The sequence below is a fragment of the Amphibalanus amphitrite genome, unplaced genomic scaffold, assembly GCF_019059575.1.
Source record: "Amphibalanus amphitrite isolate SeventyFive unplaced genomic scaffold, NRLGWU_Aamphi_draft 000768F_arrow, whole genome shotgun sequence".
In the NCBI taxonomy this organism is placed as follows: Eukaryota; Metazoa; Arthropoda; class Thecostraca; order Balanomorpha; family Balanidae; genus Amphibalanus; species Amphibalanus amphitrite.
In genome coordinates this window covers 189,783-333,527 of record NW_024882262.1, presented here as the reverse complement: position 1 = coordinate 333,527, position 143,745 = coordinate 189,783, and the positions used below count along the sequence as shown (strand labels likewise).

The window sequence follows — 143,745 nt, the reverse complement described above, 5'->3', positions numbered from 1 at the left end:
CTCTCGTTTGGAGTTTTGCTTAGTGTTACTTAGTGCTTGGTGTTTTCAATTTTTGGTTCCTGGTACATTGGTGTGCTGCCTAACCGGTGAATGGTTTGCTATATAAGTGTACTCACGAATTTACTTTTGTTTGGTTGGTGTTTGTTGGGGAACATAATTATTGCAATTAAATGACTTATTATTTTGACATTTTATTTTTTCAAAAACTTCACTGCTTACACGGCATTGCGTTGCCAATATACCGGCCGCAGACCTTCATCAGCGTTCATCAGCTCGTGCGGTATGAAATGGAGACGGGGGATGGGGAGTTTTCAGGTTGAGGAAATAGGAATCGTCTATCGTGCTTCAGTACGGAGATCGGAACGGGTTTTGATGATTTCTACAGTTTTGCTTCTGAAGAATGGCCTATGATTCGGTCCCGATGATGAATCTCAGAGCACTCTCAAAAGGTTTTAAAGGTGTAGATTTACATAGCCTATGCTATAGGTGTAAGATGCCTTTAGGCTGCGCAATTCACGCGTCAGTTTTGTTCCTCGCTTTTGCGTTGTTCTCCGCACTTTTCCCTCCTGTGGCATCAGAAACTGTCGAGGTACGCAGCTTCATTCCTGTAGATGATTTATAATTTGTATTGTGACCTTTCTGATCGAGCGGACTAAGCACAAAGCTGAGCAACGCATGTTCGAACGAGGCTTCAGTAGGTGGCTAGCAAACGCGTTGTGATGTTCAACTCTCTAATTCATTTATCATCTTTTCATGTTTCTCGGTGTGTTTATATGTGAGATATGTTACGCCATTCCGGCCAAACATGGTCTGGAGAAACAGGCCAAGGGTCGTTTGGGTCAGGGTCATGAAATTTTCAGTGTAGGTGTGAAAGTGATCAACTCGAAGGTACTCAAAGTTTCGTCGCGATCGGCCACTTTTTGCGCGAGCTATTCGCCCCCCCCCCCCAAAAAAAAACGAGGAATGTCCGTTCGACTCGCACAATCACAGCAAGAACTATCGGTAAAGAGTGTGATATTTTTCCAGAGGCAAATTTAATTTTAAAGCTTCTAAGATGCATTTAGCGCATCATAAACATCGAATGGCTTTGCCCTTTAACCTTCCAGGCGGTGGGGGGGGCATTTTTTTGCCCCCCTTTAGTTTTTTTCAATATATCTCGAGAACCGCTGCGCCGATCGTCACCAAACTCTCAGTACCCTCCCGGGAGCAGCTAGCGCACATGGTGACCAAAATTTTTTTCCAAAGGCTATGATAGGTTGGCCGCTAATGACGTCAGAGTGACGTCATTTTTGCCATTTTTGACCCAAAAAAAGGTTTCGCGGGAAGAGCTGTCAGGCCTACAGCTTTAGAGATACAGAAAAATGTTTCAAACATAAAAGGTGTGGAATCAAAAGGGCTACAAAACTGCTATTTCGGTTTTTCGATTTTTTTGGATTTTGACCCCCAAAAATCCAAAATTATATTTTTTGAATATAATAGCAAAAAAAAAAATCCAAAAAGTTTTTTGAATTTCGAAAAAACCGGAATATATGTGATAGTCCTTACCGCCTTCTATCTACATACTAAATTTGAGATCGATACCTCTTTTTTTGATCAAGTTATAGCGAAAAAACTGTTCAAAATTGATGACGTCAAATTTTCAATCTCAATTTTTAGCAATTCTAGACCTCGTAGCGCAAAACAAAGACCACCATTAGACTCCCCGTGACGAGCTGCATCGAATCGATACCCATTTAATGCAAAAATATCAACTTTGAAATTTGACCTTTTTTGACCTGACCTTGACCTGACCTCCACTAGAAAGTGACCTAAACCGTACCTGATGGTCTTATAACCAACACCATTGAGTTGGAAATGAAAAACTGGCCATAAAACATGCATCGCATAACCTTAGTAAAGTTGGGCTCATGTGGTGACCCTTGGTGACCTTTGGTGACCTGACCTGTGACCTGACCTGGTATGACCAGTGACCTCTAATAGCAACATATATACTAGACAACTGACGCCTTATCGCTGATTTTCGACAAAATGCGTTTTACTCCGTGTTATAGCGCTTTCCCTAGAAGCTTTTCCCTAGAACTTTTTCCCTACTTTTTTAGAACTAGAACTAGAACTTAGAACTTTTTTTCGGCTTTTCCCTAGAACGGTGAAACATTTTATCTTTGACCTGACCTGTGACGTCATCGGTGACCCCGAGGTCAATGAAATTTGGTTTCCTTCGACAAATTTGACAGGGCTATCGAACACCGTTTGACTTTTCCGGATCCGTCCAGTAGTTTCGGAGATACGAGGGGGGGGGGGGGAAATGCCCCCCCCCCCCCGCGCGGAAGGTGGCTGGTAGGCCCACCGCCTGCCGGGTTAATGGCTCTGGAAGGTATAACTGAATTTGGATGAAGAATACTGTGCTCTAGGTGCTATATGAAAGCCACACGCTTCTTATCCACAAACAGAGAGACACATCCCACTCTCCCTTACACTGACGAAGGTCTGTGGCCGATACACTATCACATCAATTAAGTATTGCCACTTAGCATTTTAATTATTTTCATAATATTTCTATAAGGTTGGTCATTTAATTGCAATAGCCTAGCGCCTGCCTGTTCGCACGCTCGGAGCGCTGCGCTGAGGGCACGGGCCCGTCTATTCGGCCGTCTGCGGCGGCGCTGACCGCTGCCGCGCGCGCTGCTAGGTGACAGGGCTGCAGCGGTCTGCCGAGGGCCGCCGGGTGCCGCTGATACGACTGGCCCGGCTGCCGTGCTCCTCGCCGCTCGGCGGACAACCTGAGGCGAGTGACAGGGACGGGGGGACGGGGGGACGGGTCACCTCACCTCCTGGCGGACAACCTGAGGCGAGTGACAGGGACGGGGGGACGGGTCACCTCCTCACCTCCTGGCGGACAACCTGAGGCGAGTGACAGGGACGGGGGGACGGGTCACCTCCTCACTTCTTGGCGGACAACCCGAGGCGAGTGACAGGGACGGGAGGACGGGTCACCTCACCTCCTGGCGGACAACCTGAGGCGGGTGACTGGCCCCGGCAGGGACGGGAGGGGACGGACCTCACGTCCGCTGCTCGGCAGAGTACCTAAGGTGAGTGACTGGCCGCGGGAGCGACGGTTCAATTCACCGCCGCTCGGCGGACAACCTTAGGTGACTGGCCGGAGCAGGGACGGGAGGGGGTGGATGGGGGTCGGGAGCAGGGATCGGAGCGGCCAGAGCAGGGCGGAACGGTTCCGGACAGGGTCTGGGGCGGGGCGGGACGGTTCCGGACAGGGCCCGGAGCGGGGCGGGAGCGGCCACAGGAGTGATGGGTGGAGGTGGAGCAGGGATGGAAGGGGCGCCGGTGACCCCCGCGGTGTTGTGCCCCAAACCCTCACCTGCCACCACTGCGCCCAGCGGTGGGAATATCAAGGAGGGAAGGGATCAACCGGAGCAAGGGTGGGAGCAATGACGGGAGTAGGGCCGGTAACACCGCCCCATCAGTGGGTGCAGGGGGTGGGGCTGGGTCGAGTACGGGCACCCCACCAGAAATGACTGCGAGTGCCCAACCTATAACAACTCTCAGTTTTCGCAACGCATGTAGATGTCAACCCGGTTTTTACTCCGTGTGTCACATTATACTGTCTGTTATTTGCACGTGATTGGTGAAATAATTGACTTTTCTTTATTGTTCCATCACGGCTTGGCTGCTTCAGCTTGGGAAGGCCTTTGAGGCGTGGTATCTGGCTTATTGGTCGAGCGCTTACATTGGTTTACCTCACCAGCCTGACGCTATGCCTACAGCGTGTTCGGCGCGGTAGTGTGCCGATATATGTTCATTGTTTGCAATTCGTGTTTCTGGAAGCATCAAGAGTTTTTTTATTGTATTTATCGTTGGTATGCGTTATAAAGTTGAGATCGATTATTTCGTACCTTAGACAGCCGATGAATCCGTCGTAAAAACACATTTCTATCGTTACTGAACGTCATTTGCAAGCAGTAAGCACCCCCGATGTCTGACGCCCGTTTGTCTGTGTGCGGTTCCAGTTCGTGGTGATCCCGCCGTCCCCGGCCGGACCGCGGCCGCTGACCGAGCACCAGCGCGAGGTGCGCGCCGCGCCGCGCGACTCGATCCCGGCGCTGTACGCCGACCTGTCTCAGGACACCCAGCAGCTGGCGGCCGCCGCCGCGGCGCCGGACGACAGCCAGACGGGCGCCGAGCTGAGGACGCCCGCGGCCCCGGCCGGCGGCGCCGCCTCCCTGTCGGCCTCCGGGAGCCGGTCGGGCGCGCGCCGCCGCCTGCTCGGCACCGAGTCGCAGCCGGAGCCCGGCGCCGTGTCGTTCGCCGGCGCGGTGGGCGGGCCGCCCGCCGCCCAGTCGGAGGAGCTGCCCCGCCGGGCTCCGCGGCGCGGACGGCCCAGAAGGCTGCGGCAGTCCCTGCCGGGGCCGGCGGGCGCGGCGGCGACGGGGCCCGCCGGCGCAGTGGCCACCAGTGGACTGAACATTCACACGGAGGAGGCTATGGACGCGCCCCCGACCACAGTGGACGGCGCCGCCTCCCCAGCCAAAACAAACGGTGCCGCCTCTCCGAAGAACACGGACAGTGTTGCGTCCTCGTGTGAGGTGGACCCCTCGCCTTCGCGCAAGACGGATCCCGCGCCCTTGAGTAAAACGGAGGACGCTACGCCCCCGCCGTCGCCGCCAAGCGGAGAGGCTACCAGGACGGCAGTGAAGGCTGGGGACGCCGCGGAAAACGGAGTGGACGCCGCCGACGCAGACCGCTCGGACGTGCCGCCGGCCTCTAAGGACGCGCCCGCCGGGGAGGGCGACGCTTCACCATCCCCCGGCGACGCTCCGTCACCCCCAGAGGACGCTAAACCACCCTCGGAGGACGCTGAACCACCCTCGGAGGACGCTGAGCCACCCTCTGGGAACGCTCCGACGCCATCCAGCAACTCGTCGCCGGTGGGCCGGCGCAGCAGGCCGCGGCGGACCATCAAACGCTCTCCGCAGGTGGCCGCGTTCATCAGCAGCGCGCGCCGCCTGCTGGAGGCCGACAGACGCCGGCGGAGGCGCTCGGAGCCGGCGCCCAGCGCCCCGTCCGGCGCCGACGAGCCGGCGGAGGCCGAGTCGGCGCCGGCCGTGCTGCAGGCCGCTCCCGACACGGACGGGCCGTCGCTGGCGCTGAAGAGGCGGAGACTGAGCACGAGCAGGTCGGCTCGGTCCGAGGAGGGCTCCGATCCGGACTCCCAGGCCAGCCAGCAGCCGAAGCGCGGAGCGGCCGGCCGGCTGGCGGCTGCCGAGGCGCGGCGCGCGCGCACTCGCCGCCGGCGCACCGCCGTGGTGACGCTGTCGGAGAGACGTCTCATGGAGGAGAGTCCGCCGGAGCCGAGCCGGCCTCCGGCCGCCGCGGCAGCCACCGACCCCGGGCGGCCGGAGGAGGAGGGATCCGTGGAAATGGACACCCAGACGCCGCCGGAGCAGTGCGGCGCACCACCGCCGGACGGCGATATCTCGGCAGAGCGGCCGGCCGACCTAACGGAAGAGGAGCCGCCGGTGAAGGTCGCTGCGAGCGAGGACCCGGGCGGGACAGAACCGATGGTGACGGAGGAACAGGACGCGGCAGAAACGACGATGAGCGACGACCAACGCGTCGTGGCACCGGCGGCGACCGACGAAAATGACGCGTCAGAGCCAGCGAAGAGCGATGAACAGGCGGCGCCGTCACCGGAGGGGATCCCAGAAACCGAGGCGTCCGTTGCCCAGTCCAACGGGCCGGTGGCTGATGGCGCAACTGCCGCGGTGGGTGAGAGCCCTTCTACTGTGAACGAGAGCGCTCCGTCGGCGGATGAAGGCACTCATCCGGTGGATGAGGGCGCCCTCCCGGAGGATGAAGGCGCCACTCCAGTAGACGAAGATGCCCCTCCAATGGACGAGAGCGCACCCTCGGACGATGCTGCTACCGGTGTCGCTGCAGCGACTGCCGCCGACACAGCCGACATCACTCCCTCGGCTGCGGCCGCTGGCGCCCCTCCAGAGAGTCCGCTGAAGGCTCCGGCGGTGCCGGAGGTCGTCGTGGAGACCCAGTCGGAGCGCGCGGACCGGGCCGTCACTCCTCCGCCACCCGCCGCTGCGCCCGTCGGTGGTGACCCGGAGCCGATGGACAGTGTGAGCGTGACTGAATCACCTCAGGTGGCGGCGACCGAATCGGACAGAACCGCCCCGGCGGAACCCGGGGTGACGGTGACGGACTCCAACGGGCCGGCCGCCGTGGAGCCGCCGCCAGAGGAGCACGAGGGCACGCCTCTGAAGCGGGCCGTGGTGCGCCTGTCGCGCCTCTCCGAGCCGGCGGTCTGCAGCGCGCGGCGCCAGCTCGGTCTGGACGAGCCAGCCACGCCGAGCTCGGAGGCTGCCGGGGACGCGGCGCCGGCGGCCGGCCCGCCGCCGCCGCCCGCTGAGTCCGAGGAACTGTTCGCGTCCCCCGAGCTCAACGGCGGTCTGCCGCCGAGACGCGCCGCCGCCCCCGCGCCGCCGCCAGTGGCCACGTCCCGCGCCGCTCGCCTGGTCGGGCTGGCCCAGAAGCGACAGGCGCCGCCCGCAGACGCTGCCGAGAGTCCCGAGCGCGAGCGGTCGCTGCCGGCGCTGCCGCCCACGCCGTCGACGCCGGTGCAGCGGCGGCCGCCCTGGGCCCGCCACGTGTACTCGCCTCAGGCGTCCCCCAGCGCGGGCATCTTGAAGCGGCGGCGGCTGATGGGCCCGCCTTCGGTCGACTCGCCGCCCACGCCCGGCAAGGTAAGGCGACCGGATGATGGGTCCGCGGCCCTGTCCGTAGAGGCTGGCGCCGTGCTATTGCAGGCCGCCATTCCGTGACCTGGACGAATGATAACTATTCGCATGTTAACGGTTATTTCTTAGAGTCGCTTGTTTTACACTGGTTCAATGCCAATCCTCTTTTCAGTTGGCAACAATATTATTTGATCGGTGCGGAAGATTTGACTAAGTAAAGTTCGTCAGTCCTCTTTTACCGTGGGCCTGGTTCATCTCCCTGCTGTCTCCCTGAGGGTCTGACAAGAGCTGCACAGACGGGGGCTGTTCCCTCAGCCCCGGCCGTCTCCGGCCGGTGACAGAATGTCGTGTCTCCAGTCCCCCGCAGCCGGGTCCACTTCAGTGAGCCGCCCGTCTGACAGTGTGTCGTGTCTCCAGTTCAGTGAGCCGCCCGTCTGACAGTGTGTCGTGTCTCCAGCTCAGTGAGCCGCCCGTCTGACAGTGTGTCTCCAGTTCAATGAGCCGCCCTCTGACAGTGTGTCGTGTCTCCAGTTCAGTGAGCCGCCCGTCTGACAGTGTGTCGTGTCTCCAGCTCAGTGAGCCGCCCGTCTGACAGTGTGTCGTGTCTCCAGCTCAGTGAGCCGCCCGTCTGACAGTGTGTCTCCAGTTCAGTGAGCCGCCCGTCTGGTAGTGTGTCTCCAGTTCAGTGAGCCGCCCGTCCCGTCTGACAGTGTGTCTCCAGTTCAGTGAGCCGCCCGTCTGACAGTGTGTCGGGTCTCCAGCTCAGTGAGCCGCCCGTCTGACAGTGTGTCATGTCTCCAGTTCCGCCCGTCTGACAGTGTGTCTCCAGTTCAGTGAGCCGCCCGTCTGACAGTGTGTCTCCAGTTCAGTGAGCCGCCCCTCTGACATTGTGTCTCCAGTTCAGTGAGCCGTCCGTCTGACAGTGTGTCGTGTCTCCACCTCAGTGAGCCGTCCGTCTGACAGTGTGTCGTGTCTCCAGCTCAGTGAGCCGCCCGTCTGACAGTGTGTCTCCAGTTCAATGAGCCGCCCGTCTGACAGTGTGTCTCCAGTTCAGTGAGCCGCCCCTCTGACATTGTGTCTCCAGTTCAGTGAGCCGTCCGTCTGACAGTGTGTCGTGTCTCCACCTCAGTGAGCCGTCCGTCTGACAGTGTGTCGTGTCTCCAGCTCAGTGAGCCGCCCGTCTGACAGTGTGTCTCCAGTTCAGTGAGCCGCCCGTCTGACAGTGTGTCTCCAGTTCAGTGAGCCGTCCGTCTGACAGTGTGTCTCCAGTTCAGTGAGCCGTCCGTCTGACAGTGTCTCCAAGTCACTGAGCCGCCCGTCTGGCAGTGTGTCTCCAGTTCAGTGAGCCGCCCGTCTGACAGTGTGTCTCCAGTTCAGTGAGCCGCCCGTCTGACAGTGTGTCTCCAGTTCAGTGAGCCGCCCGTCTGACAGTGTGTCGTGTCTCCACCTCAGTGAGCCGTCCGTCTGACAGTGTGTCGTGTCTCCAGCTCAGTGAGCCGCCCGTCTGGCAGCGTGTCTCCAGTTCACTGAGCTGGCCGTCTGACAGCGTGTCTCCAGTTCACTGAGCCGCCCGTCTGACAGTGTGTCGTGTCGTGTCTCCCCCACAGCGGCGCGCGGTTCAGTTTGCCGAGCCGCCCGTCTCGGACAGCGTGGAGATCCCGCGGGCCGGTCGGCCGCCGTTGCGCGCCTCTCGGGGCCGCGGCCGGCGCGGCCTCAGGATGGAGCCGTCACAGGACTTTGAGGAGTCGCCCCCGGCGGCGTGTGGCGACTCGGCGGGCCTGTGCCCGGCGCTGGCCGACTGCACGGATAGCGTGGCCGAGCTGGTGGACCGGCTGACGTCTGCCTCGTGGCGCACGGGCCTGGTGCGGCTGCTGTCGGCACGCGGCGTCAGCACGGTCGGACAGCTGGCCCGGCTGCCGCCGGCGCAGCTGGCCGACCTGCCGTTCCGCTCGCCGCGCGTGGAGACGGTGACGGCGGCGCTCAGTGGCTACCTGGCCGTCCGGCAGCAGAGGTCAGTGCCCGACTGCGGACAGACTAGGGCAGACTGGCCGTTCAGGGAGCGGGCAGACTGGGGACAGACTGGGAAGGACTGGCGGTCAGACTGAGAGAGTGGCGGCCAGGTTTTAGTAATTACAACGTTGAACTCGAGCCTATCCGAGTCCATGTCGAGTTTGGTGTTAGCTGGTCATAATGTTTTACGGGAGTCAGGCCTGCTACTAGAATAGCGACAACAGTCGTCAGGTTTTGACTGGGACGGACTGGTGATCTTCCGACATAACTGCTTTTACCAGGAATGTTTACCTTGCTCTTATTACAAAAAGGAAAAATTATGTAAAGCCAAACACAAAATTAAGAAACATTTGGATTTGTGCCTTTCTCAACCTGTAATTAATAGTATCCTTAAGAATATTTCTTTTTAAAAACAAGAGTGTGGTTAACATGAGCATAATTACCGTGCCTATCAAAACAGTGCAAAAAAAATCATATAACAGTTGATTTTGGATGCTAGATGTCTAGCCAATTGATACTGGGACGCTACGGCCCGCGAGCGGCATAAGAAATAAGTTCTGCTTATCGCGGCTGTTGACTTTGTAGATGCTTTCGTTCAAAATATTTGGTTCCAGTTTAGGTCAGATATGTTTTGTGCATGACATAATCCAGTTTATTCCTGGTATGGACCGAAACTCTTGTTCCATCTCTTTGACTGTCCTGTCGTGCCTGCCCAGGACGGACGCGGCCGGTAGGACGGCGCCCGCAGCGCCACCTGGCGACATGGAGGAGCCGACACCCGACGCTGAGGAGCCGACACCCGACGGCGAGGGGCCGACACCCGACCTGGGAGAGCCGACACCCGACCTGGGAGAGCCGGCCCCTGACGTCGAGCAGCGCCCGGCCACCTGCTGCGCGTCCACCCAGACCTGTTCGCCAGCCCTGGTGGACGCGGCAGCCGGCCCGGCCGCCGCCGCCGCCGTCCTGGCCGCCGTCACCCAGACGCCGCCGCCGCCCGAGCTACGGTCGGAGGCGCAGCAGACGGCGCCGCCCCAGCTGCGCAGCACCGGCCAGCAGGCGGAGCCGCCGCGCCGCGAGGCGGCCACGGCCACCGAGCGGCCGGCGCGGCGCACCGCCGGTGTGCAGACGGCCCGGCTCGCCGGCCGGCACGTCCACGTCCAGGCGGAGCCGACCACGGCCGACGCCGGCACCGCCTGCGAGGTGACCAGCACGCAGGAGGGCGGCACGCAGACCGAGGGCGGTCTGAAGGAGCTGGTGGTTCCCCTGCTGCGGGCCGCCTCACGCGCCGAGCTGCTAGAGATTTGGGTGGCGTGTTTGGCCGAGTGATGGCATTGGGGCGTGTCTGACCGAGCGAACGGTGGAGTTGTGGCGTGTTTGGCTGAGTGAGTGAGGAAATAGAGGCGCGTGAAAGTGACGACACTGTCCTAAGTGCCGCGGTGTTAGTGACGATGACAGAGCTCGCGTTCGTAACGGACCATCGTCCGCTCTTTCAGTTCTTGAAACTCAGTCTGATTCTGTTAGTTTATAATGTAGAGACTTGTGCCATGTTCACACCCACGTCATGCTAGAAGTGCCAAGTAGGATGCACATAAGGCACGCCAGTGTAGCGGCCAACTGGTGGCGAATCCGTGCCAGGAAGGTCCGTGGCGGGCGGTGGATGAGCTTTCGTGTACTGTCGTGATAGCTGATAAACCAGGGCGACTTCGGCGCATCGGACAGTCACAAATAGACGCCGCTCACTCCGTGCTTATCAATTGGATTGTGCCACTGCTCCCGTAATTGAATAGAGCATTTGTAAGCGTGTCTAATTTATCGTTTTTGCTGAATGGACGGGTTGATCACGGGTGCGGTAATTTATCGTTTTTGCTGAATGGACGGGTTGATCACGGGTGCGGGTGAAAGGTGATCGTGAACCTCCTAATCGCGATGCTAACCGCGAACCCCGCCCACCACTCGCCACTGGCCACCGCTGACCTCCCGACATAACAACAACTCTGAAATCCTGACCTGACCCGGACGTGGAATTAGTCCTTGCTGCTCCGTATGGTCAAATGACCTTTGCCAGTGAATTGAGAATGCAAATGTTGCAATAAACGTTGTTCCACGACCCTGGCATAGTTTTGTAACGATGCGACATTGTGTTACCTGATCCGAAGGAAGTGTCGTCATTTAGCAATATCTAGGTGATGGAGCGCCTATTGTTGGAAAATTATAAATCGACCAAATATGCGCATTGCGCATGAATAAAAAAGGATCTGCGATCTTGATCTCGGTTCCGATGAGATTCAGCCCAGATTCGGGACGCCTCCGAGCAAGCTGAAACTCGCACACAATGTAGACTTGACATGCCCAATCCATAGTCAGAGTCATTCGGTAGCCCTCCCAGCCGTTTGACCTACAAAGGTCAGCAAAGGTCACGTGGCCCAATCTGCACAGCAGTTTATGGCCCTTCCAAGTGGAGCTAACTTGGAAGGGCGTTTGGTGCCGTTTTTCGTTTGGTGCCGTTTTTGGTTAGAGCGCCAAAAACGGCACCAAACGACTCGCAGGCATCTGATTTTACTTTCCCACTAGCAATTTGACCTCCCGCGGTCATGCGTTGACCTAAGGTCATTTGCGGGCCATGTCAAAAATACACGTGCACAGCGGTTCTCGAGCATAACACGCGAACCGACGCGACGGGGGTCTGCGCCAACTTCGTACCGACGGGGGGGAGGATGACCGCCCCCCCCCCCTGAGATCTCGAGAACGAAGCAAGATAGCGACAAGCAGTAAACGGCAAGGGATACGCACGGACAAGGTCTACAATTTTTACTAAGGTCATTTTCAGGTCAGGTCAAAGATGACGTCGAAGGGGTCAAAAAAGTCAAAATGGCGGCGGTATGGAGTTTTTCTCGAATAACTTTCGAACTAGTCAATATAGGAACAAACTAAGGGCATCATCGTGATCCTCTCGTCAATCAGCATCGAATGATATATATGTTGACCTCGAAAGGTCAAGGTCAAAGGTTGACCTCAGGTCACGTGACCTCGAGGTCACCATGCATATCATTCGATGCGCCTTGACGAGCTGAACACAATGAGACCATCCGCGCGACTATATCTTGTTCCTGTACGGAGTTATTGTCAAAAAACCGCTGGTGACCTTTGATGACGTCACATGACCTTACAGCTGCCCAACAGCAAAACAGACCTCAAGGTAGTGAAGGTTGATCGTATATGAGGTCTTGTATGGTTTATGGGGCCATTCCGACCCGTTTTAGTGGTAAAAATAGGGAGTTGATTTTCCCCCATTGACTTAAAATGGGGAGGTCGAGAAATTGACCTGACCTTAGGTCATCGATATCAAAATTCCGAGACATATAAATTGTAGCTACTAATGACCTCATAACATCCTGCGACTTTCAAAGGCCTCCGACATCTACTGTAGCTCTGGCACGGTGACAAAGTTGCAAAAAAGTAACTTGAGGTTGGGTCATTCAAAGTGACCTGGTGACCTGACCTTAAAAGGTAGGAGGTTCAAACTTGCACACCATGTGTAAAATTGATGAGAGAATATTCGTACCAAATTTCGCGGCGCTACGTGCCGCGGTTTTCCCGCTATTCGCGAAAAACCTCAGTGGGGCGGATATCCGCCCCCTCCCCAGTCGGTGCGCGTGATAAGGATCGACCGAATTCTAAATCAAAGCATACGAGCCCATGAGACGTAGTAACTTTTCCTCGAAACCGCTTCTCGCTATGTGACCCCATTTGACCTGGGCAGGTCAAAAAGTACAATTATCTGACACCCCCTAGAACGCACCCCGGATTCAGCCCAGATTCGGGACACCTCAGATCGAGCCGAAACTTGCACACAATGTAGGTCCTGACATGTCCCAATCCACAGTCCGAGTCATTATGCGCCCATGCCATGGCGCATTTTGTGTTGGCGCAATTCGGAATGTGTCATAGGGCAGCAAAATATTGATATTGCTGCACAAAAGGCATGTACCGTCTTGTTTTTTGTCTCTTCATACCCGGCACATATACCATAATAGGTACATACTACTCAAATCACTTTTTAACCCGCGCCGGGCCGGTGCTCTGAGATTCCGCGCCGGGCCGGGGTGTCTGAACACACACACCCCCTTCTAACTCGGCTCCTGGGCCACGTAGCGATACGCGGTAAGCGGCAATCGAAAGAACGTCCAAAATAAGGACGAAAACACTTGGGTCATTTAAGAGTCAGGTCAAAGGTCAGGTCACCAGAGGTCACCAAAGGTAAAATGTTGACTATTTCAACAATTTGGAAACTGCCGACGGCTATCTCGGGAACCGATAGAGCTACAGCGCCGCGGAAAAGCGCATTCGATAGCTTTTTTACAGAAATTTCTGAGTCTTGTTCTCAGATTTGACCTCAGGTCAACGGTTTAGCCTCCAGAGGGCAAAAACTTCAAAAATAGCCGTTTTTAACGAAAAACGTTTTTTCGGCAATAACTTTTGACTCAAAAGAGCCATGACATTACTTTTGCCAGCATCGTGTTCTTCTCGTCGAGACGCGTCGAATCATCCAGGGACGGCGCCACGGATTTCGTCTTGCGGGGGCAGCTTTTCAGAAAAAGGGCCCAAACAATTGATGGGGGTCCCAAACTTTCCGAAATATCGTCAATACCGTCAATACTATGCAAGCCTTTATTTGTATTTGACCTACCATTCCCACAACCGTTGCCTTATACACAAGAACTTTTGTATTAAAAGACACACTCTCGCCCCTCGCCCGTATTGGTGTTTTTTTTTTTTTACAGCCACGAACGTATAGGGGGCGGGAGTCCGTTCATCCCCCACCCCCCCTTGTCGTTTCGCCCCTGATCAAGCTAGACCTTCGCAGAAAAAAACGAGCGTGCTGCCCGTGACGAGAGGAAGCCGATGATACCCAATTTTAAGGTCCTTGGTCATCGGCTAACCTTCAAGGTCAGGTCAATGGCCCAAAAGTCGGGAAAATCGGGATATGTTAGAACGTCGTGAAGGGTTGCTGCTATGGGGGTTTTCGGGGTGATGATCACGAATATCATGTTAGTTATGATCGTATATGATGTCTATATGCATTTAGGCCAGGTCGGGTCAGGTCAGGTCAGGTCAACCAGTAGGTAAGGGTTTTGCCGGGTATTCGTAGTAGGTGGCAACCGCCTCTGACAGCTTCGTAACATGTAACGAAGGCACCAAAATTACTTCGTAAATGTTCAAATGGCTGCTAAATTCGAATTTAGCTAAAAAAATAGCCTAGAGACATGTAAAACTCGAAAAAAGTGAACCGAGGTCATCAAAGATCAATGACCTGACCTTAACTTCCGGTGACCTTGACAGCCACCCTAATGCATGAGAGCAACATCATATCCCATGTTTGAACGCTTGATACCACGAAAAGACTGCAAACGCGCGGCTAATGCGAGCCGACATACGCTGAATCGCGATTCCGGCCAAACATGGTCTCGAAAAGTAGGCATGATAGGTCAAAGGTCATTAGGGTCATGGCCATGAGGTTTTTGGGATAGGTGTAAAATTGATTAACGCGAGGGTACTGAAAGTTTCGTCGCGATCAGCCGCTCTTTACGCGAATTATTCGCGAAAAACCGAGGTGTCCGTTCGACAACAGGCAAGACATTGTTCTTGTGGTGACATGAAAAGGTAACCTTTTTTTGGAAGCTGTTAGCTATCCTGAGTCCTGAGCAACGAATTCCACGTTAACAACCTGAATCAGCCTGAGCAGTCAAAATTCTGAACAAAAGCGTGTTTCAATACTCGAGTTTATCATGCCCCGCCTCTCGGCTGGGAAGTGACTCGGACGGACAGTGGCTCAAACAGGAGGGCCCAACCCTGAGCCGAGCACAGGGTTGTGCTCGACTCAAAAAAAATTGCCGACTCGACTCATCATTCAACTTCAGAAAGCCCTGACTCAACTCTGACTCAAACAAGGAGCTGATTTTTTTCCCTTGACTCGACTCATGACTCAAGCGGCTGAATGAAAATATGAGTTGACTCAAACTTGACTCAAATTTTTGTTGAATCAAGTGAGTTGACTCAAAATTGACTCAGATAAAAAAGTTGTTGAGCGGGGGGGGGGGTGAAAAAAAAATCCAGCAGCAGGGCCAGGGCTAAGTTGTTAAGCGGGGGGGGTGTTTGACTCAACTCAATGTCAAGTTATTTTACTGACTCAACTCTGACTCAACTTAACGCCTTAATATTTTTGTCTGACTCAACTCTGACTCAACTCAACAGCTCAACATTTTATCCGACTCGACTCAAATCTGACTCATTTGAGTCAGAGTTGAGTCAAATTTCTGACTCGACTCATGAGTCAAGCACAACCCTGCTGCTGCAGGCCCTCGCATGATTGGTATGGGCCCTCTCAGGTATGGTGCGGGACCTCCTAGTCATTGCAACAGTCCTCTCAGTACTGCTGGGGGCCCTTCCATGATTGCCATTGACTGACATAACCCTCCAGTAATATGTCAGGGTACGGGCCCTCATAGGTATAACTTGTGGTGGCCCCCTCAGTACTGTTATGGGCCCTGCTGTGGGCCCTCTCAGTACTGCTATGGGCCCTGTCACTGCTGGTATAGGCCCTCTCAGGCATTTTACAGGCTGTCGCACTCCTTCCAAGGGCCATCTCAGCACCGCTGCGGGCCCTGCCATGACTGGTATGGGCCCTGTGCTTCTCAGGCATAATATGGTACCTCCCAGACCTTGCCTGGGCCCTTTCATATATTGAATGGGCCCTCTCAGACGTGGCATGGGCCCTCTTTGGCCCGGGCCCTTTCTACAGCCTGGGAAGATAGGACAGGGCCACAATCACCCAAGATAAAAAATAACTGATTTTCTTTCGCTTTTTTGTTTTGCTAAATTGGACCCTTTTCGAAAAACATGGGCCAAAGCCCGTAAGCTTTATCTTGGCGGCGGCACCTTGAGAAGGCCCCCTTTGGCTTGATTCCCCACTTCTGAAGTCAGCTCTGCCCAGAAGTCTTCTTTCTGCACAGTCAGAGAGTATTCCGTCCATACCTGACATGCTGGCTGAAAGAGGGCCCCAGTGTTCAGAGTTGGGGGGGGGGCGGCTGCCCCCCTGCCCCCCCTGTGGCGCCGTCCCTACTCGAATGAACTATAATTTGACCTTAAAAGGTCAACTTGAAAATATGACCGCAGGTCAAGGTCATGACCTGACCGGAAAAGGTCATGCTGCATATCAGTCGATCCGCAACGTCGAGCCGAACACATCTAAGGCGTTTTCAGCGCTCTAGCACGCCTCTATTAGAAGTTACTAGCGAAAAACTGTCAGATTCTGTTCGTGACCTGAGATGACCTCGGGGACATAACGAAGGGTCACAGTTGCCATTTTCCGGTTCAGTGTGTCAATTTTACCTACATATCGATGTTGATCTCGATGATGAGAGTGTCTAGAATAATAGTTGTGCCAAAAGCCACAGGGGGGGGGGGGGGGGAGGTGTTCAAACACCCCCCCCCTCCCGGCCTGCCGGGGGTCCACGCTCGTTTTTACCGCGACGCGCTAGCTCCACCAGAGGCGAAATGGCGAGGGGGGGGGGGTCGTACCCGCCCCCCCCCCTCGGCCGGCGCGTATGTAGAAAACCAATAGGTCCGGCGAGGGTTAACCACCCTTCCTCACCAACAGCAGTACCTAACAGTTAAATAAGTAAGCAGGCTCAGGATAAGAAAACACTACATTTTACAAAACCACTCCAAGTACGCGGCCTTACGCTGGTGGTGGTAGGTCAAAAAATATTGTTTTGATGATTGTTATTAATAAATTGTTTTCTAAACACCAATTGACCTATTAGGTTCACAGAAAATGACGCGGGCGCAATGGAGCCCAGGCGCAGATTGGGCACTCTCCCCTAGTTGTGAAATTTTTGCTATAATGCGTATAACTTGGCCATTTTCGAAGATATCTGGCTAAAACTTGCTAGAATAAGTCATAAGCATGTGTTTTATCACATATATTCCGGTTTTTTCGAAAAGTAAAAAACGTTTTAAGAAAAAGATAAAAGTACAAATGATGAATTTTAACCCGCGCCCCGTTGGGCTCTGCCGAGCAACAGGGAGGGGGGGGGGGGCAATTTGGCCCCCCTCCTAGGATCTCGAGAACCACGCAACCTAGCGACAAGCGGCAAACGGTGTTCGATAGCCCTATCAGGGAACTACCTTGTGGCCCAATTTTATTGACCTAGGTCAAACCGATGACGTCACAGCCGTCAGGTCAAAGGTCGAATTTTCACCGTTTACAGGCATTTCAAGAAATGCGTTATAAAATCGAGTAAAATGCGTTTCATTGAAAATCATCGATGGGGAAATGTTCTTCAAACACATATTTTGTTATTTGAGGTCACTGATACCAGCTCAGGTCACAGAGGTCAGGTCACTGAGGGTCACAATATGAAAATATCATGTGATGCATGTATTATGGTCCATTTTATATGTCAAATACGTTATGTTGGTCAGGCAGCCTTTGGGGTCAGTTTAGATTATGTTCTGGTGAAGGTCAGGTCAAGGTCAGGTCAAGGTCAGGTCAAGGTCAGGTCAAGGTCAGGTCAAGGTCAGGTCAAATTTCAAAGTTGATATTTTTGCATACAATGGGTATCGATTCGATGCAGCTCGTCACGGGGGAGTTCAATGGTGGTCTTTGTGTTGCCCTACGTGGTCTAGAATCGCTAAAAATTGAGTTAAAAAATTTGACATCATTTTTGAACAGTTTTTCGCTATAACTTGGCCAAAAAACGAGATATCGATCCGAAATTTGGTATGTATATAGAAGAGCGCGGCGACTATCACATTTATTGTTTTTTTTTTTTCGAAATTCGGGAAATTTTTGGATACTTTTTAGTTTTTTTTCTAAGAAATCAATTTTTTGAATTTTTTTGGTCAAAAAAAACAAAATTTTGAAAATTCGAGATGGCGCCGCTTTTTGTCTACTAGACCATATAAAAAAAAACTTTGAAATTGCTTGGTAACTGTAGATTTGTTGAGCGTTTCAAGATTGCATGTTTTTTTTTTTGCTCATTTTTGCTCGAACATGACCTCAGTTTGACCTCAATAACTCCTGATCTAAGGTGACCTAAGACTTGAAATTTGATGTGAAGGTGGCAAATTGATGCCCGGGAAGGTACTCAAAATTTTGCGGTGCTGCGCGCCGTCGTTTTCATGCTATTCAGGAAAAACCACAGGGGGGGGGGGGGCAAATTGGCCCCCCAACGGGGCGAGGGTATTCATTATTTTCGAAATTCTCAAAATTGTGAGAATCTGAGATAGCAGTTTGACAGCGCAGTCTATTCTGAGTCCTCTCATGCAAAGAAATTGGATCTAGCTTGAAAACTGAGCTCTTTGGAGCGATTGCCATGGTTCAATATTTTGCGTCGAAATCGGCCGAACATGACGTCACTCTGACCGACATCATTTCCGGCCGACCTACAGGGTGGGGCAGCATAATCGGGAATAAATATCAAACGGGATTATTTGGTCATGAATTTAAAAATATAGCTCCAAGCACTATTTTAACAACATCCCATCAATCGGTCACCTTTTACCTATCCCTCATCCTATTTGACCGCCCTTCGCGTCGATGACCTTCTCAAGGCGGGTCCAAAAGCACGCGCATGCACGTGCAGCCTCCTGCTTGTCCATGATCGCCCATCAGCTTCGTACCTTGCACTGAAGACCGTTTTTACTGATGATAAGTTGTTCATTAAACTTCTACCAAAAAACGCTCCATATAAAGAATTTGGTCGGATTTAAATCGGCGGAGTTGAAGGACCAGAAGTTTTTGGTTCATCTCAGGTGGAGGTGCCCTACACAATAACATGTCGTCCTCACTGCAGTACCAGCACGGACAGAGTCCTCGTAAGACGTGATCTGGACCGTCAGTGATCCTCTCTTCCGACGACTCCACGTGAGTCTGCCAGAGTGTGGATGTATTTACCAGAGGTGCTCGTTTTATCCGGGCTCGATGAAGTAGGGTGCACCACGTGCACCTCCCTTGAAGACCACCCATAGGTCCATCACCTCAACAGGATGTTTACTTTGCATGACCGCTGCAATATTCTCGATACAATCCCCTATATGGCATGCCATTCTTTTTTATCGTATTCCAGTCGGTGATAAGATTTTTGGTCGCTGAAGTTTTGAACATTGTTTCTTTTTAATATGCTCAAGAGCTTCTTCCTTATATTCAAGTGAGTCATCTTGTATGTCCTCTGCTAAGAGTTATTTTACGACGATTACGTTAACTTTTTGTCCTAAGTATCCCCACACAATCCTTATCGTCCGTGATAACACGTTGACCTGTCCAGCAACCTTTACGTGGAATGGCATTGTTTTAAACAAAATGTTCTTGTTTTACTCGTTTAACATTAGTGTCTATGGGCGCGCGCAAAGCACTTGGAGCACCGTCGAACTATTTTGCTGCTCTTTTCCAGGAAGTTGCATGCTCATGGATGTAGTCATGTCAGATGATGCACAACTTTTGGGCGTTTCATTGCCATGATATAATTTATCAAAATAATGCCATGCCTACTCATGACCAGAGCCCAAAAAGCATTCCCGATTATGCTGCCCCACCCTGTATGATGGCTAGGAAGTTCAAATTTTGACACAAGGTGTCAAATTGAAGCAGCCGAAGGTACTGAAAGTTTGGCGTCGATACGTCAAGCGGTTTAGAAGTTATTGCAGAAAAACGGGGGGGGGGCTATGAATAGCCCCCTTCCCCCTCCGTGGGGCGCTGCTTAACCCTATTCCTGGCGGGGGGGGGCCTCAGGAGCCCCCCCTCTGAGGTTTTTTGGTTATTTCTCCCAAACGCGTTGAGCTAGGAAGCTCAAATTTTCTGACTTTTCCTAAAAGGCTTCTACGCAACATGTCTGAAAATTTTGAGTTGATCTGACCTCAGGTCAGGTCACCAGAGGCGGTTTGGTGACCCTACCTCAGAAAAGTTTGCAATCACGCCAGAGCTAGAGTTTTTGACCGATCAATTTCTTCTCTTCAGGCTTTAGTTAGGGTACCAGTATGTGCAATTTGTATATCTCGGAATTTTGAGGTTTTTGAATTTTGAGGTCTCGGAACCTGAGGTCAACCTTTGACCTTGACCTTTCGAGGTCAACATATACAGGGTGTCTCAAAAGTTCGCTTACACATTTCCCATGTCAATAAAGCATATAAGAACCGGCCAAAAATCTAAGGTTTTGGTGTCCGTGTGTACACTAGACAAATATGCATGCTTTGACAACTGATTCGGAAGGTTGGAAACCAAACCATTTGCTGTATCTCCAAAAATATTTGCCCATACCGATTTTCGTCACTCCGTCAGCTGCCGGAGGCTGATAAAAGGTTACCAGCTTTCAAGCTCTTGTAGGGGAATCCCCCGCAGTTTCTGCGTCGGATTTAGGTTTGGCGAGCTCCCCGGCAACATCCGCTTCTCCCTGAAAGCCGATAGCTTGCATCGACACCATCCGTGAGTATTTTGTAGGTCTTCTCTGGCGCTAACTCCTTCATGAATGACTGGCGCCGACCTCCCAAGCACCATTTTCCTTTTCAAAACAACCCCATTCCTGAACAAATGGGAAGTGCCAGGGGAAATTTTTCGCAGCATATCGTAGCAAAATGTGTCGGCCATCTGTTTCTTAGACACATTTTGCAAAATTTGCAAATCCCGAACGCTCGTCATTCCCAATGCCGAGACCTTCGCTGGGTTCCGGAGTGTTTTCCTCAGGAGAGGTTCTGCTTTGTAAACGGCCAAAACCTGTCCATCGTGCGGTTTTGTCCGGATTTTGTGTGTAAAAGAAAGCTATTTGCTCCAGATCTGCCTCTTGAAACTTCGTTAGATAAAACTTTACATTCATTGACACTTTTGGAGGGTCACTTGTCTTCGGCATTGACGATTTTCGCATTATTTTCCCTCAAAATTTAGCGTTATAGATATTATAAACAATTTTAAATGATATTTTGTCTTTATTTTATGATGACCTGCAATTTTTGAAACTGGGTAACCTCTGTCTGTTAGCTTCTAGTCAGTTGTCAATAGTTAGGACTGCATTTTCAGCTGCTTTCCGGAGCACGAGTCTGCTGCGGTACAAGGGTCGTTCAAAGCGCTGTTAGTCTCGCATGGTTTTGTCCTTCAAAAATTTTAGCCACCGTTTTTATTTGATGACCATCATGTTGTACTCATCCTCGCCGACACCTTGCCATGTGTCATTTCCGACCTAACCATTCCCATTACTCGTGAAGCAGAGAGTTTCTCAGCCGACCCGAGTATGCGACCTCCATTTTCATGCCTGATCCATGGTCAGAGGTGAACCCTTTTTGTGTGCTCATGAAGGGTCGAATGCGCTTGAAAACAATGAAGCTGCTTGAGGAAGGTTGTTACCAATGTCCATGCAAAATTTCGACTGTTAATTTCATGTTGATTCAGAATTATTGACAAAAAAGCATGGCTGGTACCTGTAAGCGAACTTTTGAGACACCCTGTATATCATTCGATGCGGATTGACGAGAGGATCACGATGATGCCCTTAGTTTGTTCCTATCTTGACTAATTCGAAAGTTATTCGAGAAAAACTCTCTCCATATCTAGCGCCGCCATTTTGACTTTTTCGACCCCTGTGACGTCATCTTTGACCTGACCTGAAAATGACCTTAGTAAAAATTGTAGACCTTGTCCATGCGTATCCGATGCCGTTTACCGCTTGTCGCTATCTTGCTTCGTTCTCGAGATCTCAGGGGGGGGGGCCGAATCGGCCCCCCCCCCCGCCAGTTTCTTGTCCCGGCGGAGCCCGCCAGGAATAGGGTTAACAGTGAACCCGGAGGACTGGTCACGAGCTGGCATTGGCATAGCAGGTGAATTATAGTCCAGACACGTACGCACAGACTGTGTTCAACCAGAGTCAGAATGGATGGCGCTGACCATTGTTCGGTGGAGTGGAGCATTTTTCGCCGATCACGTACTCGTATGAAGAGCAGCGATTGCGTTTCTTTTAGCTCAGGGGTCGGCAAATGGTGGGGCATGCCCCCTGCCCCCTTTGGGGGTAATGGCGCCCTTCGGCGGGGGGTAATGAGGGCCTCTGAGAAAGCCTCATCTTTTTTAGAATTAATGGCTCCCTTGATGGGACAGACATCGCAACTGTTGTGCCCCAGGATTCAAAAATTAGTCGAGGGCAAACGCACAAAGCATGAACTGATCAGCTGGCGCATGCCAATTTTCATGTACATAGCTGCTCACCATTCCGTACAGTCGCGCAAAAGTAACTGTCGTGTATTAGCCGGCGCTCACCTGTTGGCGTTTTCACAGTCACTAACGCAAGGGAGAGGAGTTGTCCACTGCACCCTGACCCGAGCATCTCGGCCTCTGAGCTGGAGCTTTGCAGAAAAATTGAGCGTGCTGCCCGTGAAGATAGGCAGCCGCTGCTACCCAATTTAAAGATCCTTGGTCATTTGGTGAACTTCCAGAGGTCAATGACAGTCTCGAGTAAATCGGCTCTTGCTGTAACTTCTTGAAGTGAGATTTTGTGGACTGCCATGATCTCAAGAAAGATCTCACAAATCAACGGTTATTCGGGTTAAGGTCATGACATTTTCAGGACAGCTAAAAATGATCGGCTCGAGGGTACAGTTTTTATGATCCGACCCTTTTAACGTGATCTATTCCCGAAAAATACACGCTATCCTTATTCGTATGGGGGTTAACCCGCGCCCTGATGGGGCTCCTGGGTATCCACGCCCTGCTGGAGGTGGAAGTTGAACCCCCTCCCCCCTTCTAACTTGTCTTCTGGGTCACTAGCGAAACGCCGTAGTCGGCGTTCGAAAGAGAGTAAGACATGATGAAGGAAAACTCTGGCCACTTTTTAGGTCAAGTCAAAGGTCAGCTCACCAGAGGTCATCGAACGTAAAATTTCGCCAATTTCCAGGTCAACCTTTGACAATTTTCGACAAACTGGCCTATAGCTCAGGAAAGGATAGAGCTACAGAGCTGCGGAAAAACGCATTCGATAGCTCTCTTAACGTTTTTTTTTTCTGATGACGCCCTCAGATTTAACCTAAAAATAACGATTTAGTCTGCGGAGACAAAAATGGCTAAAATGTACGTTGTTTGCTGATAAAATGTACGTTGTTTGCTGATAGTTTTTCTTCAGTAGCGTTTCACTCAGAACTTGCAAGAGCTCACTTTTATCAGCATCGTGCTCCCCCCGTCGATAAGCATCGAAGGTCTTGTTGCACATCAGGTGATCAGTGTCGTCGAGCTAAACACATCTAAGGCATTTTCATCGCTTCGCTCTGGCATGCCTTTATCAAAAGTTATTAGCGAAAAACTATTAGATGCCGTTCACGACCTGAAATGACCTCAGGGACATACAGCGGGGTTACGGGTGCAGTTTTCCGGCTCAGTGGTCATGTTTACTTGTGATTCAGTGCTTCACAGTGCTAGGAATGACACTCATCCAAAAGAGGCGTCTTTCAATTTCTACCATTGACTTTGCGATCTCTCCCATTGATAACGAGAGAGGGCGTGAAAGTGAGCTGACCTTTGGTCACCTACATCAAATATCCGAGATACAACTTTTGTACATGTTTTGTTGCCTTTGTCAATTCCTGAAAGTTTGAAAGAGATCTGTTACTCTGTGTAGCTACAACAGGCGTTACAGTCTTTACTGAGGTGAGGTCACTTGACGTGATCTGGTGACCTGACTTTGAGCGACTTTGGTCTGAAATTTTCACAACATGTGCAGACAAAATACATGACAAAATGTGACAAAATGGTGGCGCTCAACTTTTTTGAGATATTTGCGAGAAACCGCAGGGGGGGGGGGGGGAGCCTGTGGTTTCTCGCAGATATGGTACCCAAAGAGTCGCGGAAAAGTATGGAATTTTAGTAACCATGGTTCTATCACCAATGGGGTCTGGCAGGTGGGGGTAATGGCGCTGCCTGGCGCCAAAAAAGGGGGCACGACCCCGGAGGACCTGCCGACCACTGTTTTAGCTGGTCTGAAGAGCGCCTGTGGGCTTTGGGAAATGGCGTCTTTAGCACAGCCCGATCCTGTGCCTGAACTGATCTCGACCGAATGCGCCTATGGCCACAGTTACAAATTATGGTCCGAGTGCGGGGATGATCAGATAGCGTCTTCTGCACATCAAACGGAACCAGTTAGCTGATCGCATTCGGACAACAGCATGACTGATTCTTTCATGGTTAGGAAGTAGGAACAAAACATTCCAAATATCATTTAACCTCGACCTGGCAGGGGGCTCGATGCGACCCCCCCCCCCAAGGTTTTTCGAAAATAGCGTAAAAACGGCGGCGCGCGGCGCTGCCAAACTTGGCACAGCCTATGAGGCAACCTTTTTACACATGACCTGAAAATTTCAGGTCCAGAGTACCTTGGGTCAGGTCACCAGGTCAGAAAAACCGGTACAAGGTCATGGTCAAATTTCGATTTTCTTTATGCACCTGTCCAACTCACAGTTTTGGACTGATTTCCTTCAAACTTTCAGGATGTGCTAAGTTCACCAAGTTGTATAACATATAGTTCGTTTTTTTATGTCACTGACCTGAGGTCAGTTAGAGGTCATTATGTCGTAATGTTAAGCCTATGGGGAAATATTCAATTTGGAAAATACTGGACATATCCGCTTCGTTCTATCACTTTTGTGCTTTGAAACCTCAGTACATAACATTACGTCACTTGATGCTTCTTTGTTTGGTGTACGTAACCATGGGTCAGGTCAAATGAGGTCAACTGAGGTCAAATGACGTTTGTGCCAACAACTTGTCACAAAATACAGATACAACTTTCAAAATAGTATCACTCTGTTCCTCTTGAAGAGCCGAGTCAAATGATATGCAACATTAAGCATGTTGACCATTTTTAAGACTTTAGTTGTACTTAACCCTCGCCCGGCGAGGGGAAGGGTTGATGCAACCCCCCCTAATGTTTTTCGCAAGTAACGTAACAACGGCCGCCTGTAGCGCCGCAAAATTTGGTATACCCTCTGGGGCAGCCTTTTCGCACCTTTCCTGAAAATTTGAAGTCCCAGTCTTTTCAGGTCAGGTCACCAGGTTACAAAAACCGGTACAAGGTCAGAGGAAAATTGGGTTAGCTTAGCGGCAACTGAATTCCAGAGTTCACTTAAATTGGTAACAAAACATATGGTTCGATGTGCACGGACGTCCTGAGTTCACTGGTGCTTTTATTTTTGCTCTATCTTTACTAGGTATAACGTTATAAGTGAAAAACGCTTGACATGTTTTAGCAAAATTTTTGCACTCATACCCCCAAAACCCCCTTAACCCGCGAGTTGCTGGGGGGGGGGGGGCGTTAAACGCCCCCACTTTTTTCACCGGGCCATAGTATAAAAACGGCGCGCCGGCGCCAAATTTTGGGTACCTGTAGAGAATTGATTGAAGTTTATTGTGACAAAGTTTAAAAAAGATCGGTCGGACAATTTTTGAGATATCGAGGTTTTAGTGACGTCATCATTTCTGAGTTTTCGACCAAAAACGGCATATATTCAAAAAATCATATAAAATCACAGAATAGACATACAGACATGCGGTAAACGCCATTAGACTGCCAATACCAAGAGCAATCAAATGGCTATCTTCGATTATTGATTATCGTTCCGCATTTTCCAAAATCTTGAACTGAATCTTGGCAATTTCTCGGGACTACTTCACGACCAAGATACATGAATTTCTTAAATTGAACTTTTTGAGCCAAACACGTAGGTACACATATGATAAAATGAATGTCACCATCGTGTTCTACGCCCCAAATTACCCATAAAACATGTGTCACAGGCTGCGAATAGGGGAGAGCGGGGCCAGTTGAACCACTTTTTATATATTGACATGCACAGCGAGATCTAGTTGTCATATCGAAAAATGCACAATGCCATGAAAAAAAGGCTCTTTTGGCTTTATTCTAAGATATGTAAAATTATGTTTCAAACATATTTTGCTGCCAAACGCATGCTTATAAAACAGCTCTACGCCCGTTTCAAATGACCCCGATACGAGGGTCAATTGAACCAGCCCATGGGGTCAATTGCACCTATCCTTAACAATGGGATGTTTTCCTCTTTAAGGCCACTTTCTTAAGGAGATATTTTGTCCGGTTTACTTTTCCAAATGCTACATTCAATAGGTCGTTGGAAAGCTAAAAGTGCAAAGTTCCTCATAAGAGGCGACATAAAGTACATAGACTATGGTAAAATGGGCGGATGAGAAAAATGTGAAATATATCATGCTATAGTGTGCTTTCAAGCAAAAGGCTGGAGAAAAGGGGGTCAAAAATTGAGCTGTATTAAACTACTATTTCAGTTTAAAGCTCATTTCAAAGGTGAACTATTTCCTTTAATGTTTACAGCCCCTGAACAATAACCATTGCAAAGGTCACCGGGGTCCATTGAAACGGCCTGTGGCCCTGTTTCAACTGACCCTCAGAGAAGCGTTTCAATTGACCCCATCCGCTCCCGCCATCTCGCACGCGCCGTAAAGCATATGTCAAACGAGCTGGAGGGACGGCATCATGCTGAATGAAGGGCCAAATAAGGTGTTATTCCGGAGCCAGGAGTTCTTCTTTCAGCAAACAAAGGTATATGAGATATCACAAAATATTCATAAAAACGACAAAAACAAGTGTCAAATCAAAATTACCGTGCGTTTGCCGCCCAAACGCCGTTGACAAAGGAAGTGGTCGAGCGCGGATGCGCAGTGGTGTCGGCAACGCCATATGTTGCATATTGTTGAAAATAAAGCCATGTTTCATCTGACCCCGTGTTTCAACTGGCCCCGCTCTCCCCTATCAGTTTTGATTTTCGGGGATATGTGCCTACCCGGTTGACCTGACCTTGACCCTGACCTATGCTTGAGTGACCCCTACATGGAGCTGACACTCTTGTAGGCCTTATATGATGGATTGTGCACCGTTTTGACAGAGTTTATGACGAGAGGCGCCCATTGCGAAGTCCTGAAGTCCATGCTACTGAAAGCCCGATTTCAGCCGTTTGACCTGACCTTGACCCGACCTGTGACCTCAAAATTCAACTTTAAAGTGCTCATCTAAAGCGTCTCGTCGCGTTCTTTCGTTTGCCGCCTCGTGCGTTTCGCTGCGCCTATTGGTTCTCGAGTTATCGGCTGGGGGCGTTTAACGCCCCCCCCCCCCCCCAGCAAACGGTGGGTGGCGAAATACCCCAGCAACTGCCGGGTTAAACATTGACTTAGATTCACCAAACTTTCACAGGAGCGACATCTCATATGGACCAACCTACCCTGTAAATTTGGCGTTTCTAAGTGCCATAGGAGCCAATCGCGAGGGAGGGATCGTACCAACCCCCCCCCCCCCCCTCGCCGTCCGTGTTATGGAAAAGGCCCTCACCTGGCGAGGGCTAACCCTCGCCGGCACAGGGGGTGTTGATGCAACCCCCTCTAAGGTTTTTCGCGAATAACTCGCGTAAAAAGCGGCCGATCGTGACGAAACTTTCAGTACCTACCCTCGCATTGATCAATTGTACACCTACCCTGAAAATTTGATGACCCTGACCCAAATGACCTTTGACTTGTGACCTCTTTTCCGAGACCATGTTTGGCCGGAATCGCGTAGGTATGTCGGCTCGCATTAGCCGCGCGTTTGCAAGCTTTTCGTGGTTTCAAACGTTCAAACATGTGAGTTGATGTTGCTCCCATGCATTAGGGTGGGTGTCAAGGTCACCTGAAGGTTAGGTCAGGTCATTAACCCGCGCCCGGCTGGGGGTCCTGGATTTCCACGCCCTGCTGGGGGGGGGGTGTTTGAACATCCCCCCCTTGTAACTCGGCTCCTGGGCCACGTAGCGATACGCGGAAGGCGGCGTTCGAAAGAGCGTCAAAAATAATGACGAAATCACTTCGGTCAATTTTTTGGTCAGGTCAAAGGTCAGGTCACCAGAGGTCATTGAAGGCAAAATTTCGCCGATTTCCAGGTCGAATGTCGAAAATTTCCAAGAAGCCAACGCATAACTCGAGAACCAATAGAGCTACAGCGCCGCGGAAAAGCGCATTCGATAGCCCTATTAAAGCCCTTTCTGAGTAATACTCTCAGATTTGACCTAACGTCAACGGTTTTGCCTACAGGGGGCAAAAACTGCAAAAATAGCCGATTTTTTCGGAAACAGTTTTGCTGCAATAACTTTTGACCCAAGCCTTGTACGAGCTTACTTTTACCGGCATTGTGTTCCTCTCGTCAAGACGCATCGAATGAACTATAAGTTGACCTTGAAAGGTCAACTTGAAAATTTGACCTCAGGTCAAGGTCATGACCTGACCGGAAATGGTCATGCTGCATATCAGTCGATCCGTATCGTCGAGCTGAACACATCTAAGGCGTTTTCATCGCTCTAGCATGCCTCTATCAAAAGTTATTTGCGAAAAACTGTTAGATACCATTCGTGACCTAAGATGACCTCAGGGCATAAACAAGGGTCACGGACACCATTTTCATGTTCAGTGTGTCTAAACCACTTGTAATTCGGTGTTTGGGAGTGTTTATAATGTCTTTTGTCCAAAAGAGGCGCATTTCAATTTTCTCCCATTGACTTATAATGGGGAGGTCGCAAAATTGACCTGACCTTAGGTCATCGATATCAAAATTCTGAGATATACATTTTGTACATGCTATTGCTCTTAGCAATCGCTGAAAGTTTCAAAGCGATCAGTCACTCGGTGTAGCTATGACAGACATTGAAACTTTTTATGAGGTGAGGTCACTTCAAGTGACCTGGTGACCTGGCCTTGAATGACCTTGGTCTAAAATTTTCACAACATGTGTAGAATTGATATATGATAAGGTGTACCAAAAACGGCGGCGCTCCGCGCCGCCGTTTTTGAGATATTCGCGAAAAACCACAAGGGGGGGTGTTCAAACACCCCCCCCCCAGCCGGGCGCGGGTTAACCTTTGGTGACCTCGGTTCACTTTTTCGAGTTTTACACGTTTCTAGACTAGTTTTTGGAGCTGAATTCGATTTTCACTGCGCTTTTACGAAGGCGGGGGGGGGGGGAGGTATCCGACCGTTCCCTTCGGAAAATCCTGGGATACCTACCTCGGTCGGGATCGTGCCATTCGCTGTGCTGAAGCGCAATTGGAGGCTTGGAGATCGCTCGGGATGTTCCAGCCGATCGCTTGGGAAAATCCTGGGACACCCCGGTCGGGATCGTGTAATTCGCTGTGCTGAAGCGCCATTGGAGGCTTGGGGATCGCTCGGGATGTTCCAGCCGATCGCTTGGGAAAATCCTGCGATGCCCCGGTCGGGATCGTGCCATTCGCTGTGCTGAAGCGCCATTGGAGGCTTGGGGATCGCTAGGGATGTTCCAGCCGATCGCTTGGGGAACGCTAGGGCATCGTTCTGGAAACGGTTGGGAGATCCCGTACAATTTATCTCAATTCCCAAGCGAAATACCTACTGGGATTTCCTGGGCGGTCACACGGGGAAAACCTGGGATATCCCGCGGATCGGAGCAAAATTGCTGACTAGGGCAAGGGTCAGCACATGAACCCAATTTTATTAAGGCTGTGCGATGCATGTTTTATGGCCAATTTCTCATTTCCAACTCAATGGTGTTGGTTTTAAGACCATCAGGAACAGTTTAGGTCACTTCCTGCCTCCTGGTGGATGTCAGGTCAATGTCAGAGCAAAAAGGTCAAACTTCAAAGTTGATATTTTTGCATAAAATGGGCAGATTCAATGCAGCTCGTGACGGTGAGTCTAATTGTGGTCTGCGTTTTGCACTACGTGGTCTAGCATTGCTAAAAATTGAGTTTGAAAATTTGGCCTCATCAATGTTGAACAGCTTTTTTTCGCTATAACTTGGCCAAAAAAAGAGGTACCGATCTAAAATTTGGTATGTGAATAAAAGTTGGTAGTGGCTATTACCTACATATCATTTTGGCGGAAACACGGTCTCAACTTCCCCTCCTCGCTCGCCCAGGTGTCTGTGTCTGCCGATTCCTTCTTGTGTAGCTGAAAGACGCCCCGAGCGGAGGGGAAGGAGACTTGGGAAGGAATGGGGTGACGGTGGGGCGGTGGGCGGGTCTGTTAGGATCCTAGTTTTACTCTCGCTGATGCTAGTTGGTGTGGAACCCGTTCGGCGTAGGAAGACTGTGGTGGTGATGTTTGCCAGCGTTGCCTTTCTTTCACGGATTTTGTTTTCTTGTTGGATTTTGCTGCTCACATATCGATTAACACATACATCACTCGCACTCAAGACTGAACAGTGAACATTCAACTCGACTAATGTGCCCCGCGCCCTTGCCGACGGCTCGCCGGCGGGCACCCGACTCCGTCTCCCGGCCGGCCCGGGCGCGGCGCCGCGGCGCGGCCGTCCCGGTTACCTGACCCGGCCGGCCAAAGGTCGGGCCGGCTCCGTCCGCCGCTGCCAGCCCGCGGCGGGCCCGGGGAGGGGTACTACACTACATTCTTCCATTGTCGTGGTAACATGCTTGGTAAGGGCAAACATTGGCATTATTTCTTTCCCATTAATATTAAAGTATTGCCTGATTATCTCGTCTAGTGCTGCCATCTGTCGAATGTTGTTCTCCCTAGTTGTTCTTCCTAGGGGTCGCCGCAGTCTGCCCCGCCGCAGTCTGCCCCGACACTAATGTTCCGTGATTATCGCCGGCTCTAATACGGTCCCATTATTCCGGATTTTTTTTTTTAGAAAATTGATTTTTTATAGTTTTTGGCTATTAACCCGCGCCCCGTAGGGCTACCGGCGGACCCTACCACCCGTAGGGGGGGGGGGGCGTTTCGGCCCCCCCTAAGATCTCGGAAATTTACCGGCCGATTTTCAAAATTCAAACGGCATTTGATAGCCCCACCCGGGAACTACCTTGTGACCAAATTTCATTGACCTAGGTCAAACCGATGACGTCACAGGTCAGGTCAAAGATCAGATTTTCACCGTTCACAGGCATTTCAAGAAATGTGTTGTGAAATCGAGTAAATTAGTAACCCGCGAGTTGCTGGGGGGGGGGGGGGCGTTAAACGCCCCCACTTTTTTCGCCGGGCCATAGCATAAAAACGGCGCGCCGCAGGCGCGCCAAATTTTGAGTACCCGTAGGGAATTGATTGAAGTTTATTGTGACAAAGTTTCAAAAAAATCGGTCGGAAAATTTTTGAGATATTGAGGTTTTAGTGACGTCATGATTTCTGAGTTTTCGACCAAAAACGGCATATGTTCAAAAAATCATATAAAATCACAGAATAGACATACAGACATGCGGTAAACGCCATTAGACTGCCAATACCATGAACAATCAGATGGCTATCTTCGATTATTGATTATCGTTCCGCATGTTCCAAAATCTTGAACTGAATCTTGGCAATTTCTCGTGACTACTTCACGACCATGATACATGCATTTCTTAAATTGAACTTTTTTAGCCAAACACGTACACATATGATAAAATGAATGTCACCATCGTGCTCTACGCCCCAAATTACCCATAAAACATGTGTCACAGGCTGCGAATAACAGTTTTTATTTTCGGGGATATGTGCCTGCCCGGTTGACCTGACCTTGACCCTGTCCCTGACCTATGCTTGACTGACCCCTGCATGGAGCTGACACTCTTGTAGGCCTTATATGATGGATTGTGCACCGTTTTGACAGAGTTTATGACGAGAGGCGCCCATTGCGAAGTCCTGAAGTCCATGCTACTGAAAGCCCGATTTCAGGTGTTTGACCTGACCTTGACCTGACCTGTGACCTCACAATTCAACTTTAAAGTACTCATCTGAAGCGTCTCGTCGCGTTCTTTCGTTTGCCGCCTCGTGCGTTTCGCTGCGCTTATTGGTTCTCGAGTTATCGGCTGGGGGCGTTTAACGCCCCCCCCCCCCCCCAGCAAACGGTGGGTGGCGAAATACCCCAGCAACTGCCGGGTTAATTTATTGAAAACCATCGATGGTACATTGTTCGTCAAACACATACTCTGGTATCTGAGGTCACTGATACCAGGTCAGGTCACAGCGAGGTCAGGTCACGGGGGTCACAATATGAAAGTGTCGTGTGATGCATGTTTTATGGTCCATTTTACATGACAAATGCGATTATGTGGGTTAGGCAGCCTTTGGGGCCAGCCTAGGTCACGTTTTGGTGAAGGTCAGGTCAAGGTCAGGTCAAATTAGGTCAAATTTCAATGTTGATATTTTTGCATAAAATGGGTATCGATTCGATGCAGCTCGTCACGGGGAGTCTAATGGTGGTCTTTGTTCTGCTCTACGAGATCTAGAATTGCCAAAAATTGAGGTTGAAAATTTGACGTCATCATTTTTGAACAGTTTTTTCGCTATAACTTGGCCAAAAAACAAGGTATCGATTTGAAATTTGGTATGTAGATAGAAGACGGTATGTACTATCACATATCTTCCGTTTTTCGAAACTCAAAAAACTTTTTTTGATATTTTGGCTAATATATAAAAAAAAAGTTTTTTATTCTTGGGGGGTCAAAACTCAGAAATTCAAAAATCCGAAATCGCAGTTTTGTAGCCCTGTCAATTCTACACCTTTTATGTCTTGATCATTTTTTTGTATCTTCAAAGCTGTAGGCCTGACAGGTCTTCTCGCGAAGGTATTTTTTCGGTCGAAAATGACAGAACACGACGTCATTCTGACGTCATTTGTAGCCAACCTATCGTAGCCTCTGGAAAATTGTTTAGTCACAATGTGTAAAATTGATGCCCGGAGGGGTCCTGAAAGTTTGGTGGCGATGTCTCCAGCCGTTTACGAGATATCGACCGAAAAGCACAGGGGGCGTTTCGGCCCCCCCCCCCCCTGCGGGGCGCGGGTTAATTAATTTCTTTATTTTTGGAGGGGTTAAAAGCCAAAAGTTTCAAAACTTCGAGATAGCAATGTAGGAGCCCAGGTAATTCTAAATATACCTACACCTTTTATGTCTTTTAGAAATCTGTATCTTTAAAGCTATAGGCCTGAAAGATTTCCCCGCGAAACCTTTTTCCGGGTTGACAACGGTAGAACATGACATCACTCTGACGTCATTTGCAGCCAACCTAAGATAACCTTTGGAAACATATTTGGTCACAATGTGTAAAATAGATGTCCGGGAGAGTTTTGAAAGTTTGGTGACGATCGGCGCAGCGGTTCTGGATATATATTGTAAAATCTGGAGGGAGCAAAAAATAGCTCCCCCTGACCAGGGCGCGGGCTGTGGCGCAAAATATATCATTGGCAACATTAGTGTTTTAATTGGGCTAAGATAATTCGCTCATTTATTGACTTGCACTTGAAAGAAAAGTGATCTATCGGATGGGTAACGCATTTCACCGCCTAGCTTTCCCGGGTCAATGGCCTGCATGTATAGGCAGCAAACGGAGCTGTTGCACCGTTTCGGAGCAGAATCCTCGGCACGCTCCCCCCGTCCTCCACTCGTCTGGAGATCGATGTTCGCTCGCACTCTTCTGCGAAAGCGACGGGGGACTGCATTCCCAAAGTCGGTCAATGGGGTGTTCAAATGTTCTGCGAATCGAGGGTCAGTGCCCTCGCTGCGTGGAGAAGGGTCGGCGCCGCATCAGGCACCGTTACGCTGCAAGAACAATAAATAATAGCCAGACATTTAAATGTGTCAGCATAATGGGGGTGCAAATTTCATGAGCGGTGAAACTCGGAATTTCAGGCTCAGCGTACACACAACACAGTCGACTCCGTGGAAATAAAATGTGCTCGGACGCAGGGGTGGAGCTTCCTATTAGAGATGTCAATCGTATACCAACATTTTGGTTTACCGATACCAAACCGATACCAACTTGGTATTTGGTATTCCAATCCTCCTATATTTGGTATTTTATTGGTATTATGAACCCTCACTAATATGTAAGAGGCTGATAAATTGGTATAAATTTGGTATTTGCCTCATGTTCCTAGGCTGGTTCGGTTTCGGTATTTCCTCACGGTTTTGTTGGTAGTTAGTTTGGTATCGGTATTCCGATTTTCTGTAATTGACATCACTGCTTCCTATACAGTTGGTGGGGCGGCTGCCCCACCAACGTGGCATTTTTCCCCACCAATAAGTGTTTTGCCCCACCAGCTTAAGCTGATTTCTTAGACTTTGTTGCTCTGCAAATGAATATTTTTCGCATTGAAGAGCTTCAGAATGTCTGTTTAACCTGCGTCCGGCTGGGGGTCCTGGCTTTCCACACCCTGCTGGGGGGGGGGGTTGAACACCCCCCCCCCCATTCTAACTCGGCTCCTGGGCCACATAGCGATACGGGAAAGGCGGCGTTCGAAAGAGCGTAAAAATAAGGAAGAAATCACTTGGGTCACTTTTTTGGTCATTTCAAAGGTCAGGTCACCAGAGGTCATTGAGGCCAAAATTCGCCGATTTGTCGACAATTTTCAACAAAGCGACGCACAGCTCGGAAACTAAAAAAGCTACAGCACCGCGGAAAAAGCTCATTTGATAGTCCCATTACCGCCCTTTCTGAACAACTGTCCCAGATTTGATCTACCCTCAACGGTTTTGCCTGCTGGGGGCAAAAACTGCCAAAATAACCGTTTTTTTCGGAAACGGTTTTTCTGCAATAATTTGTGACTCAAACCTTAAACGAACTTTCTTTTACCAGCATCGTGTTCCGTTCGTCAAGACCCGTCGAATGAATTATCATTTGACCTTGAAAGGTCAACTTGAAAATTTGACCTCAAGTCAAGGTCATGACCTAACCGGTAAGGGTCAAGTTGCATGTCAGTCGATCTGTATCGTCGAGCCAAACACAACCAAGGTGTTTTCATCGCTCTAGCATGCCTATATCAAAAGTTATTCGCGAAAAATAGTCAGATGTCATTGGTGACCTGAGATGACCTCAGGGGCACCTAAAAGGGGCCATGGGTGCCATTTCATGTTCTGTGTGTCAAAGATACTACTTAGTAATTATACATTGATACCTACATATTGCTCTTATCAATCTTTGAGAGTTTCAAGGCGATCGTTCAGTTGGTGTAGCTATGACGAGCATTGTAAGTTTTCAGAGGTACAGTCACCAGCACTTGCTACCCATCACCCCCGGACGGCGGGGGAGCAAGCTACCACCGCCCTTGCGAGACTAGCGCCGCCATGCGCCAAGAAGTGGAAACACCACGTGACTGAGGCCACGTGAGGGCAGGGTCACGTGATGGAGGGGCGGAGCATAATAGCTTTTGCGCCCGACACTTACTGAAATGCGGCGCTGTGATTGGGCGCCTTAGCATGAATGAAGCCCCGGTGCCAGAATCAGCCGTTCGCCTTATATGGAAGGTGAGCCTGTGCGTTTCACTGTTCTGTGTTGGTTTGAGAGCCACGGCACCATACGAATTGTGAGCCCCTTTGAACGGGTCACCGCCCGAGGCACTGAGGCGACGGCTGTGCCGGGCAAAGCCTAGCCTGGTGGGAGATGAGGGCCAGGGAGAGTGCGATCGAGCAGCCACTGGGACGTGAATTGGTATTAGATTATCTAACCACGACAAAAGATGTCAGCAGCCTCTAGACAGTGTCTATGACACGAAAAGTTTGACAGACAACGTGGGCAGTGCCCAATCAAAAGCTACTAAACGATTCAGTTAAGAAGTTGGCGAGATACCTAACCAGACAAAAAAAAAATTGCAATTCGATTTTGATTGAAAAATGAAATACAAGCCCGCTGTGATGGACCAAAAAAGGAGCTGAACAGTTCATACAACTTCTAAAAAGCTCAACGATAAAAATTTAAAAGTTGAATGTTAAAATTCAGCCTGCGTGTTTAAACTCTGGTCCGGCGCTGGCAGGAAGCTTATATTGCCACTGGGGCATTCCACGTCAAATCAAACACCGAAATCCGTCATCCCCTTCGATTTTTCTGAAAATTTGTAGGCCGACTGGGCATGGTTCAAAACTGAGTTACGTATAATATTTTCGAAATTTGATAACGTATCGCTGAGATATAGGTCATCGAATATAGCGAAAAATGCCACACATCAATTTTTTAAATGGCTATAACTCTGGTTCCTTTTCTGGTATCAAAATGATATTAACAAGTCTTATAGGCAATTGATAAGGCTTTGATTTTTAATCATAAAATTAAATTGAAGTGACCTTGAAATCCATTTGACCTTGAATTAAAACAGAAAAATTTAAATAGCAAAAAACACGTCACCTTCGATTTGGGTAATTTTTACATATTATGTCCGTCACAATGTTCCTAACCATCTGTGAAAAAATTGGAGTGGGCCATTCATAACTTTCGCGGCAAACGCCGTTTTCATGCATCAACATCACGCAACCGCGCGTGACCTTGAAAGACAGAGTCAAGACATGCTTGCTTGTGCACACTTTCTGAAATGAATGATTGCTGATTAGTGATATCCCAAACTCTGCGAGAATGGAAATGCATAGTCATCGTAGTCGAGCATTCACGTTCCATAGTAAAAGTGTCTCAGGCAAACGGTATTTTGCGGTGAATTTTGAGCCGTGTGGAAATGCATCATGAAGTAAATCCAACGAAAACTTTATCACGCAACGATATCTTCACGTCTTTTGATCTTCACTATACGAAAGAACATACATTTTTTAGTATGTATGGGGAATTTCTAGTTAATCCAATAATAAATATGGCAGTTAGAGGCCTGCTAAGAGTAACATGTCGCCGGCTGAGGCGGGCTCGGCCGATGCGGGAAACGCAGCAATCACAATTTTGTGTTTACACGTTCATATTTCAGTTGTTTACCAACCGATTTTCAAAATTCTTTCACCATAAGATTGCCTGTACATTTCTTAGTCTTCTCACAAAATTTGACGCGAATCAAACGTAATCAGCGGTAGGGAGCGCGATGTAAAGACGGAACCGTTCCGTTCCGTCCCGGCACAGTCTACAATTCAGGCGGCGCGTAGCGGTCGGCGCCGGCTGCCGAGTCGCCGCGTCGCTGCGGCGACAGGATGTTCACTTCACACCGCTATTACTAGAACAGTTGTGAACCGATTTTCTTATTGCTTGCACGATGAGATGTCCAATTCAATTCTTGACAGGTAGCCGTAATTAATTTCGCATTAATCTTATGAGATATTGGCGAAAAACAGGAGGGGTGGGCGAAATTCGCTCTTCCCCCTCCACTGCGCGTGCTAACATACGTTTGCATATGTGCAATTTTCTTCAAAACTTATGAATGGCCCACTCTAATTTTTTCACAGGTTGTTAAGAATATGGTAGGCAATAAAATATATGAAAATGAGCCAAATCGAAGGTGACGTGTTTTTTGCTATTTCAATATTTGTGCTTAAGAACAGAGTTAAGCAAATTTCAAGGTCATATATTTAAGTAGGTGCAATTCTAAACAAATGCTTAAGAAATTACCTAAACAGTAAGATTTATTTCATTCAAATCAAACAAGTACAACCAATGTTATGGTCGTTCAAAAATATAAAGATGCAACATTTTGTAAAAATTTGATGCCCTATATTTAGAAGACCTGTGGTCAGAATGTGCAAAAAACATCAATGTAATGTCCGGGGCCACACAGGAACTCGCTCACAAATTTATATTGAAATCGCTGATGGTAAGGTGCAAAACAGCCGATTTTTGTTCGATTTGACGTGGAATGCCCCCACTTGCAATTCCACTACGTTGTAATATAACCAAGAGTTATTTGAGAGCAACAACTGAAAGCCTCGAGCCCCGTTGGGGGGGAGGGGGCGCGACACAGCCCCCTCTCTCCTCTTCAGTCGATATCTCCTAAAGTATAGCGTAGGTCGCCACTCGCCACCAAACTTTCAAGACCCCTCCGGGCATCCTTTTTACACCTTGTGACCAAATTTTTCCAGAGCTCTTAAAGGGACCCTCCCACCTTCAAAAAAGTTAATGAATTGGCACGAAAGTGATGTCGCTCGGTTCAGAAAGAGCGAAAACGAATATCTACCAAATTTCATCGAAAAATATTCACCGGTTTTCAAGATATTAGACTTTTACTTTTGTTTACTTTTTGGGATCTCCGCTGTTCCTAGCGACTTTATTTGAAAGTGCGGCATTTGTTGCGCGCAAAGCAGCATATACCACCGCGTGCTACCAAACGTTTTAGCAAAAGATTTAAAAATCGTTAGATCTCCGCTGACGTCACAAATTCTAAGGGGCATACCAATGCACTAGCCCCTTAGAATCCGAAAACTGCAAGTTTGAAATTCCATGGGTGGAGACTTCCACTGGCGTCCAACTGGCGTCTAACTGAGCAGACGTCCAAGTTGGCGTCTAACTTGGCGTGGACGGAGACTTCCAAGTTAGACGCGTCTAAAGTTAGCACGCCGTCGTCCAGCTAGACGCGTCTAAGATTTAGTCGCGTCTAGCTAAACGCGAAATGGAAGTCTCCACCCCATATCTCCGAATTAAGGCATTTGTCGATGTTGTGAGTGCCCAAACCGGTATTTGCAGGCCATGGCCACCAATTTGGCTATCTCAACTCAAAACTAATGTTAAGGTGGGAGTGTCCCTTTAAGAAAGGTTAGTCACAAATTACGTCAGAGTGACGTCATATTCTGTCATTTTCGACCCAATAGAAAGGTTTAGCGGGAAGAGCTGTCACGCTTGAAGATAACAAAAAATATTCAAGATAAAAAAGATGTAAAATAAGCAGCGCTACAAAACTGCTAACTCTGATTTCTAAACAAATATTGAGTTCGACCATCAAAACTATAGAACTATAACACCCCGAAAAAAAACAATAACCTTCCAAATTAAAGCTGGAATATATGTTATAAAACTATCTGCTCTAGATATGCCAAACTTAAACTCGATAGCTCCATTCTTAGCAAAGTTATGGCAAAAAAAACTACTCAAAATGTATTACGTAAAATTTTCAAGCTCAATTTTTAGCGGTCACAGAACACACAGAGCAAGCCTAAGACCACCCTTGGATTTCCCGTGATGAGCTGCATCGAATAGATACCCCTTTTATGCAAAATATCAACTTTGAAATTTAACCTTCTTTGACCTGACGCTGATCTGACCTCCACCAGAACGTAATCTAAACCGGCCCAAATGGCCGTCTAGCCCAAAACATTGCATTTTAAATGTAAAATTGACCATAAAACATGCATCACGCGACCCTAGCAATTAGCATAGTTGGGTTCATATTGTGACCCTTAGTGACCTGACCTCTGCCACCTGACCTGGCATCAGTGACCTCTTTAGGCAACATATGTATTGGGCAACCACGCTCCATCGATGTTTTTCGATAACATGCCTTTTATTTGATGTGTTTACTGACTGTAACTCATTCCTTAGACTAAATCGGTGAAAAAATGCAACCTTTGACCTGACTTGTGACGTCATGGGTTGCACCTAGGTCAACGAAACCTGGTAACAAGGTAGTTCCTTGGTGGGGCTATCGAACGTTCTTCGAATTTTCAAAATCGGTCGGTAACTTTCCGAGATCTCAGGCGGAGGACGAAACGGCTGCACCACCCCATCAGGTGGTAAGGGTCCGCCAATAGCCCAACGGGGCGCGAATTATTTACTCATTCATACAGTGTCATCTATTTTGAGAACACCTTTCTCACGCCATGATATGGTCCTCTCGTAATAGATCGAGATGAAGAGTGTATTCACGCCTCCTTATGCAGTGCACGGCTCTAGCATCATTGAGTTATCAACTGTCAGCGGTTTTCGGACAATGAAGGAAGGCTTTTGGTCGTTTTTAGGTCAGATCTTGGGTCAGATCATTTCAGTGGCGGATCCAGATGGGAGGGTATGAGGGCCATGCCCCCCCCCCCCATTGGGCCTCCCGGGGGCACCATCACGGATTTTTTAAAATTCATCATGGAGGTCACCGACGGGAGCTTTAACCCAGAGGTCTCCTAAGGGGGCACCATCCAGGTCTATCGGAATAGGGTACCGTTTTCGTGGTCTCCCGGAGGCCCATTTCTGTCCCTCGCCTGGGGCTTTTAGTTTAATATTGTCCATCTATTTCCATCCCAAGGTCCGCAGGGGCACCATCTCGAATTCTCAGGGGGCACTATCCCGAGTTCTCCGCGGGCACCATCCCAAGGTCGGAGAGGGCACCATCTCGAGGGTTCGGGGCACCATCCCGAGGTCTCTGGGGGCACCATTCCAAGTTTCCAGGGGCACTTTTCCGAAATCCGAGGTCTGAAGGAGCACTCTCCCCGAGTTTGAGGGGGCACCATCCCGAAGTCTCAGGGGCATCATCACAAGGTCTCAGGGGCAGGGCTGCGGAGTCGATGGATTTTCGGCGACTCCGACTCCGACTCCGACTCCGGCTTTCAAAAACCAGCTCCGACTCCGACTCCGACTCCGGGCAGCATTGTCGACTCCGACCGACTCCAACTCCCGACTCCGACTCCGCAGACCTAGCAGGGCTGCGGAGTCGACAGATTTTCGGTGACTCCGACTCCGACTCCGGCTCGGGTTTCTAAAATCGACTCCGACTCCGACTCCAACTCCGGTCACAACTGTCGACTCCGACCGACTCCGACTCCGACTCCGACTCCGACTCCGCAGCCCTGCTCAGGGGCACCATCCCGAGGTCTCAGGGGCCGTTTGATCCCCGCCGTGCTGGGGGGAGGGGGCGTTTTTACGCCCCCATAGGTTTTTTTCGCAAATATCTCAAAATAAGAAAATTTCAGATCCCGGTCATTCAAGGTCAGGTCACCAGGTAACGTCAAGTGACCTTACCTCAGAAAAAAAAAAGTTTGAAAGCTCGCTGTAGCTACACCGACTGAGCGATCACGATTGAAATGAGCCTCTTTTGGACGAATGTCGTTCTACACCCTCTCAAACATCGATTATAGGTTCATATGTAAACATGACACACTGAATCGGAAAATTGCACTTGTGCCCCCTTTGTGTGCCCCTGAGGTCATCTCAGGTGATGAAAGGTCTTCAGCAGTTTTTTTTACTATAACTTTTGATTTGACAGAGACGTGCTAGAGCGGTGAAAACACGGGGGCTAAACCGTTGATCTGAGGTCAAATTTGAGGACATGCTGGCGAAAGAGCGTTAAAGGGACCCTCCCACCTTCAAAAAAGTTAATGAATTGGCATAGAAGTGATGTCGCTCGGTTCAGAAAGGGAAAAAAAACGAATATCTACCAAATTTCATCGAAAAACATTCACTGGTTTTCAAGATATTAGACTTTTACTTTTGTTTACTTTTTGGGATCTCCGCTGTTCCTAGCGACTTTATTTGAAAGTGCGGCACTTGTTGCGCGGAAAGCAGCGTATACCACCTCTTGCTACCAAACGTTTTAGTCAAAGAATTAAAATCATTAGATCTCCGCTGACGTCACAAATTCTAAGGGGGCATTCCAATGCATTAGCCCCTTAGAATCCGAAAACTGCAAGTTTGAAATTCCATTTCTCCGAATTAACCCGCGCCCTGGTGGGGTCTGTTTATAACGCGACCTGGTGGGGGGGGGGGCTATTTTTTGCCCCCCCCTCGTATCTCCGAAACTACTGGACGGATCCGCAAAATTCAAACGGCGTTCGAAAGGCCTGTCAAATTTGTCGAGGAAAACCAAATTTCATTGACCTCGGGGTCACCGATGACGTCACAGGTCAGGTCCAAGATGAAATGTTTCACCGTTCACGGGTCTTCTAGGGAATGCGCTATAACACCAAGGAAAATGCATTTTGTCGAGAATCAGCGATAGGGCGTCAGTTGCCTAGTAGATATGTTGCTATTAGAGGTCACTGACAATACCAGGTCAGGTCACAGGTCAGGTCACCAAGGGTCACAGGTCAGGTCACATGAGCCCAACTTTACTAAGGTTGTGTGATGCATGTTTTATGGCCAATTTTTCATTTCCAACTCAATGGTGTTGGTTATAAGACTATCAGGTACGGCTTAGGTCACTTTCTGGTGAAGTTCAGGTCAAGGTCAGGTCAAGGTCAGGCCAAAAAAGGTCAAATTTTGAAATTGATAGTTTTGCATAAAATGGGTATTGATTCGATGCAGCTCGTCACGGGGAGTCTAATGGTGGTCTTTGTTTTGCGCTACGGGGTCTAGAATTGCTAAAAATTGAGTTTGAAAATTTGACGTCATTTATTTTGAACAGTTTTTTCGCTATAACTTCGCCAAAAAAAGAGGTATCGATCTCAAATTTGGTATGTGGATGGAAGGCGGTAAGGACTATCACATGTATTCCGGTTTTTGCGAAATTCAAAAAACTTTTTGGATTTTTCGATTATTATATCCAAAAAAATTATTTTTTGATTTTTGGGGGTCAAAACCAAAAAATTTCAAAAATCCGAGATTGCACTTTTGTAGCCCTGTCAATTCTACAGCTTTTATGTCTATATCATTTTTCTGTATTTGCAAAGCTATAGGCCTGACAGCTCTTCCCGCAAAACCCTTTTTTGGGTCGAAAACGGCAGAACATGACGTCACTCTGACGTCATTTCTGGCCAACCTATCATAGCCTTTGGAAAAATTTTTGGTCACAATGTGTAAAATTGATGTCCGGGAGGGTACTGAAAGTTTGGTGACGATCGGCGCAGCGGTTCTGGAGATATATCGAAAAGTCTGGAGGGGGGGGCAAAAAATAGCCCCCCCCCCACCAGGTCGCGGGTTAAAGAACTTTTCGATGTTGTGAGTGCCCAAACCGGTATTTGCAGGCCATGGCCACCAATTTGGCTATCTCAACTCAAAACTAATGTTAAGGTGGGATGGTCACTTTAAAAGAGCTATCGAATGCGCTTTTCCACGGCGCTATAGCTCTATTGGTTCCAGAGTTAGCCGTCGGGTGTTTAAAATCGTTGAAATCGACAAAATTTGACCTATGATGAACTCTGGTTATCTGACCTTTGCCCTGCCCTTAAAATGACCGAGTGTTTTCCTCCTTATTTTTGACGCTCTTTCGATACCGCGGGTCGCTACGTGACCCAGGAGCCGAGTTAGACGGAGGGGCGTGAAACGCCCCCCCCCCCCCTCAGCACTCGACGGAAAGTTCATGCCATCAACACGGCGCGGGTTAATTGTTATGTTAGCTAGCTCCTGTTGTAAGCTGTGCAGTCGTGGACCTGATCTTGAAGGAACTGGGCCTAACATTTTCATAGCAAACGTAAAACAAATGTTTAATAGGTTGTGCAAAAAATAGCATCTCTTTTATGAAATATTTGCGAAACCCTCAACAGCATCCCTATTAGTGCCGAGCTCCCAACGACGACCATAAAAACGTCCCCATCCCGTCAGCGTGGGTTTATCATAAGGGTGCTAAGTTTTAATTTTCAATCCGGGGCTGAAATGATGGAAAGCAAATTTAAATTTTACACACGAAACAAGCTGACACAACTAAATATTTTCTCTCTCGCTCCCTCTCACTGATTTACCCATTACCCTCTTTCTCATTTTACCCTCCCTGGTTTTCCTTTTCTGTATCACTTTTCTCTCCTCCCGTCCTTATCCCTTCCCTCCAGTCTTTCCTCTCTCTCTCTCTCTCTCTCTCTCTCTCTCTCTCTCTCTCTCTCTCTCTCTCTCTCTCTCTCTCTCTCTCTCTCTCTCTCTCTCTCTCTCTCTCTCTCTCTCTCTCTCTCTCTCTCTCTCTCTCTCTCTCTCCTCTCTCTCTCTCTCTCTCTCTCTCTCTCCCTCTCTCTCTCTCTCTCTCTCTCTCTCTCTCTCTCTCTCTCTCTCTCTCTCTCCCTCCCTCCCTCCCTCCCTCCCCCCTCCACAATATTCTCGACTGCCACAGCGTTGTAGAACTTGTTTCCAGACAGGTCCAGCCGCTCCGCACTCCGCAGGCCCCAGCCCACACGGCTCAACCGCCCAAACACCCTCCGGCGGATGACCTCTGACTTCGGCGACCTGACCCCAACCGACCGATCGCGTCCCTCTCCACGCCTCCGCCCCGCTTCCCCCACTACAGCTGCGTAGTAATTGTAGCGTGTGCAAAGGTCATGTGACATTATTTACTTCTGCGGTTTGTTCGGCTGACAAGAGATGGCACTAGTGGTCTGTGGATCAGAGGCGGGGCTAGGTTCTACGACTTCTTGGGGCAACTATAGGGCAGAAAAGACGTTTTTTGGCTCCTCATCCCAAAATGCTTCGAACATACAAAAACAAGTTAGATATTCGAAAATCGGAGGACCAAACCGATCGTTTGACGTATCTTGCTCGACTGAGAAATGATCGGTCTTCAAACTACTGAGCAAAAACGAGGTGATTAGTAGCAAGTGCTGGTGACTGTACCTAAGGGCATTTGACGTCGCCTGGTAATCTGACCTTGGGCGACCTAGGTCCTAGGTCTGAAATTTATACATGTGCGGAGAAGATGCGTGAACAGGTTTTAAAAAAAATGGCGGCACGGAGCGCCGCCGTTTTTGAGATATCTGCGAAAAACCACAGTGGGTATCCAAACACCCGGGGGCGCGGGCTAAGAAGATCACTGCACTTTGAATTTATATCGGAATACCTGAGCTAGAGACGCGCCAAAGACTCGTATCTACAATCTACATAGTCATAATGTTCCGTCGTGAAAGGACTATATTCTACGGTCATTTGAATACTACGTCGATGGCGGACACGCCGCGTCGGATTCCGCCGCTGTGGGCGGTGCTTCCCATCGTGACGGTAATCGCAGCCGGCCATCTGCGGAGCGCAGGGTCACCGCAGGTCATTCGGCGCGCCGCGGCGGACCCGTCCGACGGGCCGGCTGTCCCCCCCCCCCCTTCCCTGCCCGACCGCCGGCCCACCACGGCCACGGCCGGCTCCTGCCTGGAGGACGGCGCGCCGGCCGGCCGGCCGGGCTGAGCCGCAGTTCGACAGCTACCATAGCGCGTGCCGGCCGCACGGCCACCGGCGCCCAAACGCAGCAGGACCGCCCGCCCGCCGGCCCGCCGCTCCCCCCGGCAGTGCTGCACCGCTCGCCGCCGGCGCCCTGATACGATCGCGCCGCAGCGCCATGTCGTCGGCGAAGAAGCCACCGCTCACGGCCAAGTCCACGGCCAAAGGTGAGTGAGACGCCGGCTCCGGCCACCTAATCCACCCGCTCGGCTGTGCCGTAGGTCAGGGACAAACACCTCCGACGGGGCGCCTGCCGGGGCTCTCTCCCCAGCCGGGGGCGGTCAGCTCTGCGTGAGCATACAGCGTCCCCATACACTGCATCGACGTGTCCAAACCTGCCACACTTGTCCTAGGGAAAACAATTATCCGTTTAGAAAGGTCACGTTTCTGTATTTGTGCGCCGCGCATGATTCATGTAATGTTACGGCTGTTATTCATCTTAAATGTTTGAAACACCAGCTTCGTTTATTGTAATCTTTTTATAATGTTCGTTTTTCTTGTTTAGCCTGTCTAAAGAAAAATGCACTGAAACACCACACACAATACACAGGCACAGAATAGACGAAAATTTTCTCATGGCCTGAAAATGTAGAAAAGATATTGATTCGTTTTGAATTTTGCTCGAAATATCCGCGACATCGTTACAAGTTTGCGACATCATTATCGTTATTTCGAACAAAATTTCATACCATTATATAATGTCTCTGTCTCTGATGATAGAATGACTGTCACAGCTAAACAATAGCACATAGCTACAAGTGTAACGGCTGATCTTTTATGGCGGTCTCGGCACTATGTCCTCCATAAGTCGGTTTTTATCGATCAACTTCCGCGCACGGAACCTAATGTGTCGGATGACACTGTTCAATGACACCTGACGACCTTACAGCCTATTATAGGCGACCTTCCATTTTCAATACGCACGCGGCACGCAGCAGCTCGCTGTGAGCCGGCCGTGCTCGTGGTCTGTCCATCCTCTGTCCGGTGCTGAAATCACCGCGGCGCAGCGCAGCGCAGCGACCACCCGGTCAGCGGACAGGTGCTGCTCTGAAGGTCAGCAGCGCAGCGACTCTGCAGCTCGGCCGCGCAGAGGCCCGGCAGCCGAATATTGCCAGCCCGCTGGGGCTGGGGTGGCCCGGGCCTCGTTTGGGAGGAGCTGTACCGTTCGAGTGGGAGCCATGTGGGGCAGACCTTGTCGCCGTGACGGCTTCCGGCAGCTCCGACCGTACCGGCCCGGTCCTGACAGACCCGGACAGACCCGGACAGACCCGGCCCTGCTGACCTTCCTGGACAGACCGGAAAGACCTGGGGTCTCTGACCGTCCTGCAGCCCGCCCCGGACAATCCCTCTGTCCCATCCCGGCCCGGACAGACCGGGACAGACCCACCGTCCCATCCCGACCCGGACAGACCCGACTCTGCTGACTGGCTGGCCCGGACAGACCGGACAGACCCGCCGTTTCATCCCGACCCGGACAGACCCGGCCTCGCTGACCGTCCTGGACAGGCCCGGACAGACCCGGCCGGCCCTGCTGACCGTCCTGGACAGACACGGATAGACCCGACTCTGCTGACTGGCCCAGACAGACCAGTCGTCCCGGCCCGGCCCGGACAGACCCGGCCCGCTGATCGGCCCGGCCCGGCCCGGCTGTCCAGGCTCGCCAGACCCCCGCCAGCCACAGACTAATCGGCTTGGCTAATGTCTCCCGCGCCATTTCAAGGTCTCGCGCGGTGCGGGTGGATGGGACTTTTTGTCCGCCGCACAGCAGAGCGAAAAACGTGGACAATTGTCGCATCGCTGGCGCTGGCGGTGCGTGGCCTGGCGTAGAAAAACACCATGCGAGGTGTACAGTTACGCGCGCGGAGCGGCTACCCATTTGTATCGCCCCGAATGGCCGCCTGGGCAAACATCCCGGCTTGTTTATTTGGGGTGAGTGAAATATCGCTACTAACGGCCAGGTGGATTTCACAACACGAATGTGATGATCTTCAGTGCCTGATAACTGGTGCTGGATATACAAATGGAGATGCCTCCACAGTCCACCGCAACGGCATCGTGCCATTTACACAATTAATATAAATAGCTTATTATTTCACAAACAGACCTCAGCTCTTCAAATAATAGAAATAGCTAATAGGTAGTGGATGGCGGTCTTTGGCTAGCCATGTGATTGTGAAGAACCCGTGGTGATCGAGGCCGCACGTGCCAATAAGGAGAGGATGGCATTGGCATGGCCCCCCTCCCTCGTCTGCGGCCTGCGCCCCTATAGTCCCTGATGGAGATCGTCAGCGCCCGCTCCCGTTCCGCCATGACGGTGTTAAGCTCGGCATCATCTGTCGCCGCACGGCTCGATGGCTACGTAGGTACAGCATAGGTTGTGCTGCACGGTGCACATTTGAGTCTGTCGTGCATATGATTAGTTTTTGCTTATGCCAAATGTATGCAGTTGAATCAACTTCTCACTCCTTCTGTTATTGATATGTATCTTGTTGACATTGCCCTTAACCTTGGTCATGAGGGGTTCCCCGCTTCAGTCTCTGAATCAGTGTTCACTCAGCGATTGTGGCATGTGGAGACAGGTCTGCTGAAACGTCCCGCGACCCTGTCCTGCAGATGCATACCTATTACCTACTACGGAGCAGGATTCGACGTCAACGCCGGGAAAACAGGCGGCAAACACTTGCATGGACTGACCGGTGAGGTGCTTAATGTCAACTTATCACGGCTCATTGCTACTTTGAAAGCTACGTTCTCAAGAAAAAAAGTTATACGACGTGCACCGGAAGCGTTAGTTATCGATTTGCATTTGTTAGTGAGTTGATATTGTATAATGTTTTCCTTAGGCATCCGGATTTAGGTTTGTAATCTGTTTGTCCAATGGAAACAATCAAAATGAGCTGGAAAATGGGCCAATGCACCAATTTACTGCTATTTCGCTCAAATAAGTCATTGTTTATTGGCCGATTTTAGGCTTGAAATCATGTCCTGAATAATCACAAATGATCGCAAGAGTGCATGTTGCCTGCCTGGGCACGCTGACGCACATCAAACTGAATTGCGCATTATCGCAAAAGCAGGATAGCGAAAATAAAGTGGTTGAACCGGTCCTTGTCACGCAGACTAGTCGCGCATCCTCACAATTATATATACCGGAATTCCTGCACGCTTCATCGGCGCCATTCATAGGCGTTCAGTGCCACCAATAACATTCACTGTTGTGAGTTGGACATTCCGTCGTTCGCAATACAACACGTCACTGCTTGCGTTGGATATCAGCATTTAACCGAAAACACACATATCACCCGTTGACCGGCAGGAGAATCGGTCAGGAGGTCTCAAATCGGTCCCGCTCAATACCCACGCGTAGAATCGGTCCCCGACGACCTTGAGTGACGGCCGGTGACCAGTGCTCTCAGTAGTCAGTGGTGAGCTGTCAGCGACCACTGGTCACTGGTCAACGACCGGCAGTCAGCGGTCAGCGCTCGGCGGGAATGTGTCAGAGGTCAGATGTCAGCGACCAGCGGTCCCTGTCAGCACGAACGGTGACCGATACATTCGGTACCCAGCCCAGCAGTGGGCTCCTGTACCAATCAGCTCGCAGATATACCCGATCCAGTCGGGACGGCCTCCCTCTGCCGACTCATGCTGTCCGTGGTGGCGTGTGGACTGTCGAGTCACCACTGTCCGGTCAGCAGACCAATGTTACTTGGTCTGCGGGTCTCGCTCCTCGTGCGTGAGTCTAGTCCTTTCTAGGCGTTTGTGTGGCGTCCGAAAAGTGAGGGATAATTTTCCGGAATCAACGATAATTATTCGGAATCACGTTTGGTATTGCGAGAACGGAAAATTCTCGCCGATAACTTTCCCTCGCCGGAGAGAATCCGCAGAGCAGAGTCGTGGGGAAATTATTCCTTTGTCGTCAGCTGATATCCAGCCGACACCTCGAGATACCGAACGTCTATTTTGGGAATAATTCTCCAGCGAACGATTCTCCCTAAACATGGACATACCGATCGTGTCTAGTCATGCAAATAATTTTCCGACGGAGAATATCCGAGGGACAACATTTTCCGGATGCCGAGCACACGCTAGATATGCCAGACTGCAGACGGTCTACTTCAGGCACACGCCAATCTAGTGCAGCCACGCCCCCTGAAGTGCCGACACGGCCTGCTCCCCGTTCAGTCCTCCCACGGACTGCCGCCCCCCGGAAAGGCGAGTCTACCCGCGCGGAAATTGCGCCTCTCTGAGCGGCCCCGTGACCCAGAGGTCCGCGGGCCCACTCCCGGAGTTTCCGCTCGCGTGGCCCGCGGTTCCGGCGTCCAGGTGTAGCCAGCAGTCGCCACGAGCGGCCGGTCAGACGGAGAGATGACCTCAGAGGCTCCCTGAGTCTGACAGGGGACGGAGTGTCGCCACAGGAGCTCACTGAGTCCGACCGGGTGTCGCGCTGGACGGCGGGACGTCGCGGAGGCGACTGATTAGTAATGCAAATCGGATGGCGGAATGTTGTGGTGATGCAGCTTGCAAGCAGTTTGAGATGGTGGGAGCTCTAAACCAGTGGTCGGCAGGTCCTCCGGGGTCGTGCCCCCTTTTTTGGCGCTAGGCAGCGCCATTACCCCCACCTGCCAGACCCCATTGGTGATATTAACCAAGGTAGGTTACTGAAATTCCATACTTAACCCTCGCCCGCACATGCCATTTTCCCATCCTAGAACGCACATGGGGGGATGGCTGCCACCCCCCCGCGCCATTTCGTTCCTGTTGGAGATAGAGCTTAGCAGTAGGGGAAGCGGGGGTAACACCGCCACTGTGGGAAACACCGCCACCCCATCTGGCGGCGAAAGTATGGAATGTGAAGTGTAAAAATCCGTTATTTCCTATTAACCGCACGAAGGTAAGCGTCTTCTGATTTGTGTTCCGGTGTTTCAGTGTACCTAATCGAAGCCCAATGTGGGCATTTAAAGAAAAATGTACATTCTCTTATAAAAATTCGATGAGTTGGGAGCACTTTTGAATGTCCTTAAGTAGAGACTCATTTTGATTTACTTGATAACATCGAAAAATAACTGATCGGCTTTGTCCAGTAAGATAGGTTTGCTTGAACCGTGTAGTACATTCTTGCCGCTGGCGATTTTTGCTTGTGATCACTTATTGGGGAACACCGCCACCCCGTGGCGGTGTTACCCCAACTGAGGTTGCGGTGTTTCCTGTTTGTAGCGTGATAAGTGATGAAACTCCAAAGACACGCTTTATTTATGTTCGTAGATGTTCCTAAGTTGGGAAAAAGCAGCTTATTTGATTTTTTACTTTATATTTTTTTCATGCATCCCGACCAAGCACTTGCCAGCTGTATAAAACTGGCAAACAGCTGATGAACCTATACCTATTTAGGTGTCCATTACCGATTATTTGCGAAAATTACCACTTACGGACAGGAAACTCATCGCACGCGATCTTTGAACAATTAACCCGCGCCCCACTGGGGGGGGGGGGCTATTTATAGCCCCCCTCCCGTTTTTCTGCAATAACTTCCAAACCGCTTGACGGATCGACGCCAAACTTTCAGTACCTTCGGCTGCATCAATTTGACACCTTGTGTCAAAATTTGAACTTCGTAGCTACCATAGGTCGGCCGGAAATGACGTCAGAGTGACGTCATGTTCGTCCGATTTCGACGCAAAACATTGAACCACGGCAATCGCTCCCAAGAGCTCAGTTTTTAAGCTAGATCCAATTTCTTTGCATGAAAGAACTCAGAATTGACCGCGCTATCAAACTGCTATCTCGAATTTTCAAAATTTTGAAAATCTCGAAAATTGTATATAATAATATTCAAAGTTTATATTTTTATATTTTTTTCAAAAAGTTTTTGACTTTTCGAAAAAAACCGGAATATATGTGACAGAACGCATGATTATGACTAACTCTAGCAAGTTTTAGCTAAATATCTTCAAAAATGGCCAAGTTATTCGCATTATTGCAAAAAATTCACAATTATTAATTTTTCAAATCAATTTTTCAGTACGTATTTGGCATCGTACACCAATATAAATGGCACCATCGTGTTCCTGAGCTCAAACTGCATCCAATAGACACCTTTTTTGTTGAAAAATTTCAACTTCAAAATTTGACCTTTTTGACCTGAAAGTGACCTGACCTAAGCTAAATTCGACTCTAAATGACCTCGAATGACATAGACGACATCAAATTCGAAATCTATGGCCTAAATGGACCATAAAACATGTGTCACGTGACCGACGCATGATATAATATTTTCGTGACCTGTGATGACCTGACCCTGACCTGAAAATAAAGTACAAGTTTGGTACCCGCAAGGTATCTAGAGCATCTGTTCACAAGTGTGGAAACCAAAAATGAGCCTGATCTGACTTGTAAGACGGCGGCCAGAGCCCAAAATGTGAACAAGCCAAAGTGCTAATAATTTTTACTTTGACCTGACCTGTGACGTCATCGGTGACCTCGAGGTCAATGAAATTAGGTTTCGTTCGACAGTTTTTCCGGGGCTATCAGACGCCGTTTGAATTTTGACGATCGGCCCAGTAGTTTCGGAGTTAGGAGGGGGGGCTATGAATAGCCCCCCCCCCAGTAGGGCGTGTTATACACAGACCCCAGTGGGGCGCGGGTTAAAAGCTTTCGTAGGAATGGGTTGGGTTAACATCAACACCGGTGGCGGGGTTACCCACACAATTTGTAGGCAGCAAATATGCAAGGTATTTTTAAAAGTCGTGATACATGAAAACCTTTTAGGAGCATGCAAAATAAGTACCTAAAACACGTGAGAAAATGTTTAAATATTGTAACCAAGACAATAACTACCAAGAGACTTCACACATATTCTCTCATTATGGCGAAAAGCTTAGGGGGGCGGTGTTACCCCCGCTTCCCCTAAAGACCAAAAAGATTCTTTGGGAAGAGACGAATCCAATGATACCCAGTTTTACCGTTTCAGGTCAGTCATTGACCTTCCAGGTCAGGTCAAACTAAAAAATGTTGCTGTTTTGGGTCACCGTTGGATATCAAGTGTGCTGCTTATCAAATACCGATGACGATGCTGTTTTCTGGTGCCAAGCCAGCTAGAACCTCTTTGTCACACTACCCGACCAGAATTTTGCTGCTGAGGTCATTTCAGGTCAAGTTAGGTCAAGGTCAATTATATGTGTTTGTATGTCTGTGTGTGTCTGTGTGTATACTGATGTGTGCACCGATTGTTTTTGGGTCCATATTACAGGAAATCATGATCTGAGAAGCTTTTACCAAAAATGCAGTCAAAAAACTTCAAAAAAGGTAAATTCAACTTGCCTAAAACGCAATTATCTTAGATGACCTAGGTTGACCTTGACTCTGACCTTGACCCCTGTACATCGTCGAACAACATGTTCCATGATAGGTGGGAGGTAAGACTGGCAAAAAAGGCCGAAATCAGGGTGTCAAAAGCTCATAAGGCCCATGGCAAACGCAAGATGTTGAGAATTGGCCATTTGGGTCATGACATGACCTGAAAAACAAGGTCATATCTCCGAAACCAAAAATCACAGAAACTTGAAATTTTCAGTGGACATCAAGAAAGGATAGAGGAGCAGCTATACGAAAAATCAGCCTTCTAGCTCTAAAAATGTTGAGTGCAGAGCAGAAAGACTACCTGGGGGGGGGGGTGGCAACCACCCCCCATGTGCGGGCGAGGGTTAATCCGCGACTCTTTGGGTACCATATCTGCGAGAAACCACAGCCCCCCCCCCTGCGGTTTTTCGCAAATATCTTAAAAACGTTGAGCGCCACCATTTTGTCACATTTTGTCATACATCTTTTCTGCACATGTGAAAATTTCAGACCAAAGTCGCTCAAAGTCAGGTCACCAGATCATGTCAAGTGACCTCACCTGAGTAAAGACTGTAACGCCTGTTGTAGCTACACAGAGTGACAGATCTCTTTCAAACTTTCAGGAATTGATAAAGGCAACAGTATGTACAAAATTTGTATCTCGGAGATTTAATGTCGGTGAACAAAGGTCAGCTCACTTTCACGCCCTCTCTCGTTATAAATGGGAGAGGTCGCAAAGTCAATGAGTTATAAATTGAAAGACGCCTCTTTTGGACGAGTGCCATTCCTAACACTGTGAAGCACTGAATCACAAGTAAACATGACCACTGGACCGGAAAACTGCACCCGTGACCCCGCTGTATGTCCCTGAGGTCATTTCAGGTCGTGAACGGTATCTAATAGTTTTTCGCTAAAAACTTTTGATAAAGGCATGCCAGAGCGATGAAAATGCCTTAGATGTGTTTAGCTCGACGACACGGATCACCTGATGTGCAACAAGACCTTCGATGCTTCTCGACGGGAGGAGCACGATGCTGATAAAAGTGAGCTCTTGCAAGTTCTGTGTGAAACGCTATTGAAAAACTATCCGCAAACAACGTACATTTTATCAGCAAACAACGTACATTTTAGCAGTTTTTGTCTCCTGCAGGCTAAATCGTTATTCTTAGGTTAAATCTGAGGGTGTCACCAGAAAGAACGTTAAGAGAGCTATCGAATGCGTTTTTCCGCAGCGCTGTAGCTCTATCCTTTCTTGAGCTATAGGCCAGGTTGTCGAAAATTGTCAAAGGTTGTCCTGGAAATTGGCGAAATTTTACGTTCGATGACCTCTGGTGAGCTGACCTTTGACTTGACCTAAAAAGTGACCATATTTTTCCTTCATCATTTCTTACTCTCTTTCGAACGCCGACTACGGCGTTTCGCTAGTGACCCAGGAGCCAAGTTAGTAGGGGGTATTCAACCTCCACCTCCAGCAGGGCGTGGATACCCAGGAGCCCCATCGGGGCCGGGTTAACTCCCATACGCATAGGGGTAGCGGGTATTTTTCGAGAATAGATCACGTTAAAAGGGTCGGATCACGAAAAACTGTACCCTCGAGCCGATCATGTTTATCTGTCCTGAAAATGGCATGACCTTAACCCGAATAACCGTTGATTTGTGAGATCTTTCTTGAGATCATGGCAGGCCACAAAATCTCACTTCAAGAAGTTACAGCAAGAGCCGATTCACTCGGGACTTGTCATTGACCTCTGGAAGGTCACCAAATGACCAAGGACCTTTAAATTGGGTAGCAGCGGCTGCCTATCTTCACGGGCAGCACGCTCAATTTTTCTGCAAAGCTCCAGCTCAGAGGCCGAGATGCTCGGGCCAGGGTGCAATGGACAACTCCTCTCCCTTGCGTTAGTGACTGTGAAAACACCAATAGGCGAGCGCCGGTTAATACATGACAGTTACTTTTGCGCGACTGCACGGAATGGTGAGCAGCTATGTACATGAAAATTGGCATGCGCCAACTTATCAGTTCATGCTTTGTGCGTTTGCCCTCGACTAATCTTTGAATCCTGGGGCACAACAGTTGCGAAGTCTGTCCCATCAAGGGAGCCATTTAATTCTAAAAAAAAAGATGAGGCTTTCTCAGAGGCCCTCATTACCCCCCGCCGAAGGGCGCCATTACCCCCAAAGGGGGCATGCCCCACCATTTGCCGACCCCTGCTCTAAACAATACAGCCCTCGGTTCACAGTAGCGATCCTACCAACATCAGTGTTAACCAACCACAGGATGCAGCTGCGTGGCATTGGCGGTATTAATTACACCCTCTCTTAGCCGTGCCACAAAATAAAAGTCAATGCCAGGCTCTGTGTGCGCTTTTAAATTTAAATATATCAAATGGTGCGGTGCATTGCTGTGATACCATTACAATATGTATACTAAATGTTTTGCACTGAATTCCTTGCATTGTAGATATGCAGATTCTCTAAACAGCTTCAGTCTAGACTGCCGCTCAATATTTCAGAGAATGAAGCAGTGAAGCTGGATGAAGGACGATCACACGGTCAGCGCCGCGGTAAATTAGCGTAACCGGCATCTAAACGGCCATAATGCCCCGATAAACTGCAATAAGGCTGTTGGCAGAGTGGATCACAAAACACGATTATGTTCAACAAGGCATTTGGTATGGAAATATGTCCACTTCACACGAAATAACTTTATAGTTTGCCGCCATTATGCAGCACAGATGCCTTCATGACTGTGTGTGGGCAACTGAAATCGTTTGATTTTAATATAGTCAAACTCACTGTAGTTATATAAATATATAAATACGGCAAACCAACGCCAGATCTGAGCAGACCTGGACATGTTCGTTGTGTACCTTATTATTTGGGTACTCTTTTATCGTTGCAGGCCAAAAACTAAAATTAATGACAAACCGAACCAATAACAACAGGTGCAAAAAACGCTGTATGTGCAAATGCCATCACGGACGTGCAATTGCATTGCTGGATTTTCCACGGGCTGGGGCTGAACGTGATCGTACGCTGGATCGTACGGATATTTCCGATTTCTCAATTATCTGAGTGAGTAGATACCCATGCGTGGATGAATACCACTGGTGAATCAAACACGCTACTCGCCCGGTTCGCTGTAGCGCTGCGGGCGCAGAGGGCGGTGCCCTTTGTGACGGTCTTACACACGGAAGGTCCCGCGGTGAAAGCCGACAGTCATGGCTCGTAGAGCGTTTCTCGGAGCTGCTGACCTAGATGCTGGTGGAGTGTTGTTTGATTTCCGCGGTCTGACCGGCCGCCGACCGGTCAGACAAGTTCCGCCCACCTCCAGACCCCGTGTCTGTGAAAAATGTCCCGGCCTGCCTCACCGTGTAGGGCGAACTGAATGAGACATGACCCACTAAAGATTTGAAGAACCGCATGAACCGTGTCCGCCTCCTAAGAAATCCCTCCCCTGGAAAATGAGAGTGGATGGGCTGCACGCGTGCGGCCGTGCCCGTGCTCTGAGCTGCACGCGGCAGCTGGGGAAGGCTCTGCAGCCTGTGCTGGGAAAGGCGCCATAAGCCTGCCTCCAGCGCTATATGTGCCGTCTGTACAGACTGCTGCACGCACTAAGGATAGCGCGATTTACCAAATATGATCGCGGATCAAAAAAACATTCGCTTTTCTCACTCCAGATGCCGAAATGTAGTTTGTACGTTTCTGGAGAGCTTGGTGGCGGTGGAATAATCTTTGAATATGACCGACCAGGTTCAAAGGCTTAGAGCATATAGCAAATGAGACGATCAGATGTGTCTGAATTGATGATAGATGCTACGAACTTATGCCAATGGTTTCGATCCGAAACAAGAGCTTGCATGATTAAATCACACCGATTCCCAATCATCAGCATTCTCACCACGGACTTCCCCTCTTACTCAATAAATGAATCTCCGCCCCAGCAGGGGCAGATAGCTACCAACCAGGATAAGACGCAGTGTCCCACTCTCACCATGCATGCAGCGCGTGCAGCAGCACACACTCGTAAATACCTCCTCGCGGATGAGACGCAGCGTCCGCCTCTCCCACATACATAGCCAGGAGCCGCCGTGAATACGGTGCCGCCAATGGCGATAACGGCTCCCGTGACCGGGCTGACAGCGCGGAGCTCCCGTGACCGGGCTGGCAGCGGAGCTCCCGTGACCGGGCTGGCAGCGGAGCTCCGTGCCGGCGGTGTCTGGGATCCCGCAGAGATGCTGAGGTCACCACACGGCCGGCCGAGCGGCGCGCCCTGCGGATACTGGGCCTAGCTGACCCGGGGACGGACGGCGCACTGACTCAGGGAGCGCTATCGAACAATGCCAACCCACACCCATTGAAGAGATGAGAGAGAATCACGTGACCCCGCATGGACCGGTGACTAGTGGAAAAGCATGAGAGCTATAACCTTGCTCACAGCATCCGGAACAGTGTGCGGTGCTCGACCGACTGGTCGTTGGTGAACAGCCAGCCTGTCGTCCGCAGTATTCAGAGTCCTCAGAGGCTGGCAGTCGCCATGATCACCAGTCCACAGTCGGCAGTCCGCCGTCACCAGTCCGCAGTCGCCAGTCCGCCGTCCACCACCCGCCCGGAAAACTTGACTCTGCTCAGACCGCGGGGGTTGGACCGACCTGCAGCTTATAAGGGCCTGGTGTAGTTTGCTGTTGTCATGTGACCCAATCCTCATAGAGTCCGGAGACTGGGACTGAAAGGAAAGCAGGTTACAGCACTATGAGGCCCATGCATCGGCCTTCCGAGTGCAAGATAGACGAACGGCTCAGATGCATTGCGTGACGCTGGCACGGGTGGTTCTCTTGTGCTCTGGGCATTTAAGCACAGTAATTACCTAACATCAATCTTGTCTGCTGACTGCTCCCCGACCAACGTAGGCCCGCAAACGGTTACCTACGAACTTACGTAACTGTGTTGCACGCGATGCCTACTCTGTTTATAAAAATTTTGCAATGCGGTGCCGGTGCAGCACTCATTTTGCACTCACAAATTATAATTTAAGTTGGGCCTATTTTACTTTTCATTGCATATGAAAATATCAAACTATTACCTATCCTTAAAAAAACTTCACGTATTTATTCCTATTTTATCACCCACTTGTTGCCTCTGCCTGCCCAGTGTCCATCGTTCCGTCTGTCTGTCCGTCTGTGTTGTGCGTCTGTGTTGTCTGTCTGTCTGTCTGCCCCTCCGGAGCGGTGGGCTAGGTGTCGGGTCGCGTGTCGGGTGGCTGGCGGTGAAGGTCAATCTCTCCGTACCACCCCAGAGTCCAAGTGTCGGTGTCTGTCGTTACCGCCTCAAGTACCACCTTGAGGCAGTCGGCTGTTAGACACAGGCCTCTGCCGCGTACCATGGTCGGACGGTGCGCCCTCATTACTAAATAGAAGACACAGCCGAGCGAGACAACACAAAAGGTGCGTTTTATCGAACATATTGCAGCAATCTTGGCATGCCTAGTCCTTATAAGTACTGCATCATAAAGGTATACATATAAAGTTCAGCTCGCGCCCGTTGTCAGTGTAAAATCCAGATCGCTGCTAGGTTCAATATTGACTGTCCGTCTGTCTGTCTGTCTGTCTGTCTGTCTGTCTGTCTGTCTGTCTATTACACTTCGCCCTCGTACACCACGGAACTGGGATAATCACGGCTTAGTGAATAAGCATTATTAGCTGGCTGCCAATGAATCAATGAACCGTCGTAAATGCTGCCCTCCTATAGCGGTCATCTGAAGTCCAATGCATAAGTTGGAATGTTCGGAGAGAAAACACGGAACTAAACGTTACTGTGCCGCGGCTGTCATGACGCGCACCTAGAGCGAATGACATGCCAAAATTGCACGCCATGAGCTCAGCGGCATGTCAGTGGCACAATCGAGTAACTGTTCGCGGCCAGAGCTCGGCGCTGCTATAGGCGAAGCGGCCACCGTTACACCGTAGTGTTGACACTCGGTACCGGAGGCGAGGATGTGACCTGCTGGCATTTGTGCATGCTGCGGAGGCCGGCCATTCCTCCCAACACCGCACCTCGTGACATCATCAGCGGATGGACGTGTGGGACGGGCCATGGCGCGCCAAAGGAACGGTGACCTCGCCCCTGCCCAGCCCTCGGCGGGAGATTTATGGGCGCCTCAATCACCCTTTGTGACCAGTTCCTCTTCCTCGCTAAGTCTGTCAGCTGTCACGGACGAGCATTTCGTGGCGTGTGTATTATGTGACCGAGAGGCTCAGCTTGCATGTGTCGCTAACAGTGGCGTGACGAGATGACCATCGGTGGTAAGCGGACCGCTACCCATTCTTCCCCTGACCTTACTCTTGAACTTGGGTGACCTGAAACCGGGAACGCGTCATTCATGACGGCTCAGAGAATACACAATAGTCGACCTATAGCCGTGACCTAGAACTTCAGATTGCTGCCGCCTGACGATCGGGTCAGCCAGTTCCATTGACCTTCTACCTTCGTGGCATCCGCTTTCGTTACCCTTCCCCGGTGCCGCTGTCGGCCTGGGCCTCCGTCGGTTGTCGGTGTCCGAGTCAGCACGTGTCCTGTGTTGTGTTGTCTCATGCATGCACGGTGGACGGACAGCAGAGGCGCCGAGCCGTGGAGTCTGGCCAATGACAGGGCCCCCGTGCAGCCGCCTGCGGAGGCCGACTTCGACCTCGGCCACGTCCATAAATACGGCCGATCGCAGCCCTTCCCTCTGCCAGGGAGCGCGGGAACGGCTCCACGGCCGGACCGTGAACAGGTGCGTGGCCGAACGGCCGTCCTTGGGGGCGACCCACCTTCTGGAAATTCCGACAGGATTTCGGAGGAGGAGGAGGAGGCCGGGCTAGCTCATTATTCCGGACAGGCGTATTCGCTGATGGATGATGAGTTGCGGCACTATTTCATCAGCCAGAGCTTTTGCGGGACTGAAGCAGTTGTCATGTGTGACATGGCCGCAGTTAGTCACCGTCAAACAAGACAATGCAAATCGATGCTCCAATGTCTATCTATCAAACGGGTATTCCGGGACAACAGCTTACCCCGTAACCCCATACAGCTTCGCATCTTAGCCACGAGCCCCGCAGGTCTTACCTACCGGTTCTCACTTTCAAACAAGTGGTGTTTTCGTCTATCCGAACTCATCCCTGCAATTAGGCGTCTCTCGCCCGGGCTCATACCAGTCGGCTGACGCAACCCTGTCCTGACGCGCAGTACCTGCCTTAGACGGCTGGAGGGTCTCTGTGGGGGTACCGGCCGGTCCATGGTGTTTGGTGGGACTGTCGGACAGCTGAGCCCACTTCTCCCCTCACTATAACGTACTCTCTGCGCAATACCGCGGCATGATTAATCACCGATCAACTGCCTACAGACGCCTGACGGAAACCCCGGCACAGTCCTTGGCCGGGCGCCTGACCGTAATCCTACGAGCCCCCACCCGGCGCTGCCCCTCGGACGAGCCCGGCAGATCCGCTCCTCAGGGGTGCAGGGCCGTGATGGATGCCGCCGGGAACCTGTAGGGCTCGTCAGCGGCCCTGGCCCGGCGCGTCTCCCTTCCTGGCCCCCCGTCCTCGGCTAGTGGCGGGGCTCCCTGTCTACGTCTATCTCTATCCCCGGCCAATCGCGGCTCCCGGCCTGGCCCCGTCTCTGGGAGGTCGGACTCGGGACTCCTTGACTGACCGGTGACTGCAGACTGGTCCACACTCACCCGACCAGCACCCCTCTGAAAGGTGGGCGCCCTGCCGACAGACAGCGGTCGACCGGTGCTTCCATCGTGGCACCGGATTGACGTCAGAGCCCGCGACAGGTCCCGAGAGGTCCACTTGGTTTGCAGTGTTTCATATGGTTCGGTCCGGTGACCGGTCTAATCGGATTACGGGGCTGAACAGTAGGCAAGCGGCAATCTTTAGAATCATGTGTTGGAGACGTGATAAAGAAACTTTTTCCTATCGAAACTAAACCCCTTGGTTGCACGTTGATGCCGGTTATTAGTTTTGTCGAAGTTCGTATTTTCTTTTAGCAGTATATAGCATGATGTATGACAAATCAAACAAAGTCTTGTTGTGTTCCAATTTCGCTTTCCAAAGGCTCTCAGTGAAGCATGTGCGCATATGTGTGCCTATAGTAATACGTGCATGTACAATGTAGATTGTAGATGTTCAAAGGCTGCATGTTTTAGATATCGCGAGGTATGAGAGACTGAAAAGTCAGGAAATATAAAATCTCTTGAATGTCTCATGCCTGAATGCTGGAATGATTTGCTTTTGATATGAGCCTTAAGCACTCTTTTTCTTATTAATTTCCCTACCAGCATGGCGATACCTAAATACTGGCGCCTGAACTGATTTTTGATATTATATAAAGCGCTACCCAGTTGGCACAACATCAGGAATGTATGGAGATAATATACGGAGTTTACGGAGGCTGACCTTGCTCGGACGCTGATGGTCATGACGAAACTGCAAAACGCCATTTCCGTAATCCTCTAGTCAGCTCTGTGCGGGAAAAACGAGCTATTCACTTATTAAAACCAGCGGAGTGATTGCAATGCATGCAGTATCAGGTATCATTCTATGTTGAGAATACAGCGGACATGACGGAGCATTTCAAACATGAAACATGCTGCGTAGGTGTATATGCATAATAGGTATTGCTTGCGCATTCATGAGGATATTGAGCATATTGGACGCTGGTATCCCCGGCATCCAGAGCAGAGCAAAGTTCTCTGAAAAAGAATGCTTCAGTTTTGAATGGGAGCTAATGGCGACAATCAGAGAGGCAGTGAGTGAGACACGCCCAGAAGTAGCCATAAATCAATTTATCATATTGCGTGTCCACAATGCATTTCATTGAGGTGGTGGCCAGAGAGTTGTAGCGTGAAGTGATCGCTGGGGTCGACAGGTCCAGGACATCCCACTGTAAGTGATGAAGGGAGATAAGCAGGGTTGTATACGACTCAATCAATAGCAATCAATTCAATCACGACAAATTTGGGAAACCAATCAAATCAATCAAGTCAGAGCAGTTTTCGGGAATTGATTCAATCGACTCAAACGCGACAATGAAAGGAATCAATCAACTCAATCAAACGACTCAAACCAAGACATACATTAGGTTTTTTGCCCCACCAACTTGGAAAAGTGTCCATAGCAGTCTGGTGTACCTACCAACCTACATACCTACAGAAGAAACATAAAAATATTGTCATTTAAAATTATAAATTGCCCTACCATTCAAAGTTTCTATGTAATAAGGAAGGATAGCTAGCGATGGACAGGTGGATCATGATATCGAGGTTCAATGGGTAGAATTGGAGCAGAATTTCATTTAATGGGTGCAAAATAACCCAGTAGTTGACTCGCCCCTGAACCCAAATCACCACCTTTCACCTAAAAGTTGTCAATTTAATTTTGGCCATATTCCAACTCCATTTACACTAAATATCAGATATTGCAGCTGAAAGTTTGAGTTGGCTGCTCGGATTTTGGCAGTGTTCGTGATTTGGCCATTTACCCTACACCATGTCTATTGTAATGGATAATATGCATCAATAACATATTAACCATAGGGAAATAGAAATAAATATATTACCTGCATGTGACGGTTTCGGTTAGACAGAGACTGACGGGCAGCCTGAAAAATCTTTCCACACATTTGCATGCATTTGAGACGTGGGATGGGGCTAAGCTTTTATAAATCCTTATTCCACGTCTTTTGATTTTTTGGTAAGATGACGTCATTGATAATCATGTAGTATGGTAGATCATCATAAAATAAATCGGTTGTACAACACCAATTTTGTTTTAATTATTATTTCATTTGAAATAAAAGCACTTAATAATATTCGGTAAAATATTTTAAGGAAAATGAAATATATTAAATATATTATGCTTAGGCTCTCGGAGAAAAGGATCAACAAACGTTCTGCTGCAAATTAAACAATGCAGCAAATTTAGCGAGACGAAAACGGCGCTTTTGTTTCAGTTATTTTTGTAGGGGTTTCAGATATTTATAGAGTTCAGTGGGTTGTTTCTGAGGAGATGTGGAGATGTGAATTATTAATTAATCACACTTTATTAGTATATAGGGCCTTGCACTTTATCATCTGGATTAAAAAAAAAAACGTTTCCTGCTGAGTGCTGAGTGCAGAAAGGTAGGTAGATGCATCGCCAGGTTCTATCACCAGGATTGGAGCAGTTATTGCAGTTGAAAGTCAAAGTTGGCTGTTCATGTTTAGGCCCTGTTCTTTATTTGGCCATCTACCCCATATTGCAGTTGTGATGACAAGCAGTTTTCAGTGTAGTTTTGTGATCTTTGATGTCATCAATTGGTGTCATTATTTTTCGTCAACTAAAACTTATTTGAACTTTCCATTCAATCGACTCAATCATACGAGTCACTCTAATTTTCGGGAATCAAATCAGTCAACCAGTCGCTAAAGTCAAACGAGTCAGTCAACCAGTCATCCCGAAAAGTCAATCGACTCAATCCAATCAACTCAAAATACGCGTTGAATCAAATCAATCAATTCAATCGACTTGATTGGTATACAACCCTGGAGATAAGCCGGTTTGTCCTTGTAACGCGTACACGGTCGCCGCTCGGTCGACCTGCTGTGAGCTGAGCTGCTTGAGACGACCTCGGCGGAGCTGCTGGAGCGGGCCGTCGGATGATTTTTGCACGGCTGTCGGAGCACGCCGCCCGGTGAACGGGGTACTGTTCGGCGTCAACAGGACCGGCTCTGTTTATACGCCGGGACACGCACGCACACCATACCCTACACGGGCTGAGCGGCGGCAGACGGGCGGAGTGCCGGGCGGACTGACGGTCAGCAGCAGTCAGCACTGACCGTGCGGACGGGCGGAGTGCCGGGCGGACTGACGGTCAGCAGCAGTCAGCACTGACCGTGCGGACGGGCGGAGTGCCGGGCGGACTGACGGTCAGCAGCAGTCAGCACTGACCGTGCGGACGGGCAGAGTGCCGGGCGGACTGACGGTCAGCAGCAGTCAGCACTGACCGTGCGGACGGGCAGAGTGCTGGGCGGAGTACCGGGCGGAGTGCCGAGCGGATGAGGACAGACCGGCCGGCGGACACGGACATGAAACAGAGGAGAGGACAGGGCAAGTGGAGATAAGGACAAGGGGACAGCACGGGCCCACCATAGGCAAACATGGCGACAGGCAGATGTGCTGACAGATCAGTCGGCGAGCTTTGACAGACTGACAGACGCTTTGGACAGATTATTTGACAGACAGAGACAAGGTCAGATATACACTTTATAATGACAGCTTAACGGTCGGCGAGCTTTGACAGATCGACTGACGCTGAGGACGGACTATTTGACAGACAGAGGCAGGGTCAGACGACCGTAAAGGCAGATCGTGACGGCAGACTGACAGAATATAGCTGAAGCTGAGGACGGATGAAGTGACTGACGGAAACAGCACCAGACTCTATAATAACAGACGAATTGACTGACGTTGACAGACATGCGCCGATGACGGAGCATTTCTCGGGCGCTGCCAGACGGACACACGATGTGAGGCGGATGATAACGGGCTGCACGTAAATATGAGTGCAGACGCACCGCGAGCGATCTACTGACGACTGTGCGGACTGCTGGCTTACATGTAATGCGCCACAAACACAAATATACCTACCCAGTGGGACGAGACTGGTGCCTCATCGCTGACCAACGCTGTTTGGGGCAGGACCTCAGTCTAAGCACCGTTAGCATATCCTAGGGTAATTAGTTTTTGGCAATGAGTTACGAGTGAAGCTATAAAATCATCCTCAGTGATTTTCGTCCAGCGGTATTGATTGAATGATTTCTATGTCCAACAATTTTTTTCGGTAAGATTATGTCTTTGACTTGAATTAAAATATTCATATTAGGCTTTTAATGTTTAAAATACAGTAATTTTCATCTAAGGGCCGACCGTTGGCCCAGGGACAATGCTTACCTACGATAGCTTCCACACATCTTAACCCTCGCATGTGTGCGGCGTTTGCCAGCTTCTAATGTGTAGGGGGGGGGGGGGTCGGTTGGACCCCCCCCCTTGCCGTTTGGCCCCTGATCGAGCTAGAGCTTCGCGGAAAAAACGAGCGTGTTGCCCGTGACGAGAGGAAGCCGATGATACCCAATTTTAAGGTCCTAGGTCATTGGTTGACCTTCCAGGTCAGGTCAATGACCCAAAGTCGGGAAAATCGGGACCTGTTAGAAAGTCGTAAAGTGTGGCTGCTAAGGGGTTTTTCGGGGTGCTGATCACGAATATCGTGTTAGTTTTGATCACAGATGATGTCTTGAAGCATTTAGACCAGGTCGGGTCAGGTCAGGTCAGGTCAACCAGTAGGCGTCGTGACGGGTATTCGTAGTACGTGTCAACCGCCTCTGACAGCTTCGTAACATGTTACGAAGTCACCAAAACTACTTCGTAAATGTTCAAATGGTTGCTAAATTCGAATTCAGCTCCAAAAACTAGCCTAGAAACATGTAAAACTCGAAAAAGTGACCCGAGGTCACCCGAGGTCACCAAAGGTCAATGACCTGACCTGACCTTCAGGTGACCTTGACACACACGGGAGTAACATCAAATCACATGTTTGAACGTTTGAAACCACGAAAAGCTTGCAAACACGCGGCTAGTGCGAGCCGACATACGCGAAATCGCGATTCCGGCAAAACATGGTCTCGGAAAAGAGGTCACAGGTCAAAGGTCATTTGGGTCAGGGTCATGAAATTTTCAGGGTAGGTGTAAAATTGATCAATGCGAGGGTACTGAAAATTTCGTCGCGATCGGCCGCTTTTTACGCGAGTTATTCGCGAAAAACCATGGGGGGGGTCCATCCGACCCCCCCCCCCCCTACACATGCGAGGGTTAATACAAATTAACAGGATAGCAAATGAATTTGGAGTCGGAGTGCTTTTCCCTTCATTGATTTGCGAGCTATGAGTTTATTTGTCGATATGTGCTTAAGTCCGGTAAAATGATCTTTGATGACCTTGATGACATGATTTGATCGCGCCTGACATGTGACTGTTAGAACTTCATCATTGTAACCTCTGGAACGAGTTGTTTACCGTTTGTCCTCCGTGACTCCGGGGTTCCAGTGAGACAAGCGCCGAAGCGTTTTTACTTTCGTTTTGATATGTTTTGATCCAACAAATACCACGGCGCGCGTTTAACAGCATCGAAGACACACAGCCGCACCTCACGACCCGTGTATTCCTCCGTGGCCATCCTTTCAGCCGATCTCAGGCTGCTGTCCTTCCCATGCGTGTGACGCCATTAGAGGCAGCGTGCCTACTGCCTGGCCGTGATTGCGGGCTGCGGCGGCGGTGGCCGGCCGGCCTGTGTTCAAGGGCGCTGAGAGCGGGAGCACGCACCAGCAGCGGGCCGCGGGCGTGGTCCCCGCCGCCCTGTTACCAGGCGGACTCGGCGCGCGGGATGTGCGGAATGACCTCTATAGGGGGGGGGGGGGGGGCGTGCCACTGCACGGACCGAGCGGTAATGGGTGAACGGCTGGAATTCAGCCGCCCAGCCCGGGGTGCCGGCCGGAATCGACATGAGAACTGAAATTATGTGCGCTGGTGTGGGATCCATGTCGCCGATTCGACCGACAGAATGCATTAACGACAGACGGCCTCCGGCTTTTCCGAAACATCAGTCTGCTGATTCTGGGAGGTGGCTCATCCCCAATATTCAGCACATGGTTGTTGGGTGAACGTCTTCTCCCCTGGCTGAATGCCTTGGCTATTTACATTCGTTATGGTCCGTCGCTCCTGACATTGTGTCACGCCGCTGTACTCCCTGGATGATGGATACGGCGTCATTCCGGTATGTTCCGAGTGGCGTACCGTCACGTCACGGACTGCCTTCACGTCACTTCACACGTCACACGCATCGGCTGACAACGGCGGTCAGCGAACTTCGGCTATTGCAGAGTATTGTAAATCTAAAACTGCGCTTCAGTTCGTTTTTACTATGAGTACCTGATTTTTGCAGCCCTAATGGCATGAGCATCGAAAAACATATTGTCGTTTCTGACGCGGCGGCTGATTTCTCTGAGAGGGCCGATTTTTCGTGGTTCCGCGCCGGTCTGCTGCAATGATAGGGCCGGGACGACCGTCGTCAAGGTCAGACTCGAGAGTCCATCACTACGATCTGACCTTACCGCGGGACAGGTGCTGGTGCCATTTGGTGTTGGTCAGTTCCGGTTTGGCAGATGTGCATTGTACAATAATACCTATACCACTGCAAAGGATGCGCAGTTGTGCACCAGTCATGACAATTTTGTCGCATCCATTCCGCTCAAGTATCCGGCAATCCGCTCAGCTGAGCTGTTTCCATTCATGCTGTTCTATTTCCTAGCCACGCATGTATGTAATTCCAAGTCCATTCAAAGTTTGTCTGTTTTCAGAGTGTCACCTAGACACTCTCTGCGACCCGTCGCCCCGCTGTGAACCAGGGCAGCGCCCCTCCGCTCGACTCCGCCGCTCCGCTCCGGATTCCTCCATCGACAGGGAAACCCGGCGCGGTGTGAGAGCGAGTGCGCCCCCGGCGCCGGCCGTCCGTCCGTTACCAGGGTCTGGGTCAGGCCGGGCGCCGTGACCGCCGGCCAGGCACGTCCACGGTTCACCAGGAACGCGGCGGCCCACTGCCGGCACACACTGACCGCGCTGGTAGCTTCCGGCCCGGCTGCGAGCTCTGCGCGGAGCTGGGCCAGCTCTCCAGCCCGTTAGGAGCGGCCCGGACCTCCGCGGCGGTCCGGTCCGGTCCGGTCCGGTCCGGCCCGGAGGTCCGGCCGGCGCAGACAGCTCGGCCGTGTTTTGACTGCGGCCCGCCACTGCGCCCCGCCTATCAGACAGTGGGTGATTAGGGGCGCGGACGGCCCGGCGCCGCGCCGGCGGATCAGCTGAGGCGCGGACGCCGCTGCTGACGCTGCTGCTGAAGCCTGCGCTGGAGATAGCGAGCGCACTCTGGGCGGCCGCCGCCGACACAGATAGGAGATGGCAGGATCGGCAGCCGTCCCGACAGATACGGAGTGCCCGGGGGGATTGCGTCAATGCATTGCGTTAGTGTGAACTGTGAGCTGATGTGTCAGCGACTCCCTGTGGTAATGTTTCAAGTTTCAACTATCTCATATCGAGTCCGAACCACAAGTGAACGACAGAGTAGACTGGGGCAAGGCGCACCCCTTAGCGTTTGGCTCGTGATAGGGAATAAATTAGGGGACAACGAAAGACATCTTAGCGCTTATGTCAACCACTGAACATTTGTCTCCAATACCCCATGGACACAATTCATGACTCACTCACTGGTAACGTGTAAAAAGGGAAAAAGTGATTGAAGTCAAAGTGGGCGTTTTGCCCCGGTACCGGGGCAAGGCCCCCTTCCGAGGGGCAGAGCGCACCACATCAAGTAATAATCATAACAAGCATTCCAATTCCTGGGTGAAAACAAGCCTCTTCTGTAGCTTTAGCATTGCGGTACGTATCTAAAAATTGTTGTTCGTGACTGTAAGCCATAAATCAAGTTTGCACTAGCCATATGATAGGCAGCATTCGGAATTATCCACATGTCAACTGCAGTCACAGTTAAAAATAAAACTCATGGCGGTTAGTAAGTGTTGATCCCTGACTGTCCCTCGCTGAGTGACGGCAGTGAAATTGCGCGTCCCATGCCCCTCCCCTTTCCTCCTACGTGACTGTGACATATAGGTGATTTTATGATATGCTTTGTTACAGCGTAACTGGGGCAAAGCAGCCGTTACGTTCTGGGTAAAGCAGTTCTTGTCCTTGCTACGCTGTGCCCCTACCCCCGCGTCAACTAAATCATAGGTACTTTGTCACCTGACGCACCCACGGCGTAAGTCACGCAAACTATTGTAAGGCCGGGGCGCCGAGCTCTGCGTCACGATTGCTGCCTCCCATCCACGACACGGTGCTGATGCTTTCTTAAGTTTATATTGTGGTGCGGAGTTCAAAGCTCAAATCTCAGACATTAGCTCCGCTATCAACTAGCTAGGAGCTCCACAGACTAGCTCGCCATTAGCTCGCGTCCTGCAACAGATTAAAATTAACTTAACAACGCACAAATGCAAGACAACGATAAAAATAACCACTAAGCAAAGCAAAGTTAACCCGCGCCCCGTAGGGGGGGGGGCCGAAACGGCCCCCCCCCCCGTTTCGGCCCCCGAAACGGCCCCCCCGGGGCCGAAACGGCCCCCCCTGTCCTTTTCGGTCGATATCTCCTAAACCGCTTCAGATATCGCCACCAAACTTTCAGGACCCCTCCGGGCATCAATTTTACACATTGTGACCAAAAATTTTTCCAGAGGCTATGATAGGTTGGCCACAAATGACGTCAGAATGACGTCATGTTCTGTCATTTTCGACCGAATAAAGACCTTCGCGAGAAGACCTGTCAGGCTTACAGCTTTGAAGATACAGAAAAATGATCAAGACATAAAAGGTGTAGAATTGACAGGGCTACAAAACTGCTATCTCGGATTTTTGAAATTTTTGAGTTTTGAACCCAAAAAATCAAAAAAAACATTTTTTTTGGATATATTAGCCAAAAAATCCAAAAAGTTTTTTGAGTTTCAAAAAAACGGAATATGTGTGATAGTACCTACCGTCTTCTATCTACATACCGAATTTCAGATCGATACCTCGTTTTTTGGCCAAGTTATAGCGAAAAAACTGTTAAAAATTGATGACGTCAAATTTTCAAACTCAATTTTTGGCAGTTCTAGACCTCGTAGAGCAAAACAAAGACCACCATTAGACTCCCCGTGACGAGCTGCATCGAATAGATACCCATTTTATGCAAAAATATCAACTTTGAAATTTGACCTTATTTGACCTGACCTTGACCTGACCTTCACCAAAACGTGACCTAGGCTGGCCCCAAAGGCTGCCTAACCCACATAATCGCATTTTTCATGTAAAATGGACCATAAAACATGTATCACACGACACTTTCATATTGTGACCCCGGTGACCTGACCTCGCTGTGACCTGACCTGGTATCAGTGACCTCAGATAGCAAAGTATGTGTTTGACGAACAATGTACCATCGATGGTTTTCAATAAATTACCAATTAACTCGATTTCACAACACATTTCTTGAAATGCCTGTGAACGGTGAAAATCTGACCTTTGACCTGACCTGTGACGTCATCGGTTTGACCTAGGTCAATGAAATTTGGTCACAAGGTAGTTCCCGGGTGGGGCTATCGAACGCCGTTTGAATTTTGAAAATCGGCCGGTAACTTTCCGAGATCTCAGGGGGGGGCCGAAACGGCCCCCCCCCCCTACGGGTGGTAGGGTCCGCCGGTAGCCCTACGGGGCGCGGGTTAACAACAAATGAGGGTTTTACAACAATAGAAACAAAAATAGCAAATCTTACCGTTCACGCAGACGCACACGACAAGAACCACACAGAACCAGTGCACGAATGGCGGGGTCGCCGCCGCGCGCCCCGGACGGCCGACCCGCCGGCCAATCGTGGTGCGCAGCGATTGGTGGCTCTCGACCCGCGGGAGTCACATGACCTGAGTCACATGACCTGATTTTCCCGCAACCGGCGTAGAGCCGCCGGATTGCTGCGCGGCACACCGCCTATACTCTTCCCCCTTAACGAGCATACAGTCCTCTCAACGTCAGCTTAACACCGGCCGGAACAGCGGCAGCACAATTCAGAAATCAATCACACACGCGCCGGACAATTGACACCATCGATGAGCACATTATAACACAGCACAAATTCCAGCTAAATCCCTCTAAATCTGCGGCAATAATCGAACGAGTCTCCATTCAACCCACTAGAGACATAACAAATGAAGGAGTCGGGGCCCTCGACCCAACATCGTCCGCTCTACTTTATTTTCACCACAGAGACTCGGGCTAGAACTTTCACATGACAATGCTCAGTCCTCACGGCTCAACGGCAGCTACTAAATAAAATTACCCATAAGTCAACCGCTCAGGAGCCACATCTTTGTTGCTCCGCGCAGAGCGTCTCAGAGGCGCATCGCCTAATGCGGTGGTCTCCGAACCCTCCGTCTGCCCTTCACGATTACCAGCGGAACTCAGTCTGTCACCCGCTCCTGGGTCAGGTCTCTGATCTCCCGCATCACCGGGGACACCGCTGGTCAAGAGCGGCACAGTGGGACTCAAATTCGGTGCCAGATGCGAAATACATGGGACATACGACTGATCAGGGGCAATACGAGTGAGTACAGCTGGCTCATCAGCATGGCCATTCCACTGAGACTCTCCCACCACCTCCCGAGACCAGTCACCCACACGTCCCCTCCCCCCTGTGGGGTGCACAGGCTCAGTCGCGGGATCGGTCGCGACACCGCTCCGCGGCTGGTCCGGATCCTGTCCAGCTCGTGGCTTGAGCCTGTTGTGGTGCACAAGTAGTGTCGCTTTGGCACCATCTAACCTTATCCTATAGTTCATATCTCCGACTTTGGCTATAACAACCGCGGGCTTCCACGGTCGGAGGAACTTATAATATGATCCCTTTGGGACCACTCCCTTGTGCAAATAAACACGGTCACCTGGGGCAAACTTAACCCGCGCCCTGGTGGGGTCTGTTTATAACGCGACCTGGTGGGGGGGGGGGGGGCTATTTTTTGCCCCCCCCCCCCTCGTATCTCCGAAACTACTGGACGGATCCGCAAAATTCAAACGGCGTTCGAAAGGCCTGTCAAATTTGTCGAGGGAAACCAAATTTCATTGACCTCGGGGTAACCGATGACGTCACAGGTCAGGTCAAAGATGAAATGTTTCACCGTTCACGGGTCTTCTAGGGAATGCGCTATAACACCGAGGAAAACGCATTTTGTCGAGAATCAGCGATAGGGCGTCAGTTGCCTAGTAGATATGTTGCTATTAGAGCTCACTGACAATACCAGGTCACGTCACAGGTCAGGTCACCAAGGGTCACAGGTCAGGTCACATGAGCCCAATTTTACTAAGGTTGTGTGATGCATGTTTTATGGCCAATTTTTCATTTCCAACTCAATGGTGTTGGTTATAAGACTATCAGGTACGGCTTAGGTCACTTTCTGGTGAAGTTCAGGTCAAGGTCAGGTCAAGGTCAGGCCAAAAAAGGTCAAATTTTAAAGTTGATATTTTTGCATAAAATGGGTATTGATTCGATGCAGCTCGTCACGGGGAGTCTAATGGTGGTCTTTGTTTTGCGCTACGGGGTCTAGAATTGCTAAAAATTGAGTTTAAAAATTTGACGTCATCAATTTTGAACAGTTTTTTCACTATAACTTCGCCAAAAAAAGAGGTATCAATCTCAAATTTGGTATGTGGATGGAAGGCGGCAAGGACTATTACATATATTCCGGTTTTTGCGAAATTCAAAAAACTTTTTGGATTTTTCGATCATTATATCCAAAAAAATTATTTTTTGATTTTTGGGGGTCAAAATCCAAAAATTGCAAAAATCCGAGATAGCAGTTTTGTAGCCCTGTCAATTCTACAGCTTTTATGTCCTTATCATTTTTCTGTATTTGCAAAGCTATAGGCCTGACAGCTCTTCCCGCGAAACCCTTTTTTGGGTCGAAAACGGCAGAACATGACGTCACTCTGACGTCATTTCCGGCCAACCTATCATAGCCTTTGGAAAAATTTTTGGTCACCATGTGTAAAATTGATGTCCGGGAGGGTACTGAAAGTTTGGTGACGATCGGCGCAGCGGTTCTGGAGATATATCGAAAAGTCTGGAGGGGGGGCAAAAAATAGCCCCCCCCACCAGGTCGCGGGTTAAAGTCATTTATCTTCCGATCATAAACCGCCTTGTTCCGTCGATGACTGAGCCTTGCATTGTCAAACGCGAGACGATGAAGTGCCTGCAAAATTTGATTGCAGTTCATCAAGATACTCCGTGATGGGTCGGGTTCGGCCCTTCAGAGGGGTGTCGAGCTCCAGCTGAATCGGTAGCCGGGGCTCTCTTCCAAACATGACACAATAGGGTGACGCACCTAAAGATCGATGCACTTGGGCTCGCAACCCAAGCAAAAGTAACGGGAGATTTCTATCCCACTCAGCGTGCTCATGCTGTTCAAGGAATTTTGCAAACATGTTAATCAGAGTTCGGTTGGTGCGCTCTACGATAGAATTGGACATGGGATGGAACGCGGTAGTCTTGGATTGAGCGATACCCAGAAGCTCGCAAGTCTTTTTCAAGACTTCACCCGTGAAGTTAGCACCGCGGTCTGAATGAATCCGGCGTGGACAGCCGAATCGGGAAACAAACTCGCGAACGAACACTGTAGCAACTTCAGTTGCTTCTTGACTCTTTAACGGATACGCTTCTACCCAGCGTGAAAAGTGATCTACTACAACGAGAAGATTCTTGTGACCACTTGGAGTCTCTGGCAATGATGACAGAATGTCCAGACCCACTACCTCGAGTGGTTCTGTTGCCGAGAGCTCACCAAGCGAAGCCCTCGGAGCCGGAATTGGGGCGTTGCGCGAACCACACTGGGGACATTTTTTACAAAAGGACTCTATCTCGGTGAACATCTGTGGCCACCAGAACCGGAGTCTGGCCTGTTCGAACAGCTTGTCAGCTGCGAAGTGGCCACCGGAAGGCCTAGCGTGCAGTGACGCCAGGGCACTGGAAATGAGAGCTCTGGGCAACACAATCTGGAGCTGATCAGAGTCAAACGGTCTCCTTCGGTACAGACGAAAAAGTACCCCATTCACAAGTCGTAGTCGGTGCCACTGCGACAGAAACCGACCTGCTGCCGCGGACAATTCCTTCTTCTTCGGTTTGCGACCTGCAGACAGGTGTCTGCTGATCTCAGACAAGTCTGGATCCTGGTCCTGTTCAGCGCGAATGTAGCTTACTGACCAGTCAGAAGCATTGACACGAAACACGGGAGCAGAAAGACCTTCAGTCTGGCAGGCCTTGTCGTCCACATGTGGAGGCCTGCGGCTGAGAGCGTCAGGCACGACGTGCTCTGACCCTGGACGGTGCTCGATGACGAACTGAAATTGGCCAAGAATCGCATACCACCGCTACCACCAGATGTAGGGCCGGGGTGCCGAGCTCTGCGTCACGATTGCTGCCTCCCATCCACGACACGGTGCTGATGCTTTCTTAAGTTTATATTGTGGTGCGGAGTTCAAAGCTCAAATCTCAGACATTAGCTCCGCTATCAACTAGCTAGGAGCTCCACAGACTAGCTCGCCATTAGCTCGCGTCCTGCAACAGATTAAAATTAACTTAACAACGCACAAATGCAAGACAACGATAAAAATAACCACTAAGCAAAGCAAAGTTAACAACAAATGAGGGTTTTACAACAATTCATAGAAACAAAAATAGCAAATCTTACCGTTCACGCAGACGCACACGACAAGAACCACACAGAACCAGTGCACGAATGGCGGGGTCGCCGCCGCGCGCCCCGGACGGCCGACCCGCCGGCCAATCGTGGCGCGCAGCGATTGGTGGCTCTCGACCCGCGGGAGTCACATGACCTGAGTCACATGACCTGATTTTCCCGCAACCGGCGTAGAGCCGCCGGATTGCTGCGCGGCACACCGCCTATACTATGTTCGGCAAAAATAAACAGGTAGCACCCACGAAAGCTATTGCAGTACGCTTGCATGCACCCTTCAACATTAACCCGCCCATGACTGGGGTATTTTCCATAACGCGAGTGACTGGGGGGGGGGGGGGCTCTCCAGAGCCCCCTTCTATCTCCGAAACTACTGAGCTGATCGTCAAAATTCAAACGGCGTCTGATAGCAAAGCTGTCACGAGGAACCTATTTTCATTGACCTCGAGGTCACCGATGACGTCACAGGTCAGTTCAAAGTAAAAATTATCAGCATTTTTGCTTGTTCACAATTTAGGCTCTTACCGCCGGTTGACAGGTCCGATCGGGCTCATTTTTGGTTTACGCACTCCTTGATATATGCCTTAGAGATACTTTGAGGGTACCGAACTTTTGCTCTTGAAACTTTGGTCACTAGTTAAAAATGTCGTGAATATTGCATGAAAACCACATAAACCAAAACCTACCTCAGAGCAGCTCCAGCTTTCGATCAAAATTGCCAAAAACATTGACATAGCAGAAATGATGGCGAGCTTTCTGGAGAGCCTGTTTATTGGTCGGCAGGAACTTTAACCCTCGCCCCACCGGGGGGCAATTTTGCCCCCCCCTGTGGTTTTAACTGAATAGCAAAAAAAAAAAAACGGCGGCGCAAATTTTCAGCACATTCCCATGAGGCATCAATTTGACACCTTCACACAAAATTTCAAGTCTTAGGTCACCTTAGGTCAGAAGTTATTGAGGTCAAACTGAAGTCATGTTCGTGCAAAAATGAGCAAAAAACATGAAATCTTGAAACACTCACCAACGCTACAGTTACAAAGCATTTTCAAAGTTCTCTATATATCAATGTAGACAAACGGCGGCGCTACAAAGCTGCTATCTCGGATTTTCAAAATTATGGGATTTTGACCCCAAAAATCTAAAAATTGATTTTTTAGAAAAACAAAAAAATCCCAAAATTTTTCCGAATTTCGAAAAAAAATCGGAATATATGTGATAGTTTCTGCGCTCTTCTATATACATTTTAAATTTTAGATCGATACCTCCTTTTTTGGCCAAGTTATAGTGAAAAAACTGTTCAAAATTGATGACGTCAAATTTTTTAAACTCAATTTTTAGCAATTCTAGACCACGTAGCGCAAAACAAGGACCACCATTGAACTCTGCGTGACGTGCTGCATCGAATCGATACCCATTTTTTTGCAAAAACATCAAATTTGAAATTTGACCTAATTTGATCTGACCTTGACCTGACCTTGACCTGTCCTTCACCAGAACATAATCTAAACTGACCCCAAAGGCTGCCTGACCCACATAATCGTATTGGGCATATAAAATGGACCATAAAACATGCATCACAAGATATTTTCATATTGTGACCCTCAGTGACCTGACTTCTGTGACCTGACCTGGTATCATTGACCTCAAATAGCAAAATATGTGTTTGACAAACATTTCCCCATCGATGACTTTCAATGAAATGCATTTTACTCGATTTTACAACGCATTTCTTGAAATGCCTGTAAGCGGTGAAAATTCGACGTTTGACGTGACCTGCGACGTCATCGGTTTGACCTAGGTCAATGAAATTTGGTCACAATGTAGTTCCCTGTTGGGGCTATCCAACACCGTTTGCTGCTTGTCGCTATGTTGCGTGGTTCTCGAGATCTTAAGGGAGGGGAGGGCAAATTGCTCCCCCCCCCCCCCCCCCCCAGTAGGGCGCGTTGCTCGGCAGACCCCAACGGGGCGCGGATTAAAGATATGAAATTTTGACGTGGGGCGCATTTCCTCGGGGGTGCATGTTGCCCCAGTCTACCCTGCATGCTTTGTTTTATAAAAAGGTGCATTATCTTAATGTGCATCGCTTTTCATCAGATAGGGCACAAATCCACACGTTCTGGATAAGAAGCTGGCCATCCAGCTGTCCTCCAGAGGTCTTACAATTTGTATGTGTCGCATTTTCCCTGAAGGTCAGGGTCACATGAGGTCAGGTCGGCCACGTGACCAAACCATTACCTATAAGACAATTAGGAAAATGAAAAATGTTATTTTGGAGCCGGGAACGATCTCACCTATCTCAAGCACACGGAATCGTGATTTCATGCACTTCTTGCAAGGTCCAATGCTTCACTTTTGCATTGTTGACCTTGCATGACGTTATTTATGACGTCACTAGGGTAAGTGCTTTTCGTCAATAACTCCCGATCATATTGAGCTATCGAGTCGCGAAAGCCACCAATGGACTCGGGAAGACCTGCCGAATCAAATGATATGCATTACAATATGACCTTCTTTCACCAGTTTCGTGACCTGGGGGCGCTGACCTGACCGTGACCTGAGGTCAACACCGTAAGTTGACCTCACCCAAACAAAAAGTATATTATTCGACGCACCTGAGCGAGGCAAACACGATGGTGCCAATTCGCGGCGCTACGGCCGTTTTTTGGTAAGTTGTTTATCAAAAACCAAACCCGTGCGTTGGGCCAATTAACCTGAACTCAAACGTCACCGGTTGACCTGAGCCCTTAAAATAGGGTACCAATCGCTGCGTCTCTTAACCCGCGCCCCGTAGGGGGGGGGGCCGAAACGGCCCCCCCCCCCTGTCCTTTTCGGTCGATATCTCCTAAACGGCTGGAGATATCGCCACCAAACTTTCAGGACCCCTCCGGGCATCAATTTTACACATTGTGACCAAAAATTTTTCCAGAGGCTATGATAGGTTGGCCACAAATGACGTCAGAGTGACGTCATGTTCTGTCATTTTCGACCGAAAAAAGACCTTCGCGAGAAGACCTGTCAGGACTACAGCTTTGAAGATACAGAAAAATGATCACGACATAAAAGGTGTAGAATTGACAGGGCTACAAAACTGCTATCTCGAATTTTTGAAATTTTTGAGTTTTGACCCCAAAAAATCAAAAAAGCATTTTTTTGGATATATTCGCCAAAAAATCCAAAAAGTTTTTTGAGTTTCGAAAAAACCGGAATATATGTGATAGTGCCTACCGTCTTCTATCTACATACCAAATTTCAGATCGATACCTCGTTTTTTGGCCAAGTTATAGCGAAAAAACTGTTCAAAAATGATGACGTCAAATTTTCAAACTCAATTTTTGGCAATTCTAGAACTCGTAGAGCAAAACGAAGACCACCATTAATTTCCCCGTGACGAGCTGCATCGAATCGATACCCATTTTATGCAAAAATATCAACTTTGAAATTTGACCTAATTTGACCTGACCTTGACCTGACCTTCACCAAAACGTGACCTAGGCTGGCCCCAAAGGCTGCCTAACCCACATAATCGCATTTGTCATGTAAAATGGACCATAAAACATGTATCACACGACACATTCATATTGTGACCCCCGGTGACCTGACCTCGCTGTGACCTGACCTGGTATCAGTGACCTCAGATAGCAAAGTATGTGTTTGACGAACAATGTACCATCGATGGTTTTCAATAAATTACCAATTTACTCGCTTTCACAGCACATTTCTTGAATTGCCTGTGAACGGTGAAAATCTGACCTTTGACCTGACCTGTGACGTTATCGGTTTGACCTAGGTCAATGAAATTTGGTCACAAGGTAGTTCCCGGGTGGGGCTATCGAACGCCGTTTGAATTCCCCCCCCCCCCCCTACGGGTGGTAGGGTCCGCCGGTAGCCCTACGGGGCGCGGGTTAATGGCGCACACGCTTGTATTTTGTGCGACGCTCTAGCTCCATCAGGGGCGAAACAGCGAGGGGGATACCCCCTTTCGGGCAATGCATAGGTCTGGCGAGGTTTAAACTCATCTAAAACGTCCCATCAGAAGCGCTGACAACCAGAAAAGAATTTAGTTTGATAACCAAAGAATGGCAGCCTTTTTGCCATTGTTTTTCTCCGATTTTTCTTACCAGCTTTTTTGTAGGGAGGTAGGTCGCAAATATGAAACCGGTCGCTAATTGGCATCTTACCCTACGGCCTACATGTTCCTACATTGCCCCGTATATTACCCTACATTGAGCCATAGATCAACATTCAATTCAACACTTTTAGTTGGCTTAGACATTCATTCAGGGACGTACCTAGGGGGGGGGGGGGGTGGACGGGATGCGCCCCCCCCCCCCCCTCCTGGGGTTTTCAGGTCCCCCGGATGGAATCAGGGCCCCAACGGACCGAAGGCCAACGTAGGCCAAAATCACGTCGGCCGCCAGAGGCGAACGAAATTCACGGGAATCCTAAAAATAACGTCAGGACAACCAGGGCCGGGGACCCGCAGTTGCTACTGTACAGCGGCCCTGAATAAATTGTCCCAGCACCCTCACAGGAAACAACGATAAACTGTCAGAGGGCACTCACAGGAAACCTCAGCTGCTCTTGTTCAGGGACCGGCAGTCGATATCAATGTTATCGATTGTTACTGGACAGGACAGACGGCTGGAGTTGGGGTTCGTGTACAGAAGCAACTGCGGGTCCCTGGCCCTCTGACCAGCCTGACAGCTAGGGTCCTTCTTACTACCTGGGCCTCCTGGGAATAACCGCTAGTGTCTGTGTCTGACCGCTAGGACCCTTCTGACTCTTCAGTAGAGAGGAGACCCTCTGTAGGTAGGAGGCCCTCTGTAGAGAGGATGCCCCTTTAGAGAGAAGGCCTTCTGTAGAAAGGAGCCCCCCCGGGATTCCTCCAACCCCTCCCCCTGGCCAAATCCATTCCTAGGTAAGTACATACATACGTGTCCGCATTCATTTAGATCACAGATCCAAGTTCCAACCCTCAGATTTATGCACAATGCATGTGTCCGTTGTTCACCAAATGTTTGGAATAGGTATTAGTCATGCTCCGTCCATTTCAACATTGTAACGGGTGGTCAGTATGAAACTGGACAAAATTTGATTAAGCATAGCATCTCCAATTATGGACAGATTTTAATTATTTTTGGCAGGTGAATGCTTCCAGTTATTCTATATTACCAGCTCAGATTTCAACTTTCTGCTATTAACTAGTAGAAAACATTGTGCCGGTAAGTCAGCAAGCGTTCCGGGACCTGTTCGCGCAAGTTTGTGAAAATAACACAAATTACAAACATGCTATCATTATGCGTCACATTACGCCATAGGGTGTAACCAGATCTTAAGAATATGTGATCATCGATAAATTCTGAGGACTTGCAGATGTTTTGCATGGTGGGAACGGCAAGACTACCAAGAAAAGGCGCATTCAGCACCGGAAGAAACAAACCGGTGCCGTCACCGAACAGTTGGGGCTCTCCTTGTGATCTCTGGGAAGAAATTTTGGAATCTTCGAAATATATGAACAAATAATGTGTCAACAAGCAGGAATCAGGTACAGAAATAGGAAAAAGGTGACGGAGTCACAATTTCGTACGCAGAACACCCGCCTGCGCCGTCTGTTACAGGGTCCAATGCAGGGTAGCAAAAACATGGAGGTGCATATGGACGATGAATCTTATTGCACCTGCAGTGGCAGTCAAACGCCTTCAATTGCCGAATTTTACACCTCAGCTGGTGGAGACACTATTCCACATGTGGATCGCACCTTCGCTTTCGACCTGAGAGCAAGCATCCACCCGAGATGCCCGTCTGGCTTGCCATGAGTCCGAGAGGCTCACGCGTCCAGTTACTTGCCGAGCACAGGCAATGAAAAGGGCGAACTGTGCTATGAAAAGTGTTTGAATGGCGTATTGTTACCACTTCTTGAGTCTCAGAACACAGAGCATGATGCTCTGTTAGGTTCCGACCCTGCAACAGTCACAGTAGGCGCGCTAGAACACGAAACTTCTTGAGGAGGCTGGGGTGCCCGAAATAGCACGTGACATGAACCCGCCATGTACCCCTCAGATTTAGCCCATTGAGGATCTGTGGGGGCTCATCAAACAGAAAGTGTATAAGGGAAGGTGACAGGTCAGCTGAGACGCATAATTGAAGCGGAGAATCCAGCAGGCCATCACTCAAATTGACCCGGAGGTCCGCGAAAGACAATAGCGGGGCTGCCAGCGCGCGTGCGCTTGGAGGCTTAACAGAGGTCCAGTGTCGTACATCCATTAGGGCGAGCGTGATCACAACAAAATAATGGCACGGTAACGCGATTTTCGTTGCTTTCGCTTGAATACTTTTGACACAGTAACAATTCAAACTTTGTCCAGTTTCATACTGACCACCCGTTAATATATGAGCGAAAGATGCGGCAAAATGAAACTCTGCAACCATGAAAAACTTCACGTCACATTTCCGGCCCATGATCGATCTTGCGTCTCAGACAAGCCGCGCGCTTGCAGGCACTGGGAGGCCCCTGACGCAGGCACACGCCGGGCCACTTTTACCTGAGTCAGCGCCGGCTGACCGGAGACCTGCCGCACTGCCCGCGGACTTTCCGCCGCTCCGGGTCACTCGCGGTCATCACCTGCCGCGCCGCCGTCGCCATGACAACCGGCTGATCCGGACGTCACGGACCTGAATGCGGGCCACGAGCGGCCGGGGGCAACAGCCTCGGGTCCTAACGGGAGGCGGCGCGACAGCCGCGTGACAAAAATGTCAGCATCTGCAGCCTGCTGGTGACCAGGCGCTGCTGAGATGCGGGGCTGGACCGGCTTCTGCTGACGCCGTGCTGATGGATGAGGTGACAGGGTAAGCCGCCGGGAGTTTGGCGAGAGACGGTGTCAGTCACCGGGCTTAGAAGTCTGTTTCCTGCCGCGGACAGGAGCACCTCACGTGGCGCGACACGTGTTTGGGGTGTTCGCTGGTCACTCACGCCTCGGAGGTGGAGCGGGAGAGGTGGCACCGCCGCCCCCCCCCCCCCCCGCCGCGCGTTGTTGTCGGCGCGGGGTGACACCTGTGATTCCGGCGACCCGGGCGCAGTGCGGGCGACAAACAGCGACCGCCAACCGGTCGCGGTCGACCACAGACTGCGCCGGGCTCACACCGCCTCATCCGGATCAGAGCCGGCGGCGCCGGCGCCGCGCCGACCGCTCGACAGCCGTGAACTTGACCGCCGCGCCGGCCTCCTTCCGCGGACCGGCGGCCGGCCGACAGGTGCCATAATCTCGCACCCGTCTTAAAAACACCACGCCGTTCGACGGGCGCCTCCATTCGCCGCCGTTCGGTCAGCGCGCAGCGCCGGGACAGACAGGAGCCGCTGCCGCTGCCGCTGCCGCTGCCGTCGTCCTTCGGGCCCGCCCCCGGCCGCCGGCGCCGCCGACCACTCCGGTGCTGCAGAGGGCGGCGGGCACTCGCGGTGCAGTGGGCCGTCGTCGCTCGGTGGGCAGACAGTGAGGGCCGGCCGCGGCCGCCATGAACTGGCCCGGCGGTAGACAGCGGACGGGCCGCGGCTACCCCGTCGTCGTCGTGTACTCCTTCAACAAACGTGAGTGTGGTCAGAGCGGTGACCGACCAAAGGCGCCGGCTCACCTGCGCCGGGGCACTGACAGGGATCAGGCGGTGGGTGGCGCTTCCGGTAGCAGTTAATCTATGCATCTAATTTTGTTCATCTATCATTGATTTGCATCTGATTAGCTCGATCACTCATAAAAGTTTTCAATGGGAGCCGTTCATTTTTCCACGTACTATTAATTCGCGGTAGGATTTATGACATGGACTGCTTGGTAGATGAGGTAGTTAAATCAAGTAAATAATGTAATCAGCAAATGCAAAATTGAAAGCCATTATTTTCACTTAAACCTCGCCGTTGTCTACATACACTCCGATCGGTGCAGGGCGGGTACGCCGCTCGCCGTTTCACCTTTGATTAAGCTAGGGCCTCACGGGAAAATGGAGTGTTCACCGTTACGTGACGTAGCGACTGGTATCCGATTTTAAAGTCTCAGATCAACCGATGACCTCTGAGGTCAGGTCAAATGCACTGAGCTATGGGCTCGTTTTCTTAATAAAAAACTTCACTAAAAATGGTCTCAGAGCTGCGGTTTCGCACTATCCTGTTCTTCATGGCCAGGCTAGTCGGATAATATAACCCTTTGTTTGGTTGAGGTCAGCTTAATGTGTAGACTGTAGACGTCTGTTCCAGGTCAGGCCAGAGCCACTGAGGTCACGAAGCTGGTAGAGGGAGGTCCTTTCGCAAGACATTCGATTTGGCAGACCTTCCCAAGTCCATTGGTGGCTTTTTCGACTTCGCTGGCTCAATTAGATCGGGAGTTATTGGCTATAACTCATATGACGTTAGTGACGTCATAAACGACGTCACGCAAGGTCAACGCTGAAAAGTGAAACATTGGACTTTGCAAGGAATGCATGAATTCACAGTTTCATGTGCTCGAGGTAGTTTTAGATCATTTTCGGCGCCATATAACAGCTTCCATTTTCCCTATTGACTTATGCTGGTGAGGTCACGTGATCGCTCTGACCTCAGATAACCCTTAGGAAAAAATCTGAGATATTCTAGTTGTAAGACCTTTTAATGATACCTGGATATGTAAGTTTCATCTCCAGGTTAAAGCTCCTCTGGCACTTAACCCGGCAGGCGGTGGGCCTACCAGCCACCTTCCGCGCGGTGGGGGGGGGGGCACTTTTTTGCCCCCCCGTATCTCCGAAACTACTGGACGGATCCGGAAAATTCAAACGGCGTTCGATAGCCCTGTCAAATTTGTCGAAGGAAACCAAATTTCATTGACCTCGGGGTCACCGATGACGTCACAGGTCAGGTCAAAGATAAAATGTTTCACCGTTCACGGGGCTTCTAGGGAAAGCGCTATAACACCGAGTAAAACGCATTTTGTCGAAAATCAGCGATAAGGCGTCAGTTGTCTAGTACATATGTTGCTATTAGAGGTCACTGGTCATACCAGGTCAGGTCACAGGTCAGGTCACCAAAGGTCACCAAGGGTCACCAAATGAGCCCAGCTTTACTAAGGTTATGCGATGCATGTTTTATGGCCAGTTTTTCATTTCCAACTCAATGGTGTTGGTTATAAGACTATCAGGTACGGTTTAGGTCACTTTCTGGTGGATGTCAGGTCAAGGTCAGGTAAAAAAAGGTCAAATTGCAAAGTTGATATTTTTGCATAAAATGGGTATTGATTCGATGCAGCTCGTCACGGGGAGTCTAATGGTGGTCTTTGTTTTGCGCTACGAGGTCTAGAATTGCTAAGAATTGAGTTTGAAAATTTGACGTCATCAATTTTGAACAGTTTTTTCGCTATAACTTGGCCAAAAAAAGAGGTATCGATCTCAAACTTGGTGTGTAGATAGAAGGCGGTAGTGGCTATCACATATATTCCGGTTTTTTCGAAATTCAAAAAACGTTTTGGATTTTTTGGCTATTATATTCAAAAAATCTATTTTTTGTTTTTTGGGGGTCAAAATCCAAAAAATTCGAAAAACCGAAATAGCAGTTTTATAGTCCTCCTAATTCCACACCTTTTATGTATGAAACATTTTTTTTGTATCTCTAAAGCTGTAGGCCTGACAGCTCTTCCCGCGAAACCTTTTTTTGGGTCGAAAATGGCAAAAATGACGTCACTCTGACGTCATTAGCGGCCAACCTATCATAGCCTTTCGAAAAAATTTTTGGTCACCATGTGCGCTTGTTGGGATATTGTGACCGCGCACCGGCCGTGTGGGGCCGTGGAACAGGGCGGGGTCGGCGGCCCGGCCGTCCGGCCGGCGAGCCGCCTGACCGCCGCGCGGTCAGCGCGCATGCGCTCTGTGCCGTGGTTATATAAGGGCGCGACCGTGACCAGACTGGGTCAGTCGGCGGGTCGCCGTGTCCGTGCTTGGTCTTCGGTCGCTGGAAGCACAATACACAGTGCCGTGGTATATGCAGCTTTACTTGGCCCTAACATATTTTGGCGCGGTCGGTAGGACCAATAACGTAAATGGGCTGCATATGAGTTTTTAAGAAGGAAGATTGCTGTGAGAGTTCTGTGACGGCCTACGCAAGCTCACGGTGGAAAAGGTGGACGGAGCCGGTGAGTAGAGACTTTGGGTGGTGAGAGGTTCTCTCCAGTAGAGTTCAGTATAACAAACTATGGATTTATCTACCATTTTCCTTTCAAGAGCTTCGAAATTTAGTGGAGAGTCGGGGGAAGTGTGGCAGAAATGGTTCTGCCGATTCGAAGCTCAGACGGCGAGCATGAAAGCCGGGGACCGGCTGGCGGCTATGGTGGGTCTTTTGGACGGAGTCGCACTGGACACATTCGCGTCACTCACCGAAGAGTCACGGAAGGACTACGGCAGGGTGGTTGAAGCACTGAAAAGTCGATTCGGTCGGCAAATAAGCACGTTGCAGGCTCATGCCGAACTCAACCGAGTTTGCCAATCGCCTTCGGAGTCTGTTGAAGACTTCTCAGCCAGGATCAGAGAGCTGAGTGGGCTAGCCCAGCCGGCTCTGCCCAGCGACCACAGCGCTATGGAGGGATTCCAGTGCGGCCGATTCATCTGTGGCCTCCGTGACACGCAATTGCAAGAGAGGTTAATCAGCCAAAACGTATCCACACTGACTGACGCGGTACGCGTTAGTAAAGAATTCGAGGAAACGAGGAAGACGATCAAGGCAGTGCGAAATCATGAGATCGACGTCATCGGGGCGGTCCGCCCGGTCGGGGGTGAAGCAACCGCGGGTCAAGCAGAAAAGACTGTGACGGACAACAACCGGCTCACAGCCATCGAAGATCATATTCACGGGCTACACGAGTCGATATCGGCCATCACAATGGCGCCGAAGACGACAACTGATGCGAGTAAGTCTCGCCGACTTCCCCGGTGCTACCGCTGCGAGCAGCCGGGTCATTTTCAGCGAGACTGCCCCGAGCGTAGCCGTGGTTCACCTAGCGTCAGATGCTTCGGCTGTGGAGAATTGGGTCACCTCAAGCGACACTGCCCCATTTCATTGCCGTCGACAAGGGATGGGCGCGCGCTGCCGCTCTGCTTATGTTGCGGGCAGCAGGGCCACTGGATGGCGGGGTGCCAATACTTCCAGGGTGGCAGCACTGGCGGAGGCCACTCCGAGACAAGAGCTGCTGATCCCCGGCGGGGCGCCGGTGCGCACCAGGAAAACTGAACCGGACTGGAGCCGTGGGACAGGTCCCAGTCCTCTCGAAAGCGTCCCCACTCACGGCGTCGGCCGTTCGGGTCGTCATTCACGGCGCTCCGACATGGGCGCTGGTGGACACTGGTGCCGACTTCACCATGATGCGAAGAGGATTTTATGAGGGGAATCCAGCACTCAGAGCAATCCGGCTCAGCCCGAGCGCGCGCAATGCTATCGGAGCGGGAGGTACCTCCCTCCAGGTAGTTGGTGAGTTGGAAAACCTCTCATTATGCATTGATGGAGTCAGCTTCCGATGCCCGGTAGTGACCGTGGCAGACGACCTCGTGTACGACGTGATACTAGGTCGCGACTTCACGTGCATGCATCGCACGGTCATCGACGACGACGCTGGCTCATTCAAGATTGGAACCATGAGCGTTCCCCTGCCGAGCCGGGAGCAGGTTCGACCAAGACGTGCACGAGTGCGATTACTGTCGAACGTCGTCATTCCAGCACGGTCAGAGAGCGTGGTAGCCGGTAAGCTGGAGAGAGTGGACGGCGTGCAGAGTGATGAAATGGGTGCAGCCGGGATATTCGAGCCATCAACCGTAGCGGAGCGGGAGGGACTCCTGACTCCAAGGGCTCTGGTCGTTGCAGACGACGACGGGTGCGTCTCGATCATTTTGACAAATGTTGGGTCTGAAGAAGTCCGTGTTCTCAGAGGCAGTGACCTAGGGACGTTTTATGATGCTACAAACGAGAAGGACTGCGAGTACAAGTTGTGCCTGGCTGCAGACGGAGGCGTCGAGGACAGTGATGATGATGACGTTGATGATGTGAGCTGCAGAACAGAAAGGCGTCAGAATACGACGGTGACAGAAGTACTTGATGTGGACGGATCTGACTTCTCAGCGGAAGGAAAGGAGAAGCTCAGAACCATTCTCAGCGAATATGCAGACATCTTCAGTCAGTATGCGGGTGATATTGGCAAGACAGATTTGCTCGAACACCACATCGACACAGGGGAGGAGGCTCCCGTGAAGCAGAGACCACGGCGGGTACCAGTTAAACTCCGCGAGCAAGTCGAGATGCAGAAGACGCAGATGATGAAAGATGGAATAATTGAAGAGAGTACAAGTCCGTGGTGCTCCCCAGTCGTCCTGGCCAGAAAGAAAGATGGAAGTTTCCGCTTCTGCGTCGATCTCCGCGCGATCAACAGCCGAACTCGAGGATGTGCGCATCCTCTGCCGAGGGTCGACGAGGCGTTGGATACCCTAGCGGGGGCAACGTGGTACACGACGCTCGACATGGCGACCGGCTACTGGCAGGTCCCGCTGGCCACAGAGGACCGAGAAAAGACGGCGTTCTCCACGGGCAAAGGACTCCATCAGTTCAGGGTGATGGCCATGGGTCTCAAAAATGCTGGAGCCACATTCCAGCGACTCATGGAACTGGTGCTTGCGGGTCTGGACTCGAAACGCTGTTTAGTCTACCTTGATGACATCATCATATCAAGCAGATCCGAGGACGAGCACATCGCAACGCTCCGTGATGTCTTCAAGCGAGTGAGGTCGGCGAAGCTGAAGCTCAAACCAGAAAAGTGCCGCCTCGCAAAGCGCGAAGTTACGTTCCTCGGTCACCGGATCGCAAAGGAGGGACTCCTACCGGACCCACATAACATCCAGAAGATACTCGACTGGGCTCCACCGAAGACGGAAGATGGCATGAAAAGCTTCCTCGGATTGTGCGGATATTACAGCCGTTTTGTCCCACAATACATGGATCTCACGATGCCGCTGAGGGAAGCCAAGGTGGTGGGTGACCACCTGACGTGGACGCCGGAAGCTGAAGCAGCTTTTGAGAGTCTGAAGCAGGCGCTGACTGCACCTCCAGTGTTAGCCCTCCCTACGTTCCGTGGTACATTCGTCTTGTACACGGATGCATCCGACTCTGCAGTCGGTTCAGTGCTCGCGGAGCGGGTGGGTGACACGGAGAGAGTCATCGCCTACGACAGTAAGGTGCTGACAAAGCAACAGCGCAGATGGCCAACATATGATAAAGAACTCTGGGCCATCGTTCACGCCATCCGGCGATTCAACCAGTACACAGTTGGAGCAGAATTCGAAGTCGTGACCGATCACAAACCACTCACGGGTGTACCGGAGTCCATCAATGTGGAACGTGACGGGACGGGAAGACGTGGCCGGTGGGCCATCGAGCTGAGCTCTTACCAGTTCCGGGTGGTTGTCCGGCCGGGCCGTGATCACGGCAATGCCGATGCGATGTCCCGGCAGCGACCAGTCAACGGCAATATCTGGACGGGCAAGCGCAGCAAGTCTTGTCCCGCCGAAGCCGGTCAAGCACCCGTGCATACCGCAGCTACAAGAGCCCAAGAACCTGCTTCTGGTGAAGAGGAGGAATGTGTGGGGAAGACTCGAGGCGCAGCAGAACTTGACCAAGTCTGCGCACTGCCTACTGCGCCACCTAGTGCGAAGGGTGACCAGGCGGGACGCCTAATCACTGAAGCACCAGGACAATCGGAGTTGCAGACGGCGCAACAAGAGGACGAGGTCCTCAGTGTCATGCGGAACGCCTGTCTGGGCAGTCGGGAACCACCGCCCGATCACCCTCTCGCCGAGTGGGAGCTACTGCGTGGGAGCTGGACGCAGCTCGAAGTGCGGGAGGGCGTTCTCGGCATGAGGACGAAGTGGGGCTTCCGGGCTCTGGTCCCCGATTCGATGCGATCAAGAATCATGACGCTCGCCCATGACCATCCGACGTCCGCACACTTGGGACGGAGTCGAACAACGGAAAGAGTGCGACAGCGCTTCCTCTGGCCCGGCATGTTCGCGGACATCCGTCGGTACTGCAGCACGTGTGACCTTTGCCAACGGCGCCATCGCCCTGCACCGAAGAAACGGGCTCCTCTGGTGACGGAGGTCACGAGTCAACCATTCCGCAGAATTGCGATTGACATCACTGAGATGCCGGTGTCGGAGAAAGGCAACCGATATGCAGTAGTCATCATGGACTATTTTTCTAAATACGTCCGAGTGTACCCAGTCAGACGGCAGGATGCCGAAACCGTAACCACGGTGCTGTTGGATTGGGTTTACGACATGGGGGTGCCAGACAGGATTCACTCGGACCAAGGAGGCCAATTTGAGTCTGCATTGTTCCAGTGCATGTGCAAGCGACTGGGCATCCTGAAAACGCGTACAACACCCTATCACCCTGAGAGTGATGGTATGATAGAGCGTTTTATGAGAACACTCAAGGACATGGTCGCCAAATACGTTGACCCTCAAGGAGCGAACTGGGACGCTGACATCAAGGCGTACTGCATGGCCTACAACACCTCTGTGCACAGCGTCACCGGATATTCCCCGTTCTTTCTGCTGCACGGATTCCACCCGAAAACGCCACTCGATGCGGTCATCAACCCTCCGGATCGGGCGGTAAATATCCGGTGCTACCTTGAAGACCGTCTCAAGGCCATTTCAGAGGCTTATCAGACGACTATCAAGAAAACCCGGGCCAGTGCTACGGAGGCTGCGACCCGATTCAACCAGCGCGCGAGCGGAAAAGGGTTCGAGGCTGGTGACCGGGTATGGATTCGGGATAATAGGGTCTCGGTCGGCGGGAAGCCGAAGCTGGGACTGTACTACAAAGGCCCGGGCACCATCATCGGCCGCCTCGGAGGAGAGAGAGGAGTAACGTACCTCGTCCGTGACGACAAGGGCAAGGAAAAGGCTCTGCACTTCAACCAGCTAAAGCCAGCTGTGGAACGGGAGTCCCACAAACAGGAAACGTCTGGAAGCACCCGGAGGGACGACGCATCGGACACAGCCACAGAAACGCGTCCCAGGAAGCAGACGGGGTCCGAGGAGACTGGACCGGATCCGCTGGCGGTGTACTACCTCTGCCGGCGGGCCCGAGATCAGGTGGGGGATGGGGGTACATCTGTGCGGGGCGCGTATGTGACCAGGTCTGGCAGAGTGTCGCTCCCCCCAGATCGTTTTCAATCCTAGGCCTCGGATGCTCTCGATGTGCATCACCAGTGCCTGAATCAGTTTGTATTTCCGGTCGCGTTCCGGTCGCGTAGTGTGTCGCGTTTCTTTGTTACTTGACCAAGTGGAAACGTTTCTTTTATGGGGGGAGGAGTGTTGGGATATTGTGACCGCGCACCGGCCGTGTGGGGCCGTGGAACAGGGCGGGGTCGGCGGCCCGGCCGTCCGGCCGGCGAGCCGCCTGACCGCCGCGCGGTCAGCGCGCATGCGCTCTGTGCCGTGGTTATATAAGGGCGCGACCGTGACCAGACTGGGTCAGTCGGCGGGTCGCCGTGTCCGTGCTTGGTCTTCGGTCGCTGGAAGCACAATACACAGTGCCGTGGTATATGCAGCTTTTAGTGTTGGGATATTGTGACCGCGCACCGGTCGTGTGGGGCCGTGGAACAGGGCGGGGTCGGCGGCCCGGCCGTCCGGCCGGCGAGCCGCCTGACCGCCGCGCGGTCATCGCGCATGCGCTCTGTGCCGTGGTTATATAAGGGCGCGACCGTGACCAGACTGGGGCAGTCGGCGGGTCGCCGTGTCCGTGCTTGGTCATCGGTCGCTGGAAGCACAATACATCGTGTCGTGGTATATGCAGCTTTGCTTGGCCCTAACATATTTTGGCGCGGTCGGTAGGACCAATAACGTAAATGGGCTGCATATGAGTTTTTAAGAAAGAAGATTGCTGTGAGAGTTCTGTGACGGCCTACGCAAGCTCACGGTGGAAACGGTGGACGGAGCCGGTGAGTAGAGACTTTGGGTGGCGAGAGGTTCTCTCCAGTAGAGTTCAGTATAACAAACTATGGATTTATCTACCATTTTCCTTTCAAGAGCTTCGAAATTTAGTGGAGAGTCGGGGGAAGTGTGGCAGAAATGGTTCTGCCGATTCGAAGCTCAGACGGCGAGCATGAAAGCCGGGGACCGGCTGGCGGCTATGGTGGGTCTTTTGGACGGAGTCGCACTGGACACATTCGCGTCACTCACCGAAGAGTCACGGAAGGACTACGGCAGGGTGGTTGAAGCACTGAAAAGTCGATTCGGTCGGCAAATAAGCACGTTGCAGGCTCATGCCGAACTCAACCGAGTTTGCCAATCACCTTCGGAGTCTGTTGAAGACTTCTCAGCCAGGATCAGAGAGCTGAGTGGGCTAGCCCAGCCGGCTCTGCCCAGCGACCACAGCGCCATGGAGGGATTCCAGTGCGGCCGATTCATCTGTGGCCTCCGTGACACGCAATTGCAAGAGAGGTTAATCAGCCAAAATGTATCCACACTGACTGACGCGGTACGCGTTAGTAAAGAATTCGAGGAGACGAGGAAGACGATCAAGGCAGTGCGAAATCATGAGATCGACGTCATCGGGGCGGTCCGCCCGGTCGGGGGTGAAGCAACCGCGGGTCAAGCAGAAAAGACTGTGACGGACAACAACCGGCTCACAGCCATCGAAGATCATATTCGCGGGCTACACGAGTCGATATCGGCCATCACAATGGCGCCGAAGACGACAACTGATGCGAGTAAGTCTCGCCGACTTCCCCGGTGCTACCGCTGCGGGCAGCCGGGTCATTTTCAGCGAGACTGCCCCGAGCGTAGCCGTGGTTCACCTAGCTTCAGATGCTTCGGCTGTGGAGAATTGGGTCACCTCAAGCGACACTGCCCCATTTCATTGCCGTCGACAAGGGATGGGCGCGCGCTGCCGCTCTGCTTATGCTGCGGGCAGCAGGGCCACTGGATGGCGGGGTGCCAATACTTCCAGGGTGGCAGCACTGGCGGAGGCCACTCCGAGACAAGAGCTGCTGATCCCCGGCGGGGCCCCGGTGCGCATCAGGAAAACTGAACCGGACTGGAGCCGTGGGACAGGTCCCAGTCCTCTCGAAAGCGTCCCCACTCACGGCGTCGGCCGTTCGGGTCGTCATTCACGGCGCTCCGACATGGGCGCTGGTGGACACTGGTGCCGACTTCACCATGATGCGAAGAGGATTTTATGAGGGGAACCCAGCACTCAGAGCAATCCGGCTCAGCCCGAGCGCGCGCAATGCTATCGGAGCGGGAGGTACCTCCCTCCAGGTAGTTGGTGAGTTGGAAAACCTCTCATTATGCATTGATGGAGTCAGCTTCCGATGCCCGGTAGTGACCGTGGCAGACGACCTCGTGTACGACGTGATACTAGGTCGCGACTTCACGTGCATGCATCGCACGGTCATCGACGACGACGCTGGCTCATTCAAGATTGGAACCATGAGCGTTCCCCTGCCGAGCCGGGAGCAGGTTCGACCAAGACGTGCGCGAGTGCGATTACTGTCGAACGTCGTCATTCCAGCACGGTCAGAGAGCGTGGTAGCCGGTAAACTGGAGAGAGTAGACGGCGTGCAGAGTGATGAAATGGGTGCAGCCGGGATATTCGAGCCATCAACCGTAGCGGAGCGGGAGGGACTCCTGACTCCAAGGGCTCTGGTCGTTGCAGACGACGACGGGTGCGTCTCGATCATTTTGACAAATGTTGGGTCTGAAGAAGTCCGTGTTCTCAGAGGCAGTGACCTAGGGACATTTTATGATGCTACAAACGAGAAGGACTGCGAGTACAAGTTGTGCCTGGCGGCAGACGGAGGCGTTGAGGACAGTGATGATGATGACGTTGATGATGTGAGCTGCAGAACAGAAAGGCGTCAGAATACGACGGTGACAGAAGTACTTGATGTGGACGGATCTGACTTCTCAGCGGAAGGAAAGGAGAAGCTCAGAACCATTCTCAGCGAATATGCAGACATCTTCAGTCAGTATGCGGGTGATATCGGCAAGACAGATTTGCTCGAACACCACATCGACACAGGGGAGGAGGCTCCCGTGAAGCAGAGACCACGGCGGGTACCAGTTAAACTCCGCGAGCAAGTCGAGATGCAGAAGACGCAGATGATGAAAGATGGAATAATTGAAGAGAGTACAAGTCCTTGGTGCTCCCCAGTCGTCCTGGCCAGAAAGAAAGATGGAAGTTTCCGCTTCTGCGTCGATCTCCGCGCGATCAACAGCCGAACTCGCGGATGTGCGCATCCTCTGCCGAGGGTCGACGAGGCGTTGGATACCCTTGCGGGGGCAACGTGGTACACGACGCTCGACATGGCGACCGGTTACTGGCAGGTCCCGCTGGCCACAGAGGACCGGGAAAAGACGGCGTTCTCCACGGGCAAAGGACTCCATCAGTTCAGGGTGATGGCCATGGGTCTCAAAAATGCTGGAGCCACATTCCAGCGACTCATGGAACTGGTGCTTGCGGGTCTGGACTCGAAACGCTGTTTAGTCTACCTTGATGACATCATCATATCAAGCAGATCCGAGGACGAGCACATCGCAACGCTCCGTGATGTCTTCAAGCGAGTGAGGTCGGCGAAGCTGAAGCTCAAACCAGAAAAGTGCCGCCTCGCAAAGCGCGAAGTTACGTTCCTCGGTCACCGGGTCGCAAAGGAGGGACTCCTACCGGACCCACATAACATCCAGAAGATACTCGACTGGGCTCCACCGAAGACGGAAGATGGCATGAAAAGCTTCCTCGGATTGTGCGGATATTACAGCCGTTTTGTCCCACAATACATGGATCTCACGAAGCCGCTGAGGGAAGCCAAGGTGGTGGGTGACCACCTGACGTGGACGCCGGAAGCTGAAGCAGCTTTTGAGAGTCTGAAGCAGGCGCTGACTGCACCTCCAGTGTTAGCCCTCCCTACGTTCCGTGGTACATTCGTCTTGTACACGGATGCATCAGACTCTGCAGTCGGTTCAGTGCTCGCGGAGCGGGTGGGTGACACGGAGAGAGTCATCGCCTACGACAGTAAGGTGCTGACAAAGCAACAGCGCAGATGGCCAACATATGATAAAGAACTCTGGGCCATTGTTCACGCCATCCGGCGATTCAACCAGTACACAGTTGGAGCAGAATTCGAAGTCGTGACCGATCACAAACCACTCACGGGTGTCCCGGAGTCCATCAATGTGGAACGTGACGGGACGGGAAGACGTGGCCGGTGGGCCATCGAGCTGAGCTCTTACCAGTTCCGGGTGGTTGTCCGGCCGGGCCGTGATCACGGCAATGCCGATGCGATGTCCCGGCAGCGACCAGTCAACGGCAATATCTGGACGGGCAAGCGCAGCAAGTCTTATCCCGCCGAAGCCGGTCAAGCACCCGTGCATACCGCAGCTACAAGAGCCCAAGAACCTGCTTCTGGTGGAGAGGAGGAATGTGTGGGGAAGACTCGAGGCGCAGCAGAACTTGACCAAGTCTGCGCACTGCCTACTGCGCCACCTAGTGCGAAGGGTGACCAGGCGGGACGCCTAATCACTGAAGCACCAGGACAATCGGAGTTGCAGACGGCGCAACAAGAGGACGAGGTCCTCAGCGTCATGCGGAACGCCTGAAGCACGCTGGAAGCACAATACACAGTGCCGTGGTATATGCAGCTTTACTTGGCCCTAACACGCTAGCTGCTCCCGGGAGGGTACTGAAAGTTTGGTGACGATCGGCGCAGCGGTTCTCGAGATATATCGAAAAAACTAAAGGGGGGGCAAAAAAATGCCCCCCCCCCCACCGCCTGGAAGGTTAAGATGTTGCAAATTTGTGGGGCGGCACCCGCCCCTCCCCTCTGCCGGCGAAGGAATAACTCGCTCTGCTTCAGGAGAAGCATTTTCAGAGCTACCTAGAGCAACATGCATTTTACATAGCCATGCTGTTCAACAACTCCTTCAACTCGTCCAGAGGCTATAGGCAGAACATTTTGATCCCTGATTGTTGTTTATAAATTCAACAGACGTAAATGCCAGCGAGATGCTTTTCCTAATTTGCGGAATGTGATTATGTGTGGTATGAATGCAATCACTATCAAGACCTTGATAAAAGGTTTTAATTTACATCCGCTCATTTCATTACCCAAATTGATAGTTGTCAATTTTTACGGCACTCATTTCCTTTTAGATCCTATCAATGTAATTACTTTGTCACCATATAATTGGTCTTAAATTTTTTATCATGAGCAATGGCTAATGAGATTCCTGTTACTTCATCGCTTCATGATGCGTGCGATATTGCAGCAACACTCTGGCCGTATTCACAATCACGGGTTAAGGGTAGGGGTAGGAGTAACGGGTAGCAGGTCATTTTTGTGGCCGTATTCACAATCAAAGTCTACCCCCCATGGTCGCCCGGCGCCACGCAGACGGCACCTGGCCTGGGTGGTAACGTCTGCATGGCGCCGGGCGACCATCAGGGGTAAACTTCGATTGTCAGAAGATGTCAATGTCAGAAAATTGGAGAAAAAAAAACTAAAAACCAAGCAATATTTAGGGATATGGTACTGAAAACCACCCCTTCAACTTAACATCGGAAAATTAAAAAGAAATGTTTCACAAGCGTTAAATATATTAGTGACGATATATGAATACAAAATAGGTACCTAAATCATGTTATGTAATTAGCAAAATCCAAACCGATGGGTATTGGTTTGGTGTTGGCTAAGAAAAAAAGCTGGTACACAATCCACAACTCTAATGATTACCTAACATACAGCCGATCTACTGTGTTGATGCATAGGATCTCACACAAAGTTTATGCCCAAACTGTGTTATAATGACGCCTATCGAGTAGTGAACAATTTGAAGTGAGACTGACCGGATTAGCATGACATCTCATCTCTGGCGGTCGGTCGCACACAGCTGCAGTGTCGCTGACCCGGTGGACGGGTGCTTTACGGCCGGTCACTGTGCTAATACTGTCTCCAGCGGCTAATACTGTCTGCGGGCTGAGCGCCGTCCGTTGGCGGAGCACTGGCCGCCGCTGGGTGTCGGGCCGCGCCGCGGAGCACGTTGCCCCCGCGCGCTGTTCACGTGTCGGCACCGGTAGCCCGGCTGACGGCTAATACCGCTCAGCCGCTGCTGACCCGCTTCCTCATAGATCACGGAACCCCGGGACAGGTCCAGGTTCGCTGACCCGCTCCGCTGCAGTGGTTACTTTCGGCGGTTGAACTTCACTCGCCCATGTGCAGACGGGGCGTGGTGGAAATCTCAGGCTTTCACTTACTGGTTTTAGATAATTTCAGGCAAAAGATAACACCCACAGACCGTTCTCTTTGTGAAGCAGGAGAGGAATCTATGCAAGTAAAATTCCATACAATGCAATACTAGTCTGCGGGCGAGCATCGGGATCTAATGCTATTCGTTATAGTGTCCGTTATAATGGTATTTGAAACATAAGTGCATGACAGAAATGAAACGTTATTATCGCAGGGAAATTTCTAGTTCATATCACAAGGCAACGGTATTTTGTGTGAATATTTTACATTATAAAGAAGCAGTTTTACAATATCGCCCTGAAATACGTATTACTATTATTACTATTAGGTACTATAAGTATTATGATTACTGTGTCCATTCAAATTAATTTGCGCTCTTAGAGGCGACTTAGCTTTAAAATTCAGAGAACTTTATGTGAATGTGATGAACCACTTAGATTTTCATAATCAGGCGCGCGTGGTCACGCGTCTTTTTATGTATGGTATCCCTTTCCCTACAAGAAGGGTCCAACTTTATGCGATGTTTTGGATTTAAAGTTTTTTTTTGGCTGGCTGCCTCTCGTCATTATTCGAAAAGCTGAGTAAAATCGTTCGTAACCATGACGATCTACCATCCATTATCTGCTGATGTGAAGATTTATCTGGTTAGTGTTAATATTTCATGTGTCGTGTACCTATTCTTGTTTCAAAAAGCGTGAGAAAGGACACTCGGAAGGTAGTGGTGTCCATATCGTCCCTTATATCCATATAAGTATGTATGTACTCCAGAAGTTCTTTAGACTATGCGTATTAGATTGTATGCTTAGATAACTTGATAGCTCTATATTTTTTACATTTTTGTGGATATTTTCACAGTAGGTATCACTTTATACTTGTCCTTTACTTTTTTCATACCACAGGAACGCAGCTCCTCTCGACAACAGTTGTGATCCCTGTACTTCTAATCACTGCCAAATGACCGCTGTCATTGGGGCTGTTTCAGCCACCGATCACAGGCTCCTAAGCCGCAGCTGTGTAATGGCTCTCATGTATTAACCCTCGCATGTGTGCGGCGTTTGCCAGCTTCTAATGTGTAGGGGGGGGTCGGTTGGACCCCCCCCTTGCCGTTTGGCCCCTGATCGAGCTAGAGCTTCGCGGAAAAAACGAGCGTGTTGCCCGCGACGAGAGGAAGCCGATGATACCCAATTTTAAGGTCCTAGGTCATTGGTTGACCTTCCAGGTCAGGTCAATGACCCAAAGTCGGGAAAATCGGGACCTGTTAGAAAGTCGTAAAGTGTGGCTGCTAAGGGGTTTTTCGGGGTGCTGATCACGAATATCGTGTTAGTTTTGATCACAGATGATGTCTTGAAGCATTTAGACCAGGTCGGGTCAGGTCAGGTCAGGTCAACCAGTAGGCGTCGTGATGGGTATTCGTAGTACGTGTCAACCGCCTCTGACAGCTTCGTAACATGTTACGAAGTCACCAAAACTACTTCGTAAATGTTCAAATGGTTGCTAAATTCGAATTCAGCTCCAAAAACTAGCCTAGAAACATGTAAAACTCGAAAAAGTGACCCGAGGTCACCCGAGGTCACCAAAGGTCAATGACCTGACCTGACCTTCAGGTGACCTTGACACACACGGAAGTAACATCAAATCACATGTTTGAACGTTTGAAACCACGAAAAGCTTGCAAACACGCGGCTAGTGCGAGCCGACATACGCGAAATCGCGATTCCGGCCAAACATGGTCTCGGAAAAGAGGTCACAGGTCAAAGGTCATTTGGGTCAGGGTCATGAAATTTTCAGGGTAGGTGTAAAATTGATCAATGCGAGGGTACTGAAAGTTTCGTCGCGATCGGCCGCTTTTTACGCGAGTTATTCGCGAAAAACCATGGGGGGGGTCCATCCGACCCCCCCCCCCCCCTACACATGCGAGGGTTAATCTATCGCCGAAACCGCCTCAAAGCATCCAGGTGTTGAAGGCCACATCAAACGTTTTACTTCCGTAGTTCACCTGTTCTTCCGTTCCCGTACATACCCATGTGTCGCCGACAGAGCCTTTAATGCAGGCGTGCCAGTAACACCCGGCGTGCCAGTAACACCCGGCGTGTTCTGCCGCGGTGTCCGGCCGAGAATGTGTAGCGCAGTGCGCCGTGACGATACCGTCTGGCAATGGCCCTGTGAATTTCAACACCAGCACACTGCAGCCACCCTGCCGCGGACCACCCCCGTGAGTGGGGAGGACGAGCCTGACATCACAGACCATATAAGCTGCACGTGCACCAACCTTATACACAACCATCCGTCACGATTTTCTACGCAGCCTGCGAGTGCCGGCCTAGATAGCTGGTTTGTTTAGGAAGTCCGAATCAATGCTAGAATGTTTGTTGTTGCACTGGATCTTTCTCTCTAGGTCATCTTTGTGTATGTTATGCCCAACTTCAAATCATCTGAACCTGTCACTTGATTTCCTGTTTGCCTTTATATGATATATTACCTAAATAAAGATCTTCCAGACTAAATAAAGGTTATTTCAATAAGAGGTCCGATAGAAATGGTAGGAACCCTTCCAAGTTAAAATGTTGTCGAAGGATGTGGTCCACCAAGGATGTGATGTGATTCACCCATGCTCTTAGTGTTTGTTAGGGTCAGTTGGCAGCTATCACTGCCCGTTGTCGACAGGTTCACCAAAGTCTCCCTTTACCTGCACCGTCCTATTATTCCACTAGATGTGACGCAGATGAACGGATGTCCGCTGCAGCCTCTCCGCGGTGGCGACGTGTATTTTCTGGGCGTCAGGGGAGCGGTGGGGGCCAGTCGCGCCCGGTCGGGCCGGTCGGGGCCGCCGATGGCACTGACCCTGGCTGGCGGATGTCTGTACCGCTCGGCTCGGCCCCGGTGCACTGTCACGGTCACGACCGAGCAGCCGTTCTCACTGGGCCACGGCCCGTCCGGCGTGCTCGGGTCAGACCGCTAGACACCGGCCGCAGCCCGCAGAGTCCGCCCCACCAGCCCACAGGAGGGCATTGTCCGAGATAATGTGATGGAAGGACTCCTTATGATACGTCACGCTCAATCAGATGGCGTAAAAGGGTGGCTTAATGGCAGCATATTCACGGCTCTCAACCCGGAATTGACACCCACGATGCTCTTTGTTTCTTTCTCCGTGTGCCGGCCCGAACCGCTAAAGATAGAGGAGCTTCCATGGACGTCATTTACCTCTGTCGGGCACGCCCTCGTATGACTTCGCTATCTACTCTGCGGAAACTTGTGGGCAAGATTTGAATCAGGGCTCCATCTCGAGCGTAACTGCAGCACTGACCAAATATTGCAAATGACTGCTGTTTAACGGAAATGAAAAGTCTGCTGTTTATGAGTTTTGGCTTCATATCCATCTCCATCTCCATCTACAATTTCCTTCTCCGTTTTTATCCTCACGCTCTTTTCCTCTGTCTCTTCCTTTCTCTTCCCATTCCCTTCCCTCCCCTTCCATTATCTCGCACCTTAGTCTCGGTCTCCCATAATATATGTAGAGCCGACTTTCGCTACATGATCGGACCCTGACCGTGGGTCGGGTATGCGGTCCGTGCGGCCAAAAATGCCGCCTCTCTATAAAGCCGACCGGCCTGTGCCGCGTGCCGGGGTCAGAGGTCAGTGCTCGCTCCTGGCCGCTGTGGTCAGCGTGCGGCCGACCGGTACGCGACGGGGAGGGGGAGGGGGCATGAGGTTAGCGGAACGCTGCACGCCGGTAGTGCCGGTTCCGCCTGATCATCACCGGAGGGGGGGGGGGGAGAGAGACGGTGCGAAGCAGTGCGGAGGAGGAAATTCCCGGGACGCAGAACACAGGCCTGTGGTGCAGCCAGTCAAGTCTGCATTATTTGGCATTCAGCCTATGCAAGAAGCCTTTAACTTTTTTTTTAATTCGAACTGAACGGCTTGTGAATGTGATTATACCATGGCTCTTTGATAATGTGTCAGCTGATCAGCAGGATTCGATTTTGATGATATACCTAACTCTCAGATTATTTTCCATTTAAGTTGAACCTGTTTCCGCAAATTTGGTAACATGTCTTATTCTCCTGAAGTTTCAGGTCAAACATCCACTAAGGCCCTTTAACGATATACTGCATAGTGTACATTCAACATTGTGCTACCATTCATGATTAATTATACCTTTCTATGGGCCATTGGCATTATTTAAAGAACATTTTTGTCTGGATTGATAAGATCAACAAATACTTCGACGGTAATACCGTCGGTTGTATTTTGCCTGATACTGTCCCCTCACTTATAATTGTAACTTCTTTTTGGTTTCAAGACGGTGATTTTTGGCCTCAGGTCATGAGGCAGTTGAGCCATGACTAAGGTCCTTGGAGGCGAATTCAATGAAAGAAGTTATGAAGAAAAAGATTAAAACGTACAATTCAGCTAACAATGCCATAGTCTGGACTCTGTAATAGCCCAACATGTCAATGTTCAGTCCTAGGGCGGCTGTTATATGAGCAGTGAGCTGAAATGGGATGATGGCATTTAGTCGGAGGACGAGGGACCTCGGCTGTGTAAGTGCAGACAAGAGATGATGACTGAGCTCAATGTCAGGGCCGAATTCATGCATTGAGACGGTCGCGGACAGCAGGCAGGGCTCATGTGGTGGATGCTCGAGGGTACTTTCCCGGATGAAATATTCAGTGTTTGTTTGCTGTCTCAGACACCATCGTTGTGACTCCTTTTGCATGCTGTAGGACTGCATGTCGGCGCCCCTCCATGATGCCTTCTTTACCCTTGTCACATTCAGGCAATGAGCACTGTAACAAAGCCCTATGAAGAACTGAGACTCAGTTTTTGAAGGCAGAAACTCAAATTTGGTGCCACCAAAGCTATGATATCTGGCAGTGGGCCTTCTGTCATTGGCTCTTTGAAGACGTCTCAGCCAATGAACTTTGGAGCCGCATAGCTGGATGTTGGATTTGAACCGTCGGCCCCGCGTACCGTACGCCCCACGTACGACTTGCCCGGGTGGTTCCCGGTTTTCTGTTACGCTATAGCTCGGCTGTCATTAGCAAATCATCCATTCCTGATTAACTATGCAGTGACATTGACTGACATTGTGTGCAGATGTTAGATATTCCTGTTCAGTGTCTACTACGGGTGCGGTCGCCAAACTGAAAGCATAGGCGGCGGAACGGGGAGGGCACCGGGGCACCTTTAATTTTGGCATTTTAACATTAGCCCTATGGGCGCTGCATGGAAAGAATGGGACCAAAAGTCGGCAGTGCGGAGTGCCCCCACCCCCCTACCCCCTAATTGAAGGTGTTCCGCCGCTACTGACTGAAAGTGCATTTCCGTAACTGCCATGTTTACCATAATTACCTATGGCCATTAATTGTTGAATATTACACCCATGGCTTACCTTTCTCATGGGCATTCAGCATCTCATGGACTAGCACAGCGTGGGTGCCTTCCGTTAGAAGCCTTGTGGGTAGTTATCAAACACGTGTCCTCGCTGCTGCATGAGAGCGGTATTGAAACTCACATTACGTATGTAACGCTGGACATGAATTAACCCGGCAGTTGCTGGGGTATTTCGCCACCCACCGTTTGCTGGGGGGGGGGGGGCGTTAAACGCCCCCAGCCGATAACTCGAGAACCAATAGGCGCAGCGAAACGCACGAGGCGGCAAACGAAAGAACGCGACGAGACGCTTCAGATGAGTACTTTAAAGTTGAATTTTGAGGTCACAGGTCGGGTCAAGGTCAGGTCAAACACCTGAAATCGGGCTTTCAGTAGCATGGACTTCAGGACTTCGCAATGGGCGCCTCTCGTCATAAACTCCGTCAAAACGGTGCACAATCCATCATATAATACCTGCAAGAGTGTCAGCTCCATGTAGGGGTCAGTAAAGCATAGGTCAGGGTCAAGGTCAGGTCAACCGGGTAGGCACATATCCCCGAAAATCAAAACTGATATTCGCAGCCTGTGACACATGTTTTATGGGTAATTTGGAGCGTAGAACACGATGGTGACATTCATTTTATCATATGAGTACGTGTTTGGCTTAAAAAGTTCAATTTAAGAAATGCATGTATCATGGACGTGAAGTAGTCACGAGAAATTGCCAAGATTCAGTTCAAGATTTTGGAAAATGCGGAACGATAATCAATAATCGAAGATAGCCATTTGATTGCTCATGGTATTGGCAGTCTAATGGCGTTTACGGCATGTCTGTATGTCTATTCTGTGATTTTATATGATTTTTTGAACATATGCCATTTTTGGCCGAAAACTCAGAAATTATGACGTCACTAAAACCTCGATATCTCAAATATTTTCCGACCGATTTTTTTGAAACTTTGTCACAATACACTTCAATCAATTCCCTACAGGTACCCAAAATTTGGCGCGCCTGCGGCGCGCCGTTTTTATGCTATGGCCCGGCGAAAAAAGTGGGGGCGTTTAACGCCCCCGGGTGCGTATTATTTAGGCCAGGGTTCATAATGTCCAGGGTAAGATGTGTCCAGTGCTCGAAATGACCAGTGCCTTGAATTGGCCAGTGTTCATATTGTCCAGGGTTTGGATGGTCCAAATGTGGCCAACTGGCTGCAGATAGGGTAAATTCAAAGAGGCCAGGGTTCATAATGTCCAGGGCACGATGTGTCCAGTGCTCGAAATGGCCAGGGTTCATAATGTCCAGGGCACGATGTGTCCAGTGTTCGAAATGGCCAGGGTTCATAATGTCCAGGGCACGATGTGTCCAGTGTTCAAAATGGCCAGTGCCTTGAATTGGCCAGAGTTCATAGTGTCCAGGGATTACACAGTCAACCAAACCAAACCAAACCAAACCTAACCTAACCTAACCTAACCTAACCTAACCTAGCCTAACCTAACCTAACCTAACCTAACCTAACCTAACCTAACCTAACCTAACCTAACCTAACCTAACCTAACCTAACCTAACCTAACCTAACCTAACCTAACCTAACCTAACCTAACCTAACCTAACCTAACCTAACCTAAGGTAATGATGTTTGCCTACCGGGGATAAGGAAATAGTTTCTCGCATGAATAGATTGCAAGCAATAGTAAATCAAATATTTTTAGGTTAAGTGGTTATGCATCAGGCTTCAGGCCTTCGGCCTGAAGCCAGATACATAACCACTTAACCTAAAAATATTTGATTTACTATTGCCTGTAATCTCTCCTAAGGCATTGCCTTCGGCACTGCACTGCTTCGCATTGAGCTGGTTCCGTGTTTTTACATAATGACGTCACTTTCAATGACTATGTAATCCCTGGACATTATGAGCTCTGGCCCATTCAAGGCACTGGCCATTTTGAACACTGGACACATCGTTCCCTGGACATTATGAACCCTGGCCATTTCGAACACTGGACACATCGTGTCCTGGACATTATGAACCCTGGCCATTTCGAACACTGGACACATCGTGCCCTGGACATTATGAGCCCTGGCCTCTTTGAATATACCCTATCTGCAGCCAGTTGGCCGCATTTGGACTATGCAATCCCTGGACATTATGAACTCTGGCCTATTCAAGGCACTGGCCATTTCGACACTGGGCATATCGTACCCTGGACATTATGAACCTTGGCCAGAATGAATGTTCCCCAACGCCCCCCCCCCCCGCAACTCGCGGGTTAAGAGCGTACTATTTTGTTCCTCATCGTTTGGTGTATTGGCGTCCATATTGGACAACCGCAATGGAACATTTTCATCATGTACGGGGCAAAAGTTGACGCTAATTTGTTGGTAGTTTTGGCAATAGAGTCAATCATAGTCGGTCAACCGGTTTGGTAACGATCACTGGATTCAAAATATCGTCCGGGACCGGTTCCAACTCATGTAGTGCGTCTTGTACTGTTGTCCATCGAGGAACAGTTGACACTAAGTAGCCGGAATTAACCATGGTTTGTGTTCTTTTCCAGCTAAACACCTATGGGCCATTGCGTGGGACCACCTGAAGGCCTTCGTTGCCGACCTGCTCGATGTCAGGATGCTGCCCATCAAACTCCTGTTCTTCATGGAACTGGCAGGTGAGGGGAGACGGCAGCGAACCGCCGCGGAGACCGGTCCTTTCACACGCGCCGCAAAAAGTAGGTAGGCATGGTATAACTTGGAAACTGAGTACTGTTGGCAACAGGACGGTTTTTGTTTTCGCTTTTTTTGTATCACATTACATAAGCCATATCGGGAGCTAGTTGCATGTGATTACCATGCGTTTTCCGCTTATGCGGAAGGAAACACTCTTAGGAACACTCGGGGCATAACAGCCACCGTTGACCGTACCTGATTCCCATGAGATGTTAGACCTACGTTGAAGATCTTTCCCATTTTACATTTAATGATATTTAATAAATCTCATGCTCTGCTATCTAACCGTTGATACTTTTGCTTAAGGAGAGATAGCGAGTGCTCAGTTCGGTGCCAAGGTGAAGGCACGGGTTCAGTTTCTAAAACATTGAGGAACCATGATATTGAGAGGACAAAAAGGATGTGAGGTATACCTTTTGTTTTCGATGAGTTGAAATGAATGATAAATTTCAGTAGCATCGGATTTAAGGCCTGTGTTTATCGTCAGCATTCCAGGAGTCACATGGAAGTCCGGGGCTCGCAGACTGAGGTCATTGACGAAAATAATAAAAACGGAGCTAGGACGGACCCTTGTAAAGCCTCCATGGTATTCGGCAGGGGGTTGGAATTGAAACCACTTCAAAGCCGGAAGGACTGAGTAGAATTATAATTTGTAATGAGAGGAGGCAGCCGATGCGGTGGTGTCATTCTGGTCAAATGGACGCCCCCACACTGCCCTCCTGCCCCCCGTGGGCGCGCCGGGGGACCCTATCCTGCAGGTGGGGGCTCCGCCCGGGGGTGCACCCCAGTGACCCACTTGGCAGTCGGCCAAACGAAGCTGAGCCATTGCAACATGACATGTTTGGTGCCCGGGGGCTGAAGTTAGTCCGTTCTGTGTCAAGGTCAGGGTAAGTGGAGCGGCGACTGCTCTGTGACGTGTGTCCGGCCGGCCGGCCCGTGTGTTGACGCGGTGTCCGACCTGTGTTGACGGCTGTGTCAGATGTTTGGGTACTCAGTCAATGATGCGCCGGTAACGGCAGGCTATGGGAGACTTTGGGAGGCTGTGGGGTGCTTATTGCGTAGGTACTTGTATAGCGGGCTATATCAGGGGATGTTAATATGTCACATGGTGATAATGGCTCTCCGGGAAAGATACGCGTTGGCGGGACAGAACGCTTGCACAGTTTACACGTCTTGCGTGCATATCTAATAATGCGATAAGTCGAACATATAGACTGTTGTTTAGTATAGAAGTGAATGAGTAATCTATAGCTGCTATTATAACTCTTAACTCTCGTATACCTAGACAAGGTAACTACAGAGAAGAGGTTGACGACAGAGAAAACACATCCATGTTATTAAAATTCATAACGTTTTTCGAGTTCAGTTCAATGTATTGTTGTCGGCTGCATACTTTTGCCTAACATCGCCACTCGACGCCATTTCTAACTCCATTTGCCGTGCTGGTGACGTGTGACCCACTACGTGCGCAGGTATCGTCACCATCTGGCCGCACATGTCGACGCACATGGCGCACCTGCGGCTGACGGCAGAGGAGACGGGCCTGATCGTGATGCTGGGCGGCGTGGCCGGCATCGTGGCCGCCCTCTCCGCCGGCTACATCGGCGACAAGATGGGCAACTTCAAGGTCAGCACAGCGGGCGCCGGTCCGGGGGCCGTTCGTAAACACAAACATCATCATCATCACGGCACTAATGTCAGAGATGACCGTCTACCCCGTGCCTGTGCTGCACCAAAACTTCTACCAGCTTTTACTTCTCAGATTTCAAAGTTTTAGGCTTCTTTTATTTATGTTGATGTATGTATTTGCGTACATAAGTGAGCGCTGATTTTAGTTACGATGTCCAGGCCCCCAGACTTTTTTTAACCGTTTCCTGTCATCGCTGGTCGACGGTCGTTTAAGTTTTGCCTGACGTATGATAACATTTTATGGCCTATCCTTGCTCAGCCGGCTGGCACTGTACTGAGTTGCTGACTACTGAGTAGCATTCAGGTGACGGTGATGCGGTGATCTCTCACCTGCTAGCCCCTACTGTTCCTCCTGTACCCTCACCACAATGAAATCGACTGATGTCGGCTGCTTGGTGATAGCGCTATCAAGTTATACATTTAAGCGATAACCTACCTTCTTTAGCCTTCACAACCTATAGCTATCGCGAATTACAGCTGTTCCGTTTTAGAACTCCTGGTACGCCTTATAGTTAGTCCCATCGCCGTCCAGTCGCGCAGACCCCAAACAGAAGTCTGCCTATGCATTCATCCAGTGACCGCGGCGACCACGCTGGTCGCTCCGCGGCACCGTCCGATCGACCACCCTCGTGGTTTGGCCGGGGCAGCGCGGGCCGACCGTGTCTCGCTTGTGCCGTCCAGTGGGACGGTCCTGTCCCCAGTCACGTGCCATTCAGGGGGGGGGGGAAGCATGGCCACCGCATCCTCCCTCTCTCCTTTCAGTCCGCGCTGTCCAGAGGGATTATCAGCTCCCCCTTCCTGCCTCCTCCCCGTCCTGTCCCGCGTGCCATTCAGGGGGTAGTGGCCACCTTCTCCCTGCACCCCGTCCTGTGTCGTCCAGGGGTGACTATCAGGCTCCTCCCTCCATGCACTGTGCCGCCTATACGGACTATCACCGCCTTCTCCCTGTCTCGCCGTCTGCATTCAGCCGGTGGAAGGCAATGCATACAAATTACACTGGCTAAGGTGTTCTGCTTATCCATTTTGACCATGTGCCAACAACAAAACAGGTAATCGATTGTGTGTCAGTACGTGGGGACTACTGATGAATCGCTGACTGCAGCCGCCGAGTCTTCCCCTACCGTTTTTAGTAGCGTGGTCCGTGGAAAGTCGTTCCGTTGTCTGATCCATCAATCCGCTCTCCGTTTGGGTATCTATAACGCTGAACATTCGTCGATTGGTTCTCCTTGCCGTTGATTCAGCAGACTTTATTGCGTGCCCATTCTTTTTCACGACGCCGGACTTATGCTTTGCCCCCTGTCTAATGGTGGCAATTTCTAGTGGCTAATCCTCATTGGATGGCCGTATGAAGGCACCTGGTGCATGGTATCAACCTCCCATTCCCTTCTCCTCCCGTTATAATCATAATCATAATCATGTATTTCGGAAAACATCCATCGGGTGGGTTTTCAGTTATCCACGTCATACAAGTACCCAACATAATTCCTACAATATATCACACAAAAGAAGGACATGTACCCGACTAAAATCCTTAAAATGGTTAAAATACCTACAAGCAGGGCTGCGGAGTCGATGGATTTTCGGCGACTCCGACTCCGACTCCGACTCCGGCTTTTAAAGACCAGCTCCGACTCCGACTCCGACTCCGGGCAGAATTGTCGACTCCGACCGACTCCAACTCCCGACTCCGACTCCGCAGACCTAGCAGGGCTGCGGAGTCGACAGATTTTCGGTGACTCCGACTCTGACTCCGGCTCGGGTTTCTAAAATCGACTCCGACTCCGACTCCGACTCCGGTCATAACTGTCGACTCCGACCGACTCCGACTCCGACTCCGACTCCGACTCCGCAGCCCTGCCTACAAGGTCTCAAGCGAGATCACTAGATCAACCGGCACCGGTCACCTGCCTCTTGAAAGAAGCGTAGGTGGCGGAGCTCCTCACACATCGTGGCAGCTCATTCCACGCCCTTACGGCTCGGGCGTAGAACGACCGTCTGGCGAATTCGGTGCGCGTGCGCGGCACCTCGAGTTGGCCGTCGACAGTGGCCCTCGTCTCACGTGCAGCTACATCGGAACGACTGGTAATCCGTGTGCGTAACACCTCCGAGGCCCTGGTATCGTGTAACAGTCGGTACATGACACAGCTGTCGTGCTCAGTTACCATCTGCTCGATCCGTTTCCACCCTAGCTCTCGCAGCGTTTCCGTGACATGTTCTCGGTATCCTAGGCCGGTTACAACGCGAGCGCCAAAGTTGATGCACTTCTGCAGTCTGCGTTTCTGTGTGACGGAACAGCTTCCCCACACAGAGCTACAGTACCGCAGGTGGGGAAACACCAGCGTCTCCACCAGCAGCTGCTTCGTCTCTCGAGGTATACGGCGCTGCATTCTCGCGAGACCAATCAGAATCGAGTAGCATCGCCTGACAACCGCCGTTACATGCTGCTCCCACGACAGACACGAGTCAAGAGTCACACCCAGAATCTTGGACGATCGTACAGAGTTAATAGAAGAGCTGCCAAATTTCACTGTGAAGTCACCGGTGACAATTTTTCGAGCTGATTTGAGAAGAAGCATGTCGGTTTTCGTAGGGTTGACCTTAAGCCTATTTTGGGTGAACCACCGCAAGGCGACAGACAGCATGTTCTCCACGCGACACTTCAGCAGAGGTAAGTTCTCCGACAGGTCGGTGTCCAAGAACTGTACATCATCGGCGTACATGACAAGCTTGCCGTACGGCACGTGCTGCGGCAGGTCGTTGGTGAACAGGAGGAACAGTACGGGGCCCAGGATCGACCCCTGTACCACCCCGTGCGTCACCGGTAGTGTCTCGCCTGTTCCTCCCTTCACCGTCTGACAGCGACCAGTGAGCCACGCGCGAAACCAACGCTCGTCCACCCCATACCATCCCAGCTTCTCCAGGAGACGGCCATGCTCGACGCTGTCAAATGCCTTGGATGTGTCTGCCGTCACCAATGACGTCACGCGTCCATTGTCCACGTTATCGACGGCGAACGTGACAGCATCGAGCAGGGCCGCCTCCGTGGAGAGTCCGGGGCGGAAGCCATACTGTTGGTGGCACAGAATGTTATGGCTCACGAGGTAATCAGTGAGCTGCGTGCATATAACACGCTCACAGAGCTTAGAAACGACAGGCAGTATTGACACAGGTCGGTAGTTGCTCGGCACATCCACGTCACCACCCTTATGCAGAGGAACAACTACAGCGGTCTGCCATGCCAGTGGCAGCTCACAGCGCGTGATGCAGCTGTTCACAACATGCAGTATGTGCGGTCCGGTAACACTAAAAGTCATTCGGAGCATCGCGATGGTTATGCCGTCAGCTTCGCTGGCCTTTGACGCCCCCATTCTCTGAAGCGCTGCCGATAGCTCCGGCAGCGTGGCCGGCCGCGGGCTGAATGCCCCGCTGCAGACGCGCGGCGGCCTAGGGCTGAGCGTCTCTCCAGCATCCTCTTCTGCCAGGGCTTCTGCCACAGCAGGACCGACGGTTGCGAAGTGCTTGTTCAGGCGGCTGTACCAGCTCTCCGGTCGAGCTGCGGGTGTGTCGCGGGGCCGTTCCGTTGGTGGGTGCCCGACACCAGCGCCTACTTCCCCTCCCTACGGCAGGCGTCCGTACCTGGATCTGGTGCTGCTCACAGAGGGACTGACCTCTCCCATCCCTTTCCCTCGGCCCTCCCCTTGGCAGGCGCTGCTCAGAGAGGGACTGACTCCCCTCCCTCCCTTCCCTTGTCTTCCTCCTTCCCTCTCTTCGGCAGGCGCTGGTCATAGAGGGACTCGGGACTCCCTTCCTCTCCCTCCCCTCCTCTCGTGCCTGGGTCTGGCGCGAGGGACTGGCCATAGAGGGACTAGCCTCCCTTCTCTCCTCTTCTCTCCCCCTCCTATCCCGCCCCTCACCTCGATAGGTGTACCTGGGCCTGGCGCTGCTCGTAGAGGGGCTGACCTCCCGCCCTTCCCCAGTTGCAGATGTACCTGGACCCGGCGCTGCTCATACAGGGACTGACCTCCCGCCCCTCCCCATTTGCAGATGTACCTGGGCCTGGCGCTGCTCGTAGAGGGGCTGACCTCCCGCCCCTCCCCATTTTCAGATGTACCTGGGCCTGGCGCTGCTCGTAGAGGGGCTGACCTCCCGCCCCTCCCCATTTGCAGATGTACCTGAGCCTGGCGCTGCTCATACAGGGACTGACCTCCCGCCCCTCCCCATTCGCAGGCGTACCTGGGCCTGGCGCTGCTCATAGAGGGAGTGACCTCCCGCCCCTGCCCATTTGCAGGCGTACATCAACATGGGCGTGGCGCTGCTCGTAGAGGGGCTGACCTCCCACCCCTCCCCATTTGCAGATGTACCTGGACCCGGCGCTGCTCATACAGGGACTGACCTCCCGCCCCTCCCCATTCGCAGATGTACCTGGGCCTGGCGCTGCTCAGACTGAGTACTGACCTCCCGCCCCTCTCCATTTGCAGGTGTACCTGGGCCTGGCGCTGCTCAGACTGAGTACTGACCTCCCGCCCCTCTCCATTTGCAGATGTACCTGGGTTTGGCGCTGCTCATAGAGGGCGTCGCCGGCGTGTGCCTGGTGCTGCTGCCGCCGGCCGTGCAGCAGGTAGTGCCGCCTGGCGACGCCTCGCTGAACCACCACTGCGTGGACGATTACCTGCACATCAACTGGCGGATGGAGAGCTGTGAACCGCACTTTAGCCTGGCCTCGCTCAACGTGACGCTGCGGGAGTGCCGGCTGTCCTGTCACAGTGTGAACGGGAGTCAGCCGTCGGTGGGCCAGCTGCACTGCGGAGACGACCCGGCCAGGTGAGAGAGAGCGAGTGACTCCTCATCCTGACCCGGCCAGGTGAGAGCGACTGACTCCTGACCCGGCCAGGTGAGAGTGGAGTGCCCCCTGACCCGGTCAGGGGAGAGTGGGCGACTCCTGACCCGGCCAGGTGAGAGCGGGCGACTCCTGACCCGGCCAGGTGAGAGTGGAGTGCCTCCTGACCCGGCCAGGTGGGAGAGTGAGTGACTCCTGACCCGGCCAGGGGAGAGCGGGCGACTCCTGACCCGGCCAGGTGAGAGCGGGCGACTCCTGACCCGGCCAGGTGAGAGTGGAGTGCCTCCTGACCCGGCCAGGTGGGAGAGCGAGTGACTCCTGACCCGGCCAGGGGAGAGCGAGTGCCTCCTGACCCGGCCAGGTGAGAGCGAGTGCCTCCTGACCCGGCCAGGGGAGTGCCCCTGACCCGGCCAGGTGAGAGCGAGTGACTCCTGACCCGGCCAGGTGAGAGCGAGTGCCCCCTGACCTGACTAGGTCAGAGGGAAGTGCCCCCTGACCCGGCCAGGTGAGAGCGAGTGCCTCCTGACCCGGCCAGGGGAGTGCTCCTGACCCGGCCAGGTGAGAGCGAGTGCCTCCTGACCCGGCCAGGTGAGAGAGCCAGTGCCTCCTGACCCGGCCAGGTGAGAGCGAGTGACTCCTGACCCGGCCAGGGGAGTGCCTCTGGCCAGGCCAGGTGAGATGGGAGTGACTCCTGACCCGGCATATTTGATGGACATATTTGATGGAGGGGCGTGCATCCACAAGCTGGTTTGCTGAGCCCATTTGTAACGACACTATTAGATCGGTTACGGTCTCTGAAGTCCGAACAGTGTCGTGGCCTGAGTGCAGTAACTGATGCCGTTTTCTTCGTTCAGTCCGTGTAACACGTCTAGCTGCTCGGTGCTCTCAGTTCACGCGTCTCCGTCTCTCCCTCACAGCTGCTCGGCGCTCTCAGTTCACGCGTCTCCGTCTCTCCCTCACAGCTGCTCGGTGCTGTTCCCGCCGCCCAGCCTGGCCACGGGCGCACCTCTCAGTGTTCTGATGGTCAACTCCACCGACAACTCGACGCGACTGCACGTGGTGCCGGCCGGCGGCGGCGGCGCGCGGCCCGTGGCCTGCCCGCCGCCGGCCGTGGCCCAGTCGTGTCGCCTGCAGTGCGCCGACTCGCTGCCGCTCTCCGTGGTCTGCGCGCCGCGGGACGACCGGCAGAGTCACTCGCTGACACTGTGGCTGTACGTCTTCCTGCGCGTGGTCTACTCGTTCTGCCTGGGTACCACGTACACGCTGATCGACACGACGGTGCTCTCCTACTGCGCGCTGTTCAACGTCGACTACGGCTTCCAGCGCCTGTGGGGCACCGTGGCCGCGCTCATCGTCTCGCCGCTCTCCGGCAAAATCATGGACCTCTTCAGCACCGTCGGAGTGATCGAATTCAGGTGAGGCGCCGAGGTACGATCCATGGAGCTATGATGAAATGGGAAGGGGGAGGGGCCTCGGCCTGAGATGCTGTGAATAGACGATATTATTGGTTTTGCTTGTGTATGCTTTTTCCGATTTAAGACTTGCCTTCGAGCTGCCAAATGTGTTTGATATTGTAGTCGTTGAAGTGCTTTTACCTTCTTCTGAAGCGTCATTTTGTTATTCTAGCTTAGAAATATGAAGGCACTGTGATTAATTGTATTTTAGTGTGTCTGGTATCTCTTTATTGAATCAGTACCTATTAAAATGTTCATGTTTCATCGTTCAGTTGCCCCATAGTCCATTTTTAGTACATCATTGACAAGGGTCCCTTTCGACCCGTTGTGTGCACAGGCCCGGTTTCTATACGATGGCGGCGTTTCGGTTCCTCTCACTGGTGGTGCTCTACTTTGTGAACATCAGCTTCCGCCACAGTCCCTCCGGGTCGCTCTTCAAGTACACGATCAGACTCTTCCAGAAGATAGAGCTCACGGTGCTCTTCCTGGTGATGCTGCTCACAGGTCAGTGAGCTTTCTGGTCAGAGGTCAGTGACCTTTCTGGTCAAAAGTCAACGACTCTTCTAGTCAAAAGTCAGTGACCCGACTGCAGCGCTCGACGCGGGGTCCAGGGGTGGCTTTGAACGTAGCTGAATTACAGGGAATTAACTACATCAGACGTCTTTGGGTCTGTGTCAAACCACAGCTTCTGTTGCGGTGCCCGTGTTGTGCAAGTCCGCAGAGAGACCTGATCATAGTCTTGTGCGGTCCATACTCCAAACATGAAGAGGTACACAGATGATAATCCTTTGATCCTGTTTACGTCAGCTACCGACGACCGGGCTCACCGGCCCGACCGGCTACTTATACGAGCTGCAGCCTAATCCCACAAATAATGCGGCACTTATCACGGAAGTCTCACCATGGCCATAATTCATTTCTTTGTGTCAATTAGAAAGTGCCCATTGGCAGTCTGAACCGAGGTTATTTGTGGTCATCTTCGCCGTGTAGGGGAAGTCATGGATGTAAAAGTGATGATTACCTTAGAAAAGGTGAGATTTAAAAAACAAAAAAAGTCTTAAAACTCATCTGGTCGTCTCTCGCAATCTTCTCTGTGATCTATCTGTCCTCTCTGACCTCTATGTATACCTTTCTAGCGGTCCCTCTGCCGTTTCCGCGGCCACTGTCTTTCGACCCATTGGACCGCCCATCCGGCATATCTGTCCGCTCCTCTATGTTATCTTGTTTAACTGCATATCGTCTACAGGTTAGCCCCAATTAACGACGAAGTCACACATTAAAATGGCGTAACATAAATACGCGATGCCACTGTAAAACACCATGACATGAACAATGAACATACACAATACAAAACCAAGTGCATACGTCAATACGGACCTCCTACAAGGGCGAAACATGCGAGATGACATGAGAGCCATATGTGTAGAGAGTCGAGAAATATGTCAGCCTGTCTGCGCCTAACTAAAACGTATTCCCGACTCTCTATCCGTCTCTCTATCCGTCTCTCTATCCGTCTCTCTGACCGCCTCCCTATCCGTCTCTCTGACCGCCTCCCTATCCGTCTCTCTATCCGTCTCTCTATCCGTCTCTCTGACCGCCCCCTGCCCGCCTCTGACCGCCTCTCCGCTCTGCGCCACAGGTATGGCCGTGGGCCACATCGAGACGTTCAGCTACGTGTTCCTGTCGCAGCTGGGCGCCAGCGGCACGCTGATCGGCACCACCATCACGGTCGGCAGCGCCGTAGAGCTGGTCATGCTCTCCGTGTCGGGACTCTGTATGAGCGCCGTCGGCCAGGTCGGCCTCATCGTGCTCGGCATGGTCATCTACGCCGTCAGGTTGATAGGTAGGTGGCGCCGCTCGAAAGCGCTTAGAACTTAGAAGCGCCTATCGGCATGGACCGAATGGATGGCTGGTGGAAATGAAATGCCGCAGCGGCATCCATGAATGAATGAATGAATGAATGAATGAATGAATGAATGAATGAATGAATGAATGAATGAATGAATGGATGGATGGATGGATGGATGGATGGATGGATGAATGAATGAATGAATGAATGAATGAATGAATGAATGAATAAATAAATAAATAAATAAATAAATAAATAAATAAATAAATATAAATAAATATATTAATTAATTAATTAATTAATAAACGAATTAACATTTAATGATAAATGATATCCTATAAGTAAAATAACGGTGCAGCCAAGATCTCCGACAGTAATAACTGTATAATGTGCGAAAAGTGATAAGGTTTTACCGCATGAACAAGAAATTGTTGATATCAACTGAACACGCGTTTTATAATTGAATCAACGCTAACGAGTGTCTCACGGTTTGGGCAGGTTATTCGCTGATTGTCGACCCGAGCCTGAGCCTGCTGCTGGAGGCGCTGGACGGCGTCAACAGCGGCCTAATGAACGCCGCCGTGGTGACGTACGCCGCCTCCAAGGTGGAGCCCGAGCTGGTGGCCACCGTGCGCGGCATCCTCGGCTGCTTCCTCTTCGGCGGCGGTGAGGCACCGCCACTCGGCCATCGCCACTGGGAGGGGCGCGGTTTTCCTCAGAGGGACGGAGGGGTTCCGCGATGCTTTGAAGGAGCGGCTTATGTAGCGTGTTAACTTCGGTGTTCATTCATCCGGTGTATTTAAATGATGTTTCCAATGATGAACTCATTCCATCTCCGCCATCCATCTAACCGTCTTACGTCTTCCATCCGCTCTCCAATCAACCTCGCATCAGCTGATAGCTGGAGTGGTCACCTCTGCTCCGCCAGCAAACCTCTGCAGCTCCATTCGAGCTGATTTGTTACGCCTTTTTCACTTCTGACCTTCGCCCCTCCAGTTCGCTGCTAGTCTGATCACTGCTCCCTCTCGCTGACCCCTGACCCTCTCGCTGACCCCTGACCCCCATCTGACAGCGCCCCTCTCTGCGCTGCCGCAGGTCGCGCGGTGGGCGCTCAGCTCGGTGGGTACCTGGTGGCGCGATTCGGTCACCGGGTGGCGTTCCGGATATTCGCCGGTGTGGCGCTGTTCGCAGCTGCTGCCTACGCGCTGTTTCAGCTGGCAATGCGGCGGCGACGGTCCGGCGACTTCCAGCCGGCCCCGGCCGACTCGGTCCGGGGGTGTCCGGCCCCGCGGTGTGCCGCCTAGGGGAGGGGAGGGGGCAGCACCGCGGTGTGCCGCTTAGGGGAGGGGAGGGGCGGCCCCACGGTGTGTCGCCTATATGGGGAGGGAGGGGGCACCGAGGTGTGCCCCTATAGGGGAAATGGCGGGAAGGAGCCAGGCGACGCACTGCACCGCCTAGGAAATGTGGGTGCCGTAGGGGAGCTGTGCAGCTTAGGAGGAGAGGTTGTTGTAACTGGGAAGACTTAGTCTCATGAGAGTGACTGAGCATTGAGCAAGAGATAGATGCCCCTTGGATTGCATATAAAGGCTGTGCGTAAAAGTAACTTCTGAATTTTGTTAATATCTTTTCATTGAAGCATGTGTGATATATGTCTTCCTTGGGCTGTTGCGAATGATGTTGTAGAAAGTAGAAAACTATCTCCCTGAATTTTCATGCTCAACACCTGGACGTTGGATGCATGTAAAATATGTAGCATGACAAATGTTGAAGGTCTTGTCAGAAGTTCCGATGTCTTCGGGAGCGGAATAAGGGGATTGATCGTCAGAACGCGGCGTTATCAATCTTTTGATGTTCCTTGGGAGCCCACGTGCCTTATTTGCCCGAGTTTGAGCAGCTGCAGATGGGCAGCTCATATTTACGGCGCCGAGAGTTAAAACGTTGTCCTGCGGGAAGGGACCTCATCTTAAGTTCCAACTTTGACTAAAAAGGTTTTAGTAAAGTGATCTATCTTTCCAAATCTTTCCGAATCAATGACCATATTCCTTTGTTGTTCGGTAGGTATGTTGTAAAATATCTGACAAGTTTGTACATTTTGCTGCGAATTGCGAATCAACCTGAGACAATTTTGTGTTGTTTGATCTTTTGAAATAGTTTGAGCGAGCCCTTAGGGCAGAACATGCTACAAAATCAGTAGATCTAAAGTTTCTCTTTGTCGTTATCTGCTGGGCCGCTCAGGTTAGTTAGGGGTCATGCTGCATTTTCTGGACGGTCCTTGACTGTGTGTGCGGTACGCACAGAGCCTGTGCCGCTGTTCTTGTCCTTCTCACCTGGGGACGCCACTGCCTTCCACAGCCGTCTGCGGCTGCCGCTGGTGGACCTACACCTTCCTGGCCTCAGCCGTCTTCCTGTACAGGCTCCTTGGTTCAGCCGATTCCCTGTATACGCACAGGGTCCCTGGCTATTGCCGTCTTCCTGTACAGAGTCTCTGGGCCAGCCGTCTTCCTGTATAGGGTCCCTGGGTCTGCCGTCTCCCTGTAGGGTTCCTGGGCCAGCCGATTCCCTGTAGGGTCCCTGCAGGTCAGCCGTCTTCCTGTATAGGGTCCCTGGGTCAGCCGTCTCCCTGTACAGCCTACCGACCCAGCCGGAGCCAATCTCGCTGACTCTGTAAGGCGCCCGGTGCCGGGACCAAGTAATCAAAGTACATTAAACCGTCCACACGGATGTGAGGGAATGCTTTAATGTGATGCGTTTTAGTGGTGTAATGTATGAATTCGGTTTGTCGCTATATAACAGGGAAACTAATGGTAGCTGCGTGTCTAATGGCGACTAAATGTGCAACAGATGGGCATTTGTATGATGATAAGTGACTGGCGTAAATCATTCGAGGCAGATGTGTTATATATTTTTGTAGATATAATTGTTTCATATATGGATTGCTGCTTTGTTTACCATTCCGCTCCTCGTTTTACGTGTTCTGTTAGCTCGCGTGTGATTTTGTAAATGGTGTTTCAAATGTATCAGGCCACTCGATCCGTGGCGCTGAGTGTCGTGACTCATGAGGTCATGTTGGACTTGTTTGTATATTACATCTTCATGGTGGAGCTTTCGCGGAACTTGGCAATGTATGGTATACATATCCATTCGCTTATGTCCTCATTAGATGACTAAATATACCTAATGTTCTAAAATTCAATCATGGCGCTATCGCCTGAGCAAACACTGGTGGCCGACGAAAACAATAGAAGGTTCGTTGTCTCTTTGGCGTGGTCGATGGGAATGTTCAGTCGTAATTAACCCGTTGAACTTTGTGCAATATAAACATTATCAACTGTGATCTGGCATCGCATGACGAGCAGCGGGCTCTTCGTGACGTCTTATTCGCTACGGCATGCTTTTTTTTGCGGAATTCTGTCAAATAGCATCATGCGATTGTTCTCCGTCTGCCCTTCTTTGACATTTGTCGGCGATAGAATTCGTGACAACTAATTCCATTTTCCTTAGTTTTAGTCTCATTTAAATGGCAGGCTAAGTGATGATATTTAATAATAACTGCACCCATGCGAAGCCTCGCTAAGCAGCACCGTGCTTGCTGAATGAGAACAATGGGAAGAATTCATTTACATGATTTTTGTCCATAATTGTTTCACGCCCGTCCGGTCCCGTGCCGTGCCGTGCCGAGCTGTGCCATTTCGTACCGTCCCGTCCCGTTCCGTTCACCCACCTGGCTCGGCTTGTGTCTCCCTCTATACCGACCAGTCCCGTTCCAGTCCGTTTCCGTCCGTTTCCGTCCCGTCCCGTTAAAATTCTCTCGTCGGCCTTTACCTACCTGGCTCCAACGGCTGCTGGCGGTACAGTAGGTCTATTAAAAAAGTCCCCAGCACCAGTGGGCGCTGCCTTCGCTGAGCCGAACCCCCGTCTGCCCGTCCCATATCGCGCCGGGCTCAGGTCAGGTAGGGTCAGCGGGACCGCTCGGTCCGGCCCGCGGGCGGTGGACGGGCGGCCGGTAACGCTTTCCGCCAGCCAGCTGTAGAATCCAACAAACGGGACGGCCACCGCTCAGCGCAGCGAAACCGGTGTTAAAGAATGGCAGTAGATGTTCATGGCCACAATGATTATGAGATAGTCATTGTTAGCCCGTGCCCCACAGGAATGCCTAGACTCTCAAGCCCTGTTGGAGGGGAAATGGGGATTGAGCATCATTCTTATAACTCAGCTTTGGGCATTTAAGTGGTATTCGAAGTAGCGTCAAAAGTAGCAAAAAGAAGAAAAGATACTTCAGCCAATTTTAGATCGGGTCAGAGCAAAAGATCATGTCACCAGAGGTCATCGATGATAAAATTTTGCTTGGACGGGGTGCGTTGCGTGCACCGGTGCATTGGGTTTCCAATTTCCATGGATGCATCAACAGACTCGGAAGCTCGTAACGCTAGCGTGGAGCCGAATTCATATCAACCGCCGCAACGATGCATGGCAGTGCAGCGCAGCGTGCTGCAGCGCGGGGCCGTGAAACACCGCCCACGGCTATCCATGTGTCATTGTGTCAAGGCAATCCAACCCACGTGATGGGCTCGGCCCCAACGGAGCATGAGGCCCAGGACTTCCGCCCAGGCCCCCTGTCTCCCCCTGATTCCTATCATCCTTCCCACTCTGAAATTGACCGAAAGAGCCTAACCTAACACAACAAGCAGCTCGTTTACCGCTATGTCTGAATAATATTGTCAGATTGAATTAAGGTCAACGGCTAAGCACGTAAATAACAGCAACTGCCATCATCGGTATTATAAGAAAACCAAATGCTTTTCCACAAACACTAAAAGTTTTAAGCTAAACTTGCATGAAATTAATTTTACCATCCTCGTGTTCCTCTTATCAAAACGCTTCGAATGAATAAAAAGTTGATCTTTAAAGGTCATTTGAAGAATTTGGCCGACGTTCAAAGACATGACCTGACCAGAAATGATCATGATGCATAGCACGATATTAGATCCGTATCGTGGAACTTTACAAACACTTTAGATGATTTCATAACTTAAGCATGTCTAGCAAAAATATTTATTACATGGCTCATGTGTAAGCTGGGTGTGTGATCATGCTTACGAGTATGTTGAACGCAACTAATAATGTTCTGTTGGCCACAATTTCTATATTTAATTTATCCTCCCGGATTTCATATTTTTATTAATGACACCTTGACGATGTCGAGAAAAAAACGCTTAGGAGATTTAACAGCCTGAGATACATTCAGTATAAGGAAGGGTCAAGGGTGCTAGATTCCTTCCGTCCTCACTATCCTCAGGAAAAACCAATCCGCATCGCCCCTAGTCTTCATGCTTCCCTCTCTGGACTGGAGGTCACCCCACCAGCCAACCTGTAGTTGATGTCGGTTCCATTCCAGGACACATAATCCTCTTCGGGTGACCGTTGGGGAGACGACTGGAACGCCCCGACAGGGCAATCGTCCCACGGGAACAGTCACGCTTCCGCAGATCACTGTCGCTGGCTCGCACAACCAAATTACTACACCAGAGCATAGTTATGTCATAGCTCTGCAAGGGCCTTCTCAGACCGAAAAAGAGGGCTCCCAACAAAACAAACAATTTTCTCATTCAGTATTGTATCTCATCAGGCACCACATGTTTTCAGACTTCAGAGTGTTTATTATGCGTTCCGTCCAAAAAAAGCGCAGTTCAACTTTCTCCCATTGACTTTAGCGATCTCAAAATTGACCCGACCTGTCTGTCAGCAATGTCAAACTTGCAAAGTAAACGTTTCAAATGCATATACTGTTGCCCATTGAAATCGCTGAAGGTTCTAAAGCGATCGGTTAATCGATGCATTTAGATATGATGAGCACAGGAACTTTCCTTGAGGTAAGGTCACTTGACGTGGTGTTATGACCTTCAATTGAAAGACTTGGGCGGAAATAAATGGGTCATTTGAAATCTTAAAATGTTAGATTTTAACGATAATTGCAAACACTATCCCGGCCAAATAGTGAGTGAGAAGGGAGCGATTCCCCAACCCCATGTTTAGCTCCTATAATTGAGCTAACTGCTAGAGCCTCGCGGAAAAAACGAGCGCTTGCGTCGTTACGTGACGCAGCGACTGTTACCCCATTTTAAGATATCAGTGACCTCTTAGGGCAGGTCAAGGGCCCCATGGCATTGAATCGGTTTTTGGTGAAAAACTTCGCAAAAAATGGTCGCATTATCGTCATTTCGATACAATCGTGTTTTCTGTTCTCAGACGCGTCGATTTATATGCTGTTTTGCTTAGGTGAAGCAATTTAGGATGTTTAGGTCAATGTCATGTTAGAGCAACACAGGTCACGAAGCTCTTGAAAGGAGGACTCAGGACATGTTGCACATCATTTGATTCGGCAAGTCTTGCAGAGTCGATTGATGGCTGTCCCGACTGGCTAGCTCATTTTGATCGGGAGTTATTGACGAAGCACTCCTATTGACAAGCACTCCGTCACGCAAGGTGAACAATGCAAAAGTGAAGCATTAAACCTTGCCAAGAATGTATGAAGTCACGATTTCATGTGCTTGAGGTATAGTTTTATGTCATTTCCGACGCCAAATTAACCCTCGCCCGTAAACGGTGTTTTGCCACCTTCGCCCATGCAGGGGGGGGGGGGGTTGGTGCGACCCCCCCTGGCGTTTGAAAACGAAGCGTCATAGAGCTTAGCGGAAACGACCAACGGATTGCTCTCAACGAGATCTCGCGATTGGTGGTATATTTTTGGTCCTAGGGCAACATTTGACCTACTTATGACCGGTCAAAGGTCAAATTTTCGGAAAAATCTAACTTTTTCAGATTTCCGCGCCGATTGCGGCAAAACGGTAAGAGATATCGACTTGAAACCTTCACTATCGTGATCCTTGATCAATTCTCTATCGTTTGGTGTGTATTTCGATGTCATAACTCTAAAAATGATGCGTTGGGAGCATCGGAAGTCTGCAAGGTCATTTGTGCATTGGGTCACGTCAGGCGTGTGACGTCACTGACCTGACCCTGACCCAAAATGAACTACAAGAAACAACCTACGATGCCTCAAATGGATAGCAAATTCGAATTCAGGGCATCAAAATACTCTGAAAAGGCATGCAAGTGCAAGAAGTCATTACAGGTCAATCGAGGTCACTGACCTTACCTTGACCTTAAGTGACCTTCAAAATGTCAACGGACATTGTGCCAATGTTAAATCAGCCAGTTGTGATTCTAAAACAATCCATCAGTGCGTCAGGTCAGTCGGCATTTATACCAATGTGAAGCAATCTCCAATTTAGCGTTAATCTGGCCGGAGGTTGTTCCCTTTATGACGTCACAACTCCGTGACCTGACATGACCTTGACAAAAAAATTACCAAAAGTTGCGCAAAGGATGCCCCATAGGGTACTGAAAATTTGAGCAGGCTATCTGAAACGGTTCGGCGTGTAGCTAAGAAAAACCTCAGGGGGGGGGGGGTTCAGGCGCGGATACAAGGGGGAGGGCCATGGGGGCCATGGCCCCCCCCCCCTTGGCCGATTTTTTTCAAAAATAAAATAAAAAGTTAAAAAGTTAAAAAGCTGAAAAGGGGGCCTCCTGAAAATAAAGTGGCCGAAATCCGATGAGTTTTTTTTTAACCTACCCACTTAGTTATTTCTTAGAAGACTAGCTGAGAAGACTTCTTTGTTAGAAGATTGGTAAAGCTTTTCATAACTTGGAGGTCTCTTATACTCACAGAGATGACCACTTTTACAGGGCCTCCTAACCTGCACAGAGGGCCTCCAAGCCTGCACAGATGTTGAGATGTTGCCTGAACAGCTAGATAAGCTCAATAGACGCAGTTTCTTTTTTTTTTTGGGGGGGGGGGCCCAACAAGTGGGAAGATGGGGCCTCCAACAGGTGGGATTATGGGGGGGGGCCTCCTGGTTTCTAATGGCCCCTCCCTTGGAGATTTTCTGGATCCGCCCCTGGGGGGGGGGGGGTGCACCAACCCCCCCCCTACATGGGCGATATTTTCCCATTATGCTTATATGACACTAAGTGCATTACGGATTTGCATCATTTTATAACCGACAACCGTGCAGTCTGCAGAGGTTTACTTAAGACGTCATAGTTAAGTGACCTGACATGAAAACGTAGTTGATTTCAAATGATCCGGCTTGAATCAAATGTAAGGCATATGAAATGCCAGCCTTCTATCATCAGTGTGCTTTGAGCTACCACAAAAAATACATGGTGGCGGCATCCACCCCTTTTTCTCGGCCGGCGAGGGTTAAACCTCGCTTCGAATTATTGCAGATAATGATGCGACCGAAAACAAAGTATTTATCTGTGTCTAGAACGGCCGCTGACTTGTTGGACAGGATCCTTAATCCTAATTTGCTAGATGGGAATAAAATACTCGGTATATGATACATATATATATACCCCTCGATTTGCCCTCGCGCTAAGTCAATTCTAATCATCACTGTCGCTTTTTTATCCGAGATGATGTCGCCGCTAAACGGGTTGTTTTGGTTGCTTGCTTGCGTTGAATGGTCATTACGGATTATTGAAGGATTATGAGATACATAATAGGAATGGGGCAAGGGAAGATATGCACTGCAGTGCAGGTGTTTAATTTAGATCACAAAGGCATCATTTCCGGCATCGTGCAGAGTCACTATCTTCCCCTCCTCTGCACTGCGGCATCGCTGCGCCCCACACACGGCGTCCTCACTCCACGGCCGGCCGCCGCCAACTGACCCACTCGCCGGGCGCCGCGACCTGACCCGTGTCACTGCCGCGGCCTGCGCAATAGAGTCGGGGCTGGAATCCGGGGGTTCGGCCGGCCGGCCGCCTCTGGAGCGGGGGACTTTTTTAGTAGACCTACTGTACATATGTACCTGGACTACACACCTGCCTCTGAAGGCTGCTGGCGGCGGTACGAACGTACCTGCTTCGGACGGCTGCTGGCGGCGGTACGTACCTGCCTCTGAAGGCTGCTGGCGGCGGTCGTTATCGCGCCGGAAGCGGGAAGCCATCTCACTGGCGTAGCCGGCGTAGCTGCCACCCATCCGTCGGTTGTAGCGGCGGTGCATGGCGTCAGCAGAGTGCTTCGGTCCGGACGAGGAATCACCAATCCTGCCCGAGCGAACAGAACCCGTCAAAATAGGTCACTTGAGGGTGCAACATCATTCAAGGTCAGCGATAGCCACAGGGAGTCGAGTCATAGAGGACCTCTGAGTCGGCAGGAGGCTGAAGAGGCTGGCAGGGGCAATGGAGGTCTTTGGGGTCAGCTCGAGCCGCAGGGACCGTCAAGAGCAAGCCACGACGTCGTCAGAAGCAGCCGATATTCTGCGGGGGGCGGCGGAGGCTGGGAGAGGTTCAATGGTGCTGTCGCTCCGTGCTGTTCGGAGTTGGCCAGCGGAGATGGAGGACAATACATCGACGGGACAACACGTATGCAGTTAGTCACTGTCCACACTAACATTCGTAGCCGTCAATATTATTGGAATTGAGCTGATTGTTTGGGAGCAGGTATGGATCAACGGCTAGGCGAGCTACTTAGGTATCGTTCAAATGAACTTTACAAATGCCGCTATGGTATAGGGCAGGTATTCCGTAGAAGGAGCAAATAGGCGCACCTGCAAATTGTATACGATTAGGTGGTACGTGCTGGGTACTGACTAGAAAATTGTGCGGATCCTAGATTCTCAACTTCAAACATTATCATTCGCTGATGCAATGTGCCACAAAACCATGAGCTACGTCCGTGCCAGGGTAGGTATTACTGTGACATGGAATGTCGCGACGAAGGAAATCTACGAACGACAGAGAGTGTACGGGGAAACAGAGCCCAGTCTGTGTTATAGATACCAGCCTACCGAGAAATCAGGGACGGTCGAACATCCGTTGAGATCGAGCGCTTTACATCCGGGAGCACGGACACGGTTCTCAATCGCACCATGAAAAATGCTCAAAATAAGCTGAATACTAATAGTTAAACACAATTACAGGAAATGGAGCATAAAATAAGGTATATGTCATTGAAAAACAACGGATATGTTAATAGTTCTAAGACCTCGTCTTTATCAATATTGCGTGCAACTTATCTGTTTGCCTTTATCCTAAAAACGTAACGTTATAATGAAATAATGCCAAAGTTAAAGCAGGCTTAACGGTTTATCCTTCTAGTGCAACGAGTGGAATGTGAGGGCATAGAGTAATCACGCGAATTATAAGGAAAGTGATGAAAGCCATGCTGCTTTGTACCAAAACATGGTTCTAAATATAGCGTTAAGTCCCATTCGTTCTCAATATTATCATGCGCGACTGTTGTCAATGTCATTGTTAGGAAGGAAATAATGATGGATAGCTGTCCGGTATTTTATAACTCCATAATTACCTCCTCACGAATTGCGACATGCTTAGACACAGCATATGAACCAGTTAATATTTTCCCTGTAGACTAGTTAGACCTGCCTTTTCGCTCGTAAAAGCGTCTGATAGGTCAGTGTGCAATGCATAAACATACCATAATAATAAACATACGGTATCTGAATTCCCATGCTTTTAGGTCTCTTTATGATACTTCAATAAATATCATTATCGCATCGCTTCCTAATCTTTATGCAAAAAAGTCATATTTTTATCTTTCGATAAGCCAAATATGCATTATCATTTGAAGTTTGTTTATATTGATGTCAATAACCATGGGCTCAACAGCCGAGCTAGCCGAGAGTACCCTCCGTGCCGGGCGGGTGACCCGACCCAGCGACCCCCCGTGCCAGGCTGGTGACCCGACCCAGGGTCCGTCCGTGCCAGGTGGGTGACCCGACCCAGGGTCCCTCCGTGTCGAGCGGCTGACCCGACCCAGCGACCCTCCGTGCCGGGCGGGTGACCCGACCCAGGGTCCCTGCGTGTCGAGCGGGTGAGGCGACCCAGCGACCCCCCGTACCGGGCGGGTGACCCATCGGCCAGCGTCCCTCCTGGTGACCCGACCCAGCGACCCTCCCAGGGGGCTGGTGAGCCGACCCAGGGTCCCTCCGTGTCGAGCAGGTGACCCGACCCAGCGGCCAGCGTCCCTCCGTGTCGAGCGGGTGACCCGACCCAGGGTCCCTCCGTGCCGGGCGGGTGAGCCGACCCAGGGTCCCTCCGTGCCGGGCGGGTGACCCGACCCAGCTACCCTCCGTGCCGGGCGGGTGATCCGACCCAGGGTCCCTCCGTGCCAGGCGGGTGAGGCGACCAAGCTACCCCCCGTGCCGGGCGGGTGACACTCACCGGGTGTCGGTCGGTTCCTGGCGAGGGGCTCCTCCGAGGGTCGAGTAGCCAAAGTAGGGTACCGGGGAGAGCGAGCGCTGCTCTTCTGCTCGGCGGCTGGGCCGACTCGGTGAGAGGGCAGCTTCACTGTAAGAGAGGTACAGGGCACAAGTGAGGGGCAGCTGAGGGAGACCTGAGGGTAACGTAACGGGGTAACGGAACAAAGGAGTTGGTGAGACGCATGTGGCAGGCAAGGTAAAGTTAACTTTACCAGCAGAAGGCAGCCGTGCGTGCGTTTTCAGTTCAACAACTGTGGAACTAGAGCTAAGTCTTGATCGAAGGGAGAGTGTGCGTAGTTGCGTACCGCGCACCGTGTAAGAAACGGAAGCCGTGGACTGATTGAAGTACGTCAAAATCACTCGCTGGTCATGCAGGAATGGACAATCGGACACCTTGTTCAAACATCATGAATAGCCTAACGCTGTAAGAAGATCAGGCCCAGAGTGGTTCGGCCAGACACCATGCACGTTGCACAATAAATTCATGAGCGAAATACCTAAAGGTCGAGTGCCACACATCAGGTACGACTCGTCCTGACCACAGTGGTTGCCGCTACCCCAAACGGCGCATTTCTATAAGACGTATAAAGCCGTGGAACGAGCGACTGATGCGCTGGGCGATCGGTTCAGGAGGAGCGCTGCGGGTTGTTTCCAATTATCCCATCCCGGGAAACGGTCGCCGTGCATGGTGCAGGACAAGCCGTGCAGGAGCTCGTGCACCGAATACGGGAGTATACGGAGCCGGTACGTCAGGCGCGTCCCCGCCCTCCGTCATAAAGACGAGCTCTGACATTGGCACAAAGCCGTGACTGGCATGACAACAGGCCCGATCGGACAGTTTGGCGATACATCATTGCATAGACACGGAGACGCGGACACACCGGTCATGCAGACGGTATCGTATTCGGAGGTCTCGTGAAGGGGCTGCCAGTCTGGCGGCCAGCAACCCCTCCCCATGAGTTGTTGAGGAACCCAGGTGGCTTCCTGCCAAGGTCAGCGCGGGCACAACAGACTACTGCGGACCGAGGTGTAATTTTCAAAGGAATCGGCCGCATACCATCATCACTACGAATCTGGGCGGATCCCCGGCGCCGGCAGCCGGAGGTGAATTTCGTCATCTCGACTCATGAGCTGACCCCGGGGAAATGGGTCGGTTACCACGCCATGGTGTGAGGATGTGCGTCATATAGTCTGTAAGTGAGCACAATGCTGAGAACCCTCAGCGCCGGTATAGTGCAACACGTCACGGAGGTAGCCGGAAAAGGGATGAGTGACCAGATGTCTGGGATGACTGTTTGCGGAATAATGACGAAAGACATCCTCTCAGATAATTCACCGTCGCTGGACGGTACAGAGCTGCCCTACTTACAACTACCAATGGTTTGAATGTGAGAAAAACAATGAACTTACGTATTATAAAGACTGCGTGAAGAGGGGCTTCAAAACAAACGAATCACTGCCATTAACACAATAATAAATAATTTTACAGGGTACCGAGTTAAACGAAGTTGCGCACGAGCTGGAGCATTGTCCAGCATGGATGTTTTATAGCAAAGGCTGCATAAAAGTAGTGACGTACCGTTTCGATGAGCGGTCGGCAGCGGTCGCGGCCCGTCGCCTCCTTTCCTGGTCGGTGCTCGGAGCGCGGCAGTTTCGGTCGGAGAACCGACCGGGCTCGGTGTCGTCGGGGCTCAAATAGTCCTCGAAGTCGCGGCGGTAGTAGTCACCGGAGCGGCTGTAGTCGCCTGAGCGCCAGCAGTCGCCGGAGTTGTATAAGTTTTTCGAGCGCCTGTGGTCGCCGGAGCGGTTGTAGTCGCCCGAGTTACCGTCGTCTACGGATCGGCTGGGGCCCGGGCGCGGAGAGTTATAGTCTCGCTGTGGGTACCGGTCGTAATCTCGCTGCGGGCAGCGGTCGCAGTCTCTGCGCTGTCGGTAGTCGTCGGCGGCGGGGGACGGGTACCTGCGGGAGAGGCGCTCCTCGCTGTCTCCCGGGAAGGGCGGTAGTGCCGGAGAGGTCGGTCGGCGCTGACCGCGTCGGTCGGGGCGGGATGAACGAGTCTGAAACGCACCGGGAGACTGGTCAGGAAACGCCGTCAGATAGCGGGAAACGCCGTCAGATAGCGGGAGACGCAGTCAGCGGCGGTCAAAGGGAGGGAGGGAGGAGAGGGAGGGAGGGAGGGAGGAGAGGGCCCGTTCAGCGGAGAGGAGTGGCAGGGAGTGGGAGTCGGCTCGGCTGTTACCGAGGCCGAGAGAGCCGCCGTGGAATATATTAGCAGTACGCCGCGCAGCAGGAGAGCGAGTTTTTTCGGAAGGTGAACCGGGCCCACATGACCTTGTGTGACAGCCGACGGAGGACATGAGAAACGGTGTGATTCCATCAGTGCCGGGAGCAGCCATGGAAGAATGTCGCTTCGACACTAATGCTAATAAAAAGATAAGAAAAAACACTCACTTTTTGCCATAGCATATACAGCCTTTCGCCCGCACACACATATTTTTCAGCAGTGTCAATGTCAAAACTTGCTTTTTTGTTGAAACCGATCTTTCATTTGGTCAGTAATGCGTTACATATTCATAATGGAACTTTGTGTGAGCTTTTGCATGGAGTTAGCGAAAACAACTTGTAGGTATGCATACGTCTCATAAATATAGTGTACGATTTGTCGGTTACCATCAAATTGTTCAAGTAATATAAAGTCCATGAGTGATCGAACCGTACATGGAATGTTGTAACGGAGCCCGACCGCGCAGCATTGTTTTATCAACACCACGGCCCCTAAATATACCTACCGGCTGGCAGCTGACGGAAATTTCTCCAACTGATTAGTTGGCTGCTTAGTTGACTGGTTTGAGGACTGAAAAAATGATAAAACGGGGCAGAAATCCTTCCAGGGATTTGAGGCCAGGTGTTCATTTCAGCCACGGTAATTAACGTACGCAGCCCAGACTAGACCTTGCCATCCTTGTTCGCCATTCGACGAAGTGAACCTGATTCTTGAAACATGAACACGAACAGGGTTATGACATACAAGACCAGCTCGCCATGCACTATACTTTCGCGACGAATACCCATTATTCGTGGAAAAAATATGAAAATCAAAATCGATCAAAAGCAAAGCAAGCAGATTTTGTGCTCAGCTATCAGACCGGTGTTTGCTCAGCCATTTACTATGCCCCGTGTCCCAGGTCCCGACTCACCGGTCACGACGGCCCGCAGACGGTCACCACTCTGAAAGTCGCCCGGTTGCCGCACCGGCACTATTTATACAGTCCGTCTCCTATGCCCAGCTCCGTCCCCTGGCTGAGCCTCCCCGCCAGGGGGCGCGCGGGCCGCGACGGTGGCGCCCCCCCCCCCACCCCGACCCCCCCCCCCCCGGCGGACCCCGGAGCAGCCCCGGAGGGCCTGTCGCGCCGGCGGCACTTCCAGGAAGGTTTGTCCGCTTGCCTGTCGCGCCAGGCGCCGCAAATAGGCCTACCAGTCATGCGCGATGGGGTGCAAGACGAGGCAAATTGAGGGTGCAACGGCGTCGGGTGATTTTGGATGGCTGGAATGGTGTTACATATGCTTCACCAGTGCAGAGGATAAACGAGACATTAGTAACCGAGAGGGATGTAAGTGGGACCGATATTATTTGTGACGGGGCTGCAGCCGCTAAAAGAATGGAATGACCTCAGAAAAATCATTTCGGAAAGCACGATGAAACGCTTTGCAGGCTGGAAGAGGGCATACTGTTGCCATTATGCTGAAATCTAAAACTGATAGACCTTACCCTGTGCAGTTTGCTAGGAGTGGGGCGAAGACCGAGGTAGTTATGAATGCCTAATTTTATTTGTTCCTCTGCAGAGCCGTTTACGTTGCGATGAAAATACGCCAACCGTTTATCGTTATCCTTTGCCATTATAAGACGTCATAATAGGTCAGTGACCTGATCTGACCTGAAGTGCGGTTGGTACCTATCAAAAGATCTAACTTGAATCAAGAGTAAATAAGCCAGACTTCAGTTTAGCATTCTGCGTTCCAAACAATCGCGAAAAAAAGGGAGATGCACAATGCCTTTTTTGCCCAGATAGGGCTTGACTTCGAAACCGAAGACCGACCTTTTTCATTGTTACCGCGTAGCTCTTCAGTCTTCAGTCTGGTTACCGTGGGAGCACTGCGACCACACTGCCCGTCGGCCCGGCTCGGCGGCGTTTTATGCGAGCCGTGGGTCGGTCACGGTGGCTTCCCGTAACCCAGGACGGCAAGCTGCCAGTTTTTGTCACACGCAGTTGAGGACCAGCGCCTCTCACGCTATACAAACATCCTTGCATGAACCACTATGTAGATATAACAAGCTTGAAGCATTATGTGTATTAATTAGTTGATTCGCTCAGCGGAACGATATGCCCTTGAAACATACATAATGAAAATAGAGAGGATTTGCGTTAAATCGTTTGTGCCAGAAAAACCCTCACATATCCTATTAGTTCTCGAAATGCCGAGCATGGGGAGAGGAACGGACATGACTCACTGCTAGCAGTTTTACATCGAATTGGACGGTACTCTGCGAAAACTGAACCCCTGAACTGAACGTCCTGCCCGTCTCGAAAGGCACCCGATGATACCCAGCTTGAACCATCGTCATGCTTTTTACTGTGCAGTGTGCAGTGAACTCTTCGTAATAAGTTTCTTGTGTGACCCAGTAGCCGTTTTCACGACGGCCATCTGGTACACATTTGGTGCACATCTGGTACAGATTAGGTGCAGATTTGGTCAAATCAGGTTCAGTGTGTCTTTTAGTAGCTATCAGCTAGGGCTGCTCTAATTGGGTATTTGCCTGCTTTGTCATATTATCAGAGAGCATCATCGATTAAAACACTGAAATAAATTCATAAAATGAAGATATTTGCTGTAAAAGAAATTAGGTGCAGATTTGGTCAAATCAGGTGCATTCGCCGGATAGCCCGTCGTGAAAACTGCTAGTATGAACTCCGTACTTTTTAACTGTTGACTCCACTCCGAATTAGTTTTGCTATTTGAGGCCACTTGGGTCTACTCATATTTAGAACATGTTAGGGCCACTGGGTGAGAAAAAAGTTGAGCTGCAGTGCAATTGGCTTGGGCCGCACCTACTGAGCCCGCCCCGCTGCCGTGAACGTGCGGCGTTGGGAGAGACCATGCGGATGTCAACTCCATGCATTTCGATACCCCTAAAATATGTGTAGGAGCTGCCCATGGGTGGTACAGCATTCATTCAGAGCCTGGGTACAGTGACGGTCATCCCGAAATAGGGCAATGGCGACTGGGTTATGTGTCAGTCATCCAAGGTCGTGACTCACCAGTCAAAATTGCGCTCACTTGACCGTCGTCGCACAAACCCAAAGACGTTTTCCTGAGCTATTTGAATTATTGATAACAAACATGACGAGTTCTGCGCCGCCAGTTGATTGTGTTGTCAACAACAGAGAAAAACAGGAGGCGTGGATATACGCAGTTGCTCTTTATTTTCGTCCATAACCCAGTGCATAAACTGACCGTACATTTCAGAACAAGCATGGCGCTCTTGGAATGGGCGTTGAGAGCTTTGGCGCCAGATCGGCCATCTCTGGTACCCGTGTCAGTTCCCGGTGTGTCTGCATTAGTCGGCCGCGACGAAGGGGTTCTGGCAGTGGTGCGTCTTTGTCTCCTGACCCGGTATGGCCGTGGCGTTCCTGATCCAGTCCAGGAAGGCGCTGACCCTGGTGTACAGCTCCGGCACCCACGGGTAGCCGCAGTCACCGAAGGCGCTCGAGACGACGCCGACCGCCCGGAACTGACCAAACTCGAGCAGCGGGCTCCCAGAGTCGCCCTGCCGAAGTTTAGTGCACAAATTATACAATTAGGTTAGCGGTAATGAGTGATGAAACCAACAACGGTACATGCTAGAGAAACGAAACATCAATAAAGTATTCCGTGTCAAAAATGAATAGCAAAGAGGAGAGAGAGAGAGAGAGAGAGAGAGAGAGAGAGAGAGAGAGAGAGAGAGAGAGAGAGAGAGAGAGAGAGAGAGAGAGAGAGAGAGAGAGAGAGAGAGAGAGAGAGAGAGAGAGAGAGAGAGAGAGAGAGAGAGAGAGAGAGAGAGAGAGAGAGAGAGAGAGAGAGAGAGAGAGAGAGAGAGAGAGAGAGAGAGAGAGAGAGAGAGAGAGAGAGAGAGAAGGCAGACGGTTGCACAAATAGACAAACGAAGATAGAGCTCTAAGACACTCACTCGTACCTACTACAACTTACGAAGCAGATGCCCTGGCCATTTTCCTTGGGAACGGCGCAGAGATGGTCGTCTTTCCTGAAGCCGCCGCTGAAAATGTCCAACTCTATCTGTGACTGTGTGGGTACATCTCCACCAGCCAGAGCCAGCTGAATCTTATCGCGGCAGTCGCTGGCACTGACTGCCGTCATGTTGAGCTCGCTCAGCACGCTGTTCGAGACTGGGGGAACAGGGGCAGCCGGTCACCTCGAGCATGGGGGAACAGGGGCAGCCGGTCACCTCGAGTCTGGGGGAACGTCTGGGGGAGCAGAGACAGCCGGTCACCTCGAGTCTGGGGGAACAGGGACAGCCAGTCACCTCGAGAGTCACCTCGCGTCTGGGGAAACAGGGTCAGCCGGTCACCTCGAGTCTGGGGGAACAGGGGCAGCCGGCCACCTCGAGTCTGGGGGAACAGGGGCAGCCGGTCACCTCGAGTCTGGGGGAACAGGGGCAGCCGGTCACCAACTGGTAGGTACAAGCCGGCCGGCACAGCATGGAGCTCATAGACGCACTCCATGCTTAAAATCTCATGTGACAGCCGATCTTTTTGCTTGAGCCTTGATTTCTGACAGTTTTAAATGGATTTACTTTCAAGTAAACTGTAAAAACAGCATGCATAATTCTATATGCACAAAACGGCCAGTTATGCTATAAAGATACATGTAATTTATCTGCAATATCACTAGCTGGAATATCAGCACTATAAGGGTAGAAACCAAATTGTCACTAGAAGGTAGCAGTAGTGGGCGCATTCTGCGCCACTTGTATGTTTCCGTTTGCCCTGCAGAACTATACCTATTTTACTACATTTATTAACTAAACCATAATCGGTAACACCATTTGGTTCTTTCCGCATTTGTTTTATGAAAACGTTCGGGCGTAAAATGCAGCAGCATGGATGAAAAACTACGGCAGTAGTATTTTACGCCCTTTTATGAAAGGGGGCAATGGTTACGAACGTAAATACCAGAGGTTTACGGACAAGCTTCTGAGCGTTACAGGCTGCAGCCCTCCCCCTGCCTCTGCGACCCACACAGGTAGTCGTAAATCTCTCCCCCTGCCTGTGTGACCCACGCTGGTAGCTGAGGGTCCGCTCAGTGATGCCCCAGCCGGCGACGGTGACCGTCTTTCCGGCCAGGTCTCCACTGGGACCGTCCGGCAGCGGAATGGTGCACACAGACGAAGAGAAGGCGATCTCCCGGCTGAGACGCAGCAGCGCGATGTCGTAGTTCAGCACACCTGCCTGCTCCGCCGGGCCGGAAATACAGAGACGTCAGAAAACCGCACCGCGGCCAGAACATGGCTTGCTTCGAGAACATAACGTATGCTTTTCATACACTACACAGATGTATGTACACGCAACTTTCATAAACGTAAATAAGACATCCTTCCTAAGGATTCGTTCCATATTAGATCAGATAGGTCGAATCGTTACTTACTTCATAGTTTGGGTGCAATATAATGCGCTCGACGTCATATTCTGTGTGGTTTCCTTCGATGAAGGTGGATGAATCATACTCCCCCAGTCGGACCCGAAGGGAGTCTCTGCAACATCAACAAAGCAGCACGATGTCCAACGTCCATCATTGGTAATCGGCCGAATTTAGATGAGCAATTTCCATATGAGTTAATAAACACGTAAGTCTACAGAATATATTGCGTATTTTTTTTTTTTTACTGTGATACTATCAAATTCAATTGTTGTCAAGTGATCAAACAAAATCACTTGACAACGCTAATACTTTTTGTTTGTGTATATATTGAACATTGAAGTATTGAAAACTTAAAGTCCTTATTTACTCGGCAGTCGCTGGGGTAGGTGCTACATAGGTGCTGATTGAAACTGGGATCTTAAAATTTCCATGTAATCCGGAATTCGGTTAGACAAAGCCGACCGCTTTGGGCAAGATCGGAACTCACTTATACTGCTTCTTATAACATTTATATCAAGCATTCGTGCTTGACATGAAATTATTGATAGACAGCTCAGCTATGGTGATAACAAGTATGAGACCACTAAAAGAGTCTTAGAACAAACTGACAACGTTTAATTTTATATTTTGAAACTAGCACCAGTATTCTTCTTATCCAGCTTTCGGACAGATGTCGGACAAATCCATGCTTTGGACAGATTTCGGACAATAAAAAGCCAGGATTCTGAACATTGGACGGACATTGGACAGGCCCTTTCTGAAACTTGTAGCACTAACTATTTGCCACCCAAAACTTGCTGGGGGAGGGGATGTTAGGCGCAATGTCAGAGTCGAGATCAGGTCAATCGGGTTAGAGCCTACCCACGAAAATTAAAGTCGGCATTCGCGGCATATGAGTTATGGCATATATTCATGAACACTTTTAGGCGTAGAAGTCTATCGTGACACCCATTTATCATTATAAGTACGTTTTTGGTAAAAAAAAGTTCATGCATCGTGACTACTGCATGAACTTATCACGAGAAAGTACCCAGGTTCTTTTTTTAAGAAAAATTTTAAGATCCGAATATTGAAGAGAGCGAGTTGATTTTGCAGGAGTTTAACGCCCTCCTGCCAGTAAGTCACTGGCTAAAAAATAATGACGAAATCACTTCGTTCAATTTTTTGGTCAGGTCAAAGGTCAGGTCACCAGAGGTCATTGAAGGCAAAATTTCGCCGATTTCCAGGTCGAATGTCGAAAATTTCCAAGAAGCCAACGCATAACTCGAGAACCAATAGAGCTACAGCGCCGCAGAAAAGCGCATTCGATAGCCCTATTAAAGCCCTTTCTGAATTATTCCCTCAGATTTGACCTAACGTCAACGGTTTTGCCTGCAGGGGCAAAAACTGCAAAAATAGCCGATTTTTTCGGAAACAGTTTTCTGGAATAACTTTTGACCCAAGCCTTGTACGAGGTTACTTTTACCGGCATTGTGTTTCTCTCGTCAAGACGCATCGAATGAACTATAAGTTGACCTTGAAAGGTCAACTTAAAAATTTGACCTCAGGTCAAGGTCATGACCTGACCGGAAAGGGTCATGTTGCATATCAGTCGATCCGTATCGTCGAGCTGAACACATCTAAGGCGTTTTCATCGCTCTAGCATGCCTCTATCAAAAGTTATTTGCGAAAAACTGTTAGATACCATTCGTGACCTAAGATGACCTCAGGGCATAAACAAGGGTCACGGACACCATTTTCATATTCAGTGTGTCTAAACCACTTGTAATTCGGTGTTTGGGAGTGTTTATAATGTCTTTTGTCCAAAAGAGGCGCATTTCAATTTTCTCCCATTGACTTATAATGGGGAGGTCGCAAAATTGACCTGACTTTAGGTCATCGATATCAAAATTCTGAGATAAACATTTTGTACATGTTATTGCTCTTAACAATCGCTGAAAATTTCAAAGCGATCGGTCACTCGGTGTAGCTATGACAGACATTAAAACTTGTTATGAGGTGAGGTCACTTCAAGTGACCTGGTGACCTGACCTTGAATGACCTTGGTCTGAAATTTTCACAACATGTGTAGAATTGATGCATGATAAGGTGTACCAAAAACGGCGGCGCCCCGCGCCGCCATTTTTGAGATATTCGCGAAAAACCACAAGGGGGGGGGTGTTCAAACACCCCCCCCCCCAGTAGGGCGCGGGTTAACTGAGCTGGTACTGACATTGCATACTGGAGTGGTTGGCTGTCCCAGTGCATACATACTCATTTATTCGTTTAGCGCTCGCTGAATGTAGGGCATTTAAATCGTTTAATTGTTTTTGAATGACATACTTTTCATTAAAATACAAAAATACAGGAATGAAAGGTATAATTTTGTAAGGAGGTAATTCAAAAACAATTAAACCATACCATTTACTTTGTAGCTGATGAACCACTGACCGTTTGATGCGGCTTTCATCCATACAGTGGGCCGCCGTTAGAATGTGTCGCGAGTCGACCACCGAGCCGCCGCAGACGTGCACTCTGAAGACGGCTTTCGTCCGGGCTCGCAGCATGGCCTGCACACACAGAGAAGTGACAGATATCAGCCGGGAACTCACCTCTGAACGCAGCCGGCCCGCTCTTAGTACTATACCCTTACCATCCAGGGCCACTTGGAGCGCTGGCGTTGGCCGTAAGGCACGTCCGGGTCGTGGGTGGCCGGACGACCCCCGAAAATGGCCTGCGTCTGCCGGCCGCCGAACGGATGGGCCCGTCCCCCTCGAGACGGGGCCCAGTCGTCCTGTAGCGGGGAGCGGGGGTGCCAGCGGTCAGCGGACGGAACTTCCGAGGACCTGATAACAGTTCAGTTCAGGTAATGTACGTACTCCAGCGTAGATGGGTAGCCATACGGCTTCCACGGCTGAGAGCGTGAGATGAATAACATCATCTCACGCTCTCAGTCCCAGCGGATAAAAACAACACCTAATAATGTACGTACATAATGTATTTGGCAATTTTTTTATATAACAAGGCTCAATACAGTGTTTCATCATGCATATGAGCAACAGCAGTTTCTATATAGGCAATGCTGAATTGTGAAAGACGTTGAATACTGAAAAAAAACTCGCTGTTAGTTCCATCTAACAGTTGACAATTCACGAGAATGATTGGCGGTCGTTTTCATGCAACATGTACTTAGGAAACGTTTGCATGTTGCCTCTGAATCCATCGTTTCAATTTCAACGCTGGTAACAAATCAAATGCCCATCTTTAGAGTTATATTCACCTCGAGCCGTTACTATAAGACCAAATAGAATAAATAGTTATCACTTCGTAGCAAACCAACGCTTTTGGGTATGTAAGTACTTACGTCATTGGAAAAGGCAGAAGCTTTGACCGATGTACCTTGGACGAAACGGTCTGAAAGACAGCCAGAGGCGTTAGTTCTTTGAGTCGATATGTTATTATGAAATGTGACAACAATGGATGGCTTTATGGAAAGAAAGCGATAAGATCAAAAGCTGTTCTACAGATAAGCCTAACACCCCAATTAAACGTTTGGCGTATAGATATAAGAAAGAACATTGATGTCGTTCAAGCATCAAAGGAGCTAATATGTATAAAGGTACGTGTGAATTGCACAAAGATTAAGATAACTATTGAAATATAACTATTGATACACATAACTATTGAAACATCGCTAAAGAAACATATTTTTCTAAAGCTGTATATACGTCATGTCGCAGTATTTAAGATGTTGAAATAATTTATTTTGGTATGCAATAACATAACTAACATCAGTTTTAAAAAGTTGACACTAACGTTCAAAATTAAATGATGTGTAAAAACGTGTTTAAAGTGCATTTTAAATGATACCAGAAAGCATACCTACCTCTACCTATCATAAAAGTAAAAAACTTACCAGGTTGTATTCCTTGCAATCAGGATTCTATTTCACGGTTGAGCAAATTTAGTGCGTCTTTGCACACATACACACAGGTGCACTGTCGTGCTGACAGACGGTCTCAGTTACCGTCTCCGTTACCGTCCCAGTTACCATCCCAGTAACCGTCTCCACTTACCGAGTCCGGCAGCAGATAGCGCCCGCGGTGCCACCAGAAAACCCACCGCCACACCGAGCAGCACCACCGGCCAGTGGAGGCTTCCGCTGCCCATGACTGAATCCGTCTCTGTGCTCACTGTATACAGCACGTGTGCACTGTATTCCCAGCTCTCTGACAGTGCGAGAGGCGCCTGTTGACCGCTGGCCCCGCTGCAGCCGACAACCGACCGTTCAAACCGACCCAGACTCGTCAGCTCGGCCCGGCGTGTGGCCCCGCCCACTCTGTCCACCTCCGTCATCCCCTCTGCTCCCCTCCCCCCGGGTCACCCCTCGGTCCCCCTCTGCTCCTCTGACACCCCTCTCTCACCGAACATTGTTCATGGCGGCCGAACCTGCCTACCCCTCCCCTGACCGGAGACCGACGGCTGTGAGCTGACCCCCCCCCCCCCCCACTGTCGGCCGAATCAGGAACAGCCGCGCCCCCCCCCCCCCCCCCACCTTATTGGGTAGTTGGAGTCAGCTCCGTTACTTTGAGTTAGTATTGCCCGCTGTCTTTTTCCATTGCTAACTACGCTATCACCATGCGAGCAATGGAGGAAATTTTTACCAATCTTGCTGTCTCTTCCCTTCGCGGCACTCCCACGGCATTCCGTGGACAGGTGGGACAGGAATAAAGTAAACAGATATACAGCATGACCGCCTTCGACGGACTGCGTATACGCAGTCCGTCAGTAAGCTGTAGCTTACACATGCAAGAAATCAATGAAATATCTCTAAACTGTCAGATATACATATAGACATTTGAAAGACTAAAAATATAGCGACTATTCTTATGACGTCACATTATTTTAGATATTTTGCTTAACCCTCGCCGGACCTATTGGTTTTCTACATACGCGCCGGCCGAGGGGGGGGGGGCGGGTACGACCCCCCCCCTCGCCGTTTCGCCCCTGGTGGAGCTAGCGCGTCGCAGAAAAAACGAGCGTGTGCGCCGTTACGAGACGCAGAAATTGGTACCCGATTTTAAGGTCCTAGGTCAACCGGTGACCTCTGAGGTCAGGTCAAGTGCCCCAAGGTACGGTTCAGTTTTTGGTGAATAACTTCGCAAAAAATGGCCGCAGAGCCGCGATTTTGGCAGCATCGTGTTCGCCTCGCTCAGGCGCGTCGAATGATATACTTTTTGTTCGGGTCAGGTCAACTTGGGGTGTTGACCTCAGGTCAAGGTCAGGTCAGAACCCCAAGGTCACGAAGTTGGTCGAAAGGGGTCATGTCGCATATCATTCGATTCGGCAGGTCTTCCTGAGTCCATTGGTGGCTTCCCCGACTCGCTAGCTCAATTTGATCAAGAGTTATTGACGAAAAACTAATATGACCTTGATGACGTCATAAATGACGTCACGAAAGGTCAACATTGCAAAAATGACGCATCTAACCTTGCAAGAAGTGCATCAAATCACGATTCTGTGTGCTTGAGATAGTTGGAGATCGTTCCCGGCGCCAGAATAGCAGTTTTCATTTTTCCCCATTGACTTATAATGGTGAGGTCACGAAAATGACCTGACCTCATATGACCTTTAGGAAAAATCCGAGATATACAAATTGTGAGACTCATAATGGATACTAGATCCTGGAAGTTTCATTTCCCTGTGACATCTCCTCTGGCAGTGAGGGCGTTGCGAATTTGCGACATCTGAAGACCGTGCAGAGGTTCACTTATGACGTCATAGGTCAGTGACCTGACCTGACCCAAAAATGCGGTTGGTGTATAAAGATGCGGCTTGAATCAAAGGTCAGGTATGCCAAGTTTCAGCTCCCTATCGCCAGCGTGTTCGGAGCCATCGCGAAAAAACCCTATGGGGGGGGGGCGGCACCCGCCCCCCCCCCCTCGGCCGGCGAGGGTTAAAATAAGTCTTGGGCCATATTTATAATGACTACACATCTCTCCCAGACTAAATATGAACGATGCCTCCCTGTTACGTGATAAGAGTCACTTTTATGTAATAAAATATTTGTCATTGTAAACCGGTACAATTTGACCCTTTTGACCTTCCTGTGACGCCATAGGTCCAAGAAAAATGGTCAAGGATGTTTCTGTTGCTGCATAGCTATGACATGCCCTCAAAAAGACTAAAACATTTACAGCTCAGCATGCCATTCAATACGATTCCCGCAAGTGTCTTCTGATTGGTCGAGGCAGATCTTTCTTGTTAGGTCACAGGTCATCATCCATTCAGATGATTATCAACATTTTAGATCTGTGATATACAGCATACCCAGGCTCATTTGGAAGCCTACATTTCTTTTCCATAACCGACTTTTCGTCATTATACCTACCAATTTAACCATTTTTTCGGCCTCCCTGTGACGTCACAGCCCAAATATCGAGGTCATCGATATAATTTATGGTGCATCTTAATAAGCTCATTCGAGTGACGCTTGAATTTTTTTCTGCTCCAACAATTGGTTCCGGAAATACGATGGGTGCCCGTTGCCCCCCCCCCCCCCAGGCGCGGATACAAGGGGGGGGGCATGGGGGCCATGCCCCCCCCCCCCTTGGCCGATTTTTTCAAAAATAAAATAAAAAGTTAAAAAGTTAAAAAGCTGAAAAGGGGGCCTCCTGAAAATAAAGTGGCCGAAATCCGATGAGTTTTTTTTTAACCTACCCACTTAGTTATTTCTTAGAAGACTAGCTGAGAAGACTTCTTTGTTAGAAGATTGGTAAAGCTTTTCATAACTTGGAGGTCTCCTATACTCACAGAGATGACCACTTTTACAGGGCCTCCTAACCTGCACAGAGGGCCTCCAAGCCTGCACAGATGTTGAGATGTTGCCTGAACAGCTAGATAAGCTCAATAGACGCAGTTTTTTTTTGGGGGGGGGCCAACAAGTGGGAAGATGGGGCCTCCAACAGGTGGGATTATGGGGGGGCCTCCTGGTTTCTAATGGCCCCTCCCTTGGAGATTTTCTGGATCCGCCCCTGCCCCCCCCCCCCCAACAGGACCTGGAGGATACCAGACCTCACGGGGCGGGGGCGCGGGTGGTTGTGATGAACTGAATTTGTCCCGATTCAGCTGACCTGATCCCGGACCACAAAGGCTGGAATATCGTGACCTGTCCCTGTGGGGCACCGCGGATCTCCGGTGACGTCCCTCCCCTGTACCCATGGGGGGGGGGGGAAACGAACACTACAAACCGTGTATGTAGGAAGCTGGAGCGAACATTAGACGAGGGACGGCGGGCCTGTGGATCCCCACCCGAGCGGTAATTGGTCAGACAGAACTGACGTCACTGGTTACAGCTGCAATTACAGCAGTCGAACAGTGCCGGGTATGTACGGTCTGCATTCGGTGGTTCCCTCCGCCACCCAAACCGCTACACATCTCTGCTGCCTCACTCCGGTGTGCATTCCGTGCATTCCACAGGGAGACTGAACACTGTGTAGCGGTTTAGGTGGCGTGAGGGAAGCACCGCGTCCGACAGTACCCGGCACCCTCCGACCTGCACATGTAACTGCACGGATGAAACCAGTGAGGTCAGTTCTGGTTCCGCCCGAGTGGGGATGCACAGGCCCGCTGCCGCTGACTTTTCGCTCCAGCTTCCAACACAGTTGACTTCCGTGATCCCCCAATGGGTATAGGAGAGAGCGTCAGCAGAGCTCCGAGATACTTTTAATGACTCAGACATGTCATGAATGCGATATTCCAACTAATGTGATCTGGGACCAGTCTAGCTAAATCGGCTTGCGCCTTGAGGCCATACGATGACGGTGCCATTTGAAAATTACCCGATTTTACATCCAATCGCGGAGACAATACATGGTCTTCAGGACGGTGCAACCATGGACTCCGTCACTTTCCACCCTGCTGAGACCACTGCTGGTTGATGGTTTCGGCAGAGCTTCGCTGTAGTGAGCGGAATAACCACCGGAGGACACCCAGCCACCTGTCTAGGTTTATCGTCACCGAATTCCTGTTGACCTCAGGATCTCAAAGGATAGGGGGCCAAATATGCATGCCCTGTGCGCATATTATACTTTTTTCTGGCATTTTGCAGGTTGCGACAAAACTATGAATGAGTTCAGAGATAGGGCGGATGGATAGAGTCTACATGGGGCTGGAAACTGAGCGGTATTTACGCCGTGTTACAATGACGTCACACGTACCTTCACTAAAAGTTGAAATTCAAGCACTTCAGTCTTAAGGCCTGGCTACACTATGCGTTTTCTGCGTGCGTTTTTGCAGGTTTGCGTGTTTTGCGTAATATCGTTCTAGGAAAAAAGTTATAAACAATATAATTTTTACTTTGGTTATATACAAAAGCTAATATAACTCTTATGTAACTAAAATTTAAGGTTAAAAACATCACAAAAACGTAATATCGTTCTTTTTTCTAGAACGATATCACGCAAAACACGCAAACACGCAAAAAAACGCACGAAGAAAACGCATAGTGTAGCCAGGCCTTTACGCTTAGTGCTCGATGTAGTCATCAGCAAAAATGATTTAACCCACGAGCCGCTGGGGGGGGGGGGGGGGGGCATAAAGTTGCCTCCCTTTACGTTTTGTGTAATATCTCCGAAACCTGATGAGCTACGAACATGAAACTTGGCATAGCTTCAAATGAATACCTAGGCAATGTTTGAGGAAGGTTTGGTGGTTGTAGCACCTAAGATGACGTCACAGTGACGTTATAAAGTTTTGTGCTCCCCAGTGGCGGTCTCAGCCAACTTCGCCCTAGTGGGGGGGGGGGGGGGGGCATATGTTACCACCCACCTCTAACTCAAAAACTAAGAGGGCTAGGAAGACGCAGTAAAAAGCAGTCGATAGCTCTCGATGCGTACGTTTGGAAGTATTTCAGTCATTTTTCATCTTAGAGCAATATTGGGGTCACCAGAGGTCATCAAAGGTCAAAATTTGCAAATTGTCATTATATTTTTCAGAAAACATGCCATTATCCCAGGAATTATGATAGCTAGAAAACACATGGAATAGCAATCGATAGCTTTTGATCTCTTCTTTTGATAAGGTCATTATTAAAAATGACCTCAGGTCAACGGTTTAGCATCCAGAGGGCAAAAACTCCAAAAATAGCTGTTTTACGAAAAGTGTTTTTCGACAATAACTTTTGACTAAAAAAGCCAAGACATTTCTATTGCCAGAATCGTGTTCCTCTCGCCGAGACGCGCCGAATGAAGTATAATTTGACCTTGAAAGGTCAACTTGAAAATTTGACCTCAGGCCTCAGACCTGACCGGAAAAGGTAATGTTGCATATCAGTCGATGCGTCTCGGCAAGACAAACACAATGAGGCCATCCCCAGCGTTCTATCTCTTTCTAATCGAGATGTATTGGCAAAAAATATGTTTTTAGCCCCAAATGACCTCGGATGACCTTTCTAGAGGCTATCAGCAAAAAAAGACACCTTGGTCGTAACGGGTGGTCCAAATCATTGTGATTCTGAAATATTTGGACTGTTCCTATGCGTACACGCGGATGTAGAGGCATTTTCGTTTTTCTCCATTGACTTATAATGGAAAGGTCACGCCACTACCTTGACTTTAGGTCACGGATATAAAAATTCCGAGATATACAAATTATAGGCGCCCATAACATCATGCAATCCACCAAGTTTTAAACCTATCTGACAAACATTGCAGGCTGGACATGATTGCAAACTTTTTTAGGCTTTGTCAGTTAACTTGACCTGGTGACCTGACCTGACATGACCTGGGGTCAAAAATTTCACACATTGTCCAAAATTGATGTACAGAAAGGTAGGTACTCCAAGCGGCGCGGTGGTTTTTTATTCACACGCAAAACAAAAACGCGACAGGGTGGTAACATATGCCCCCCCCCAACTTGGGCGAAAGTTAACCCTCGCCCGCACATGGGGGGGGGGGCGCCACCCCCAGGTAGTTTTTATGCTCTGCACTAAACATTTTTAAAGCTTGAAGCCTGATTTGTTTGATAGCTGCTTCTTTTTCCTTTCCCAGCGTCCTCTGAAAATTTCAAGTTACTGTAGTTTTGGTTTCGGAGACATGACCCTGTTCTTCAGGTCATGCCATGACCCAAATGACCAATACCCAATGCGTTAGCTATGGGTCTTGTGAGCTTTCTGAGTTTTTTTTTTTGACACCTTGATTTCGGCATTTTTTGCTAGTCTTACCTCCCACCTATTATGGAACATGTTATTCGACGATGTACAATGTACATATGTCAGGGTCAAGTTCAAGTTAAACAAATTTTCGCGGCTCCGCTACGAGAGGTAGGTCATCTAAAAACATTGCATTTTAGGCCTGCTGAACTTTCTTTTCGTGAAGTTTTTGGACTGCATTTTTGGTAAAAGCTTCTCAGATCATGATCTCATGTAATAGGGACACACAAACCAGTCGGTGCACACATCAGTACTCATAGGCGTAGGAACAGGGGGGGGCCAGGTGGGCAAGTGCCCACCCACTTTTCGAGGTGGGGGGGCCAACCATGTGTTTTGGCCCACCCACTTTTTACTCGAGGCCCCTCGTCTCGATTTGAGAGGACGTCGTCACCTTCCAGAATAAACAAACTCGGTAAAAATAAGTTCCACGAATCCCCACGCACGGACTCCAAGGGGCCGTGATGGATCCAAGGAGGCCCTCTGTTCATACTTGTCAGTCGAAGCCCCTGAGACTGATGGCCTGAGAGGCCCTAGTGGATCTTAGGAGGCCCCAATATCCACACTGGTCTGGGGAGGCCCCTGACACTGGCGGTCTGGGAGGCCCCTCCATCTACACTAGTCAGAGGTTTGAGACTGGTGGTCTGGGAGGCCCCTCCATCCACACTAGTCAGAATAGGCCCCTGACACTGGCGGTCTAGCCGAGGCCCCCTACCTTCACTAGTCAGAGGAGGCCCCTCTATCCTCAATAGTCAGAAGAGGCCCCTGAGACTGATGTCTGGGAGGCCTATCCATCTACACTGTAGTCAGAGGAGGCCCCTGAGACTGATGACCTGAGAGGCCCTTATAATCACACCAGGCAGAAGAGGCCCATGATACTGATGAACTGAGAGGCCCTTCTATTCATACTGGCCACAGGAGACCCCCAAAACTTTCGGTCTGGGAGGTCCCTCAATCCGGCACCAGTCAGAAGAGTCCCCTGAGACTGATGGCCTGGGAAGCCCTTATATTCACACTAGGCAGAGGAGGCCCCTGAGACTGATGGTACGAGAGGCCCTCATATTCACACCAGTCAGAAGAGGCCCCCGAGGCTGATGGCTGTGAGGCCCTTCTGTTCATATAACTGGCCACTGGAGGCCCCTGAAACCGGTGGTCTGGGAGGCCCTCTATCCACACTAGTCAGAAGAGGCCCCTGAGACCGATGGTCTGAGAGGCTCTTATATGCATACTGGCCACAAGAGGCCCCTGAGACTGATAAGTCAGAGAGGTCCACTCGTAATGAATCTGAGGGGGCCCTCTATCCACATTTACACTTTTCTAGGGAGGCCCCCGGGACTGATGGTCTGAGAGGCCCTTTTATTTATACTGTCCACAGGAGCCCCCTGAGATCAATGGTCTGAGAGGCTCTTCTATTTATACTAACCAGTAACCAGAGGAGGCCCCTAGGATTGATGGTCTAACAGGCCCTTCTATTTATACTAGCCAGAGGAGGCCCATGAGACTGATGGTCTGAGAGGCCCTTCTATTCAAACTAGGCAGATGAGGCCCTTGAGAATGATAGTCCGAAGAGCCATGCGGCGGCAACTGGCCGTGGCCATATTTCGGCTCGGTAGGGCCCCACAGAGCTCATGAGAGCACCTCAAGGGCTCCTAAGTAGACACGCTTATCCCCATAAGGGTGCCACGCTGGCTTCTGAAGGCTCCTTGTAGGCATCTAAGGGCCCTTTCCGGCCTCTAACGGCTCCATCCGCCTGTGATGGCTCCACACCAGTGTTTATGAGCGCCACACAGCGGCGCCTTTGAGGGTCATACTAGTGTCTCTTAGGGCCCTATATCGGTGGCTCTGGGGGCCCCACACCGGCGCCTTTGTGGGCCACCACACCTGTGCATCTCAAGGCTCTATAGGTACATCTGAAGGACCCACACCGACACCTCTGAGGGCCCCATACCAGTATCTCGGAGCTATGAAGGCTCCGGTGACTCTGAGGACTTACCGGCTCCTGAGAGCACCATGTTGATGTCTAACGGCTCCACAAGGCCACTGAAGGCACCACACAAACTCT

The 143,745-nt window shown here is 50.6% G+C and overlaps 4 protein-coding genes across 4 annotated transcripts; 2 read left to right on the top strand and 2 right to left on the bottom strand.

The window, feature by feature from the left end:
• The first annotated feature begins 4,394 nt into the window (after positions 1-4,394).
• On the top strand, positions 4,395-10,884 carry LOC122365849 (cell surface glycoprotein 1-like). Its single transcript, XM_043337429.1, has 3 exons — positions 4,395-6,770; positions 8,372-8,775; positions 9,491-10,884. Exons 1-3 carry the CDS (start codon positions 4,500-4,502, stop codon positions 10,098-10,100), a joined length of 3,285 nt encoding a protein of 1,094 aa, XP_043193364.1. The 5' UTR covers positions 4,395-4,499; the 3' UTR covers positions 10,101-10,884.
• Positions 10,885-44,558: 33,674 nt separating this feature from the next.
• On the top strand, positions 44,559-113,814 carry LOC122365851 (major facilitator superfamily domain-containing protein 6-like). Its single transcript, XM_043337432.1, has 9 exons — positions 44,559-44,738; positions 102,516-102,623; positions 104,154-104,308; positions 108,911-109,191; positions 110,170-110,622; positions 110,999-111,165; positions 112,301-112,504; positions 113,009-113,176; positions 113,606-113,814. Exons 1-9 carry the CDS (start codon positions 44,690-44,692, stop codon positions 113,812-113,814), a joined length of 1,794 nt encoding a protein of 597 aa, XP_043193367.1. The 5' UTR covers positions 44,559-44,689.
• Positions 113,815-114,757: 943 nt separating this feature from the next.
• On the bottom strand, positions 114,758-126,762 carry LOC122365852. The gene is made up of 5 exons (XM_043337433.1): positions 126,739-126,762; positions 125,381-125,859; positions 123,764-123,889; positions 121,437-121,624; positions 114,758-114,837 (listed from the first exon to the last, which is right to left on the bottom strand). Exons 1-5 carry the CDS (start codon positions 126,760-126,762, stop codon positions 114,758-114,760), a joined length of 897 nt encoding a protein of 298 aa, XP_043193368.1.
• Positions 126,763-129,243: 2,481 nt separating this feature from the next.
• On the bottom strand, positions 129,244-135,738 carry LOC122365854 (trypsin-3-like). Its single transcript, XM_043337435.1, has 8 exons — positions 135,553-135,738; positions 134,841-134,890; positions 134,130-134,270; positions 133,928-134,046; positions 131,504-131,609; positions 131,139-131,307; positions 130,049-130,245; positions 129,244-129,629 (listed from the first exon to the last, which is right to left on the bottom strand). The coding sequence occupies exons 1-8, from the start codon at positions 135,644-135,646 to the stop codon at positions 129,420-129,422; spliced, it is 1,086 nt and encodes a 361-aa protein (XP_043193370.1). The 5' UTR covers positions 135,647-135,738; the 3' UTR covers positions 129,244-129,419.
• Between the last annotated feature and the right edge of the window lie 8,007 nt (positions 135,739-143,745).

Bases quoted from the DNA above. Each gene is read 5' to 3' on its own strand.
- LOC122365849 (XM_043337429.1), top strand. From the start codon at position 4,500: ATGGACGCGCCCCCGACCACAGTGGACGGCGCCGCCTCCCCAGCCAAA. The intron at 6,771-8,371 runs GTAAGGCGACCG...TCTCCCCCACAG, and splicing joins CGCCGCCCACGCCCGGCAAG to CGGCGCGCGGTTCAGTTTGC. The intron at 8,776-9,490 runs GTCAGTGCCCGA...GTGCCTGCCCAG, and splicing joins CTGGCCGTCCGGCAGCAGAG to GACGGACGCGGCCGGTAGGA.
- LOC122365851 (XM_043337432.1), top strand. From the start codon at position 44,690: ATGTCGTCGGCGAAGAAGCCACCGCTCACGGCCAAGTCCACGGCCAAA. The intron at 44,739-102,515 runs GTGAGTGAGACG...GTTCTTTTCCAG, and splicing joins GGCCAAGTCCACGGCCAAAG to CTAAACACCTATGGGCCATT. The intron at 112,505-113,008 runs GTAGGTGGCGCC...CGGTTTGGGCAG, and splicing joins CTACGCCGTCAGGTTGATAG to GTTATTCGCTGATTGTCGAC.
- LOC122365852 (XM_043337433.1), bottom strand. From the start codon at position 126,762: ATGGCAAGGTCTAGTCTGGGCTGC. The intron at 125,860-126,738 runs GTACGTTAATTA...GGTGCGTTTCAG, and splicing joins CAAGGTCTAGTCTGGGCTGC to ACTCGTTCATCCCGCCCCGA. The intron at 123,890-125,380 runs GTACGTCACTAC...CCTCTCTTACAG, and splicing joins GCCGACCGCTCATCGAAACG to TGAAGCTGCCCTCTCACCGA.
- LOC122365854 (XM_043337435.1), bottom strand. From the start codon at position 135,646: ATGGGCAGCGGAAGCCTCCACTGGCCGGTGGTGCTGCTCGGTGTGGCG. The intron at 134,271-134,840 runs GTAAGTACTTAC...TCCCCGCTACAG, and splicing joins CTTCTGCCTTTTCCAATGAC to GACGACTGGGCCCCGTCTCG. The intron at 134,047-134,129 runs GTAAGGGTATAG...CTGTGTGTGCAG, and splicing joins GCTCCAAGTGGCCCTGGATG to GCCATGCTGCGAGCCCGGAC.